Source organism: Canis lupus, chromosome 30 (assembly GCF_048164855.1).
Source record: "Canis lupus baileyi chromosome 30, mCanLup2.hap1, whole genome shotgun sequence".
In the NCBI taxonomy this organism is placed as follows: Eukaryota; Metazoa; Chordata; class Mammalia; order Carnivora; family Canidae; genus Canis; species Canis lupus.
Window position 1 is genome coordinate 39911630 of NC_132867.1, and position 116221 is coordinate 40027850.

The following is a 116221-nucleotide window of genomic DNA, read 5'->3' on the forward strand; positions in this document are numbered from 1 at the left end:
TCTCAGAGCACACCCTGACCCCAGAAGGCTTTCCCACAGTCCTGCAAGCGCCAGCACCTGGGAGTGGGGGTCCGTCCTGCGGGTTCCCAGGCCCCGCGGCGGGGGCTCTGACTCAGTAACCCGGAGGTAGCCTCATCTCTCGTGCCTGTTTTCACAAAGCTTCAGCTCGCCCTCCTCCTGCCGTAGGCCGGGCTCCCCTGACAGCTGCCCCTCTGCTTGGCCAGACCGTCCCCGGCCATCTGACCCTGGAGCCCTCGAGCCCCTGGACCGCCTCCCCCCACGGCCCCCACGCACGCAAGGCCCCCTGAGAGGCAGCAGCTTCAGGCCTCCCCACTGCCCGTGACTCCGGTCCCGCAGCAGTGGACGCCACCTTCTCCGTGGAGGGGCGACGGGGACCCCATCTCTTCTCTCTGGCACTGAGCTCCTGTGCCCTCGGCAGGGCTGGAGACACGAGCAGCCGCTGGTGTCGCCGTGATCCTGGAGGACTTGGGCGCTGCGTGGGGTCCCGTGAGTGCACCTCACACCCTGACCTCAGTGGCACACAGTGCAGCCCTCTGGTGGCGCCACCAGGTCCTTGGCCACCAGGGCCTGGCTTCCATGGGAGCCATCACACAGCCCAACCCTCCCTGGGCGCCGGCCCTCAGCCCCTCAAGGTTTTTCAGGCCCTCAGGTCTCAAGGTTTTTCCTCCCTCGCCCCGATCGGGGATGCTGAGGGGACAGGGAGAGATAGCAGCAGGGGACCCCAGGCCACGGAGGGAGGAGGACGGCTGGGGGCCCCAACAGAAAGGGGGGGCTGGCACCCCAATGGCACCCTCGCTCCTCAGCGTGCTCTTGCTCTGCTCCCCAGGCAACGAGTCCATCTTGTGGATTTTTCCAGACTTGGGGACCAACACCCTTAAATCTGGAAGGGCTCAGGGACCTGTGGCTCGTCCAGGATGAGACAGTGGAGACCTAGTTCTGCTGAGCCCTGGGGCGCCAGGGGAACCTCTGCGACAGGGAGCGGTCCCGGAGCCTGACCCGTTCCCCTCCTGCCAGCAGCTGCTTTGGGAAAAAAGCCGCCCGCTCGTCCATGTCCCGGCTTCTGGCGGCACCTGCCCGCCTCCCTGCCTCCCTGTCCTCAGGTGAGACACCCCGCGCTCCGGAGACGGGGAGCCAGGGGCCCGCTCCCCCAGCCCAGCTGCGCCCGAGAAAAGAGGCATATTCTGATCTGCCTGAAGGACACAGCGCGAAGATGGCTCTTTCCCAAGGCACCAAGGGACAAAGGCAAACAAAAGCACCACTGGCCGTGCTGGCCCGGGGCCACGCGGCGTCGGGAATCGGCATGTGCTGCAGCTGCATCTGGGGGGGACAATGCACAGCGGTCCTTGTCCTGAGCACGTGGGTTCACGTTCCGCCTGTGGCTGCTTCTGGGAAAAGAGAACCCCGGACCCCCCAGAGAAGCTGCTCGGATGAGGACCCGGCCCTCCTCGGCTTCCCGTCGCTGCCGTGGTCAGGGGTGGTCATGCGGGGGACACCGGCCTAAGCCCTTCGCGTTCAGGATCCGAATTAATCCTCATAGAGACCCGATGAGATCAATACTGCTGCCCTCCTTCCTCTTGAGTGAAGCTCGGTGACTGCCCAAGGCCCCCCCCAAACTACCCCCCCCCCGCTGGTCGCCCCCCACGGCCCGTTCACGGTGGTGCAAGGAGAGGACGTGGAAACACAGCAGGTGTGTGCACTCGGCTCCTGCGGCAGCTGTGACGCTTCCCCGTGAACTTTGTGCAACAACACGAACTGACCACCTCGGCTTCTGGAGGCTGGAAGGCTGACACAGGGCTCACGGGGCTGAATGGAGGCGTCGGCGGCAGTGCGGGGGGCCGGCTCCCCCGGAGGCTCTAGGGGAGACCTCCAGCTTCCGGAGGCCACCCCGCTTCCTGGCTCCTGGCCCTTCCTCCACCCCAAAGGCAGATTGGCGGGGCCGTCTCCGTGCTCCCATCGCTCCGAGCTCCCTCCCTCTGCCACCCCGAAGGGTCCTGGTGACTCCGATGGGCCCTCCCTGGATAATCTGGAATAATCTCCCTATTTTAAGGCCAGCCGATTAACAGCTCAGTTCCATCTGTTGCCTCAATCCCTTTGCCATATAGGATGATACGTTCATTCACAGGGTCTGGGATTGGGGCCTGGGAATGCGTTTGGCGGGTTGGGGGAGCACATTCGCTTCCATGCCCTCTGTGCACGCCCTTCGCATGTACCTTGGCCTGGCCATCCCTGCCCCGCGAGGTCCACGTCCCCCTGCGGGCTGCGCCGGCGCTGGCTCATTCTGGCTTTGGGAGCCCAGGGTCAGCCGGTATTAGTCAAATGTACAATCAAATATATATATATATATATATATTTTAAGATTTTGTTTATTTATTCATGAGACAGAGAGAGAGAGAGAGAAGCCGAGACACAGGCCGAGGGAGAAGCAGGCTCCATGCAGGGAGCCGGACGTGGGACTCGATCCCAGGACTCAGGGTCACGCCCTGGGCTGAAGGCGGCGCTAAACCGCGGAGCCACCGGGGCCGCCCATCAAATATATTAAAGCAAAGATAACCAATGCTCGGAACTCATCGTTCTGTGATTATTTTATTACTAGTTACCGTCACCTGCGTCCTGTGGCTATTTGCGACTCTTGGACCCCAGTGGCAGAAATCCTGACACGGGCCTCACCGCCCGTCTTGTCCCCATCATGTGTTTAGTGACGTCACGGCGGCAGCCTGCAGCTGGCCACACCTGGACGATGAGGACCACGGACATGAGGAGACACGTCCTGTCGGGGCCGGCCTGACGTTTTGTGTTGACTATTTTAGTCTTAAGAAAGCGACGGAGGAATTATGAATCGTGCAGATGGATTTGCTTGTGTAGCGGCTGCGGGGCGAAAAGCACAAAAGATCGCCAAATCGCAATTGAACCGCAACCGTAGGTTGGCTACCAGTGCAAGGACTTGGCAAAATGATCAAACGCGTTCCATGTCAACTCATTGGCTCCATGGAATTTACAGTAAAAAGTACCGTCTATGTTATTATTATGTGCAAACCGCGTGCTACCCTCGCTTCACACCAACAGATGGTTGGGTTTTTTGTTTGTTTTTGCAGAGGGCTGGTTGTGAAACCCTCACCAGCACACTGCTGCTCCCCTCCCTCGGCCTCCCCTCCCAGCACCTGTGTGCTGTGGGCTCACCCTCTCAACCACTCATGCTTTCCAGAAGCTTCCTTGCTTGAACACGTGCTGTTTGTTCCATGTGCGTGACCCACCCCACCCCGCCAGAGCATCGCCCAGCAGATCCTGCTGGTCCCTTGGGCGTAGCCCAGGAGCCATGCTCCCCGGGAGGCTGTCCTGGCCTCGGGGGGTTGCGTGTCCTCACTGCTAGGCACAGAGCCCGGGGCAAGCCCTACACGCAGGTGCTCAGGAGAAGTCACTGCGCAGAACCGGTAGATCCTCACGTGGGGAGCTGGGCCTGTTCCCGGCTCAGGAGGCCGTCCTGTCTCGCCCGGGACAGAAGGAACAGGAGGGAAGACCAGGCTGTAGACACAGTTCTGAAGACAGCCTGGGCTCCCAGCAGGCGGGTCTTCTGGGGGCCTGGCGGGGGCTGGGGGCGTCTGGAGGGACGACGCCGGCCACCTCCTTCAGTGCCTGCCGTCCCTGACATGGGGTTTCATTATGCGGCTCTGCAGGCGACAGGGTGCCCAGGACCTAGGGCGGATTAGCTGCCTCCCCCGGGGGGACCCTGGGCACTGAGATCCTGCCAGCTGTGCTCAAGGATACACAGGCACGAGGGCGAGGTAGCTCCTAGGGACGCAGCTCCCAGGGGCGCCCCTGGCTGTCAGCCCAGGTGTGGAGGTGTCCGCCACCCTCAGGGGGCTGCGGGGCAAATGGTGGGAGGCGCTCACGGGAGGCAGTGCAGCCCGGCCCGGGGTCATGCTGGGGCTGTGGGTGGCGGGGCGGGGGGACCAGATGGGACCCAGAGGAGATGCCAGGTCAGGTGGTCGTCAGTGACGGCAGTGCTGGTGCCACCCCTCAGGCCAGATGCGGGGCTAGGCGCTTCCCTTACACGCACGTCCCTGTGGGCAGCCCGTGGGGTCACCCCACTTTACAGAGGGGAGACCGAGGTTTGCACCTGGTGGACGTCCGCACCAGGACAGCCTCTCCGATCCACCACAAAATACAGCCTGACGGTGGCCTTCAAATCCCTGGTGCCACCTGCAAGGTCCTCGCCTGCCCGAGGCTGCGGAACGCTGGCCCTCCGCCCTCACCTACGGGGGCTGTCGCCTGTCCCCACCGGACTGACCCCGCGAGTCAGCGGAAACTGCTGGAACGCCCGGGGGAATGTTCTGGCCTTGGGCAGGGAGGAAGCAGAGGCAGGGAGATGGCCCAGCCGCACAAGGACCCTCGACGCAGGAGGACAGCCACGGCGGCCCCGGGGCCAGGGCTTCCCCCCCACGTGGGGCACTTACCTGGATCCCCCCGCGGGGTGACTTACCTGGATCCCTCCCCCCCGCCCCCCGTGGCTCCGGGCGTGGCTCCTACAAGCTGCAGAAATTCGGGGCGGTTGGCAGGGCCGGGGAGGGTTCTTGGAGCGGCTCCCGCTGGAAACATCGCCAGAGTTTTCCATGGCTTCGCCATCAAGTGCTTCCAGTCAGAGGAGCGGTGGGCTTCCAGGTGGTGGCGAGGCGCCAGCAAAGGCTGCCTGGGCTGTCTGTCCGTCTACGCCAGCTGGGACACACACGGACATACAGACACACAGACACACACCCAGGCACACACATGGACACACACACACATACACACACAAGGACACATACAGGCACACACATAGGGACTCACACAGACATACACAGGGGCACATGCACACATACACACGTGGCACACACACAGGGACGTGCGTGCACACACAGACACACATGCACACACACAGGGACACACAGAGACACACACACATACACACAGGGACACACAGGCACACTCACACACAGGGATACACACAGAAACACACATGGTCACACATGGACACACACATGGACACACACAGACACACAAGGACACACATGGGCTCACACATAGGGACACACACAGATGTACACAGGGGCACATGCACACATACACACATGGCACACACACAGGGACATGCATGCACACACAGACACACATGGACACACACATGGACACACAGACACACAAGGACACACATAGGCTCACACATAGGGACACACAGATGTACACAGGGGCACATGCACACATACACACATGGCACACACACAGGGACATGCATGCACACACAGGGACACACACAGACACACACACATACACACAGGGACACACGCATACTGATACACAGGGACACACAGGCACACACCTAGACACACGGGGCACACACAGCGCCCCCAGTGGCCACGACGGGGATGCGCCGCCCCCTCCCTGCCCTTTGCACCAACACTTGGAGACCCCAGCCCTCCGGATTTTGCAGGCACCAGCTGCTGTGACCCCCTCCCTCCAACGACTGCTTGAGGAGGTTCTGCTCCCTGTTCGTGTTCTGGAGGAGGCCCCAGGTGAGGAAGGATGAGGTGAGGGGGGCAAGGGGTGGGGGAGACCTGGGGCTGAGCGCGGGGGAGCAGGTGCAGGTGGGCTCGGAGCGAGGGGGCGACAGGGCCGCGAGGCAGAGAGGGCCTTGTCCCCAGGGAGCCCGCAGCAGAAGCCGGCCAGCCCCGTGGCTGAGGACGCCGCTGGTTGAACGGAGGGAGCGGATGCCGGAGAAACGGGTGGGGGCAATCCCGGGTGCGTGGGGTCAGCAGGGCGCGGCCACTGCCAGCTCCTAGGTGGACAGCACACGGGTGAAGGAGGAAAACAGCGGAGAGAGCGGACGCGTGCGGGTTCAGCGGGGAGAGGGCCGCGCCGCGTGGAGTAGACAGTGCCCACTTCGGGGGCAGTGGGGGGTGACGCCGCGAGCTCAGAGCCCGGGCCAGGCAGTGTGATGAGCAGTTCAGGGTGGGGCCTGAGGACCGTCTGCCGCCTCACACGTGTTTGATTTTGAGATCGTTGTAGGTTCACGTGCAGCTGTGAGAAGCCGTCTGGAGAGATGAGAGCTCTCTCCGCCCCCTGCCAGGGTGCACCGTGCAGGACTCCCGGGCTTGGCCATGTTGATTGGAACCTGGGCCCTCCCAGCCCCTCTCCTGCATGCCCTCTCCCCCTGGGGGCCATGCTCCTGATGCCCTTGTCCTTGGCTTCTATTTTTTTTTAAAGATTTTTATTCATTTATTCATGAGAGACACAGATAAAGAGGCAGAGACGCAGGCAGAGGGAGAAGCAGGCTCCCTGCGGGGACCCCGATGTGGGACTCATTCCCAGGACCCCAGGATCATGCCCTGAGCCAAAGGCAGATGCTCAAGCACTGAGCCATCCAGGCATCCCTGTCCTTGGCTTCTAAAGCCATCTTTTACCCTCAGGAAGACCTGGCCGCCCACCTGCAGACTCACGTAGGAGGACTCACCTGGGAGGACTCCTGACGGCCACTCCTCATGTCTGTGGCGGGCCTCGAGGACTAGCATGGAGCTAGCCACCAGCTCGGTTAGTCAGGTGTCTGTGGTTGCAAGCGACAGAGCATGGATCTGGATGGGAAGACAGGTTAGGGAGACACACGCGGGTGGGACAGCCAAGAACAAAGTTAGGAAGGGCAGGTTCCAGGCAGCTCCGGGGGTCTGGGTAACTGTTCCTGGGAGGAGTTGTCCCCACCCCAACATCACCCGGGTCGGGGTCCTAGGTGAGAAGGTTCCATTGACCAGGCTTGTGTCCAAGCCTCGCCCTTGGCCAAGGAGGAGGAGCTCCTCGGTTGACGGTCCCCTGAGCCTGCGCGCCATGGCCAGCGGTCGAGGACAGCCCTCCAAAGTCGGGGAGCTGCGACCAGAGGAAGGGGGAGGAGGAAACAGACTAATCTGACCCCGCGGAGCTCGCTTCAGTGTTGCGCAGAACGGCAGGTGGAGCCGGAGGTCACACCTTCCAATGATACTCAGATGACAACCTTGGCGTGAAGAGCTGGTGGACACATCTGTGTTTGAGAACGTCCTGGGGTGGACCCCACCTCGTGCTGTGTAGACAAGCTCAGAGTGCTGAGAACCTGTGACTCTGAGAGCAAACAGAGCTGCCGTTCCCTGGGATCCTACTTAAAATCAAACCAACGCGTGGTCTGTGTCTTGCTGTCATGAAACTGAGTCACGACCGGCAAGCAGCTTCCCTGCGAGATTCCACTAAAACTGTGAAGATTTATTTTATATAACTCTTCGCCTGCAGGCTCTGCTGTTCGTTTCCCTTAGCTGTGCTGAGAAGTCCTCTTTCCTCACATTTCCTTCATGATGGGAAATTGGACTTACTCATCGACCTCGTTACATTTAACCTGCACGCTGTCTTGTTTTAATACCCCGGGCGGCGACGCGAGAGAATGGTCTTAGATTTTTCTCTTAGTAAGGATGATCTCTGGTTCTGCTCTCACCCAGAAAACAATGCAGTGAAAACGTAAATGGCAATGAGAGCGGATCCACTTTGAAAGTGCACCGTAAGCCTTCCGGTTTAAAAACGGTGGCCTAAGTCAGCATTCTTCCTTGCTTCGAGGAATTGCGCAAACTAGAGCAATGAGGACGGAAGCATGAAGTCTCCCCCAGATGAGGGGAGGCCACAGAGGAGACCGCAGGCCAAGAGACAAGGGGAAGGGTCACGGAAAGCATCTTTGGGGTTGGAGAGAAGGTCCAACAGTGGCCAATTTTAGAAAAGGCACTGATAGAGCACAGGGCCAAGGGAGGGTGTCTGGAATGGTCAGGGCAGGCGAGGCCAGTGCACAGGCATGAGGAGCTCCCCCCTCAAGCCCATGTTGGTTCTGGGGAGCAGAGCTCACGGGGCTGGATGAGGAATTACCTGGTAGCCACATCTGGATGCACGTTATCTTGTTACAGAGAGAGAGAGCAACCTACAGAAATCCAAGGGAGCTAAGGTCAAGTGCATGTGAGGTCATATACATTAAACCGGACATAGGTAACACCTGAAACCCCAGTCCTGCACCCTGTCTAGGAGGCACCCCCGATCCCATGGGACTGGGAAAGGTTGGAAATCCAAAGGATGGGCAATGGCACCGGTAGTTATCGTCCAGGGAGGCAGAGTTTAGGTGCAAAGACATGGAGTAAGAACCAGAAGGGCTCGTTAGAATAATAAAGAATGCAGTTTATAGCAACTCATCGTAACTATGAATACTTATGAACCCGATATGTTTCAACACGTACAGAGCAAAAGTTATAGGAGTTATAGGGGATCAGACCCTTCCTGCAGGGTCAGAGAATTAGCAGGAAGCATTTAAGAAAGTAACATGGTTTATTTGTTGACTTTTTTGGTATTTTCTCCAATATTTTACCATGAAAAGGTTTCAAATACAGTTGACCCTTGAACAAAGCAAGGGTTGGGGGCGCCAACCCCCTGCACGGTCAAAATTCCATGTAGAGATCCCCCAAAACTTAACTACTAAGAGCCTAGTGTTGACTGCAAGCCTTGCCAATAACCTAAACAGTCAAATAACACCTATGTTATGTTATGTCATATGTTATATGTTCTATATGCTGTATTATTTTTTTTAAAAGATTTATATTTATTCATGAGAGACACAGAGACAGAAGTAGAGACACAGGCAGAGGGAGAAGCAGGCTCCATGCACTGGGAGCCTGATGTGGGACTCGATTCCAGGACCCTGGGATCACGACCTGAGCTGGAGGCAGATGCTCCACCGCTGAGCCACCCAGGTGCCCCATATGCTGTATTTTCACAGTACAGTCAGCTACAGAAAAGAAACTATTATTAAGAAAATCATAAGGAAGAGAAAATACATTTATGGTACCGTACTGTATTTATTTTTAAAAAAATCTGTATCTAAGGGGTCTGTGCAGTTCATATCCATGTGGCCCAAGGCCAAATGTATACCAGAAAGTTAAAAGAACTGTGCAGTGAACGCTCGTTGGCCCTCCCCCCCCACACTGGAGAACAGCCAACCAGAGTTCATGGGCTCAACGCACCCACTGCCTGTTTTTTTATGTGTTTCAGTGGTTGGAAAACAATCAAAAGAAGAGAAAAGAGAATATGAAATTCAAATTTCAGCATCTGTAGATACAGACCCCCTGTACTGATGTGCAGGTGGTCTAGGCTGGTTTCTTGCACCAATGGTCAAAGTCAGTGAATGGACAGAGACCGTATAGCCTGCAAAGTCTAAAATATTTACTATTTGGCCTTTTACAAGAAAAGTTTAACCAACCCCTGCCCTAGATTCTAACATTAACATTTTTCTTTCTTTTTTTTTTAATATTTTATTTATTTATTCATGAGAGACACAGAGATAAGAGAGAGGCAGAGACACTGTCCCCCAATGTGGGACTCGATCTCAGGACTCCAGGATCACGCCCTGGGCCGAAGAGAGGCATTAAACCACAAGCCACCCATGCGTCCCAACATTAACATTTTTCTAAAATTGCTTTATCACCCATCTATGCCCATCCCTCTACCCATGCATCAATCCACACTGCTTTTGGATGCATTTTTCAAGTTGTAGACATGAGCGCATTTCACTCTTTCAATGCTCCAACTCGCTAATAATAATAGCATTAATCAGAGTTCATTACCAGCCGGTGGGTTTCTCTGTAGGTAAAATGCATAAGATTTACCAACAGCAAAATGTTTAAAATTTAAGTCTAATCCAAACCTCTATCAGGACAGAGAAAGTTCTCATGACCTTTCCCAGGCCCTATGACCCCACTGGGACAGCCACAGTTCTGACTTTTGGTCGCGAAAGTTTAGTTCTGCTACTTCTCGACTTCCGTATAATACTTGCATGCCACATACTCTCGTGGGTGAGGGTCCATTCACACCACGGAACACTTTGAGGATCACACTGTTTCGTGTCACGGTGCTGCTGGCCTTTCTACCGAAGGGTATTATTCTGCTGTTATTCTCCTCATGGTGTTCTCCCAAAGCTGATTCTAGCATTTGGCTGGTGTGTGGAGAAAGCTGCTGTTGCCTGTACAATCCTTCTGATGCTCTTGCTTCTCTTGGGTAAGTACCTATGAGTGGAAGACCAGCTCATAGCTGAGGGGGTGGTATATGACCTGCTAGATCTTTCTCCAAAGTGGTTGCACCATTCCCTCCCAGTGTATGAGACTCCAGCTGTACCATGCATGTCTTTACTAACAACTGGTGTTGCCATTCTTTTTGATTTTAGCCCCTCTGGTGGGTGTGCAATGATATCGGGTGATTTATTTGGGGTTTCCCGATTACTAATGATGTTAAACATTCTTTATTGTGCCCTTCAGACATTCGCCTATCTTCCTTTGTCAGGTAAAACAATTAGATGGATTTTTGCCGAGTAAAGATTTGTGTTTCAACATTTATTTGTTCACAGATGAACATTATAAGATGAAGGATTCCGTATTGTGGATATTTTTTGACCCTGACACAATCAGTTACAAAGAAATAGCTATTTAGAAATTTACCTTTGGGGCACCTAGGTGGCTCAGTTGGTTGAGTATTTGACTCTTGGTTTTGGCTCAGGTCATGATCTCAGCGTTGTGAGATCAAATCTCCTCGCGTCAGGCTCCACACTCGGCAAGGAGTCTGCTTGAGGTTCTCTCTCTTTCTTTCTCCCCCCTTCCTTCCCCTGGCTTGCTCACTCTCTCAAATAAATAAATCAAATCTGAACAAAAATTTAATTTTATTGAGGTATAATTTACATAGCCAAAAATGCATCTATTTTAAATATAGACTCAATGAATATGATGTGAGGTGAGGTTTGAGGTTCATTTTTCCTCTCATATGGGCATCCTGCTGTTACAGCACCACTTGATAGGAAGATTACCCTATTCCCCCACTGAATTACCGTTGGTAGGATCTTTGTGGGAAACTGATGGACTACATATATGAGGATACTGCTGGATTCTCTATTCTGTTCCATGAACCTACAAATCTGTCTTTTTTTTTTTTTTTTACTTTTTTTTTTTTTTTCAAATCTGTCTTGACATCAACCTACAAGGTCTGGATCACAGTGGCTTTCTAGTAAATCTTAAAATCGAGTATCATGAGTCCTCCTCTAATTTCATTCATTTTCAATAAAAACTGGCTGTGCTCAGTCCTTTGCATTGCCTTACAAAGTTTTATAATCATTTTGTCAATTCTACACACACACACACACACACACACACACACACACACACACACAAAGACTGCTAGGGTTTGGGGGAAGAGTTTCTATAGGGTCAAAATGATTTCTTCCTAAAGTATTTAGTAGAATTCTCCGATGAAGCCATCTGGGATCAGAGTTTTCTTTGGGAAATGTTTTTGTTGTTGTTGTTGTTTAAGATTTTATTTATTTATTTGAAAAAGAGAGAGAGAGAGAGAGAAACCTTGAGCAGACTCCCTGCAGAGCGCAGAGCCCAAAACAAGGCTCTATCTCATGACCCTGAGATCATGACCTGAGCCAAAATCAAGAGTCAGATGTTTAACCAACTGAGCCACCCAGGCACCCCCTTTGGGGAATGTTTTTAACTACAACCTCAATTTCTTTAATAGATACAGGAATATTCAGGTTATTATTCAATCTTGAGTGTGCTTTGTTATAATTTGCATTTTTAAGACATTTGTTTATTTCAAGTAATTTGTCAAAGGTGTTGGCATAAGCTGCTCATAATATTCTGTTATTTTTCTGATTTTTATAGTATCTACAGTCATGTCCTCTTTATAATTTACTAATTTTGATTTATGCTTTTTGTCATTTTTAAGTTCTGAGTTTCCATCAGAAAAATTCATCAAGTACATCAATCTTGTCAAAGAACTTAGTTTCACTTGTATTGAATTTTCTGTTCTTTTTCTATTTTTCCATTTCATTGATTTCCACCTGTTATTTCCTTCCCCCTTAATCTGGACTTGATTCTCTGTTGTCTTTCTAGTTTCTGAACTTGCAAAATGAGATCGTTGACTTGAGGCCTTTATTTCTTTCTTGGGCAGCTGAGTACTGAATGCCATACATATCCTTTTGAGCACTACTGTAGCGGCATCCCACAAATGCTGATATGTTGTGATTTCATTTTCATTCAGTTCAAAGTATTTTCTCATTTCCTTTGTGATTTCTTCTTTGGCCCTTGGGTTATCTAAAAGCGTGTTATTTAATTTCGCAAATGTTTAGGAGATTTTCCACATACTTGCCTGGTAACTGATTTCTACTTTAATTCTTTCGTGCTCAAAGAACAGACGTTACATACTCCGAACCGGTTTACATTTATCACCACTTGGTTTTATGGCCTGGCACATGGTCTCCTTGGTGAATGTCCCGCTTGTACTTGGCAAGAATGTGTTCTGCGGTTGTCAACTGGCGTATCCGCAGCTGTAAATCAGGCAAGTTGGCTGATACTGTGTTTCTGGGGAAAGATGATACTGTTCCTAATTTTACTGAGAGAGGAACATTGAAATCTCCAACTGAAATGGATGATTTGTCTGTTTCTCCTTTTAGATCTGTCAGCTTTTCCTTTATGCATTTTTGGAGCTCTGTAAGTAGGTATGTACACATTTAGGACTGTTATATGATGAACTTATTCACTTATTCTCTTATAATTCTGAAATCTTTCTCTTCATCCTGGGTGATATTCCTTATTCTGAAGTCTGCTTTGTCTGGTATTTACGTGGCCAGCCCAGCAACTCTCATGCCTGGTACCTGCACGTGTATCTTCTCCCATTCTTTTGCCTTTTAATCAGTCTGTGTCTCTACATTTAAAACAGGTTTCTTATAGAAAACATACATTTAGGTTCTGCTTTTTGGTTCGCCTTGATCATCTCTGCCTTTTAATTGGAGTGTTTGGTCCATTTATAATTGCAACGGTTTGGGGATACGGTTGGGTTTACATCTATCATCTTGTTCCTTTTTCCATTTTTTCATCCCATATTTTAATCAACCGAGAATTGAGTATTTTTATTGTTGTGCTGGTAGATAGACATAAATGCACATTTTATTGTTTTAAGGGATTTTATTTATTTATTCATGAGAGACACTGAGAGGCAGAGACGCAGGCAGAGGGAGAAGCAGGCTCCCCGTGGGGAGCTGGATGCGGGACTCGATCTCAGGACCCCGGGATCACACCCTGAGCTAAAGGCAGGTGCTCAGCCAACGAGCCACCCAAGTGCCCCTAAATACACATTTTAAGTCGAGTACTTTTTAGTACTTTAGCATCTCCACTTTGGATAGCTCCACTTTGAGCACTTACTAACTGTTCTTTATTGCTTTGTTACTCAGCTGCTCTACGGCATCTCTCATGTGCCACAGTCTACTGTCAATAACACCATGCCACTCCACCTGAAGAGTGTGACTGTGTCCTTTTGTTTTCCCATCCTGTCCAGTGTGGTACTGTTGCCACACATTCCACTTTCACATGTGTTAGGAATCTCACAGTACATGGTGATCATTTTTATTTAAAGCAGGCCTTTTTTTTTAATTTATTTTTTATTGGTGTTCAATTTACTAACATACAGAAAACCCCCAGTGCCCGTCACCCATTCACTCTCACCCCCCGCCCTCCTCCCCTTCTACCACCCCTAGTTCGTTTCCCAGAGTTAGCAGTCTTTACGTTCTGTCTCCCTTTCTGATATTTCCCACACATTTCTTCTCCCTTCCCTTATATTCCCTTTCACTATTATTTATATTCCCCAAATGAATGAGAACATATAATGTTTGTCCTTCTCCGACTGACTTACTTCACTCAGCATAATACCCTCCAGTTCCATCCACGTTGAAGCAAATGGTGGGTATTTGTCATTTCTAATAGCTGAGTAATATTCCATTGTATACATAAACCACATCTTCTTTATCCATCATCTTTCGTTGGACACCGAGGCTCCTTCCACAGTTTGGCTATCGTGGCCATTGCTGCTATAAACATCGGGGTGCAGGTGTCCAGGCGTTTCATTGCATTTGTATCTTTGGGGTAAATCCCCAGCAGTGCAATTGCTGGGTCGTAGGGCAGGTCTATTTTTAACTCTTTGAGGAACCTCCACACAGTTTTCCAGAGTGGCTGCACCAGTTCACATACCCACCAACAGTGTAAGAGGGTTCCCTTTTCTCCGCATCCTCTCCAACATTTGTGGTTTCCTGCCTTGTTAATTTGCCCCATTCTCACTGGTGTGAGGTGGGATCTCATTGTGGTTTTGATTTGTATTTCCCTGATGGCAAGTGATGCGGAACATTTTCTCATGTGCGTGTTGGCCATGTCTATGTCTTCCTCTGTGAGATTTCTCTTCATGTCTTTTGCCCATTTCATGATTGGATTGTTTGTTTCTTTGGTGTTGAGTTTAATAAGTTCTTTATAGATCTTGGAAACTAGCCCTTTATCTGATACGTCATTTTCAAATATCTTCTCCCATTCTGTAGGTTGTCTTTGAGTTTTGTTGACTGTATCCTTTGCTGTACAAAAGCTTCTTATCTTGATGAAGTCCCAATAGTTCATTTTTGCTTTTGTTTCTTTTGCCTTCATGGATGTATCTTGCAAGAAGTTACTATGGCCGAGTTCAAAAAGGGTGTTGCCTGTGTTCTTCTCTAGGATTTTGATGGAATCTTGTCTCACATTTAGATCTTTCATCCATTTTGAGTTTATCTTTGTGTATGGTGAAAGAGAGTGGTCCAGTTTCATTCTTCTGCATGTGGATGTCCAATTTTCCCAGCACCATTTATTGAAGAGACTGTCTTTCTTCCAATGGATAGTCTTTCCTCCTTTATCGAATATTAGTTGACCATAAAGTTCAGGGTCCACTTCTGGGTTCTCTATTCTGTTCCACTGATCTATGTGTCTGTTTTTGTGCCAGTACCACACTGTCTTGATGACCACAGCTTTGTAGTACAACCTGAAATCTGGCATTGTGATGCCCCAGATATGGTTTTCTTTTTTAAAATTCCCCTGGCTATTCGGGGTCTTTTCTGATTCCACACAAATCTTAAAATAATTTGTTCCAACTCTCTGAAGAAAGTCCATGGTATTTTGATAGGGATTGCATTAAACGTGTATATTGCCCTGGGTAACATTGACATTTTCACAATATTAATTCTGCCAATCCATGAGCATGGAATATTTTTCCATCTCTTTGTGTCTTTCTCAATTTCTTTCAGAAGTGTTCTATAGTTTTGAGGGTATAGATCCTTTACCTCTTTGGTGAGGTTTATTCCTAGGTATCTTATGCTTTTGGGTGCAATTGTAAATGGGATTGACTCCTTAATTTCTCTCTTCAGTCTCATTGTTAGTGTATAGAAATGCCACTGATTTCTGGGCATTGATTTTGTATCCTGCCACGCTACCGAATTGCTGTATGAGTTCTAGCAATCTTGGGGTGGAGACTTTTGGGTTTTCTATGTAGAGTATCATGTCATCAGCGAAGAGGGAGAGTTTGACTTCTTCTTTGCTAATTTGAATGCCTTTAATATCTTTTTGTTGTCTGATTGCTGAGGCTAGGACTTCCAGTACTATGTTGAATAGCAGTGGTGAGAGTGGACATCCCTGTCTTGTTCCTGATCTTAGGGGAAAGGCTCCCAGTGCTTCCCCACTGAGAATGATATTTACTGTGGGCTTTTCATAGATGGCTTTTAAGATGTTGAGGAATGTTCCCTCTATCCCTACACTCTGAAGAGTTTTGATCAGAAATGGATGCTGTATTTTGTCAAATGCTTTCTCTGCATCTAATGAGAGGATCATATGGTTCTTGGTTTTTCTCTTGCTGATATGATGAATCACATTGATTGTTTTACGGGTGTTGAACCAGCCTTGTGTCCCGGGGATAAATCCTACTTGGTCATGGTGAATAATTTTCTTAATGTACTGTTGGATCCTATTGGCCAGTATCTTGTTGAGAATTTTTGCATCCATGTTCATCAGGGATATTGGTCTGTAATTCTCCTTTTTGGTGGGGTCTTTGTCTGGTTTTGGAATTAAGGTGATGCTGGCCTCATAGAACGAATTTGGAAGTACTCCATCTCTTTCTATCTTTCCAAACAGCTTTAGGAGAATAGGTATGGTTTCTTCTTTAAACGTTTGATAAAATTCCCCTGGGAAGCCATCTGGCCCTGGACTCTTGTGTCTTGGGAGGTTTTTGATGACTGCTTCAATTTCCTCCCTGGTTATTGGCCTGTTCAGGTTTTCTATTTCTTCCTGTTCCAGTTTTGGTAGTTTGTGGCTTTCCAGGAATGCGTCCATTTCTTCTAGATTGCCTAATTTATTGGCGTATAGCTGTTCATAATATGTTTTTAAAATCGTTTGTATTTCCTTGGTGTTGGTAGTGATCTCTCCTTTCTCATTCATGATTTTATTAATTTGAGTCTTCTCTCTCTTCTTTTTAATAAGGCTGGCTAATGGTTTATCTATCTTATTAATTCTTTCAAAGAACCAACTCCTGGTTCTGTTGATCTGTTCCACAGTTCTTCTGGTCTCGATTTCGTTGAGTTCTGCTCGAATCTTTATTAACTCCCTTCTTCTCCTGGGTGTAGGATCTATTTGCTGTTTTTTCTCTAGCTCCTTTATGTGTAAGGTTAGCTTTTGTATTTGAGTTCTTTCCAGTTTTTGAATGGATGCTTGTATTGCGATGTATTTCCCCCTTAGGACTGCTTTTGCTGTATCCCAAAGATTTTGAACGGTTGTATCTTCATTCTTATTAGTTTCCATGAATCTTTTTAATTCTTCCTTAATATCCTGGTTGACCCTTTCATCTTTTAGCAGGATGGTCCTTAACCTCCACGTGTTTGAGGTCCTTCCAAACTTCTTGTTGTGATTCAGTTCTAATTTCAAGGCATTATGGTCTGAGAATATGCAGGGGACGATCCCAATCTTTTGGTATCGGTTAAGACCCGATTTGTGACCCAATATGTGGTCTATTCTGGAGAAAGTTCCATGTGCACTTGAGAAGAATGTGTATTCAGTTGAGTTTGGATGTAAAGTTCTGTAGATATCTGTGAAATCCATCTGGGCCAGTGTATCATTTAAAGCTCTCGTTTCTTTGGAGATGTTGTGCTTAGAAGACCTATCGAGGGTAGAAAGAGCTAGATTGAAGTCACCAAGTGTAAGTGTATTATTATCTAAGTATTTCTTCACTTTGGTTATTAATTGGTTTAAATATTTGGCAGCTCCCACATTCGGGGCATATATATTGAGGACTGTTAAGTCCTCTTGTTGGATAGATCCTTTAAGTATGATATAGTGTCCCTCTTCATCTCTCACTACAGTCTTCGGGGTAAATTTTAGTTTATCTGATATAAGGATGGCTACCCCTGCTTTCTTTTGAGGACCATTCGAATGGTAAATGGTTCTCCAACCTTTTATTTTCAGGCTGTAGGTGTCCTTCTGTCTAAAATGAGTCTCTTGTAGACAGCAAATAGATGGGTCCTGCTTTTTTATCCAGTCTGAAACCCTGCGCCTTTTGATGGGGTCATTAAGCCCGTTCACGTTCAGAGTTACTATTGAGAGATATGAGTTTAGTGTCATCATGATATCTATTCAGTCCTTGTTTTTGTGGAATGTTCCACTGAACTTCTTAAAGGGGAATTTTAAGAGTCCCCCTTAAAATTTCTTGCAGAGCTGGTTTGGAGGTCACATATTCTTTTAGTTGCTGCCTGTCTTGGAAGCTCTTTATCTCTCCTTCCATTTTGAATGAGAGCCTTGCTGGATAAAGTATTCTTGGTTGCATGTTCTTCTCATTTAGGACCCTGAATATATCCTGCCAGCCCTTTCTGGCAAAGCAGGCCTTTTAAAACCACAATTTAATGGACAAATCATTTTTCAGATAAAAGTATCATTAACATCAACTGCCAGAAAAACACAGCAAGTACATTGCTTCTTCCTCTTGTCTGTACTGGGATTGCAGCATTTTCATGCTGTTATTATTTATTTGTCTTTCTCACACATTAGACAATGGGGTCCTTGAGAGCAGAAACAGTATCTATTCATCTAGCAGCCTCAGCACAGTGCCTGGGGCTTCCAACAAACGTTGTAGGACTCACTGATTTCCTGATGGACTTACTCAGTGAAGGATGCCCAGACGGCTGAGATGCGGATCCTAGGCACAGGTGGAATGTACTCCAGCGGGCACACCACAAACACACTGGCTCCTAAGTACTTTTATATGCATTTCGTCTCCTTCAGCCCTGCTGTCACCATCAGCCTCCCAGTCAAACCTGGCAGGCGAGAAGTGGGAAACAGAGTTCTCAAAGAGAAGTGAACTTAAAAGGTCACAGATCAGGACTTGGAGTGGAATCTGACTTTGGCCACCTTCCAGGAGCTGCCGGGCGCGGCCCCACTGGGTACCTCATTGTGTCTGGAGGCCTCAGATGTGCTTATGTTATGAACAAATGTGACCCTGGGTGGGGTCTGAGAATGGAGTGGGCCACTCTGGATCGTGCTCTGGCTCGCCTGGAAAGTGGCCCGAGCCTCGAGCCTGCTTGCTTGAGTCGGGACCTGACTGCTCCTGATCTCACTGGGGAAACAGAGGCCACGGACGGCTTCATCAAACGCCAAGGCTTCTCTGCAGCTGCACCAGCGCATCAACTGCTTGATTATGTAGATGGTATTCATCACCTGGGGTGTGGACATTTCATGCCCACAGCTGCGAATTTCGATACTGAATGCTTGCTACAGTGGTTGAGCGGCTCAGGAATAGTTAAAGCCCCCTCACAATGGGCAACAGTGAGTCCTTCTGAAAATGTGGATGTGAAAATATTTCTCTTCCAGCATTTTGAATTCAGAACAATCAGAGCATTATGGATTTTACTCTGCTTTGCTGACCTTCTCTCATTTTCTAATCCTTGAAATGTTGAGAAGATCATAAAAATGTTCACAATGTGCTTTTAAAAAAATTCTACATTAATAAATAGAAAACCAAAAATAATATTTCCCCCTTCCAGCTCGTTTTAGCCTTCTATGATAGGAGAGAACTTATTTCAAAGAGGGATCTTTAATACGGACGTAGTTTTTTGAAAAAACTAAAGAATTTTCTTTTACATGTAAAAATAAACTTAAGTTCAACAATCTTCTTGTTTCACATTTTATTTACTTAGCAATATGTACTAAGCACTTACTGATGGGATGAGGAAGGTACTTTGCACTGATTACTTCTCTGGTATCAGGCTGTCAGGGTTTTGTGGTCAAAGGGAGGTATGGGGCTGCTCCCCCCAAATGCCCACCAATTCTCTCCAGGCTTAGCTTTGTCTTTCTGATGCATTTATGAATTAGCCATTGGTTTCCCTGTTCATTTCATCCTGGAACTAGAAAGGCCTTTGAGGATAATGGACTAAGGTGGATATCATACCTTTTTTTCTTTCTTTTTTTTTTTTTTGCCAAGGACCCCACTATTCAGTGATTCAAATGGAAAGGAAACTGCCTGGTTGCAGAGGGGATGGGACGCTTGTAGCTCTGCTTGCTCCCCTCCAGCCCCACCACCCAGCTCCAACCCTGGGCCTTGGAGAGTTGGAAACACTGACCGAGTCCAATCCATTCACTTATACACCAGAAGTTGTGATCCAGAGAGGCTCAGTGACTTGCCCAAGGTCCCACAGCTGCTGTGTCAGAATTGTCCTGGATTATGGGATCTCGTGACTCCTAAGCCAGTGTCTCTCGGTGGTGGCCAGGGGAGTGGGTGGGGAGATAAGGGGCTGCTTTGGGAAGTGGTTGGCACCTCCCGGCACCTGGACAGTGGCCTGATGAGCTACAGCAGTGGTGACTGGCTGAGTTGACTTGGGTTCTGGTCAGTGTGAGGGCTGCTGGGTGTGGTTGTCATGGGCATAGGGACCTTTCACCTGTAGACACTACACAGAGAGGTCAGTGAATCCAGACCACCCCCCAACCCAAGGGGCCTCGGGCGTTGGGCTTTTCCTCAGGAGACATTCTGTGTGGCCTACTGGGGAGCTCCAGAAGCACTTTCCAGACTGTCATCTAGACCCCCAGCAGTTCCACCACACAATTCAGTGCATATATCTCCTTTGCATTTAAAATGGCAGTTGAGGGGATCCCTGGGTGGCTCAGCGGTTTGGCACCTGCCATTCCCCAGGGTGTGGTCCTGGAGTCCCGGGATTGAGTCCCACATCAGGCTCCCTGCATGGAGCCTGCTTCTCCCTCTGCCTGTGTCTCTGCCCCCACCCCCTTCTCTCTCTCTCTCTCTGGGTATTTCATGAATAAATAAATAAAATTTAAAAAAAAATAAAATGGCATTCTATGGCTGGAGCTTAGAATTTTCTGGAACTAGCCAGCGCGGTTCAATCAATTAAAAAACTACTCCCAGAAAGTGAGCCAGGTGCTGTTTTAGAAGTTCCATTATCCCCTCCAAAATGATACGGTGCCATTTGGTAAATTACTACTCTCTAGTACTTAACAACATCCCAGCACCTGGGAAAATTGATTTCATCTCTTGACACTCTATGAAAGGTGTGTGTGTGTGTGTGTGTGTGTGTGTGTGTGTGTGTGTGTGTGATAGAGACAGAGACCAAGAGACAGAGAGGGAGAGAGAGAAATGCAGGGAGGGAAGGAAGAGGAGAAAGGGAAATGGAGGGAGGGAGGAAAAGGGAGGGAGGGAAAAGGAGGAAGGGAGAGGGAGGGAGGGGGGAGGGAGAGGGAGAGTTTGGGGATTAATACATAAACACAAAGGTTCATCTGTACCTCTAAAATGTAGATCATTTCTCTCTCAATGGCCTCAATTAACAGCCGGTTCTATTTCTATTTTGGGCAATTATTAGCTGTAATTTCCTAAAAATGCCACTTTAAAAACCATCATCATAAAAGGCTGTATTAGTCAAGAGTCTTTCTGAGCTGCAACCACCCCAAACCACCCTGAGCAAACCAGGTCGCTTACTGGTCCGCAGGATGGGGGGCTCCAGGTGGAGGGCGGCCCCCAGCAGGGCTGCGCCAATGCCAACCCACAGGGATGCTCTCTCTCCAGGAGGGCCTGGCTCGTGGCCAGGAGACACAGACAGCTTTCCCACGGGCTCGGGGGGGGGGGGGGGGGGGGGGGGGGGCGGGGCAAGGCCAGGGAGGACTCTGATTGGCTCAGCTCAAGTCACATAAGCACGTTCCAAGCCAACCCCTGTGGCTGGGAGGTAATGGGCTGCTTGGTCAGGGCTGCATCGTGGTGGACAAGGTGGCAAGGTGGTGGCCCCTCGTGGGCCAAGGGAGCTGGTTTCCACGTGGGAGTTAGTCAACTGAAGAAAGGCAGGAAGGGAGCTGCTGGACCCACCAACCCCCGCACGACTGGACCCTGTCTTTCCTTAGACTGTCTCTTACATTGCCCTTAAGCCTGACAGGCCACCCGACCCCTTCTGGAGCAAGGCTGGATGTCAGTACATCGTGTTTCATTCTCAGACCTTGGCGCCTGCTGTATGTGTTGCCAGCGCTTTCCCTGTATTTAGCTTTCTGGGTTCACTTCTTCACCTATGGCCCATTTAGCCTGGCAATGCACTTCAACCTCAATTTCAGAAATTCGGAGGTTGAGCAACATCGCTGAGCTGGGAGCTTTTAGCACAGGAATGTCTTTGCAATTTGTGCTTTTGCACCTGCCGTCCTTGGCTACTTGAAATCCCAGGCGCACAGACCCTCAACCTGCCGGGATTGCCTTCTGCAGGGGAGGCTCCGTGGATACTCTTGCTCTCCCCGGCAATGTGCCCAACAATGTCCATGTATTTTCCTGGCGGCCTTCTGGCATTTGCTTGCACGCCTTCACCCGTGGCCACCTGCATGCCTCGGAAGCCTCCCAATCCCCGTGCCTTCTCTGAGCTGCCGTGTAGATATTTTAATCTGAGGGATTACCGTAAGAAATGACCTCAAAGGGATCCCTGGGTGGCGCAGCGGTTTGGCGCCTGCCTTTGGCCCAGGGCGCGATCCTGGAGACCCGGGATCGAATCCCACATCAGGCTCCCGGTGCATGGAGCTTGCTTCTCTCTCTGCCTCTCTCTCTCTCTCTCTCTCTCTCTCTCTCTCTCATAAATAAATAAAAAAAAAAAATAAAAATTAAAAAAAAAAAAAAAGAAATTACCTCAAAGGGCAGGGTTGAAGTTGGCTTTATAAAGCAGTGAAGAAATGCTCTGGGTCCTCAAAGCTAGGGACCCCATCGTGGGTCATTTGGCAATAGCACTCTGTGGCTTCTTCCCTGCACCTGATGGGCATATCATTAGTGCTGGTGAATTTAACTCCAATACACACCTGACACACTTCCGCCTCTTTCCAGAAGTCACCCAGCTGCTCTATCTCACAGGAAGTGAGCTCTCTTTGGGCTTCTACAAATCACTGATGCTTGATCATATATTGGTTAAAGATGTGTAATGTTTTGGGCGCATGTGGGCATGTGTGTATGTGTTCGTGTGTGCATTCATGCATTCACGGAACGTAATTGGTGAAGATTGAGTTCGGGGACCAAGCGTCCTACAGCTCGGGACTCCTCCCAGGGTCTACCTCACACGATGACTTACATCATAGCAGATGTTCAGTAAATGCTTTTGAATCAACTGAAGAATTATTTTAGTGTTTTCAATTGTGTCTCCTTCCGTGTTCTCCCCGGCTCTGCACAGTGCCCCAACAGATTGTTCATCATCCCCCACCCATGAGGCTGCTCTTACATACCCGCAGCTCTCAGAGCCACTCAGTTGCACTTGGTGGTGGTAGTGGTGGTGGGGTATGGAACAGCTTTCACATTTCTTTCTGGAACCTTGGAGGGGCACCTGCCTTAAGGTTCAAGATCTGTTGAACAAAACCCAACATCTGTTGTACAAAACCCAACACTGGGGTATCAGTGCATCTCCTAGAAGAGCTCAGGTTTACTCATGCCTTCCCACCAGGTGGGATGCTATGTTCCCCCCAAAGCAAGAAAGATCACCAGATATCTGGGAAGACACACCAAGGTCTCCTTAGGAATTCACAGTGAAACAGGAGAAATGCCAGATGATGCTCTTCATCTGTAAAATAAGGAGCTTCGCATGACGATCCCCCATGTTCCTTGTAGCTGAAAAGTCTGACTTAGAAGCTCAGTATATGTGCGCAGGGCTGGAGACGAATGAGTCCCAAGAGCGGTCTCTTTCATGAGGCCATTCACTCAAAATCCAATTCAACTTCTTAGAAACATGGATCCCCTCCAGCAAAATACCCTTGGTTTCTTTTTAGAAAACCATTTTTAGGCCATTTTTAAGTGGCTAAAATGTTCTTGGAAACATTTTCACATGATTGCACTGGAAGGCTCATGTTAGGATTAAAGCTAAAAATACACCCACTGTTTTTTTCCCTCTACTGGCAATTTTGACATCACTTATATCGACACATTCAAGGAGCTGACATTTGATGGTTAGATCTTCTATTTGGATTAAACACTTTGGAAATTTTTCTTTTTCTTTTTTTTTAATTATAAGGCAATCATCCAAGTGAAAAAAAAATCTTGATTTATTAAAATGTTCAAATGCCACTAGAGATTAATCACCGTACGTGATGATTCTCTTTAGATTTGAGAGGCAGGTGCCTGATGGACAGAGCCAAGCACTGCCGTGCACTGACCAGGTAACCGGGACTGCACCCCTCCTTTCCTTCAGCTTTGAAAGAATCACATTGTAAAGAGTAAGAATAATAATTTTCAAATTCACCAAATGCTGCCGAATTGCCCTCCAAAGGAGTTGTACCATTTTTATGCCCCTCACTGAAGGTACAAGAAGTCTTGCTCCTCCACATGCTTGGGGACACTCGTTATAGATAGACTTCAAGGATTCACCAGTCCACAGGGAGGTCGCGGCTCTCATTTCCAGCTCCACGCTTACTGACAAATTTGGGCACCTTTTCACGTGCTTTTTAGATGCTTGAGTTTCTTCTGTGAATTTCCTATTCATCCACTCTGCACATCTTAAGTGACAGATTTTTTTGTGTGCTGCTAACTTGTAAGAATTCTTTACATTGTCTAGATATTGTGTCTTTGGGGTTGAGTTGCGCATGCGTATCTTCCCAATCCAGTTTTCTTGTCAAACCTATGCTGGCATCTCACAACAAATTGTATAACATACTCTCTTTCTCTGTTCTTTGAAACACTTGTATAAGATGAAAGTGATGAAATTCATGAAGATTTGGTAAAATTCACCTGAAAATCAGCTGGAACAGCTTTCACCATTCAGCCGGGGATGCATAGGGAGGTGGGGGAATTTTGGATACTATTTGGATTCCATTTGGTGAGGGTGAAGGGTTTATTTGGGCTTTTGTTCTCTTCTTGATTCAATTTTGGTGATTTTCACCTCTCGAAAGATCACCCATTTCACTGCTGTTTCCAGATTCATAGGATAAAGTTATCCATAGTATCTCTTTAGTGTGTTTTCTTTTCTTTCTTTTTTTTTTTAAAGATTTTATTTATTTAATCATAAAAGACATAAGCAGAGGGAGAAGTAGGCTTCCTGCAGGGAGCCCAATGCGGGTCTCAATCCCAGGACTCAATCCCAGGATCACACCCTGAACCCAAGGCAGACACTCAACCACTGAGCCACCCAGGCGCCCCAGTGTGTTTTTAACTCTTGCTGTAATTAGGTCCCATTTTTCATTCTTATTAGTCATAACTTGTTGCCTCCCTCTCTCCCTCCCCCCGCCCGCCCCCTCTCTTCTGTATCGTGCAAGCTAGAGATTTGTCTATTTTCTGAGCTTTTACAGAGAACTCACTTTTAGGTTTGTTGATTTTTGTCGTTGCTTCTGGGGGTGGCGTTTAGCTGTTACAGAATCTTGTGTTCTCACTAGCCAGCCATTCAGGGGGGCCAGCGCCTCATGATTTCTATTGTGGTTTCTTCACTCCAGAGTCATTTAGCAGAGTGTTTACATTTTCTCAACATACTTTTGAAGTGTTTGTGTTGTTGATTTGTAGTTTAATTGCACTGAGGTCTAAGAATGTGCTCTGGATAATGGCAATTTTTAAAATGTGTTGAAACTTTTTGGGAAAAAACCCCTCTCTTGTGGTTGATTAACGTAGTGCCATGTGCACTTGAAAGAATGCACATTTTCAATCTTTCAGACACCAGATGCTGGCCGCTGCTGTTAGCAGCTGGGCTTGACCTATTGGGAAAGGCATAGAACTTTCCAGACTTCTTTGTCCAAGGAAGGAAGGTTGAGGCTCCCGCCTCCTGACAGGTGAAGTTACTCCATGAGGCATCACCTCTTGCGCTTCTGGGTGACTCAGGGCTGAGCGGCAAGTAGGGTCCTGCTGGCAACCTCCTGCCAAGGCATCGGAGAAGCGAGGGGGCAGGATGTGAGAGATGTGGGGCTGGGCAAGCTTGAGGTGAGGGCCATCGGCCGGAAGGGAGCCGAAGCTGCACGCACCTGTTTGCCGCGGCCACAGCTGGCATGGGACAGAAGCCGGTGGATCCGAGCTGCAGACAAGACATCTGGTGCAATTAGTTTTCTAATTTATTAATGTCTGTTTGGCATTTATGACTTCCTTCCATTTTCTTTGGGCTTATTTGCTCATTCTTTTCCTGACTTCTTACATTTGGAAATCTAGTTCATTATTATCTTAGCCTCTCCTCTTTTCTAATGGAAGCTTTTAGGGTTTTAAACATCTTCATGAGAAACACTGTATCTGCATCCCTCAAGATTTTTTAAAATTATTTATTTATTTATTTATTTATTTATTTATTTATTTATTCTACTTATCTACCTATCTATCAACCTACCGACCTATTTATTTATTGTAAGAGAGCATGCCAGTAAGTATAAGCCGGGGTTGAGGGTGGAGGGGCAGAGGGAGAGAGAGAGAGAAAATCCCAAGCAGACTCCCAACTGAGCATGGAGCCCATTGAGGGGCTCAATCCCACGACCCTGAGATCAGGATCTGAGCCAAAATCAAGAGTTGGAGGCTCAACCGACTGCATCCCCCAGACATCCCTGCCTCCCTGAAGATTTAAGATGTAGCAGGTTTAATATGGCTATTTCACTACGTATTTTCTAATTCCAACATAGTTTCTTTCTTCGGCCCACAGGTTAGTTAAAAGTGTACCTATGAATTCCCACACACGTCTCCTTCCCCCACATTATCCTTGTGGTTAATTAGTCACCCAAGAATGGACAAAGAAATATGATGTGGATGAAACCAAACTTGAGGTTTTTTTAAGACTCGCCTTGTGCCCCAGACGTAGGGGAAACTTTTATATATGTTCTGCGCTCACCTGAGAAATACCTGAGTTCTCTCATGTGGCGGATCCTGTTCGTGCTCATCCAGGTCCCTCGGGGCTTGACGTTTTGGGATTTTTGTCCAACTTCCAACTACCAGTGCTTGCCTCTCAGTGTCCGAAGGCTTTTCTGGAACTCTAGAAGGCAGGGCAGGGCAGAGAGGCCTGGGATCGACAGCCCCCCGGGAAGCCATCAAGAGTGAGAATGGGAACTTAGGACGGGGGCCCTGGGCCCCGTGCACCATGAGGCTTCCGTTGTCCTGTGAGCAGAGCCTTAGCGTGAGCACTGGACTCTGGATTTACTGCTCACACTTTTGCTTTAAATGTTATTTTGTCTGATATTAACATGTATTCTTTGACTAATATCTTCCTGTTATTTCTCTTTTTTCTCTCTTTACTTTTTTTTTTAAGATTTTATTTATTAATTTGAGAAGAAGATTGAGAGTGAGCACGCAGGGAGGGACAGAGGGAGAGGAAGAAGCAGATTGTCCACTGAGCAAAGACCCTGACTTGGGGCTCGATCCCAGGACCCTGAGATCATGACCTGAGCTGAAGGCAGACGCTTCACCGACGGTGTCACCCAGGCGTCTCCTCTTCCCATTTTAATATAAAAACTTCTAAGCATAATAGCAGAGAGAGTAGTATGACAAACCATCGTGTATCCTCCATATGGCTTTAAGAACCATCTACAAACCTGTTTCTATCTTCAGAGGGAGGTGCTGGGTTTTGAGCAGAAGGGGGCTCATCCACAAGGAGGGGAGAGGTGGGGGGTGAGGGGGCGTAGGAACCAGACTGAGGTGTGGAAGCGTCCGAGGTGGGGGCAGCGACGTGGAAGTGTGTCCCTGGAGGGACTGCCCAGTACAGCTGATGTCCTGACGAGCCTGTCCCACTTTCTGTTCCTTATGTCTTCAGGATTAATTTAAGGCTTGGAAAGAGACATTCTCAGCACACTCTCGGTTTGTGACTAGAATTAAGAAAGATGTTTTGATAGTTCTGGATAAAAAAGATCACTCAGAGGAAGCCCTGGTGGAATGGCCTGGAGCCCGGGGCCTGGACTCGGAACCAGCGGGGTTGGGATCCGGCCGCCTCCCTCACAGCGTGCTCTGGATAAACTCTGGGCCTCAGTCACCTCATCTGCAAAGTGGGGGTAATATAGGGTGACCAACTCATCCAGTTTTAGCACCAAAAGTCCCACATCCCAGGGACTCCTGTCATTGCTGCTTCCAGTCCTGGGAAAACCAGGACAACTGGTCACCAGAAATAATACCTCCACCTCTCAGTTGTCCTAACGAGGAAGGTACACAAAGTGCATAAACAGCTGAGCAAGGAGCCAGGCATGCGGTAGACACTTGATCAAAGGCCGCTGTTGTTTTCATAATGATGGCAACAGTTAGAGACATCTTCTCCTTGGGATAAAGTGTGAAATACTAAAATTCGGTGTACAAAACAGATTAGGAGTGATAAACACGCTAGCTTAAGTGGCTGATCAGAAGGCCATATTTATATTTTACTTAACTCTGCAGCCCATTGATGGCGGAAGGGAAGGCTGGTACCAGCTGCCAGGAAGGCACACCCGTCCTCTGCTGGCAGGACCAACACCTCCAGGTCTGTTCCACACTGGCAGCTGCTCAGCTGAGAGGCAGCCAGAGTAAATGCCCCCGTGACGATACTCCCGGAGGCCACCTGCCCGGCCGTCCATGGTCTGCGGCCGCAGACTACAGAGGGCGCAGGGGCCTGACTGGCGTCCCCTTGTCCTCTCTGGGTGGAGAGGGGCTGCAGGAGCGTTAGCAACGACAAGGCCAAATGGAGCCATCAGGGCATTTTCCATGACGAAATGTCACAGCTGAGGCCATGACAGCCAGGCAGCTGTGGGGAAGCAGGGAGAGGGCTCTGGAATGTGGAGCAAACCTGCAGCTGGGGACTGTGGCCTCGCAGACCAAAGAGGAGAGGTCAAATACAGACCACCAAGAAGGCCTAGCCTGGGTGTTTACTTGTTTAAAATCTCTATCATCTATCTATCTATCTAATCTTCCACTATCTACCATATAAATCTATCATCCATCCATCCATCCATCCATCCATCCATCCATCCATCCATCTTTCATCCCTCCTCTCAGAAGGACATTCTACATACAGTTGCTTCATGCAAGTTGAGTTCACTATGTTGACAACAAGACAGCTTTTGAATTTAAAGAACCTGAAAGGTTTGGGGTGGATTTTAGGGGACACCTGAACTCCACAGGGCAGGGTTGGGGAACTAGGCAGCTCTTCCCACCCAAGGCTGCAGCCCCGCTCGAGCTCCGCTGGAGACCAGGGCTGCAGGTCATGTGACTACCCGTAGGTCCGGCCCCCCTCTTGGTTCCGAGCCGGCGGTGGGTGTGCAGTGAACTTTTCAGCAGCTGTCAGGAGTTTTGCCCTCTCTGCTGTGTAAAGATACCTGCCTCACACTGGGTTCCTGGTGCACCTCCCCTGAGCCCTGGAGCACCTGGCAGTGTCCATTGCAACACAGGGTTTGAGGGAGTAGTTGGGGATGAAAAACATTTTTACATAGTAATAATAATAATGATAATAATAATAATAATAATAATAATAGAATCATAGCATTTTAGAGAGAAAGCACCTTCACATTAGATTGTAAATCAATCAATAAGGTACCATTTTACTTCTCCTGATACTTTGATGTACAATTATGAAGACACACAAAGTATGGTAAGATGAAATTATAATGGGTCAGGTACAGGGCACGGTGACTATAAGTGTATTATGTAGGTATGTTCTTCTGGACGTTGAAGCAAGAAATGGGGACCTTTCAGTGGTAGTGGTTTCAGCTATAATTTTATGTATAAGAACGTCTTTTCCCTCAGAACATGATCACTTTTTTCCCCCCACACTGCATGGACATCATTGGGCACATAGCATTTTCAGATTTATGTGCCCAACTGTAGGATCCTTGACAAGGAATGCTTCTATTAGGGACTTCTGAAAACTAAGTGTCTTATTGCATAGAAGACCATGTCTCTCCTTGGGGGAATGCTAAAAATATGGCAGGGCCCGACTTTCCCAGTGAGGGCGTAGCCAGGGTTGGCTAAACACCTACAGACCATCCCTGCCCCTTCTCTTGGTAGACACCATTAATCAATCGGGGTGCTGGTCCTGTTGAGTCCAGACTTGGCCCCACAGGGATTAAAGCAATGACGTCCATCCTGGCGGATTCAACTTGGGCTGCAAGATGAACCCTCACTGCCCAGCTCCAGGTTAGAGTCTTTGTCCTAACAGGGAGCTCTGGCCTGGCTTACCTCATGTGTCCTTGATTGTGAGGGAGACCCACAAACCAGCACAGGCTCAGGGCTCCACTTTCAGAAAGTCCGATACCTTTATTACGAATCCCTGTGTCTGCCTGGGACTCAGCTCTTCCCACCACTTCCCTGCTTTGCCTCCGGGGCCCTGGCGTTGCCACCTCTGGGATGGTGGTCCACACACTGGCCCCAACCTGGACCCAGGTGTCCCTGAAGATTGGTCTTCTGCAGGAAGGAAGACCCAGCCCAGACCCCACATCCTGGAGGCTGAAGGCTGAATTGGGATATTTTCCGACAAACAGTGTTGTAGAGCTCTCTATACTGAGTTCCACAATTTAGTGCGGTGAAGAATTGCAGTAATGCAGTGTATCTACCAGTGAAACAAAAATGGGCTTTTATGGCCTGGCCTGGGAACCTAACCCCTGTGTCTATGGGAAAATGCATTCTAAATTCTGAACAATAAGCGGGACAAAGCGCTGGCCCGCCCTGCGCAGGGGCTGCCAACACTCCGGATGTGTCGCGTCCCCCCACCCCCCCCCACCATGGACTGGGGCCGGGCCGAGGTGGAGGGGTGACACTGCCACCATGTGCCCTGCGTCCCGCACTCCGCGGGGTGCAGGGCTGATGAGGTGCTGAGCACAAGAAGTCCTTTCTACAGTGCTCCACCAGCATTTTGTAAAGAGGTCCAGAGTCCAACATCTCTTTTTAAAGATTTAATTCAATTTTATTTAAATTCAATTAATTAACATATAATGTATCATTGGTTTCAGAGGTAGAGTTTAGTGATTCGTCATACACCACTGTATGTAACACCCAGTGCTCATGACATCATGTGCCCTCCATTATGCCCTCCTTCCCCCCATGTCCATCCCCCCGCCCCAGTTACCGCATCCCCCCACCTCCTTCCCCTCTGATGACTCTCATTTTGTTTCCAAGAGTTAAGAGTCTTTTAGGGTTTGTCTCCCTTTCTGATTTTGTCTTGTTTTACTTTTCCTTCCCTTCCCCTATGGTCCTCTATTTTGTTCCTTAAATGCTGCATGAGTGAGATCGTATGATAATTGTCTTTCTCTGACTTATTTCACTTAACATAATACTTTCTAGTTCCTTCCATGTCATTGCAAGTGGCAAGATTTCGTTTTTTGAAAGCTGAAATTCCATTGTGTATATATAGACCACATCTTGTTTATCCATTCATCTGTCAATGGACATCTGGGCTCTTTCCATAGTTTGGCTATTGTAGACATTGCTGCTATGAACATTGGGGTGCAGGTGCCCCTTCGGGTCATGAAAGCTTTTTCAAGGTTTTATTTATTCACGAGAGACACACAGAGAGGCAGAGACATAGCCAGAGGGAGAAGCAGTCTCCCCATGGGGAGCCCGATGCAGGCCTCGATCCTAGGACCTCAATCTCAGGATTACAACCTGAGCAGAAGGCAGATGCTCAACCACTGAGCCACCCAGGTATCCTTTCGGATCACTACATTTGCATCTTTGGGGTAAATACCCAGTAGTGCAATTGCTGGGTCATAGGGTAGCTCTATTTTCAACTTCTTGAGGAACCTTCATACTGTTTTCCAGAGTGGCTGCAGCAGCTTGCATTCCCACCAGCAGCATAAGAAGGTTCCCCTTTCTCCCCATCTTTGCCAACATTGGTTGTTTCCTGTAGAGTCAAAATCTTTAAGTTGGGACTTCTATGATTCAAAAGCAAAGCCTTTGGAAGTTGATGTCTTGGTAACAGTGGCGCGTGGTCACGTTCTGGGTCAGTGTGGCCTAAAGAGCAGTCTCAGGAGACAAGGCTGGAGTGGAGCGGCACTGTGCTCCCTCATTGTCCTTGGGCTCTGCTGCTGCCCTGATGGAAATTTCTCAGTCACTCAGCGGTCAAGGCTGGTTCTCATGGGTTTTAGACATTTGATGATGTTTCTGTGGCCCTATCCACAAGCTGCTCCATGCTCAACGCCAGCTTGTAAAACCCTCCTACTCAGCTTAGCCCAGAGACCTGACTGGGACAGAACACCTGTCCACGTCTGATGGTGACCAAAGGAGGAGCTCTCGTGCAGACCCACAGCCATTCATCCTGCCTTCCAAGTCCTCTGACCTTGGGGAGGCACTTGCTTGGTCTGCTTTTGTCTCCTCTTGGCTCTGGAGTTGCACAAACAGCCTTTCCCATGGCCGTTGGGACTGTCCCTGCCATGTGAGCAGATTTGAGGTTTTGCCAACATCCTTGTGACTTATATCAAATTGTATAGGTATGTTTTTCAATCCCAATATGTGAGATATTCTTAGGGGCTTTTCCAGTGTTCACATTCTGAAATCATTTAGCAGAGAGAGGTGGTTATAAGAATCTGCTCCTGTTGGGACACCTGGGAGGCTCACTGGTTGAGCATCTGCCTTTGGCTCAGGTCATTATCCCGGGGTCCTGGGATCCAGTCCCATACTGAGCTCCCTGTAGGGAATGGGTTTCTCCCTCTGCCTGAGTCTCTGCCTCTCTCTGTGTGTGTCTCTCATGAATAGATAAATAAAAAAAATATATTTTATACATATTTATATTTATATTTTATATAAAAGGAAGCTGCTGCTGTTGACTGGGAACATCTTAGGACCCTTCTTCCTATGTTGGGGACAAAAGGCTCTGGCCTCAACTTCCTATTTTGTTGTTGTTTTGGTGCCTGTTCTTCTCAAACCCATTTGACCTTTGGCATATAAAGAAAATATTCCAGGACTTTTTTGGAAGAGCTAATAAGGCAGTTAACTTGGGCTTATGCTCTACTTCTCATTTTCTTAATCAGGAAAACCCCACCCTCACTATGCCACAGTCTTGTCCCATAGTGACCTCAGACCACACCACCCCATGAGATGGGCATAGAGGGAGGGTAGCTGGACAGACTCAGGCCAGCAGGCCAAGTTAGGAAAGAGGATCAGTTACTTCCAGCTGGGATGCAAAGCTCCCAGGAGTGTGGGTTGGGTGGTAGCCAAGGTTCATAAAAGAGGTGGAGGCCACCTGGCCCTCATCCTGGGCCACTGGAGATGGCCCAGCAGCAACTCTGAGGCATGGCCCTGGACCCCTTTCCCTGCTCTCCCAGTGGTACTGATTCATGATCTGGGGTGAAAGGAGGTGTTGATATTTTTAAAGAGCCCGTCTCCCAGAAGATTCTACTGGGAAACCTGATTTGGGAACATTTTACTCAAATTGTGGGCTGTATATGGGGGAATTGGCCATCTTCAATACAGATGGCCCAATTCAAGGAAAATGGTGGAAGTGATTTTTATCTGTAGGCTTGGTGTTGCCTAGACAATTGAGTGTTGTTCATGGAAGGGACAGATGCCGCCTGATTTCCAGTGATGACATAGTTTGGCTTATTGCATTGGTGTTATTACTAAGTGTGGATTGCAACATTTGTCTCCGGACCGGTTCCTGGGAGTGCAGTGAGCACCCTAAAATAAACCACCCCCAACAGCCACAAGCTGTAGGTGAGAAGTAATGCAGCTCCAAGAGCCACAGAAATCAGGAACCAGGCTTCATTGCATCTCTTCTGTGGAAATGGCTTGCATGTGTAGAGGTCAGAGAATAACTCAGAAAAGCATTAGCAGTCTGTGACTTCAAAATAACCATGATAAATATGTGGGAAATAGAGTAAAAGAGAGAGAAAATTGATGCAAAGAAGGGACATTTCACAGGGGGATTGGAATCTACAAAAAATCATCAAGTGGACATTCTGGATGCACAAATAAATATTTTAAGTGAGGATATTTCAGAAGGCTGTAACAGTGGACTAGATACAGCAGAACACAAGAAAATAAATCTGAAGACAGATCAATAGAAAATATCCAAAGTGAATCACAGAGAAAGAAAGAAAAAAATTATAAACACAGAATAAAGTGTAAGGACATGATCAATCGTGACACAGGTAGAGCTGGAGTCCTAGAAAAAGAAGAGGACAGACAGGAGAGGGAAGGTGGGAGAGAAGTGGTATTTGAAGAAATAATAGCCAAATATTTTCCAAATCTTATGAAAGGTAGTAACCCACAGGTTCAAGAAACTGAATCCAACCAGGATGAATAATAATAATAATAATAATAATGAAGAAGAAGAAGAAGAAGAAGAAGAAGAAGAAGAAGAAGAAGAAGAAGAAGAAAATCCAATGTAAGCACATCAAGGCAAAACTATCTATAAATCAATCTATAAACTATTATCAGTCATAGATGATTTTAGGAAATTCACTAACATGTTGAAATTAAGCAACATGCTCTTAAATAACCAATACTTCAAGAAAGAAATCTCAAGGGAAATTAGAACATACTTTGCTATGAATAAAAATTAAAAATGCAGCATACCAAAATTCGCAGGTGCAGAGAAAATCATGCCTAGAAGGAAGTTTATAACCATATGTGTCGATATTAAAGAAGATCTCCAGATCAATAACCTAATTTTCCACCTTGAGAACTTCTCAAAAGAAGAGCAAATTAAACCAAAAGCAAGCAGAAAGAAGGAAATAATAGAGTGAGGCAGAAATAAGTGATTTTAGCAAAGTTGCAAGATACGAAGTCTCCATGTAGAATTTTTACATTGTAGAAATGTTTATTGGATGGAGCCATAGTCCACAGACGTGGGTGAGGAGACTCAGGGTTGTAAGATGTCTGCTCTCAAAGGGATCTGTAGATCAACATGATCCCTGTCAAAACTCTTATAGGTTTGCTTTCTTCCTTTACTTGTCCCCCTGTTTGATGACTATTGACAAGTGGATTCCAAAATGTATGTGGAAATACAAAGGATCTGGGGTACCTGGGTGGCTTAGTGGTTAAGCATCTGCCTTCGGCCCAGGGCGTGATCCTGGAGTCCTGGATCGAGTCCCACATTGGGCTCCCTATGAGGAGCCTGCTTCTGCCTCTGCCTGTGTCTCTGCCTCTCTGTGTCTCTCATGAACAAATAAATTATTTTTTAAAAAGGAAATACAAAGGATCTAGAACACTGTCATATTTGGGGACTTCTTTTAAAATTGCAGTAATGGAGGTGGCGAGGTAATGATATAAGGACAGACACACAGACCTATGGAACAGAATAGTCTAGAAATGCCTCTTTCTCCCAACTATGACTGCTTGACTATATCAAAGAACTGATGCAATTTGATGGAGAGAGGATGATGTTTTTAGGAAATTGGCATTGGAGGAATTGAGCGAGCATATGGAAACGTGCACCTTGACCTCTGCCTTTCACGTAGAAATTAATTAAAGATGGATCATAAACATAGACGTGAACACCAAAGCAGTGGTGCTTCTAGAAGAAAACACAAATTATTTTCATATTCTTGTGGTAGGCAGAGATTTCTTAGAGAAGACACACATAGGAAAAAAAACCTAACCCATAACCATAAAGGAAGATATCGATAAATTGAATCTTTTTAAATAAGGAACTCCTATTGTAAAAAAAAAAAATATATTAAGAACGGCAAGCTGCAAGGGCTCCTGGGTGGTGTCGTGAATTATGCTGCAGACTCTTGGTTTTGGCTCAGCTCATGATCTCAGGGTCATGAGATCGCGCCCCACGTCAGGCTCCACACTCGCTGGAGAGTCTGCTTGAGATTCTCTCTCTCTCCCTCTCCCTACGCCCCTCCCTGCTACATGCTCTCTCTCTCTCCTATTATTTATAAATAAATCTTTTTAAAAAAGATGGTAAGCTACAGACTTGGAGAACACATTTGTGGTGTATCCACGTGATGGAGAACAGAACCTAGGATATATCAAGAAATCCTACAGAGCAATACTAAAAACAATGAGATTTTAAAACGAAGGGAAACTGAACAGACAGATCATTAGTCAGCAGATGAAAACCTTGGTGGTACAATGACCACACACCTCTCAAGGTGGCCACATTTAAAAAAAAAAAAAACTGAGAATGCCAAGTGGAGGCAAGTGCGTGAAACAACAGGAGTGTTGGGAGTATGAACTGGGAGAAATTTGGAAAGCTGATTGATTGGTAATATTTACTAAAATTAAACATTCTTATCCCAAGACCCAGAGATTTCCCTGCTGGGGGTATCCTCGAGGGAAATGAGTGTCCGTGTCCACCTGGAGTCCGGAGCAGGAGCTAACAGCAGCTTTCCTGATAGCGGCTGAAAAGCCTCCACAGGGCACAGGCCCGTCAGTAGCAGAAAGGAAAAATAAACTGCAGAGGGAGGGAGTGTGGATCCACACAACAGCATGATGAGTTTCAGGAGCATGATGCTGAGCAGCGGAAGAACCCGGACACGGAGAAGCACGTACACTGTAGGCCGATTACACGAGCACCAAGAATAAACTAGGCTAATCTGCGGTGATCGAAGCCAGAGTAGTGCTTATCTTTGGAGATGGGGATTGATTGGGATTGGGCCCAAGGAACGTTTGACATGGTGGAAATGTTCTAGGTGGGAAGGTCGTAGATGGCCATCTGGGTGGTGAATATACAAGTGTGTGGATATGTAGGGTTCACCAAGCCTTATGTTAACGGTTTTGTGCTTTACTTTAAAAAAGAAAAAAAAAAATCCCTCTTACGGGGGAGAAAAAAAAAAGATTGCAATCTCTGGAGCCAGACTTACTGTTTTGGATCTGAGACTGGATAATTTCTTGTTGTGTGACCTCAGGCAGGTTACATAACCTCTCTGGGCCCTACTTCCCCATTGTGGATAATAATAGCGGAGTTGGGATGAGGGTTAAATGATCTGATGGCTTTAAAGTTCAAAGCATAGTCTGGACCCCACCATGGCCTCCCAAGCTCTCAGTTTTTGTTATTAGGTGATGGCTGACTTCCCCTAACACGGTGAGGCCTCAGACGTGCCACTAGCCCACTTTGCCCCCACTTTGCAGCATCAATCATTGGCCAGAGCGGTCCCTACGTGACGTTATTTACGTTTTTCTAGGCTTTCCACCAGGAAGTACTCCATTTATCCTTAACTATTACCCTAGAGGCCTAGATGTTTTGTTTTGTTTTTGTTTGTTTTTTTTTAGTCTTTACTAACCTTGTTTTTAATAAAAAATAAATTCCACAATGTTGGCCAACGTGAAATCTATCATCTGACCCAAAGTGGGGAAATCAGTAGATTTCACGCTAGGCCCATCTGTGGACAGACAGAGAGGTAGTGGGAGCTATTTTGTGACAGTAACCACGGAGGGAGCAGACCGACCTTTAGTAACCTCACATGCTTCCTGTTGGCTGCAGGAGCAGCGACACCGGCCGTGTTTTTTACACATGTGATTGCATTACTTCTACCTTCACCCAATTCGCCCTGTATGTGCATAGAGCAGAAACTGAAATCATTGTTTGTGGTTTGGGGGTTTTCACATGTCTGCAGTGATGAAAATTGAAATTCTGTCCTACATAAGGAAGGGGCTGCTTCCCATTATTCACAATACGTGCACCTCACCGCAGATGGGTCTGTTTCACAGCAGAAGGGCTCCTTGGGACATGTTTACACCTCAGCTTGGGGGTAAGTCACTCACAAAGTGCTTTTTAGTAAAAAAAAAAAAAAAAAAAAAAAAATTTTTTCAATATAAATGTCTGGAGTAAATGTAACTAACTAGTTGTAGGTCCAAGAAACCAAGTCGTGTGGGTTAGTATAGGCACAGACAATAATTTGTCATGTAAGCATTGAGCAAATGTTGGAGAGCCAAGTAGGAGGCAGGCATCTGCTGGAAGTTGGGGCTCGGGGAGAGTGAGCCAGAGTCTCCCTCTGTCCTCCGGGCCATAGACCAGCGAGGGAAACAAGCAATCTGTGAATGTGCATGGGTTGCCTCTCAGGGAAAAGTAAGATGACTTAGTTACTTCCCTAGTTTTTTTGTGAAAGAATTGACATATAACATTGTACTAGTCCCAAGCTACACAATGTTATTGGATATTGTTTATACTGCAAAATAATCACCACAATAAGCTTAGTTAACACTCCTCCTCTCATATAGTTATAAGTTTTTTCCCCCTTGGGATGAGAACTTTTCAGCTATTCTCTAAGCAATTTTCAGATACACGATATGGTAATGTGCGCCATGCTGTATGTCACACTGTCCAGGACTTATTTATCTTATCATTAGAAGTTTTAACCTTTTGACCACCATATTGATGCCTTAACATTTACTATTGGGCTGTTGTCACTCTGGGCTGGGAGCCCTCCTTTGTACATTTATCCATCCATTTTTCCTTGTAGGATGTCCCATGCACAGGGGTTCGTCACAGGAGGAAAAGAAGAGTATGCCATTTGGGAAGATGGTGAGCAATAGCAACAGTGGGGGAGGGTCAGGGGAAGGTAGTGGCCTCAGGGTGGGGAAGACAATGTTCAATGCACACGGGCCTCTGCTTTCCTGTCTTCTGGGCTCCCCACATGGTAACCACCCCATTTTATTCAGCCATCACCATGGTACTCTTGGTATTCCCATTTTACTGTTGAAGATTGAGGCTTTGAGAGGTGAGGAGCAGCCCAGCAGCACAGATGGCTAAGGATGGGGCCGGCCTCCCATCCATCACCATCCTGCAGGTGCCTGGGTGCTTGAGCACGCACACACAAGAGTTCTAGTAAGGAGGAAGAGCATCGTCCCATCCATCCTCACCTTCTCAAGTTCTCAGTTGACAAAGAACGGCCACAAATGCTTCCTTGTCCCGCAGCCCATTGTGTGGTCCCAAGTGACCTGGTACTCTCTGGTTCCATGTCCTCTCCTTATTCATCCCCAAAACTCTGCCGCTTGCCTCTCATTCCGCATAGTCCATGTGCTGTCTACTTGCTGTCACAGGTGGTCTGAGGCCACCTCATCCAGAGTGGCCTCACTCAGGACTGTCCTGTGACTTTAAAAAATTAACCTTTGCATTTTGAGATAATTATGTGTTCTCGTGGAGTTGTAAGAAAGAACACAGGGAGATCCTGTGTGCCTTTTACCTAGCTCCCCCCTTGGTCACATCTTGTGACACTGTAGTACAACATCATATCCAGGACGTTGACACTGATTCAGTCCACACAAGACTCCCTCATGCCACCCGTGAGTAGCCCCATTCTCATTCTTTCCACTCTGTCCCCTCCTTAACCCCTGACAATCACAAATCTGTCCCCATTTTTGTGATATTGTCATTTCAAGAATGTCACATAAATGGGATTGTACAATGTCCAACCTCTTCAGATTGGTTTTTCTAAGAATTCTCTGGCGACCTATCCAGAGGTTGTTGGCCGTTGAGTAGTTAATTTCTTTGTATTGCTGAGTAGTGTCCCATAGTGTAGACGGGGCCATAGTTTAACTATTTACCTATCAATGGACATCCGGGTTGTTGGTAGTTTTTAGCTAATCGCAGACAAAACTGCTGTGAATGTTTGAGTGCTATTTTTTTTTTTTTTTTGCTAAGTTTTATCTGAATGTGAGTTTTAATTTCTTTGGGACAAATGTCCAGGGGTATAATTGCTGGAAGTTGAGCAAATTGTCCTTTATTTCTATTTTTCTGAGTTTTTTTTTTTAACATGAATAGATGTTCAATTTTGTCAAATTCTTTGTCCATATCAATTGGCACAATCATGTGATTTTTCTTCTTTAGTCTGTTAATATGGTGTGCTACATGGATGTGCAAATATTGAACCAGACTTGCATGCTTGAGATAAACTCCACTTGGACTTAGTGTATCATTTTTTTTAATGTTTAAAAGATTTTTTGTATTTATTTGAGAGGGAGAAAGAGAGAACACAAGCAGAGGGAGGGGCAGTGGTAGAGGGAGAAGCAAACTCCCCGCTGAACTGGGAGCCTGATGCGGGGCTCGATCCCAGGACCCTGAGATCATGATTTGAGCTGAAGGCAGATGCTTATCCAACTGAGCCACCCAGGTGTCCATAGTGTGTCATTTTAAATGTATATTGCTGAATTCTTTTTTTTTTAAACAGAAGCATTATTTGTAACTTTTATTTTACACATTCACAAATGCTTGTACAACATACTTCTAACGTTTATAAATTCTATTGGCTAATATTTTGTTAGTGGTTTTTGCATCTATATTTATGAGGGATTTTGGTCTGTAGTTTTTAAAATATTATCTTTGTCTGATAACAGGGTAATACTAGTTAAATAAAATGAATTGGGAAGTTATTTCTTCCTTTCCTATTTCTGGAGGAGATTGTAAAGAGATGATGTGAATTCTTTAAACATTTGGTAGAATTATCCAGCGAAGCTGTCTGGGCCTGGATAGTTCTTTTCCTCCCTCTCTCCGTCCCTCCCTCCCTTCCTTCCTCCTTCCTGAGTTTTAAAATGATGAATTCAGTTTCCTTCATAGTTATAGAGCTATTCAAATAACCTATTTTATATTCAGTGAGTTGTTGTAGTATGTGCTTTTTGAAGAATTTGTTCATTTCATCTAAATTGTCAAATTTAGATGCACAGAGTTGTTTGTAGTGTTGGCTTATTGTCCTTTGGACGTCCATGGGATCTGTAATGACATCTCCTGCTCCATCTCTAATATTGGTAATTTGTGTCTTCCATGTCTTTTCTTTGTCAGACTTGCTGGAGATTTTTCAATTTTATCCATCATCTCTAAATGATCAATCCAGCTTTGTGTTTCATTGAGTTTCTTTATTCTTCCATTTTTAATTTCATTGATCTCTGCTCTTATCTTTATTATTTCCTTAATTTTGGTTTATTTTGCTTTTCTTTCTCTACATTCTTGAGGTGGGAGTTTAGATTATGGATTTGAGACTTTTCCTCATTTTCACTTTATATGCTTTTGATATTATAAATTTCTGCTCCACACTGATGTGGCTCTCACATGTGTACTTTGATATGTGTACTTTCATTTTATTCAGTTAACTGTGTTTTGTTTGCCATTAAGATCCCCTCTTGGACTTATGGATTATTTAGGAATGCATCGTTTGGAGATTTTCCTATTATCTTTTTATAGTTTGATTCCATTTGGGTCAGGGAACACACTCTGCATTATCTCAGTTCTTTTAAATTTGTTGAGATTTGTTTTATGGCTCAGGATATGATCTATGTTAGTACATGTTCCGTGAACGTTTGAGAAGAATGTGTATTCTCCTGTCGTTGGCTGGAGTGGAATGTTCTATAAATACTACTTGGATCCTGTTGGTCAGTAGTCAGTGGTGCTGCTGGGTTCTACATCCTTGCAAAGTTTTCTGTCTAGTTGTTCTAGCAGTTGTTGAGTGAAGTGATAAAGTCTCCAACTAAAATGGTGAATTTATCTATTTCTCTTGTCAGTTCTATCAAGTTTTGCTTCACATAGTTTATAGTTCTGTTATTTGGTTCATTTACATTTAATGTAAGTATTGACATGTTGGGCTTAAGAGTGTATTTTATTTTATATTTTCCATGTTCTTGGGTTTTCATTTCCCTGTTGTCTTGTTCCTGCATTCCTAGGAGTCATTTGAACATATTTTTATTTTTTAAAAAGATTTTATTTTATTTATTTATTCATGAGAGACACACACAGAGAGAGAGGCAGAGACACAGGCAGGGGGGAGAAGCAGGCTCCCTATAGGGAGCCCTATGACAGACTCGATCCCAGGACCCTGGGATCATGACCTGAGCCAAAGGCAGATGCTCAACTGCTGAGCCACCCAGGTGACCCTGGACATAGTTTTAGAATTGCTTTTTGACCCTCTATAATGTTTTTGAGAGTATCTCTTCGTATTGCTTTTTTAGTGTTTTATCTAGGTATTACATTATATATACATGACATCAGTCTTGTCATAGTTTTACAAGTTGGAGTGCAATGTAGGAAATTTACTTCCCTTTATAACTATTTACCCTCCTCTATTTATAGTATAATTGTCTTAATTATTTACTCCATACACATTTAAAAGCACATCAGACAATATTATAATTTTTGCTTTGCCTATCAAACGCATTTTGAAAAACTCAAGAGAGGAGGAAAAGTTTATTTAAATTACTCATATTTTTACTTACAGTATTCTTTCCCTTTTTTGCTTTATAAAATTTTCTTCTTTTGCCATTTCCTTTATGTTTTAGAGGACTTCCTTCAGCCATTCTTTTAAAGTATGTCTACTGGTAACAAATTTTCTTAAGTTTGTCTTGATTTCCCTTCCCTTGGATATCTTTTCTGAATGTAAGAAACTGGGTTGATCTTTACTTTCAGCAAGTGAAAAATGTTGAGCCAATTCCTTCTGACCACTATTGCTTTTGATGAGAAATATACTGTAATTTGAATTGTTTTTTTCTTTCCAGGTGACATGTCTTGTATCTTTTACTGCCTTCAGGATCTCTCTTTTGCCTTTAGGATAAGGAGTTTGACTATGGGGTGTCTTATTGTAGATTTCTTTGGATTTACCCTTTTTTGAATTACTCAACTTCTTGAATCTTTTGAATATGGAGGTTTCTGTCTTTTGCCAAATTTGGGAAGTTTGTAGCTACTATTTCTTTGAGCATCTTCTTTTAAGATTTTATTTTTTAATAGAGAGACTGTGCATGAGTTGGGGGAAGAGCAGAGGGGGAGGGAGAGAGAGAATCTCAAGCAGACTCTGCAACTGAGAGTGGAGCCTGTTTCAGGGCTTGATCTCACGACCCCTAGATCATAGTCTGAAACAAAATGAAGAGTTGGATATTCAACGGACTTAGCCACTCATGCATCCCTCTGAGAATTTTCAACCTGCAACCATCCTTCTGAATCTATAGATCTTCCATTATAGTCTAATATGTTCCTTGGCTTCTGCTCACTTTTCATACAGCTTATTTTCTCTCTGTTGTCCAGACTGGGTAATTCTGTTGTTCTGTTGTCCAATTCATTGATTCTTTCCTTTCTCCTCTTCATTCTGCTGTTGAGCCCATCTGCTGAGTTTTTCATTTTGGATATCCTATTTTTCAGTTCTAAAATTCCTATTTTATTTTTAAAATTTATTTTATTTCTTTACTAAGACTTTCTATCTTTTCACTTGTTTCATGTCAGTTCATCATTTCTCACTGAAACATTTTGATGATGTCTGCTTTTAAATCTTTGTTAGTAATTGTAATATTTTGTCATCTTAGGGTTAGCATCTACTGATTGCTTTTTTTCATTTGAATTGTGAATCTTCGTTCTTTGATAATGAAAGACTTTTGATCGAAACCTAAATATTTTTGGTATTATGTTATAAGACTTTGGATCTTATTAAACTTTCTGTTTTAGTTGGCTTTCTCTGACATCACTCAGGTAGAAGAAGTGGGTGGGCACTGTCTCATTACTGCCAGATGAGGGTAGAAGTCCAGGTTCCCTGCTCAGTCTTTGTTGACATCCAAGGGAGGAGCTCCTCATTACTGCTGGAAGGGTTGGAGTTCTGGCTCTCCACTTGGCCACCACCCATACCTCCCTCGCTGAAGGAGGCAGGAGACCTCATTATTGCTCCTGACATGATCTCCACTGGCATGACTTGGGGGGAGTGTAGTGTCTTTGTTAACACTGTGTGGTGGTAAAAGTCCTGAGTCTACTGGATCGCTTCTGCCTCCATCCCAGTGAGGAAAGGAGTGACTTCTCATTACTGCCTGGTTCCTGCCTCTGTATATGCCATTCTCTGACACCATTTTTTCTCAGGATGGGGGCAGTTTGGATGCTTCATTAGAGCCTGAGGAGGGTGGAAACCTAGGTTCCCAACTCATTTTTATTGGTGTAGGTGGGTGTGGGACCATAATTTATTATCTGGTATTAGACTGGAGTAGAGCAATCATCTAAAAAATTTCTATATTTCTAGGGTGCCCTTTTGGCTACAGTGAGTAGCCGTTCATCGGGGCTTGTTTTGTTTGTGCCCTTGAGCATTTCTAGGTTGTCGGTTTCTTCAAATGAAAGTCTGGGATATATGAGGCAGAAACAAAACCGAGGGATCTCACTACAGTGTTGTTCTTTGGGTCCCAAGGTTCCATCTTGGGCCATCTGCTTCATGCTCTGCACTTGTCAGTGTCTCCTCATGTGCTTTGTATAGTTCAGAGTTTTTAGTTGTGCCTAGGTAAGGGGAATAGAGAAAAGTATATCTGCTCCATGTCCCCACTAGCCTGCCTGTGATTTTTAACAGACTGAATGTGAGCTTCTTCAGCTCTCTGTCCCTATTTGAAAGAGCCATGATGCTCAAGTGCAAGAAGTACTCAGCAGGAGTCCTGGGGCTTTTCAAACCTCATGCAACCTCAATCTCCTTATTTCTCAGTGGCAGGATCATTTACTGAGATAATTTCTGAGGCTAATTTCCTTGCTTTAGCTAATTTTCCCTTCCATCCCTTAAAAAGTAGCCAAGTTTTTTTTTTCTTTTAATTAAATTGTTTTTCTTTTGCCTTGGGGACTTTTGAGTTGCAGGGCCCTGCCCAGAAGTTTCCAGGCATGCAGAAGATAATCACCCCCAACCAAATTTTTGCTTTCAAAAGCCCAAGTTCAAATAGGTGATTGCCCAGGTCTTCCTAGGAGGTAGCAGAAGGGGGTTGGGGACCTGGAGAAGAGAGATCCTGTTCTTCTGGAGGCAGGAAGAACATTTCAGGCCTGGAGAGGGGCGGGGTAGGGTCTCTAAATCACAGGAGAGCTCAGGTGTCCCAGGGAGGCAAAAGGCACTGATCATACAGGACTTGAGCTGTGGTCTTTAGAGCTAAGAGGGTAGATCTGTGCCCAAGTGGCATGGCATGGAGGCATTGCCTTCTGGGGACCAGAAGCAGATTATTTGACTGCTAAGGAAAGTAAAATGTGGCCTGCCCTGTACCTGGGGGTGGGGTGTCAGATTCATCTGTGCTCCAGTGATGGCATCTGCCCTCCTAGCCTGCAGGGGCATCCTGAGCATCCCATGGGATAATGCACGTTACAGTACTTTCCAAAACACTGGAGGCTGTTCAACGTAACTCATGATTTTTATCAAGCACCTACTCTGACTAGATGCTATGCCAAGAATGATGTTGACGACAAAGAGACTTTGGGATTTATGATCTCCTGGAGGAGAAAAGTCAAGTGCCCAAGTGAACAGGAACTAAGGCAATACAGGATTGTGAGGTTGACCTAGAAACTATTTGTAAGGATTTCCCCCATAAACTGGCTTACGGGCCCCCGGACTTTAAATAGCCTGTTTGTCTTAATCAGGACTTTTAGGCTGCAAGTGAACTGAAACCTACTTTATGCTGGTTCAGGGTCAGAGGGAGAGTCCTGGTTCTCATAATGAGGATGACCAATATTTATGGATAAGACACACACTATGAGTCAGATGTGATTATCAAAAATTGACTCATGTAACCCTCCCAACAATCCTGAGGTGAGCATGACTATCACTTTGTGGCTGCAGTCACAGGGGCATCCAGAGACGTGAACGTGCTCTAGGTGCCCAGTGCCTCCCACCATGTCTTGCAGCCTCTGTGCCTCCGTGGTTTCCCTTCCCAGTTGGCCACTCCCTGCAGGCAGAGAAGATGGCCACCGTATGGGGCTGTCAACCCCCATAAAGCAAGAAACCCTCTCCTTCTCAGGGCCTTGGCAAGTCCCAGGGAGAACTCTTATGAACCCCCACCCCACCCCCCGGACTGGTCAATCCTTTACAAAGCAAACACAGTGACCTTAGGGATGGAATGTTCTGACTGGTGCCAGGTAGGGGGTGCATTCTAGGATTGCTTACATGCAGTTAGGGGAGAGCAGGTCTGCAGAGGAAAAGTGGGGTGCACTCCACGGGCTACCAGATGTTTCCCAGCTGGGCCCTTGACTGAGGGCGGTGGGAGCTTTTATGTCTGTGTGGAAGGAGGCCTCCAGCAATTGTCCGGTGTCTGTCTCGGAGACCTCTGTCCTGATCTTCAGCTTTGAAGGTCATTTCATTGCCAGATGTTACTCCCTCTTTCTTCATTTGTGGAAATTGTTTCCTAGAACTTTCCTGCCACTCTCTGTTCTGTGCTAATGGAAGAAAACAGGAATAGTCTGCAACGCTTACTTCTTCCTAACTTAGCTTATGGATATTTGCTTGCATTTTTCTGTTCCCAAAAGCCTCCCTCATTAACCTCATCTTTCCATCTTCCCACCTCCCAGGCGCTCTCCCTCTTCCTACCTCCACCCCACATGCACCTGGGGCCCATCCCCTGCCCCCATCTCCTGGGGAGGGGTGGTGAGGAGGGAGGGGCTCCCTTTGGAGCTGTGCCAGAGGGTGCAAGGTGGGGACATCTGGACATTGGAGCAGGACATGACAGGAGGCAGGAGGGAATCCAGCAAATCATGGAGGTGAAAATGATGTTTCTTTAAAATGAATGAGCCTGCCCTAAAGAGTCATCAGATAATAATGAGGAGCAGCGGGCCAGCTGAGGTTCTTATCTAGCCTGGGTGTGTTTTAACTCTAAAATGAAACAGGCAGTTCCCATTTGGTTCTCGTCCGGCCTTAGGCACCCACCCTCCCGGATGTGCTGTTTGCGTCTGCTGCCCCTTCCCGTCCCTGCCCACAAGGGCTGGGGCATGGTTTTCCTCTGCACTTGCTCCTACCTCCTAATAGTCTTTCTTTCTCCCTTCCCCTCCCCAGCCATCCTGCCTTCTCTCTTGCTCGCCCAAATTCTTCTTTTTCTCTCTCTCATTCTTTCTGTCTCTTCCTTTTTTAAAGTGCAGGCATTGGTTTTTATGTAAACGGAGGTAGAAAAGGTCCAACACCCTAATTTCTCTGTTAACATGACAAGGAAAGGATCAGAGAAGCCAACAAGTTGGGGCGTGAGCAGAGGGAGGTCTCAATGTGGTGGGGGTACAACAGGGGTGGGATTCATCCCCGCTGACCCAGCTCCAGGAGGCCCCATCACATTTCCCGCCACAGTCTGCCAAGAGAAGGGATGAGCCCCCTTGCCCACTGGCTGTTGCAGCACCAGCCTTTTGCTTGTATTGGTTTGAAAACATTTACCTTCAGAGCCGGAGCTTTGGGTTGTAAAAAGCAATCACGCAACTGCGCAAACACCTCCCTACACCATGCCCTCCCAAATCGAGTTTCCTGGAGGCTTTGGGGCAAGACATCTCACAAAGCCTCACACGTTGGCACAGTGCGGCCCTTGAAGAGGAGCTGGGGACGGGGCAGGGAGACCGCCTTCTTTAGTTTTTTGTTTTCCTCCGTGACATGGTGAGATGTCCAATGAGGGGATGTTCCCCTGGTGGGATATGGGCCGGGCCGGCACTTTCCTACACTGGGGGTTCCTCTCCCACGCTGGAACTAGCCTGGAGGGTGGGCTCCAGAAGGGGCACGGCTCCCGGAGACCAGGAGGCCCATGTGTCCCCACTTTGCCTCTCCCCTAAACCACACGGTGGGAGCTCCTATAGCTTCAGGTAAGGAACGGCCCCAGAGTATGTTAAGCTCACAGAACAAGTTAAAAACATACCCAGGCTAGACAAGAACCTCAGCTGTCCCATCTCTCCTCATTACCGTCTGATGACTCTTCAGGGCAGGATTTTCTCCGTTTTGTGCTCCATCACCCCCACCCCGTGTTCCAATGCAGAGATCAGCTCCTAGCAGAGCAGGCAATTTTTAAAAAAAGATTTATTTATTTATTTATATGAGAGAGAGAGATGGAGGAGGGAAAGGAGTCAGAATCCCAAGCAGACCCCCACTGAGGGCAGAGCCCAACTCCAGGCTCCAACCCAGGACCCTGAGACCCTGACCTGAGCCGAAAGCAAGACTCGGGTCCTCAACCGACGGACTGCAGGTGCCCCGGAGCAGGCGATCTCTGAGTGTGTGCTGAGCGTGGGGCTAAAGTCGTAGGTCCTGGAAAATGAAGTTCAGGCCGGTGTAGCTCTGTGGTTGAGCAGCAGCAGGTCAGCCAATGGGGGCCACTTAGGTTGATTCAGAGCTGGGCACCGTGTAATCAAAGAAGGCTCAAGGTCATAATTGTTGAAAGCCGAATCACCAAAATATGAAGAAGACTGTATTAATAAAGAATATATTCATTGGATTTCTTCCTTGCCGGCTGGCAGCAGGGGGCTGGGAAGCCACAGGATGTCCCTGAAGGTTTCTCTTGGAGGGATCTTGTGTTTGGGAGCTGCAGGGGTGGGGCAATTCACCATGCCGAGCCAGGCTCGCCCCCTTGCCACCGGCTCCCCGGAGAAGTTCACTCGCGTCAGTCCCCAGGCCCTCGGTGAGCCCATCTGGATGTCTGACCTACCCGCACCCCCCTTTCACCCCCCTTCACTGGATGCCAAGAGCAGAACCTCTGCACCAGAGACCGAGTGCTCAGAGTGCCCCCGTCTCCCCACCATGTCCCAGCTCAGTAGCTGGATGTCTGGAAGAGATAAATTGAATGGTCCTTAAAAAGGAAATTGGGGGATAATGTGCAAAGCAGGTGACTGAAATGACAGAATTATGAGGAAAGTGAATTCAGTCCCTGGTGGTGGAGGCCACTCACCTGCTTGTCCCTAGGATACCAGGTAGCCAGTTCTGTGGCACAGAAGCTTGTCCTTACCAGCAGTCTGAATGGAGCCTGGGGACACTGGATCCTCAGCAAGAGGAGGGAGTGCCTTGAATAGATGGTCAATGGTATGCCCCAAATTTTACAAGGGACACCAAGTAAATGGAACCCATGCAGAGAAAGGTAAGCAGGAAGAAGGGGCATGGTCGAGGAAGCAAGTTTTGGGGATGGGCAGGGATGCCTGGCCCAGAGAAGTGAAGGCCTAGAGAGAAATATGGCACCTTGGTTGAATAACTCAAGGCCTACTTGGGGAGGAGGGCTGCCTGGCTCTGTGACTTGATGTCTTATGAGCAGAAATCCCTATTGGCTTTGGGATCTGTACTGGACAGTCCTGCGTGAGCCCTCTTGTATTTACCTGCACACACACTTGTGTTCAGAGTGCCCCAAAACAGCCTCGTGAAGCACCCATGGCCCTATCTTTCTGCGTAGTTCCCCTGGGGCTGCTCTTCCCATTGGCCTATTTGGCCCCACTAATCAGTGTTTGGCATCTCCCACCCCACCCTCATCCCCACCCCTGGGGACAGTGACTAGCTGCTGGCTGATAAGATGCAAGCCTGGAGACAGTGGGGGGCCTTTCAGAGACAGCCTCACTGAGGAGAAGCCAGCAGATGGAAAGTAGAGGCATGGAAAGAGCTAGAGACCAAAAGCCAAGGGTAGAGTATGGGTCCTTGGCCTTGACAGGCTTGAAACCAGCACACCCTGACCTCTTCTGCTACCTAAGACAATGCATCATTACCTTTAGCATAAGCCGGTCAGGGGTGGGTTTCTGTTACTTACAACCAAGAGTCCTGACACGAATGTCATAGATCTGGCTTAGTCTACTGTTTATTCCTTAATCTGGCCCAAGAGGGACAATACCAGTAAGGATTGGGAATGGCTTGCTTGCTGGGTGCCACGCATGGCGGAAAGTGCTTGACATGCACCATTTCCCATGTGGCTGAGAGTCTTGTTAGCCAGTGTACAGATGTGCACGCGAGGACTCTCTCAGCACCTGTAATGGAAAAGCCAGCAGCCCAAGCTGTGCCAACAAGGATCCACTCACCCACTGTCTTCCCTCTCTGGCTTCATACTCGGGCTCTACACACTGTCCCCTTGGCCGTCCCCAGAAGCCCAGCAACCATTGCCTTACATCTCTAGTTCTTGGCCAACCATTGTTATAAATTACATGATATAGAACAGGGAGGGGGTAGAGTAGGGAGGTTTCCAGGGGGGAAATTCTGCACACATCCCTACGAGTGAGGAGAGTGGATAGTGGACAGAGAATGGAGGCCAGCACAACAGGACTATGATGTCACATCGCTTGCCCTGGCCACATAACTGGATAGCGTCCAGCCTGACATTCATGGAAAAACCCTCCGCTGCTGTGTTCCATGTCCTTCCGTTCCTGCTTTATGTCCTGTCTGCCCCTGGAGCAGGTGGTGGGCTGCAAGGCCAGCCCTGTCTCTGCCTTTTGGCCTCATTTCTCCCCAAGAAGTTTGCGGATTTGAATTCTCTTCCAAGAACATTTGGAGTTTCTCGGCTTCTCTGTTCAGTACATTTATGGCACCACACAGCCTGATAGGCCGGGCATGCAGAGTGACACCTGAAAATACAGTGGTCATAGTTCCTTCCTCTTAGCAAAGATAGAATAAAGGTAATGCATTGAGCTTCATGCAAAACTATTCAGATAAAAGCCAGGTTGTCCTCCTTCTGAACTCTACATCCTACCCCCTTCCCCTCCTTTGACTTGGGAGGAGAATTTGGCTGTGGTTGTCAGACCTCTGCGTGTGAAGTCCACCTGCCTGCCTGAAACCTGTGCCTTCTTTCTAGGTGAGGAGAAAGACAGGGGCTTCGCTCATTTGAGGTGAGGCGGGAGGGGTGAGCCAGGTGTGCTGGAGGTGAGGAGAGACGCATTCCTACCTGCGTCCCAACATGCAAACCGCTGAACAAAAAGCATTAGCCTCTGAGTTGGGGGTAAGGATGTCTTGTCACCATGATTACGGGGAAATAGTCCCACTTCTATATAATAAGGGCATTAGCAGAAGCCAGGCCATCTGATATTCCAGTCTGGGGCCAAATGAGAGGGTGTCTGAAGGGCCAGGCTTTATGCAGTTACCTGAACACGGCGGTGGGCCGGGGACTGAGCCAGGCACCGGAAAAGAGCCCTTTCTTTTTTTTAATTGGGGTGGGGCGGGGCCTTTTTGTCACCCAGCACTAGTCCTGCAACTGGCCACAACAGTGGTGTAGGAATGAGTGTTTGCACGGTCTCAGTGTGTGTGTGGGGAGGTCACCCCAGGTACGGAGCTGGACTAGGGGGGTGTTGGAGAGCCCATGTCTTGTTGAGTCCTCACGCGCCTAGAAAGGTGCCCAATAAAGAGAAAAGAAAAGGCAAGACGCTGTTCCCTTCCAGCCTCCCTGACCGCCCCCCTTGGCCCCATGCACACAGCCGCGCTGGCTGGGAGGCTGCGGTCCCGGAGGGAGGCCCCGCTGTCCGGCGGGCGCCCAGGGCCGCTGGCCCGTCCTGCTGGAGCTTCTGGCCGCGGGGGCTCCGGGGCTGGGGCGGGGGGGGCCGGCACCTGCCAGGCCGCGGGCTCGGGAGGGAGGGAGGGAGGCCGGGGCTGCGGGACTCGCGAGGGCCGGGCAGCCGCCCTGCGCGGGAGCAAAACAAGAGCACGCGCACCTGCCGGCCCCGCCCCGCCCCGCGCGCCGGCCAATCACGGGGCTGGGGCGTGGCCAGGGGCGTGGCCAGGGGCGTGGCCAGGGGCGTGGCCAGGGGCGTGACCAGGGGCGTGGCCAGGGGCGGGGCGGGGCCGGAGCCCCAGCTGCAGCCGGAGCCGGAGCCCGAGCCGGAGCCGGAGCCCGAGCCGGAGCCCGAGCCCGAGCGCAGCGCAGCGGCCCAGCCTGGAGCGAGCGCAGCCTCGTGCCCGCCGCCCGTGCCCGCCGCCGCCGCCGCCGCCGCCGCCCGAGCCCGCCGCCCCCGGGGCATGGCCTGTCTGATGGCCGCTTTCTCGGTCGGCACCGCCATGGTGAGTGAGCGCATCCCTCGCCCCCGGGGCTCGCTTCAGTTTTCCAGCGGAGCGAGAAGCGCACAAAGACCCGCACCCTCCCCCTGACAGCCGTCCCTGGGTCCCCGGGGAGAGGCCCGGCCCCCCCTGCGCCCCCTGTCCCCGCCCCGGCCACCTGGCGCCCCGGGATGCTCCTTGCACCCGCCCGGGCCGCGGGGCCATCCGAGGGGCCAGCAGCCCCACGAGCGCACCGGTGGCCCCGCCTCGGCCCCTCCGGGCAGGGGCCTGGGGCCTGGGCTCCCGAGCGAGCGCACTGGGGACGGTGGCAGCCTGGGCCCCAGGAAGGGGTGGGGGCGGGGGTCCTCCCTCCCTGCAGGTGCGCGCGCCCGGGCTCGGGGAGCCTGCACTTCTCGCGCCCCCTCCGGAGCGCCGGGCACGGTCTGGGGGAACAAAAGAGGGAGCTGCTCCCCGGGACCCGAGATGCGCTGATGCGCTCCCCGGACCTGCTCGGGAGGGGGCGGCGGATTCCCGGGAGGCAGCCCAGGGGCCAGCCGGGCCGCCTGCAGGCCACCTTCTCTGCACCCCGGACAGAGACCAGGGTGGGGACAGGGACGCAGATTTCCCGTTCCCGAGGGTGCCAGCCCCGTAGGGGGACCCCCGGGTGCCGCTAGAGTCAGTGCTAGACAGTGAATCAAGTGCTATTCCCAGGGGTGGTCCAAAGTCTCCTCTCGCTCTTTTGTAAGAGCTGCATAAACTCATATGGGGGGGGGTAAACCCCAAACAAACAACAAGCTAACCATGGACCAGTCCATCCGAGGGCCTTTCATTCTTATGCCTAGCACAGCGACATTGCAGTTAGGTACTTACAGGCTGGATTTCAGGTCATCTAAAGTACAAATGGAAAGTGTTCCGTATTCCAACCCACCTCGCCCTCCCTATCCATCCCTCTCTATCCTCTGTCTATGGATTTACTATCCTGCTAATTAGTCTCCATAGGCTGTAAGCCCACAGTGCACAGCACGCACAGGGGTTTCACCCCCACCCCCCTCGCCTTATTTCATTTTTAGCATCCTGTGTCTGAAGTCAGCAGGGCTCAGCAGGATTTGACCGACAGTTACCTCTTGCCTTGAGCCCAAGAAAAAAAAAAAAAAAGCATAGCTGGCTGTCTGCGCATGCTCTGTCTCACGACTGCATCCTATGCCTCCAAACAGGTTACTGTAGAACACATACCGAGCGTCGCCAGCTCATTATATAATGATTTTGTGTAAACCGATAGAATGGGGCCGCAGACATGTTTAGGAGGTTGGTGGAGCAGGGGCCGGTGGCAGGGGGCCTCGATGACCAGGTCCACTCTCCGCTGGTGCCCTGCCTTCATTACTTGGCTTCTCACGTAAGAGGGGAAATGGAAACAGAAAAGGCAGCCCCTCCTTGTGACATTTGCTTTGATCTGATTGAATGTTTGGGTAACACTTGGCAATTCTTCCTTTTACGTTTGTCCATCTCTTTGGGATTCCTAAATTATGCTGATAACGGAAAACTCAGGAGATTAGTATTGTTAGCTGTCGGTAAGGAATGCTTCAGATCTTTTAGATGCCAGGTGACTCCCCAAGTCCTTTCAAAGCTGCAAAAGGGGCTTGTACATGTGGGAAAATAACGAATCAGAATGTTTTAAAGTATAGATGTTTGTACGTCAGGATTTAAACAAATTTTTAGGTCATAGTTTGATACAGACCCAGCACTCATTAGTGTTCTGTACTCATGTGGAGACACCGATGGCTGGGCTCCTTTTTTTTTTTTTTTTTTTTTTTTTCAGGGAGCATTGTTTTGTTTGAAAAATCATGCTCCTCCCAGAAAATCTTGTACTTTTTTTTTTTAATTTAAAAAATTCTACCCAAGTCGTAAACAAAGAGCCCTTGAGAGAGCCCCAGGATCCTGAGCTCTTTCCTCGCCCCCTGCTCTGGGGTCCCACCTGGGACTGACTGCCAGGTGTGAATCTGGAGAAGCTGACTTGGAGGATGGGCAACGCACCTGTCCCTGAGCAGGACTAGGAGGGGCAGGCACGAGGGCCCAATGGGATGGTGGTATTTGGGGCTGTTTGAAGTGGGGTGTGGTGATGGTGAGGTCAACAGTCTTAGTGACCACACAAGTGGCACCTGCCTTTTGCTTAGTTAAGGGTGTGACATTTGGATTGTTTTCCCCAGGGCAGTGACCTAGAGGACTCTTGGCTAGTGTTTTCCCCTTATCTGTCCAGGGTACCCGGGAGGGACCTGCCCTCCGATCAAAGGGTCCACTGGTCTAGGTGGGCACCAAGCCCGGCAGTGACACATGGGGGAGAGAATTGAGAGAGAAGTTTGTGCCAATGCCCAGTGCCTGCGCCTCCCTCTTCCTTTTCCTCCCTTCCCCATGGGCTGTGGGAAGACGTTTCTCTCTCCTCTCTCACTGTGTGTCCCTGGGTAAATAGCCTGAACCAACCTCACAGTGGCCTGGGGGACTGTTAGAGACCCTCCCCAGCTAAACCGGCATCTCTGTATGTTTGCGTTTCAGTTGAAATCGGCACCCGAGAAAATATTCTCAGGTATGGCAGGTGGCAACAATCCAAATAGGGTCTCTTCGGCATTCAATACCCCAGAATGGACTTACTATTATTTATCATTTATTATGCAGCACAAATTGAGTGTAGATGGAGAGGTCAAAGACAATGCTTGGACAGGATAGAGAAGCATACAATGAAAGGGAACAAATGGGGAGGGAAGATGTATTTGTTTCATTTTTAATGAGCTCAGGAGGCTAAGGACAAGCTAGCTGTAACCTACATTGCTGGCCGCTCTCATCTGAGGATGTTTCCAGAGAGCTGGTCTATTTCAGAATGACAGCCACTGCCTCCCATCATACAACGTTTCATGATTTTATTAATTGGGCAAGGTCATTGGACGCCCGTGGAAGAAAGGTGGGTGATGGCACGCACCGCTTGGGTGTCAAGTTTTTTTGTGGGGGCAGGATTATATGGTTTCCTCAGTTTCTTGTGGGTTTTCCTCCCATGGGCAGGGGCCGGGATGACCCAAGGTCACTTATAACCTGCCTCGAGAGAGCTAAGCAACGCTGGAGTGCTGTTAAGGACACTGGTTGGGACAACGGGGTCGCAGAGCGGAAGCCACACAGAGCTGCCTTGGCTTGGCTACTCATTAACCGCGGGTCTTGGGTAGGAGGCAGTCTCTGTGCCTTAGAGCCCAACTCTGGATGAGGGGGAGACGGCGATCCCCCCTTTGGTGCGGAGATAGTAAGAGGCATCCTGGCTGCAGCCTGGAGTTTATTGGGCACATGTAATCGCTGAATCAATAGCCTCTGTTGTTTATGACCCCTTATCTGGCAGGCAGGAGGCAACATTTAATACTTCAGTCTGCCCCTCTCTCCTTCCCCTCTCTCTGTCCCAGATGAGTTTTGTCACCCAGCTTTGTCCCACTGGCCTGTCCACTTGCACGGCCACTGACTGGGGAAGGCCACTGTCACCCTCCTATCTGCAGGTTGCTGAAGGAAATGGTTTTTGGTGACACTTTCTAGTCCGTTACCCCCATTTCAGATAAAGTGCAAAACCCTTCACAGGGTTTGCAAGCTCTTCACGCGCAGACCCCGTGTGCGGCTCCAGTTTCACCTGATCCTCCCTTCCTCGCCACCCCGGAATTGGAGCTCCAGCCTCTGAATTTGTCTCAGATCTCCAGATCTTCCTCTCCCTTGCAGGACGCCTGCAGAGTGAGCCAGCACCCTCCTCCGACCCCACCTGGCAAGTCTTAGTAGAGACTTGATTTCCGCAGAAAAACTTTGTGCTGAGTGCCCCCCAACCCCCGCCTTGCACCGCACCCCAGGGTCCGCGTCGCTTTGGATGTGCCTCTGATTGTCAGGAGAGGTGTGGGTCTAGCTCTTGCCTCGGGGCATTGTGACTGCCCGCATTCTTGCCTGGGGCCCAACCTTGACTGGGAGCTTGCTGAGGCCACGGGCCTGGCTGCCTGCTGAGCCCCGGGGCTTTGCTGGGGGCTCTCATTCCTGAATGAGTGAGCGAGTGAGCAGGAGAAGAGATAAGCTTGGAGTCGAGAGGGGAAGTCAGACCCGCATCCTGCCACGGGCTGGGCATCTGCGTCAGTCGGCCCGTGAGTGGAGTCGTGGCTGTTCGTCCCTTATATCCCTGTGGGTTTCATCCAGAGGAGAGCTGCCACTGGTCCCTGGCCTTCCTGGGGGGTGACCCCTGTGGTGGGTGCCAGGGAGAGGGTGCGGTCTGGATGTGCCGTGGCAGCCCAGATGCCAGGCGGGAGAGGAGCTGCGGGATGCTCCTGCTCCCGGCTGAACACACGGTCCCTGGGGAGCCCCAGGGTTGGAGGTGAGTCTGCCCGCAGGATGTGGGTTTGGAACCCGACATTTAGCCTTCCCAGGGAAGTGGTAGCTGGATGGAGAATGGGCTTTGGGGACCAGGCCCGGAGCTCGCTGTCTTCCCCACTAGCCCCCGGCGCACCTATGGTGTCAAAGCCGGTTGAGAAAATGGAACAGCAGCAGGTATCCCAGCAGCTCAGGATGGGTGGGCAAAGGGGTGGCGCTTGGTGCCGCCGTAGGTGCTGCAGTGGCGCCGCACATGTTTTCCCAGCGGCCAAAGCCAAGAGTGCGCCGAGCTAGGGCAGGCTGTGCCATCGTTCCTTCGAGAGGCGCCAGCCACGGAAGGCACTGGGCAAGCCCTCGGCAGAGGCGGGGTCCCGCAGTCCCTCCGGGGATCCGGAGAGGCCCATTCTCACGCCAAGGCTCGGGGTCGTCCATGGCCAGACAGACACAAGCCTTCCCTGCCTCTGCATCGGGAATGTAGGAACCTACTTATGTTTGCGTGTGAAATGTTTCACATGCTCGATGCCAGCAGCAAACCAAGCTTAATTTTCTCAGTTTTACTTTGCACTTTAATTTTTATCCACAGAATGTTATAGTCAGTGAGCTCAGTTTTGATTTGGTTAAGCTTTTCAGAGGTAGGAGATGCCTGGGAGGACTGTGTGTGTTTGTCTTTTACTGAAGCAGCAAAGCAACATTTTCAAACATCAGGAGAGCCAGAAATCCACATCTTTCCTTGCCCTGTGTATGCTTCAAATATTCAAAACCTTCAAGATTTTATTTTATTTTTTAAAAGACTTTATTTATTTATTCATGAGAGACACAGAGAGAGAGAGAGAGGCAGAGCCACAGGCAGAGGGAGAAGCAGGCTCCATGCAGGGACCCCGATGTGGGACTCGATCCCGGGTCTCCAGGATCAGGCCCTGGACTGAAGGCGGCGCTAAACCACTGAGCCACCCGGGCTGCCAAGCCCTCCAAGATTTTTAAAAAATATTTATTTATTATTGTGAAGTGGGGGGCAGAGGCAGGGGGGGGAATCTCAAGCAGACTCCCCACCAACTGTGGGGTCCAATGTGGGGCTCGATCCCACCACCCTGATATCATGATCCGAGCTGAAATCAAGAGTCTGTCACTCAACCAACAGAGCCACTCAGGTGCCCCAGTCCTCTGAGGTTTTTGAGCCTTTCAATACCTTGATGGAAAAAAACCCAGCTCTTCAGTGGTACAGTCACGGACCCCAGAGAGGGGTACTCTAATGGGGGAAAGAGCCTTGTTTGGGCCACTAGAATTGCTAGGGTTTGTGGGTTTATTTATGGATGATCCACTCCTTGGTTTTGTTTTGGGTTTTTGATTGGACATACTAGTGATCAAGGAGCTATCAACGCTAAAGGAACACCTAGCAAACCTATGGAAAAATAACAGTGTGGTTGTTCCGCCTCAGAACAAATGATGACGTGGCAGTGTGTCTTTCCAGTCCCATGGCAGGGAGAAGGGCCTGCATCATCAGAGATGGTTATCGATGGGCTCTTGCAATCAGGCAGGCAGTCCTCCACTGTATGGAGGAGAGGTGCCAAAGGCCCACACTTTGGCACTGTGGAATGTTCTCTTTGGATTCAAGAGACAGCCAGGAAAAGCACAGCATTAAATTTGTCCACCCCAGGATTCTTCTGCGTTTTAGAGGTACCTGAAGCACATTGATCCGTTCTGCGTTGCCAAACCATTAGATATTCCTTTCTTTGCATAAATACTTTTGGTTCTTGGCGTATCTGTAACAGTTCGGTGGACTCCCAGTGGAAGCTTCATAAGCCAGTGTAGCTACAAAATATCAGGTCCTCTTGGTGTTGCAGGGAGAGGAACACCTCTTCTCTTGAGGACTCAGTTTGGATCAGTTTGGCCCCTCACCTGGTTGTAGGGCTCAGAGCAAGCTCCCTAGACTGTCTGTGTCTCCATCTGTATCTTACAGACAGAGAGAAAAAAATCAAACTTCCCAGCTTTCCGGGGCTATTATAAAGAGACAGTGAGAGAGAGAGAGAGTGAGTTGGAAGTGAATTGGAAAATTCACAAAGAGGACACAAGGCTGACTCCCACGAAACCCAGCAGTTCTAGTGGAGTCATGGCTCTTGGGAAATGTTTATGAGCTTTCCACAGGAAGGCACTAAAACAGCTCATTTTTAAGTAAACCTCCTTCAATTATCATTTCTTAGAGACCCCGTGCATCTTCACTGGGTCTTTTAATGAGTGTACTTGCTGTAAATAGGTCTTTTACAGTGGCCAGTGTTTGACTCTTTGAGTCAAGGGATTTGTTTTTTATAGTTTTGTGAGTCGATTTTGTGATTCCAAAGTGAGACTTCGGTAGAACAGTTTAATATCCTATCTTAAGCATATTTTTTTTAAATAGAAGAAGCAGGGAGATGGCTAGAGATGACAAATCCCTCCGGGTAAGCACCCCTCAGTAAGGCAACAAGTGTTGCCACGGATAATAGATGACCCGCAGCCCGACAGCCAGTCCCTGGTGCCCTTCCCTTCCTGGGGCTCCTAAGCTTTCTTGGTGCTTCCTCCCCGATTTTTCTAGAATGCCAGCAGCTACTCCACAGCGATGACGGAGCCCAAGTCTGTGTGTGTCTCCGTGGATGAGGTGGTCTCCGGCAACATGGAAGCTACTGAGACGGATCTGCTGAATGGACACCTGAAAAAGGTGGATAACAACCTCACAGAGGCCCAGCGCTTCTCGTCCCTGCCCCGCAGGGCGGCCGTGAACATTGAGTTCAAGGACCTCTCCTACTCAGTCCCCGAAGGACCCTGGTGGAGGAAGAAAGGTAGGGAGGGCTGCTGTGTGTACTGGGGGGTGGGTGGAGCCTGCGAGGGAGGCCACCTGCCCATGGGTCGATCGTCTGGGACCATCGGGGTCTGGAAGTGGGGAGACGGGGAGTTTTCCTATTTCATCGTCGTGGTCAGCTGCTGCGACCAAGTTCTTTAAAGGCTTGATGCCCTGACTTCTCTTCACCTCTAATACAAACAGGCTGGATTAGAAGACTCTAGATTTATGGTGGCTCTTCAATTCCGATACGATCACAAAGGCCGGCCAGTGTCCTTGGGTGCTGGTTTCCCATGGGTGCTTGGCCTTCCTCGCTGGAGGCTCTTCACGTGAGCCTTTCGGGAGGGGACTATTTCTTACTGTTTGGGAGGCAAAAGGAAGGCAGGTGGCTCCCTTCCAAGTCTGAAGTGGTCCAAGGTAGCTGGTGGTGACCTACAGTGGCCTCGTTGGCAACCAGTCATCTATATTATAGGGGTACGGGTGGGGCTATAAATAAACTGTTGTCAACTGAGCCACAGAAATAAAAATAGAAGAGAGGGAGGGTGACTCGGAGGCTCTGGAGTGTGCCGCGGCTTGTTGCATGTTAAGGAGATTCGGTGACCAGTGAGGGATTTTGAGTTTTCTTAGTGACCTAGGTGCTCCGGTGCTAGCTCTAGATTTTCAACGTGTGTAGAGTTAATGCTTCCCTGGGTTGGTGTTTCTTTTTCCAGCCTGACCTATTTCTTCCCGTGGAACTTATTCCACATGTCACTGTGCACCGTGGGCTCATCCTGCATCCCTCGTTCAGGCGGGTGGGGGGCCGGTTGGGAGAGGACATGCCCCACGTCACCCAGGAACAAGAGCCCGTGGCTTCTAATGAGCCATTTACAATGACATGGAAATCTGTGAGGAATCTGGAACAATGACAGGGACTCAGGTACCACTAGATTATTGTATTTTAGGACTCTCAACCGAAGTCCACAGTCAACCCTTCCTTCTTTTCGAGGAAGATCCACCAAGACTTTTCTGGGTTTCATTTTCCTGTCTTTCCTCGCTATTTCCTTGAAGCCAAACTGTTGAGATTGTTGGTGTGGACACTCTGGGCTTCCTTGTGACCACGGTGTTGGACCCTTGACTGACTGGCCCCTGGGACCCCACACACCACGTTGGTCGCTGGATGACTTTGTATCTGTTTGTACAACTAGGAACCCATCCTGAGCCTTATCACTGGCCGACTGTACATTGCTATCTGATACTTAACATTATCACAGTTTGCCAGCCAGTGTTGGAAAGAAAGTCTATGGCAGGCTCACCGTTGGGTCCATTCCTGTGAGCCCATTGAGATTTCAACACAGGGTTACAACCTTTTCCTTCTTACGGGGGAAACAACAACAACAACTTTAGGGGAAAACTCGCCGACCCCCAGGAGGGTCTTGTTGTCTTGGCTTGATTGGTCTGTAGAGACAAACTGTGGCAAACCTGTGAGTGGCAGAGGTCGATTTCGGTACGTCTGTTATGTGTGGCCGTGGAAACGTCATGATGCTTGGACGGGTGTCTTGTGAAGGTGGCTTGTGGTGCAGACCTGCAAACCTGTGCAAACTGTGGCAGAACCTTGGTTTGTCAGCCAACACAGCAAGTGTTCAACGTCTGCAAGTGAAGAACGGCATTTCCTGTTTAGGTAAGGGGCTCGTTAGTCCTGTATTCTCTACGTGTTAGGACCGGTCACCCTAATTGTCCACGTTAGCCAGTGGTGATGGCTCCTTAATTAGTGAGGGAGGGGCCCCCACTGCCCATTCCCAGCGGCTTCCTCAGAAGCTCCGCCCAGGTGGCCTCCAGACAGACACTTGCCCTACAGTAACCTGTGTGGGCTCCGGAGGGGAGGGGCAGGAAGTGTGCCCCATGGGACCTGTGGGTGAGTCAGAGATGGTTAGGGCCAGGAGCGAAGATGGACATGATCGGTCTGGTGTGTCCCAGTTGCTGGCTTCTCTCTGTCAGGCTTCCTCCCCCGCCCCCCTCCGAGGCACCTGTTTCCGCTCCTCCAGCCCAGCACCCCGCTCTGCGCCCCATCATTTCCTTTGTTTTTGGCATACCTTACCACCCAGAACTTAGATGGCTTTCCAGTCCCCATAAATTTAGGGTGGGAAATACTTGTTGAACAGAAAGGAAACTGAGTGGTTAAGGGGCTTGCCCAGGAACCTGAGGCAGTTTCTCACTGTGTAGCCCGCCCAGGTGCCCAGGGCCTTGCCTGGTGCAGGGCCTCAGGGGTGCCCCAGTGTAGCCATGTGGAAGCAGGGCTGCTCCTCCAGGCGTGGTGCCCACAGCGCCTCACTGCTGCGGCTTGGCGGCTTGGCTACCCCATTAGACTGCAAGCTGCGCCAGGGAAACCCAGAGCTTCCAGAACAAGGGAAGTGAGCACTCGCTGCGTCATCACCAACAGGCTTTTGAGCCCCAAGTGGGCTCAGAACTTGGGGACACTATCTCCCCAACTAAGAGACCCCCCCCAGGACAAATCATAAAAGTAGGCATTAGGGGATCCCTAGGTGGCTCAGCGATTTAGTGCCTGCCTCTGGCCCGGGGCGTGATCTTGGAGTCCCGGGATGAAGTTCCATATTGGGCTCCCTGCAGGGAGCCTGCTTCTCCCTCTACCTGTGTCTCTGCCTCTCTCTCTGTGTCTCTCATGAATAAACGGGTAAAATCTTTAAAAAAAAAAAAAAATGGCATTAGATCTGGAACCAGGCATCAAGGCTGCCCTCAGGCAGATCCCTGGGCTGGTACCCCTGAATCTGCCTGTACCTTTCCCACCCAGTTCTCCACATCCTCATCGGCGAGCCCCCTCCTTCCTGGGGTCCCTCTCCTTTGCCCTCAGTGTGGGATCCTGCCTTTCCTGCTTTTGGTCCTCTGATTGCTGGCGATTGCCTCAGCCCCAAGCCATGAGTAAGCTAAGCTGAAAAGTCAATGTGGGGCTCGATCTCATGACCCTCAGATCACGACCTGAGCCAAAACCAAGTCAGACTCTTAAGCAACACCAGGCGCCCCTGCGGACTGTTGTTAATTGTTTAAAATTCAGCGCTCCGCGTTGAGCTGCCTGCAGCCATCACACTGGGCCGGGACGCCCCGTGTGCTGGGACACGACTCGACACGGAATCCGTAGCAAAGCTTGGCGGTGGGATTAGACTATATCCTAAACTCCTACATGATCGTTTTAAAGCAAGACAGCATCCTCATCCTTGGAAGAGAGGCGGCAGGTGAATCAGTGACATCGATCGTAAGCTGTCAGGCGCTGGTTCTTTAAAATCCTTGAGCGTGAGATTGCCAAGCGTCGAACACGGCGTTTAACAAACACCTCTACATTTTCAATTGTAGTAACGTTTTCACCATATGATTAATGATGTCTTTGGAGGAAAAACTAGATCATGTAATAGATTCCTAGTAGAGAACGTAATTGTGAAAGGAAGTGTTCTCGGGAGAACAGAGTACACCCCAAGGATAATCTCGCCGGCTTCTGATGCAGTAATTACTCTCCCCCAAGGAATTCACTCGCGTAGCACCAGTTGGTGGGACAACTGATTTGGAGGAGTGTGGACGTTGGCACCCACCGTCACACACGCCACTGTGTCGGGGATGAGTCGGGACCGTGCGGTCCGGCGGTCCTCATTCACCCTCAGGGTGACTTACTTTGAAAGTGGCTTTGGTTCCTGTAAAGAAGTGTGGGGAGTATTTAGGACCCAATGAAGAACAGAATCCACATCATGAAATTCTTAGGTGAACAGGCCACCCGAGTGGGGGCGGGGGGAGGTTGTGTGGGACATGGCATGTCACAGTTAATAGCACTTCCTGGCTCACACAGGCGCCTCTCATCAGGATGTGACCCGTCACAATGAACAAGAGGAGTACTTGGGGTACTGGGTAATGCTGCTCCCCAAGGACACCAGGGGAGTTTCCATTTGTAGAAGGAAGGCAGTGTCCGGGGCCAATTCTCCCCTTTCTCCTCGTGGGCTACGGAGGTTCAGAGACACGGCCGGGTCCAGGAGCACAGAAGATGGCAATGGAAAGCAGGTCTGTACGATTTGAGGCCGAGATCCAATGAGGCATCTGGTGAACTCCTGGTCCCAAGGTGGCCTGATGTGCTGCATCCCGTTTGACGAAACCATGAGGCGCTGTCTTGCCCCCCGCCTTAAGATTTTATTTATTTATTCATGAGAGTCAAAGAGAGAGAGGCAGAGACACAGGCAGAGGGAGGAGCAGGCTCCATGCGGGGAGCCCGACGTGGGACTCGATCCCGGGACCCCAGGACCACACCCTGGGCCGAGGGCAGTGCTAAACCGCTGGGCCACCCAGGCTGCCCTGCCTTGCCCCTTAACGCCAATATAGTTCCCTTTCCACTGATCAGTGGGGATGTCGGTCCCCTTTGCCATACATGAGGACCCATAAAGGATCTCCTAGGCCTTGGGAGAGGCTCCAGCTGTCCTGTCTCTTCTCCAGGGACGTGAGCTGATGTGTATGGCATGCTGTCACACAAACAGGTGACACGATTCTGAGAAATTAGATACACCTCCATGATTACCTGGTGACAAAGTGCAGGTTGAGAACGAAAGTAATCATATCTGCAGCTTTAGAGAGTTTTCTTGACCACTGTTCAGCCTGGCACTTGTCTCAGCATGGTGACTCCGATGGAATGGAATAGCATGGCCTCCTCTGAAACCCTCCCTCCCGGCCTCGGCCTTGCTAAACAGCAGGAAGGAATTAAAACTTTCTGGGCGGATCCACATCAGATTATCTGTCCTGGTTTGCACCTAAGCTTCAAAAATGCACTTCTCAAATTAAAGTTTGCTTTCTCTTAATTTCCAAAGCTACCTCCCAGGGCCTGCAACGACGGGCTGGCTGAAATGAGTGGAATGTGCCACGAATAAATCCCTTTCAGGAATTCCATTAGGAGAAGACTGGATTCCAACCAAGGACTGGCTGGCTCGCCGTAGCCCACAGGAGCAGGGATGGGGAGGCAAGGCCTCGAGAGGAAGACTGTGGGGATCCCACAGCAGCTGTGGGTTTGCAGGAGGGGTGGGCTGCTCAGGTGCAAAAGGGTTTATATTCCCCAGCATGAATGCATGACTTCAGTGCTTCTTGGGAACCATCAAGCGAGGGTGGATTTTCTTTTGGGTACGAAAGAAATTGTTTTTGATACTCTGCCTTTGTTTTTGTTTTGTTTTTAATTCATGAGAGACACAGAGGAAGAGAGAGGCAGAGACACAGCAGAGGGAGAAGCAGGCTCCCTGTGGGGAGCCCGATGCGGGACTTGATCACAGGACCCCGGGATCTTGACCCAAGCCAAAGGCAGACGCTCAACCGCTGAGCCACCAAGGTGCCCTAATACTCTGCCTTTTGTCTTTATTTGAGGCCATAATAGTCCTCTAGTGCAGTGTGGTGAACCGACGCCTTGCTCACCAGGGCTCCTCGCTCGAGGCTGGGGCGTTTACAAAGGAAGCCCCATGGCCCTCTGTTGCCGAGGTGAGCCCAGACACCCGAGAGCTCCTCCCTTCCCCTCTGGGGACAGTTCTTAGGTCCTCAGTACTCGCTGGCTCCCTGGGGCAGGCAGGCAGGCCACCCACTCAGGGCCTTTGGTGATGAGGTCTTCTGGAACAGTTTTGATCCTCTGTTTCATAGGCTTTGAAAGAGGCTTTGAAATCGTGTTGAGGATGGGCCGGCTCTCACGCAGAATCATGACAGATGAATGTGTAGTGACCATGCCCGAACCAGAGGGCTTGCCCGTTTACAAGGAGAACGTTTAACATCCAGGCGTCTGGATGCTCCCCTTCTCCAGCCAACACATCCTCTCCCTTTGAGCACCCTGCAGGGAAGCCAAAGCATCCTCAGCTGGGACCTGGAATCAGGGGTGCACAATGCAAAGGGACTGATGGCCCCTGCAGACAAGGCCAGCTAACACTGGCCTTGAGGCTTCCTTTTCTCCTTGAGGTTTCCATATCTGGCCACCCGGTCACCTTCCCTTGTGCAGGTTCTTTATTCGGGCACGCTAACCTTTTGTCATTTTCCCAAAGAGTCTGCTTGTTCTTGAGCCATCTGGTCTCTTCGATGAGACTGCCGGGCTGTGCTCTGCTCAGCGGGGCGCTGGTGTCCTTGTCTTACTTTCTGAAGACATTCTTGCCACCCTTGTTTTCACCTGCCGGGTGGGTGCCCTCCCGCCTCCCGCCTCCCTCTAACACCCCAAATACGCTCGTATCTTGAGAACTTCACATTCCTGAACTAACGTCCTCTGTTATAAACCAGAACCTGATCTGCCAGGGCAAAGAAATCACCCAAGGTGACATTGCGCTGAACACGAAACCATTTCTGTTGTTTATAAACTGGCAGAAAACAATGTTTAGTAACCATACACCTGCTCTTCTGAGTTCAGTTCTGGAATCAACAGATTTGCTTATTGAAGGAACAAAGGGAACCACGTGGTGAGAGTAAATCTGACCTGTCCCATCCGGGGCTTTGTAGAGTGGAGGTGCGTTCCCTATCAAATCCGTGCTGACAGACTTCCAAAACCTCTGTAGGAAAGCTTACCTTCAGATGAAATATGTCTAATACTGAGCGTTTTGCTCACAGTATGAGAAAAGGTATCAAGAGGAGCCCTCCGAGTGGAGGGCGGAGGCTGACGGGCCTGCAGGGAGCCGGGCTGGCCCTGGGCATTAGCTTCACTTCTCACTCTTCAGCTGTGTTGCCAGCCACCTGGTCCTCTGTGGGGCAAGTGGCGTTCCATGTCAAAATCAAGACACACCAGAGTGACTTCAGGACTTATTATGTCCAACTGAGACCTATATTTAGAGTCCGAATCTTGGAGGCCCAGAGGGGCCTCAAAACTCCTTTCGTCTGACCTCCCACCGGTGGAGCAACTCTCCTGGTTGCATCCCCACCACTGGGCGGTCGGCCTCCGTCTGAACACTTGCAGCATCCAGGGGCTGCCATCCCCGCCCCGGGGTGGCCGGGTCCTTGCTTGCACAACGTAATTCTTAGAAAAGGCATCTGTCTGCAGTTGAGCTGGAACCCACGTTTGCATTCATCTGTTGATCCAAGTTCTGCTTTTTGGAACTTTGCAGAACACGCACACTTTTGGTCTTGAAATGAGCTCACGATTTGGGAACAGAAAAGCCTAACGAAGCACAAAAAAAAATAACCAATGCATCAAGACCAAGGGCGGCCTGAGAAGGCAGGAACTGAAGCATGTGGCCCCTGGAGGAAACGAGGCTCCCGTCTCGCTCTGGGCGTGGGCAGCACAGCGGCGGCGCTGCGGGCAGGGCAGTGAGCAGAGCAGGAGCTCTTGCTCCTAAACAGATGAGTGGAGCCTCACAGACGAGGAGAATGTGAGGCCGTCTTTCTGTTTCTTTTATTGTCATAAGGCAAGCTGGTATGTTCCTACGAAAAGTCCCTCGCCTTCATAGCTCAGTAGCCTATGTTGAAACTGAATCTTTTTTTTCCTTTTTGAAACTGAATCTTTTTAGCAGGAGTTTTATGGGATTTCTTTTTTATTTCTGCCCTCCCACTTTTTTTTGGGGGGGGGGAGAAGTGTTTATTTTTTTAATATAAAATAACTTCACTAAGCAAACGCTGTTGGCTTTAGCTCACAGCATCCTGAAGGGATCACGGGGGCGCGGGGCGGGGGGGGGGGGGCGTCACAGGGACCTATCAGCTGGGACATCTCACCCAGGAAGTAAAGGAGGTTTCCAGGGAGGCAGATGTTGGATTCCCGCTTAAACCTCAAGTCTTAACTACCTGCCTGTCAACACGCCCCGCTGAGAACTCACCTCCTTTTGTCATGTCCTAGGCCGTGTTAAGTGTTCTTTGGCTGTGACATACACAACCCCAGGCCCTGGGGGCGACTGAGGTGCCAGGGAAGGCCTTCCCGCCTCCCTGGGGAGGGGGCTCCCAGATTTCCTACATGGGCTAGGCTGGGAATGGGGCGGGGGCAATTTCTTTGTCCTGCGTAGGATCTCCGTGGGGCCCACCTGGCTGGGGGGTGTGCTGAGCACCTCTGCCTGCCCTCACCGTCCAGGATGGGGGTACTCAGGGCCCCTGCCCTCCACTGGCCCTGAACGGACTCATTCTGGCCAATTTTCACCTGCACGTTCTCGGGGAAGCAAGGTTCTGGCCAAGGGCCTAGCAGAGGCTCTGCAGGCTTTAAATACGGAATGAAAACCCATCCCTCTCCCCGGCTGTGCTGGGCCTGCACCCCCCGCCCCCGGGGGGCCAGGTCCCCTCCAGGAAGCCCGGAAGCACCTGCTCCCACCTGCAGATCTGGAAACGGGTTGGGTGGAGGCTGCCCCGAGGATTTTCGTGTTCCTCGGGAGCCCTAAATTCTGCACCGCCGCTAGAGCAGCGCGGCCCGGGTCCCTAACAGGCGCGGGCGCGCGCGGATGCGGGCTGGGCAGGTGCGCGCCGCCGCGCGTGCGCAGTGGCCGCCCCGCCGCCGCCGCCGCCGCCCGCGCCGGGGTTACTCGCGGTCAACGCTCGCGGGTAACCTCGGCGGCGCCGCGCGATTGGCTGCGCTCGGGGCGCTGTTGCTAAGCGCGGGCGGAGGGGGCGCGGGTGGGATGCTGCGGCCCTGGGGCGCCCGGGGCTCCCTGCACCCCACCCCGGCCCGGCGGCTGGTGCTCCCGGGACCCCGGGGCTGGCTCCCCCTGCACCCGGGCAGCGCGCGCTCCTGCCCGGGAGCCTGATTTTACTCCGGAGCCAAAATGCAGCAAAATGCACCTGGTGAATGCAGAGAATCTTTACCCGATGATTATGATTCTGGTGCCCGGCTAAGCATAACCGGGAGGCTTCTCCGGAGTGGGGACAGCACAGGGACCTTCAGGAAGGCCATCCACAGGGAACCCGCGGGCGTCCCGCGTCCTGTCTGCGCCCTTGTGAGCTTTCATCAGCCCGGCCAGGGCTCACGAATTTTCCAGACTTCTATTTAAAGTGGAAGGTGGCGCCAGGAGGTCGTCCCCTTGGAGACAACAGACTTCTGAATCCCTATAAAAGGTTCTCGGGCGCCTTTTGTTTGAGGCTCACCTGCGGGGTGAAGTGCTCAGGGTGGGGCCCAGCAGGTTGGGCGAGGAAGCACCCAGCCCCAGCCCTGACACCCTGGCGCCCTCCCTATGTCAGTCAGCGTTTAAAAATGACCAGGGCGGCCTTTGCAATCCTGGAATTCCCCCTTAGGAATCCGAAGAAGCGGGGATGCAGTAAGCCGGCTGGAATCCCCAGGGCCAGGCTGCCAGGCAGCTGCTGCCCTGCTGAGTCACTTCCATCCCCGGCGTGTCACTGAGGCAAGGAGAAAATAGCCCAAGTGGCCGTGTGTTTTCTGGAGCATCTAGTGCACGCTTTTTGGTGACCCCACAAATGTGATGATAGACCTAATTTCCACAGGTGGACCTGGGAACGCCCCGGTGGAACTGGGTGCCGGGCTTCACCCTCCCCCGGGGAACGGGGCCTCCTCCAGATGCCTGCTGCTCTGGTTCCTTCGGGCTTCATTTCCGTGTGTTATGAACCACTAAACACCATCACTTGATGCTTTAGTCAACCTTTTGGGTTCCCGACCCAATGGGAGGAGGCCAAGGATTCACGATTTTCTTCACAGTCTTGGGTTTTACCAGGTCGCTTGTTTGGTTTTGTGACACTGGCGTTGACATTTTTGTGAACTTGCATAGAGACCTCCAGAGTTGCCAAGTCTCCGAGGTTCTCTGAGCTGAAGATGGAATACAGGAAGTAAGAGGCGGTGGTGGGGAAGTTTCATTACCCTAGTTTCCCCTCTTCTTGAGGATTTGCAAACAGAAGCAGGGTGCACCTTCATGATTACTGGGACGTGCCGTTATTACGAACAGGAGCAATGCGTGTTGGGGATGTAAGATCACACCAGACACAAACGTCTGCTTGGAAGGTGGGGAGCCCACACATCAGAACCCCCATTGTCCTTGCAGAGGCAGCTTGCGGGTTTCCTCTTTCTGAGACCTGCATAGCGGACGGTCCAGAAGGTGCTTACGTCTCCAGTGGTGCCAGCAGTGAGCCTTCTAACCACGGGCGTCTGATCCTGCTTCCCTCAAGTTGTTGGGAATGTGCCACGTGCCCTGCGCGCATCCCAACTTTTCGGGCCTCTCATCTCTATCTGCTCGGAGAGGAGGACGATCGCCATCATCTTGTCTCTTTCTCTCTTCATGGGAATGTTCTGTGCTTCTCGCTTTGGGTATTGGGTAGGCCCCGAAAGGGCTCTCCCTGGGCCTCCTCCTGCTTGTCTCCAGCCTCTTTCCTCTGAAGCCACCCTGCAGGCGCAGAGCTGCTCACGGTGTTTGCGTGGTCTTTTCCTGCACCGTGCGCCCTGCCAGGACCCCAGGGCGTGAAGGCGTTCCTTCTTCACCCATCCTTACCTCTGCGGCTCGCGTCTCCATACCCGTCTGCCCCCATGGTCTGGCACTCAGCACATGACTTTGTGGTTTTCTTTTTCTCAGCTTCTGGACAGGAGCTATGTCGTTACCCCTTACCCCTGTGGTCCTGCCCGGGGCCCGGCACACTGGGCACCCACTGCCAATTGAATGAATGGAAGGGCAAAAAAGCCTAGGTCACGGTAGAGGAGCATGCGTTCACCCTGGAAGAGATCTCAGGAAGGCAGGAGCCTCAAGGAGATGGAAAACTTGGATCTTCCCTTGCCGTGTGGAGCTCACGAGCCACCTCTGGCCGACCCACCCAGGAGGAGGGGCTGCCTGCCGTTTCCTTGGGTCAGCCCAGCCCCGGGCCTCACCCAATAGCATCCCAGATGGGGAGGCTGGCAGGTGGTGGAGGACTCGGTGGTGGTAAGTCTGGATTCTGGGGCGGGAAGCCTGCCCTTGGACCCTGGCTCCACCCTTTATGAGCCTGTGGCTCTGGGCCTCAGTTTGCACATCTGCAGAGTGGGCTGAGGGGCGTACCATCCTCAGGAGGTTGGAGTAGGGGGTGGCTGAGGCTTGCCCCACGCCAGGAGTGGCACCCAGTAGGGCGGAGTGCATTTCATGCTGTGGGTCAGGCTTTGCCCAGGTGCTGGCTTTCGCGTTCTTGGCTTCCTGGAGGATGTTACTCAGACATGGGAACAAGGATACCAGCGTGTTGTCTTCCCAGCATCCACACGGGAAGCTCTCCTTACCGTTCTCTTGTGGCTTGGAGCGACGAGGTCCTCTGGCCCGGCAGCACAGAGAGCCCTCCCTTCCCCGGGGACCCACGATCTCGTGTCCCAACGCCCTGGACTCTGCCCTGTCCGAGGAAGACCATTAACAAGCATCTTGGAGTTGTGTCCCGGGCTTCCCGCTTATCATTACTATCAGGACTGACCCCACCATTTCAGGGATGTGGATAAATAGCTTGTTTAATTACGGCTTGTGCGCTTCCATGGATGAGATAGGCAGACGTTCCACTATTTCTGGGCATGGGGGGGTCTTTCAAGAACTTTCAGCTCGCCGGCTGATGCGGGTTGCCTTGCTGAGACTGTTGACATCAAAGTGTCTACACTGTAGTGACTGGATGGAAATTTCCACCGTAGGAACCATGTTCCCAGCAACATTACACTTCAGAATTTGGCTCAGGGGCGAGGTTCATGTGGGTTATCTTAGGAGAGTGTGAGATGCTATCAGGCGCTGTGCGTGTTAGTCTGTGGCTAGGTTTTCATGGCTGCAAATTAAGGACGTCGTGCCCACTGCTCGCGCACAGGCAGCCGTGGTGGGCCGGCGGCCTCTCAGGCTGGTGATGGGCCAGGGTCTCAGCGTGGTGGTTACATCACCAGCATGTGGATCTTGTTCTTGGATTTGTAGACATTAAATGTGAAATCCTGTTACGTTGGTTTTGTACAAAAAAAAAAATGCATATTCTTTCCTTTGAGTCATAAGGGAACGTGTAACAAGGTGAAGGTTAAGATGAATTGAATTATACACGGGGCTTAGTTAGAATCTTCTTTCATTCTCTTTCTCTTTCTTTTAATAAAAGAACTGCAGATCCAGCACCTTCTAGCCACACGCACTCTGTGGAGGAGGACGGGCTTGGGAATGCAGACTCCAGAATAAGCAAGTGTGTGTCTGAGGCCGGGCTCTGCTCCCTACCGCCTGGGCAGCGGGGTGACTTACTTGGCTTCTCTGTACAAGGCCGTCATTACCACCACCATCGTCATATCCATGTCATTGGATCCAATAACTTTATGTATAGGAAGCGCTGTGCCCAACATGCAGTGTTTTGTTTTTTTTTAAAGATTTTTTTTTTATTGGGGGGGAGGGGAAAGAGAATCCCAAGCAGACTCTCTGCTGAGCATGGAGTCCCACACTGGGCTCGATCCCATGACCCTGAGATCGTGACCTGAGCTGAAACCGAGTCGGATGTTTGACTGATTGAGTCCCCTCAGGCGCCCCCGCAAACATGCAATGTTCAATAAATAGTAGCTACGATCTTTATGCATTTTTTAAAAAGATTTTATTTATTTATTCATAAGGGACACACAGAGAGAGAGAGAGGCAGGGAGACAGGCAGAGGGAGAAGCAGGCTCCACGCAGGGAGCCCGATGTAGGACTCGATCCTGGGTCCCCAGGATCATGCCCTGGGCCAAAGGCAGCACTAAACTGCTGAGCCACCCGGGCTGCCCTACAAATGTTTTTTTATGTGATATAATAAAATAATCATAGTAGCCTAGAATCCGTAGGATGGATCAAAGCTGTTTGGTTATCATTGTAAAAGTATGTTTGGGGTAAAATCTTAGGCTTTAAAATAAGAGCAGGAGAACTGGTTCGTCGTCACGGTACATGACATGTCACACCTGCGAGCTCCGGAGAGGGGAGGGGAGCCGCGGGGACACCCAGGGTCACAGGGTGTAGGTCTTGTCTCAGAAGGAGGCTGGGAGTGCTGTGTACCCCCTTGGGTGGCGAAGCACCCGGTGTGGGTACAACAGGAGGGTGGTGGCAGGATCTGCCTTGCCATGTCCCCAATACCACGTGGGGCACCGAGTCCACGTCCCCTCGACGCTCTGGCGGGGACCACTGAGACCCCGGCATCAAGGCCAGCCTGGCTGACCCCCACGCTCCTCCTCTTCACCCTTCATCACGTGAAGCAGATCCTGCGACCGCCCAGGCCCACGGCCATGGCCATATTTCGCCAGCTCTCTACATCCAAATGTTCACCTCCCCCACACCTGTGCCCTAAAGCCCTGTTTTCAGGGTGCAATTTGGACATTCTTCGTTCTCACCTCAGTGAGCTTGTTTGTTACCCGAAGAGGGAGGACGTGTCGGGCCTGTGTTTCTGGTGGGGCTTTGAAAATCTGTAGGGCTTCCGTCACGGTGCCCTGTTTCTTAGGAAATCCCGCTGCATTAAGAATGCCCCGTGGTGCTCGGTTACGGGTTTCCCTGGCTCACCTGTGGTTGGAAGCCCAGAAGGATGAGATGAATTTCTAAGAAACACAGGGCCAGTGTGGAGGCAGACGCGGGTGCATTTCCTTTTAAGCAAAATGATCAAAGCGTGTGCTGGTCTTACTACTCTATTTTGACTTTCTGGGTTTCCATTAGGGCATGTTGGCTTTTTAAAAGCTGCAGTGCAAGAGGCAGGGTGTGTGGTGGGTAAGAGCATGGATGTCTGCCTCCCAGGACCGGGCGGGGGAACTAAGGATGCACGTAAACGGGGTGTGGGGGGTGCTGTGAGAACACCGACCTTTTGGGGCGTCTTCCTTTTCTCCAGCTCTTTTTTTCTTTTCCTTTTTGGCCATTAAAATCTTTATTTTTCTTTTTATAAAGAATGCCCCCATCTGGGTTTTTTTTTTTTAGCTCTTTTGTTATCCACATGGCCCACAGCACAGAGCTGACGGACGGGGCAGCCTGTGTTTGTTCACGTCTCCAGGAGCTGATGTGACGTGAGGCTGTCAGAGCAGGGGCCCCAAACCTGAGTGAGCACCAGAGTGTCCCCAGGCTCAGGGAACGCAGGTGGCCCATCCCCATCCGGAGAGAATGATGCAACGTGGTGGCAGGCGAGAACCGACATGTCCCGTGAATGTGGGTGACGCCGATAACTGCTGATCCAGGGACCTCACTTTGAGAACCGTTGAATTAAAACACAGAGGAGCCGTTTGCCGCTGGAGAGCCACACTGACCTGTGAGGCGGGCACAGGGAATGGCCTTGGCCACACTTCCGCTGGAGGCCCGAGGGGGTGGGGGAGGCCAAGGGGGCCAGGCTCGAGGGCTGTCAGGATCTCAGCAGCTCCAGAGCACCCGCTGGGCCTCCCTGGGGACCTAGGAGGGTGGGAGGTGTGCAGACGTAGGTGCCCAGGCTTCTGAGCCCCCATGTGGCCTGAGGGAGCCTGTCCATCCCCTCCCTTCCACTGGGGAGTAAAACTCACCGTCCTCCCAGACATCTCTGCAGGCACAGCAGGCTTCTGGATGCCGGGTGACAGGGCAGGAATGCCTGGATTCAGCAATTTTTATTTTTCCTACTTAAGAGAATGCACGCTGTGTTTTTATCTCCATCTGATCCAGAGAACGATAGTTTAGATACCGTGTGTGCGCACCCGTGCAAGTGCGCAAGTGCACACGTGCTCACTGTGTGAGATAAAGAAGAGTTTCGTCCTGCTTATTTGTAAAATCTGTTCAAGCCCCCAGATAAGGCTGTTTCGATCTCTATCACTGTTGGATTTCTCCACGGGGCCAATTCCACCGTGAAATCTGGGAAGAGGGCCGCGTGAAGGGACCTGGGACCTGGGACCTGGGACCTGGGACCTGGATCTGCCGCAGGACCGCAGGCCCTGGTCCGAGGCGGTGGGAGAGCCCAGAGGAGGACGCTTCCAACCTGCCCATTCTCTTTCTTTGTAAATCTGCTTTATCCTTGACTCATGGAAAAATTGCCTTTTTTTTTTTTTTGCATTTTATTTTATTTTTTATTTTTTTGCATTTTTTTCAAAATTTAAATTCAATTTGCCAACATATAGTATAACACCCGGTGGAAAAATTTGTTCTCTTCTGGCTAAAACATCCCTGTGAGCAGCAAAATCGTTTGCAGCGGCTGGAGCCTGAGCTTGGCCTGCTTGGGAGAAGCGAGGCCAGAGTAGATATGGGGGGTTGGTGGGTCTACAGGATGGGCCATGGGACCCCAAGTGGCTCCTTGCCCCCCACCCCTTGCAGGGCTCCAACACCAGGCTACCTGAGCCATTTGTCGGTATTTGGTAATACTCGATCAGAATAAGGTCACATTTCCAAAATCCTCCGCACCAGCTCTAGGGACCCAAGAAGAAACACGGCTGCCACCGTCATTGCTTTGCCAATAAATCGGCGCATCTACAAGCCCTCCAAACCTTGTTCTCGTCTGCACTGCATTCCCCGTAGACTGCTGCCTTACTCTGCAATCCCCGCTCCCTTTTTGGCAAAGAACCCGAGCGTCTTCGTCTCACAGATGGTGGATTCTGAATCGCAGGATTGTAATTCATGAATTTTAAAAATTATCCTTGGAACTCAGAAGTGGTCCTAATGGTTGGAGCATGAGCGGGGCCATCCCAAGACTTCTTGCCTCTGTGCTGAAGGGGCTGTTTACATGGCAGCTGCTTCCCTGCCACAGAATAGTTGATGCCACAACCAAAAGTATGTAGGATGGAGCAAACCTTTAGGACCCGAAGACTTTCGGAAGACTTTTCATAGATGGAAGAACCAAAGGAAATGGGATTTACATGAAAACTTGAGTCTTTCTGTTGGCTTGTGGATAAGCTTGACTTATAAAGAAGCTGTTGCATTGGGGTTTTAAAATCCTAAGGATTAGAAGGGAGTGGGAAGTTGTGGTCTTCTCCAGCTGCCTCTAGGCATTCTGTGTAGATAAAGGGATTACCAAGGGGGGAGGACAGAACTTAACTCTAGTTTTGATACTGGCAAAACAATAAAGCTGCGCTAATGAATTACCCGTTAATGAATATTTTCATAAAATAACCTCAGTTCCCTGCAAAAAAGCATACACAGAGCTGTGGGGTCAGGAGAAGATGGTCACTCACGGCGTAAACTCCCTGATGTAAAGGAATGAACTGTCTCATGAGGTTTTTTTCAGTTTCTTTTTTGTAATTTTGCCTTACAGAATGTAAGAGATGTCATTTCAAGACCCAGTGGCACGCGGTGGCATTCGTGCTGGTGTGCGTAACACGTACATAGATGGTTGTGTTTGTATGTGTTTCTTCTTAAGCCAGGGGAAGAGTCTGTGAAGATACGCGGAATCCAATCTTCTAGAAAACCAAGGCCTGGGCTGGCACAGCTTGATTAAAGATAAATCAGCCTTTGAGATCAAACACTATCCCTGCCACATCTGTATTTATATCTCATGCCTTCATTTCTTTTGTTCTGAGTGAGAAGGTGAGACATCATTGACTCTACTTTCAGCACCAAAGCCTCATATAACGAGCTTAGGATAAGAAAAAAAAAATTTTTTTTCAAATAATAAATAAGCAAAAGTCTAGGATTGCAAGATGGGGAACTTGACCATGATTTTTTAAAAAAAGATTTTAATTATCTGTTCATGAGAGACACAGGCAGAGGGAGAAGCAGCCTCCCTGCGGGGAACCTGATGCGGGACTCGATCCCAGGACCCCGGGGTCATGCCCTGAGCCAAAGGCAGATGCTCAACCACTGAGCCACTCAGGTGTCCCTTGACCATGATTTTTAAACTACACGAGGTTGTCGGGCTCCCTGCTTGGAGCCTGCTTCTCCCTCTGCCTGTGTCTCTGTGCCTCTCTCTCTCTCTCTCTCTCTCTGTGTCTCTCATGCATAAATGAATAAAATCTAAAAAATATATATATTTAAACTACATGAGGAAAACCCTGTTCTACCTTAAATTAGACAGGAATGTCCACGGGAAGAAATGTGAAGTGTTATACACTCTCGAGAAACAATTTCTGGCCAACGCTTTTTCTGCTTCTTGATGAGTTTGCTTCTTTCCCCATCTGAGTAATTTTCAGGGTAGAAAATGCATGAATTTCCCCCCCCCCCATTTTCATGATGGGGGGATAAAGAATCTACTCATCGCTGAACAAATTTCTTGTTAATGATCTGTTATGAGCAAACTATTTTTGCTAAGTCTTGGGAAGGAAAATGTAAATAAAGCGTGGTCCTGGAGGAGTTTACATTGACCCAGGGCAGGGGGTTGTGGGAGGCAGGAGTGATGCGCAGGAAATGTTCTAGGAACCAGGAGCACAGCGGGGTGGGCATCTGTACCAGGTGAAGAAGCAGGGGTGGAGGACAGATGTGTAATGAGGCCAGATCCCCAGAAAAGAAAGGGGTCGGAGCCGCCTGGACAGCCCCCTGAGCTCCCACAGTGTTTAGATCTCGGGGTAGCGGGGTGGATGTGGCCCCACAGAGAGTGTGGGGGCACCAGGCAGGCCGGGGGTACGGCTGGCGCTGTGCTTGTTTCCTCGGCTGGGGGGTGGGTGCACGTGTATTTATTTCTCTATCCTCCCAGCACCTCACAAATGCGCCATCTGCGTTGGGGAGTGAGGGTTGCATCCTGGGTGGACTCTGGACCAGGCTGCGTGCATGCGTGGTTTAAGCTCCGGCTTCCCCCCTGCTGGCTGCGGGGCCCAGGGCAAGTCATTTAGCTCTCCCCGGCTCAATTTTCTCATGCATGAAATGGGGGCTTTAAAGCACATCACATGCCGGGTGGTGTGGGAATCAGGTAAGTTAGTACGGGTGGGAGGGTAGCAGGGTGCGGGGCCCAGCAGGCCTTGTAAGCGCGGGCCATTGCCGTGAGCACCGTCCTCACCACCGCAGCCCCTTCATGGGCCTCCAGAGGGCCTTTCTTCGGGGCTTTGAGGTTCATGACTTGGGTCTTAACCCACTTTGGGGAAGGGCCTGGGAAGTCATTTGGAGGGAAGCCCTCTTCCCCATGTCATCCGAGGCGGGTGGTGGTGGCAGCCAGCGAGGTTCAGAGGCTGGGAATCCGCTATTTGGTGGGGCCATGCAAGGAAGAGCTTTGCATGAGTTTGCTTCTTTCCCCATCTGAGTGATTTTCGTAATTACGTTCCCCATCCTGAGTAATTCACGGTGGGCTGCCCCGCGACGCTCCGTCTCCCGCAGTCCCTGCATGCCCGCGTGCAGCAGCGTCACACAGGATGGATGGAGCAGGGGCTTCAGGATGCGGTTGGGGCATCTAAAGTCCGGGTCCCAGCCTTGGGGAGGCTGGTCCCCAGGGAGTGCATCCACTGTGCCCTGAGTCAAGGGCCGGTCGCTACTCCCGTGGGAGACGCTGGGGTCAGAAGTGGGGCCTGTCGGCAGAGAATGTGGGTGCTATAAAGCTGTAGAGACCCGGTCCAACACCCTTGGTGCCATGACTGGCTTCCAGGGCAGGACAGGGAACCGGCATTTTAGCGACTCTGCTGAGTGGCCCCAGACGCTCTGCTTCCTCTGAGGCTGCAGAGTAACTCGGCTTTGAGGGGCCGGCAGGGACCCTGCTTGTGCAGGAATGTTTCAAGAGGATGGGCTTGCAGCCCGCCTTACTGATGGGGCAGGAGACTGGGGGAGTGCGGAGGGTGATGGCATGTGCTCCCCCGGGGCGCTTGCGGGACACTGAGCACCGTCTCTCATGGAATTTGCTGGCATCGCAGTTTCAAATACTTAGGCCCAAGCAGGCAGAAAAAACGAGGAGCCAGGGAGAGGGGGCACCCGGGAGGGCCCGGGGCTGGGGTGGCAGACGGACAGACGTGGATTGTGAGGGAGACCACAGAACCCAGATGATGATGCAGAGAGGCCCTAAGGAAGAAAGGGTGGAGAGGCATCCTGAACTGTGGCCTGGCGACCCTTGGAGCCCATTCAAGTCGCACCCAGGGGCCAGGCCTCCGCAAGCTTTGGCTGCTATCACTCGCGAGACGGTTGTGAGTCCGGTGTTGGTGTTAGATGGTCCTAGTCCAGTGGAACACAGGTCGCAGTGCTGTTCTGAAGTGGAACTGGACCTGCTGCCCCATCACTCACAGGGGTGGCAGAGGGGGTGACGAGCCGCTTGCACGGTTTAGAGACACGTGGTCATGTCCTCATTTTATGAGAGGCTCTTGCTCATCTCCCTTGTTCCTATTACTAAGCCCAGCTGCCCTGGCCTGGCCCCTGCTCCTGCTCTCAACTCAAAAGCCCCCTTAGTGTTTCCAAAGGTGCACAGAAAAGGGGAAAGAGGTCTGGTCTGTGGGTGTGGCTTTGCCACTTAATAAGGAAAACTGAGTCGTGGGTGCGAAGTCCCTTAAGATTGAGGGAAGAAGCAGGTAGGGTAGAAATGACGTGGCCGGATGTGTAGGAATATGGACTTTTGTCCTTTTTGCCTTGAGGTTACTCTTGGAGGTGGAAGAGGAAGGGGTCTGGAGAGTGAGAGTCAGTTTTCAAGAAGAGGTGCTTTTAGCTCTGGGGCCAAGAGTAGTTGTGGGGAGAAGGGGGAGAGAGGTGGGGAAGGGGAGGAGGGGACAGGATGGGAAAGGAAGGGGAAGAGAGAGAGGAGGAGGGAAGGGGAGGGAGAGGAAGGGGGAGGGAGAGGAAGAGGGAGAGAGAGAGGAGAGCGGGGAGGAGGGAGAGGAAAGGGGAGGGAGAGGGAGGGGAAGAGGGAGAGGAAGGGGGAGGGGAGCAGGTAGGGGAGGAGGGAAGGAGAGGAGGGAGAGGAAGCGGAGGGGGAGGAAGGAGAGGAGAGGGGGAGGAGGGAGAGAGGGGAGGGAGAGGAAGCGGAGGGGGAGGAGGGAGAGGAGAGGGGGAGGAGGGAGAGAGGGGAGGGGAGGAGGGAGGGGGAAGGGGAGGAGGAGGAGGGAGGTGTGCAGCAGGGCTTATCTTACAAACATCGTCCTCCAGAGAGAAGTTACGACGTGGGTGCAGAAACCAGGTACTGCTGTGTTTTCAGCGGAGCATGATGTGACACTTGGAGATTATTTGGCACCGCTACTGGCACTTTTGGCATCATTTGAATAATCAGAAGGGTTTTTTTTCTTCATTGTTCTAGCCAGGTTTAGAAGCGTGTGAAAAAGACCAGTTCTGCTTTTAGAAGTATAAAAATAACATGGTGACAAAAACTGCTTCAGGCCTGACAGGCAGATGTAAATGACTCCCAGCTATGTTTTTAGTCCCTGCGCTGGGGCAGGGCTGCCGTGCTGCCAGCGGTCTAATTAACTGGCTGGCGTGGGTGCGGAGTGTGTGAGTGTGCAGTGTGTACGTGGTGGGATGTGCATGTGTGCGTGCGTGTGTGTGTGGTGGGCCTTGGGGCATGTGTATGTGTGGTGTGCACACGTGAGTACATGATGCATGAATGGATAGTGTCTGCGTGTGTGTACATGGTGCGTGTATGCATTCTGTGTGCTGTATGTACACGGTGTGTGTATGCATGGTGTGTGCGTGTGTGTACATGGTGTGTGCATGCATGGTGTGTGCATGTGTGTACACGGTGTGTTCATGCATGGTGTGTGCTATATGTACATGGTGTGTGCGTGCATGGTGTGTGTGTACACGGTGTGTGCATGCATGGTGTGCGCATGTGTGTACAGTGTATGCATGCATGGTGTGTGTGTACATGGTGCGTGCATGCGTGGTGTGTGCGTGTGTGTACAGTGTATGCATGCATGGTGTGTGTGTACACAGTGCGTGCATGCGTGGTGTGTGCGTGTGTTTGCAAAGTGTGTGCATGCATGGTGTGTATGTACATGGTATGTGCATGCACGGTGCACGTGCCTGCAGGGTGTGTGCCGAGCGTGCGCGGCAGGTCCTCGCCGTGAGGGCTCTTGCCGATGGGAATTACGGGGACGGTAGAGAGGGCCCAGGAAGTTGAGCCGGGGTCAGAATTGCTGAGTGAGCCCCTGTGCCCCCCACCCGGCGCCGGGGTCTCACAGGAGACCCAGGGGACCCTCAGGGACTCCGACCTCTGTTCCTGTTTGTCCTGTGCTGTTCTTTCCTTCTAACCTCGGCTTGAGCTCTTCCCTGCTTTGGGGAGGGGGTGGCCCCGCTTTCACCTAAAAGCCTCCACGTTCCCCCAATTCCTGCTCTTCAGCGTCACAGAAACGGTGCTTCCCACTGGTCTCCTCCTTGCGTGCTGCGTCCGTAGCCTGCCTGCCTGATTCTGCAGAGGATTTGAGGGAAGGATCGCAGCCAGTCTTTGAGAACTTTGGTCATACGGCAAGTTTGTCCTCTGGCCCGTGTGCCGCGGCCCCCAAGGTGCGCTGGCAGGGACCTGGGCGCCCGGGTGCCCCCTGCCCCCTCCGGAGAGGTAGCAACCCTGGGGGATGGGCTGGCCCTGACCTGGCCCGGGTGTGGACGTGGACGCTTCCTCCCTGGGTGTCCTGGGCGAGTCCCTAGGCCTGTGCCAGGACCTCCCTCCCAGGGCTGCTGTGGCCACCGAGGCAGATTCGGTGACGTGCGGAGGGCTTAGCCCCCAAATGGCCCGTGGCAGCTACACGGAAAGATGCTGACAGTGTTGCTGGCAGGACAGGGTCTCCGCCTCCGGGCCAGTGGGGTCTTCAGCTGCTGGGCGCGAGTCCACAGAGGACGGCGGGTCAGCATCCCGGAGATCCCTGAGGGGATGCTAACTCTGACACCACTTCCCGTCACCCAGGTCATGCCGGTCACCCGGGGCCACCAGCGCCTGTAGCCAGCACTACCCGGCGGGGCACTCCGCCGCTCTGACGCTGACCTCATGGGAATGGGTTTAAATTCGGGGCAAAGGAGACTTGCATATACTTTAGGATGTGATTAAACCGGCCATGAAATGTGCCAGGTCCAGAGGTGCGTCCCCGCCAAGGGGGCGCCAAGTCCCGGCCACCGTGCTACCCAAGGAGTTCTTGAGACTGGAGCTTCGTACTGAGGGCGCCCACGGGCGAAACCGGCTCCGTGCAGACCGGATAAAAATGCACAGCATCGGCGTGCACAGGGGACATTGACACTTTGGGGGTGACGGGAGCAATCGGAACACGGGACCCACACCCGAGCCACGGAAGCCACATGACGGCTCCATGCCCCGCCCCGCATCTCTCCACTGACAGGCTGTTCCTCATTTCCAAGCATCGAGAAGGGTCTGGAGCGTCTCGGTGCTCACCAGCTCACACAATCTTCTGATCGGGGTCCTTTTCGTGTTCTGGGAATCGGCGCTGGTCTTCGTCAGGGGGGTGGGAGCTTCTGACCACCTTTCTGCCTCGTGCCAGAGAAGACCGAGTGTCCCCGGAGCGCCGTTCCGCGTGACGGGGGATCGCGTGGCGTGTGGCCCGAGGGGCCGTGCACCGGGTTCCCCGAGTCCTGCCTCGCAGAGCAGGAAAACGTGCCCCCAGCTCTAGGATCCCGTGGGTTAGCTGTGCAAAACGTCACCCGGGAAATAGAATAAAATCACGTGTATTTCAAAATAGTCCTCTGTTTAATGACCTGGCTCTTTAATTTGCTTGGGGCAGAGAACGTCTGTGTAAAATGAGCCCCCCGCTCAGCTTGAGGGAAGATGCTGCGTCAGGCCCTGCACGATGGTGACCTGGGTCTGGTGCAGTAGCAGACACCCCACCCCCACCCCGGGGCGCATGGCGGGTGCACAGGGGGTCCCCTGCCTCGGGACCCCGGGGCCGCTTCAGCGGGAACTGCGCGCGAACCTCAGCTGCCATCGGGTGGTGCAGCAGAAGAAAGCTGCGTGCGACTCACATCCAGAGGATTCTGGGGCCGGAGGGAGGTTTCGTCCTGGGGAAACTGAGGCCAGAATAGTGGGCGGCCTGTCTGCGGCCGCTCCCCAGCGGTGAGTGCAGCGGGATGAGGCCCTGGGCTGCTCCTGGCGCCTGGCTCTGCCCCCCCTCGTTTTCCTGTTTGCATTTAATGGCGCAGCGTTTAATCTGCTCCTTCGACCTCGCTGCGAAGAGTCTACACCGGGGACGTGTGCTAACCAGGCTTTGTGCCACGCGGACTACCCACGAACGTTAGAATGGCTTCCTCCGGGAGAGTCGCCAGACGGCCGCGGTCGTCTCTTCTGGAACAGCCCGGGGCTTCCTTCTCACCCTGCAGGCCGGCCGCCAAGCTGCCCCTCGCTGGCGTTTCCATCACAGCACCCCCGAGGGGAGTCCCGTCATCCCCCCCGCCCCCGTCGTCCAGGGGCCTGGCCCGCCAGGGAGCACCCCGGCACAGGCGGGGCGCGAGCTGGGGTGGGCAGGGCCGGGCTGAGTGTAGGGGTGTCCCTGCTACAGACTCGGGGGCTCCAGACAACACACCCGGATTGTCTTCAAGTTTGGGGTGTCAGGAGTCCAAGTCATGGCTGCGTTCCTTCTGGAGGCTTCAAGGAAGACTCTTTTCCTGGCCTTTCCCAGCTTCCAGTGCCTGCGCTCCTCGCCTCTGGCTCCTTCCGCATCTTCACCGCCAGCAGCGCCGCATCCCCGGATTTCTCTCTCTCCCCCACCTCTGCATCCCTGTGCCCCACCTCTGCATCCCTGCGCCTCCCACCTCTGCATCCCTGCACCCCCACCTCTGCATCTCTGCACCCCACCTCTGCATCCCTGCGCCCCCACCTCTGCATCTCTGCGCCCCACCTCTGCATCCCTGAGCCCCACCTCTGCATCCCTCAGCCCCACCTCTGCATCCCTGTGCCACCTCTGCCCCACCTGCCCGCCCTCTTTCCCTTAGAGAGACCCCTGTGATTGTTTGAGCCCGGCTGGTTAATCCAGGATTGTGTCTCCCTCTCAAGATCCTTAACTTAATCCCGTCTGCAAGGTAACACAGAGTCCACAGAGTCTAAGGATTAGGACGGGGACACCTTTGGGGGCTGGTATTTTGTTCACTGCAGAGGTAGAGCGCAAACCCCCTAGTCCCTCCCTCCCACCCCCCTCCACCCTAGATCTCCTTCCTCCCTCCCTCTCCAGACCCACACCTCCATCCTTGCCTCCCTCCCTCCCATCCCCTCACCCCATCCCTCCATCCCTGCCTCCCTCTATACTCCCCTCCCATCCCCCACTGCCGCTGCCGCTCAACTGAAGTTAGGCTGCTGTGTGTCCCCTGAACCTTGTAGGTGGTGACAGACACCCTGTGTCCCTAAAGCACTGTTGGCTAACCTGGGTCGCAGCGACAGAGCCTGCCAACATCCTCTGAGATGGGAGGACTCAGTGTCTGAGCAGGTTCCACCCCGTGATGGAGCGACCTGGGGCACTGTCCTCTCTGTCTCTGTCTCTGTCTGTCTCTCCTCCCCTCTCTTGTCTGGGTTTTGATTTGGCTTCTGACCTGGCTGTTGTAGAGACGGCTGCCCGCACCCCACAGGGCTGCTGACGGGCCTTGCGGGGCCCTGCCTCCCTCTGGTTTCCGTGCTTGGGACCCCCCACCCCCACCTCCGCGAGCATCACCACCCCGACCGGCAGGAGCAGGACAAGCACCCACGTGAACACGCGCCCAGGGCACCCAAAGGAGGAAAGAGGCAGCCCCTCCGTGATGCCACCAACTGGGCTGGGCGAGCTCATGAGCGGGAAGTAGGGCGGGGGGTTGGGACGCCGCACCTCCCTTTTGAATTTCTAGAACGGGACAAGCGCAAGGCTCTGCTGCCAAGGACGATTTTGTTACATAAACAGGGAGTCGTGCACGTGTGGGACACCCACGAAACCCACTGTAACGGGTCCGGGTCCCCCAGCCCCACACCCAGCGCCCCACTGCCGAGTATGCACTTGGACCTCTCCAGGTCCAGAAGTGGGACAGACAGGTGACTTGTTTCCGCCGTCACTTTTGTGATCCTTCTATCCCAAATGCGTGTTTGCTGTTTCTAAAGAAAAACAGGCCTCTGATATTAGAAGGCACAGCCCCGAGCCAGGTCTTGGGCCTTCTCTGTCCGCTGCCCGACCCCACACAGGCCCCGCATGGGAGGCCCCCCCCCCCCCCCCGCCGGCCAGCCCACCGCGTGCCACCTGTTCTTTCAGGTTATGCTGGGAGCCCGCGTCCCTCCCTGGGACACGAGTCTTGAGACTCACAAGCCTCGCCCGACCTCATGGTGCTTCCGTGCGGCCAGCACGGGGGTTCATGGGCAGATGCACAGTCCCAGCCGCTGGCTCTACACCCCCCGGGGGCCCACCATCCCCCTTGAAAGGGCTCGATGCCCCCACCGCTCCCAGACCCTTGATGCACACCCTGGTGTGCTGGCCCTGGGCATCGCAGCCTGTGTGAGGAGCCGTGTGCACCCCAACACCAGGGGACAGCCCAGGTGCTGTCAGGGGATGCCCCGAGGCCCTGCCCAGAGAGGAAACAGCCTCTCAGAACCCGGGGTTGCAGGGCCACCCCAGGCCAGCAGACTGCCCTCGGCCTCCAGGTGGCCTGTGGTCATCTTGTGGTCATCCCAGGGACCCACCCACGTCCTCAGGCGGTTCCTGGTTCTCAGGAGAACAGCCTGAGGGAGGGTTTGCTCAGGAGCAACCCCGATCCTGACCTGAGCCTCCAGGAGGCCAGGAGCAAACAGAAGCGCGCCCAGCGTTAGCGCTCCCTCGGTGATGTCATGCGGGTCCCGGGGACCCTGACGACGGCCCTCGCGCCGGGAGCTTGAGCTTGCAAAGAAGCCCCTGCCGTTCCCTAACTTGCCCTCGTGTCTGTCCCCCACGGGAAAAACCCAGATGCTGTCGCTTAGGGTCCCAACCCCCCATGCACTGGTCTCCCTAGGCTCTGGTGCATGTTTGCTGACCTAAGTCACCCGCGTCCCAGGGGTAGGAACGTGAGCTCCTCCTCCAGACCTCGTGCGTGCTTTGCTCCTCTGCCCCTTCCCACCCGGTGACAGTCAGCCCTCCCCAGGCGACGGCTGCGCTCCGCTCTCCGTAATGAGGCAGATCGCGGGGCCACAGGCTTCCTGCCTTTTGCTTCCGCTGCTCTCTGTCTGATGAAATGCATCCTCGGGGACTCTCTGTCCCAATCGAGGTGGCGCCTGGTGACAGGTGGGGCGTGGAGGCCGCCCATCTGTGAGAGACGCATCGATGGCCCGGCAAGAACGCCTCAGGGCCCTGCAGGTTTGGGGGTGCCGGGAGCATGCAGCCAGCCCCCCGGGGAGGAAGGCCAGAGCCAGGGGTCCGCAGAGTGCTTCTCGGGCCCCTCTAACCACTGGCTGCGGGAGGTGAGAAGCTTCATTTGCGTGGTTGTGATCGTTGAAGGGTCTGCTCTGAGGATGTTTCTCAGGAAGGGAGAAAATGTTTGCAGATGGGGCGTCTTCCCCTGGGAGTCCAGTCGCTTCTATTCCGTCGTTCACAGCCCGTGGAACGGTCCACCTGAAAGATGAACGTGGCTCTGCGTGCGATGGGGGGTGTTTTCCTTTCATGAAACTCCCGGATGGAGACTTGGCAGGAACTCCGAAGCGACCTGGTGTGGCTGCAAAATGATAAACTCCTCATTATTGATTAATTAATGCTGTTTTACTTAATGACAAGATAATGATTTCTGAATACATTTTACGTGAATAATTTAGATGTATTTACGTTATAAGTAAGTGAAAGGATAATCATGCAATTAAGGAAGACATTTGCTTCACCGTCTCGGGGGTGGAGGCAGCGTGGCCAGTGGGTGGCCACGAGTTAAGATCTGTTCACACTGGTTGTGGGGTCCTGGAGCCCCTCCGCCCCCCGCCTCCAGACACCTGGTTCCTCATCCCACGATGGGGTGGGGGATTCCTTGTAGGCCAGAAAACGTGCCCCTGCAGGGGCACACGCGTGCTGGTGCTGCTGACGGAACCTGGGAGATGCAGTCGAGGCAGGACGCGAAGACACATAGGGGGCCGACTTTCTCACCCAGAACTCAGCATTTTATGCCCCACATGAGAAGTTTTGGCTGTTGGTTGTATCATCAAGGGTGGGTTTGCCCCTACGGTGTGCGGCCCAGCCCACGGAGCCTGCAAAGGCCAGGAATGAATGTGATGTGCTTTCTGCAGGATACAAGACCCTCCTGAAAGGGATTTCCGGGAAGTTCAACAGCGGGGAGCTGGTGGCCATCATGGGGCCGTCCGGGGCTGGGAAGTCCACGCTCATGAACATTCTGGCTGGATACAGGTGAGTACACCTGCCGCGGAGAACGAGGTTCTCGCCCCATTGTTGGCCTGGGGCAGCGTTCAGAGAAAGTGAGGCCACCTCCCTCTGTCCTGTCACTTCCGATGGTTCCATACAGACACTGGTGAGGCCTTCAGGGTTGAGCAGTAAGAAGCCTTAGGATGGAGGCTCCAGCGTGGCTCAGTCAGTTGAGGACCCAACTCTTGGCTTCAGTTCAGATCATGATCTCAGGGTCCTGAGATGGAGCCCCGTGTCAGGTTCTGTGCTCTGCGGGGAGTTTGGAGGTTCTCTCTCTCTCCCTCCAGCCATCCTCCCCACTCCTGCTCTCTCTCTCAAAAAAACCCCAAAAGATTAAAAAAAAAAAAATGAAGACCAGCATCAGGTGGGGCCTAGGGCTCACGAGCTCCAGCCTGGGTCTGTGTTAGCCCTCCACGTCCTGCCTGGGGCAGCCTGGGGCTGCCGACCGCTGCCTGCAGGTGCCTGGGCCCCACGCCTGGGCCCCACGGCGGCCGGGGGATCCCAGCCCATCCCCAGGAGGAAAGAGCCCAAGGTTGCAGTACTGGCCGGGATGAAGTGGGAAACCAGCTGTTAGTTCACTGGTCTCCACAGCCCCTTGGTGTTTCTGCACTCTGTGACGTCCAGGAGGCAGGTTCTTAGGGCGACACCCTGGGCTGGAGGCAGGTCCTCAGGGGGACACCCCAGGCTGAGTGACGCGCTGGCAGGTGGGAACACCCACGCATATCTTCGCTTACTAGCACTTGTTCCTTACTGGTTCCATCCTGAGCACGCTCTCCACACAGCTCCTTTCTGGGAGCCCCGGTGCTGTCCTGGGTCCCCATCCCTTCCTGTCCCTTGACGTCCCTGCCATAATCGATAAATCGATAATGGGTTCATCTGGGAAGATGCTGGGAGGGGCCTCCTCCCTCCCTGAGGCCCCGGAGGAGGCACTGACCATGCGCTCTCTTGGCTTTGCAGGGAGACCGGCATGAAGGGGGCCGTGCTCATCAACGGCCTGCCCCGGGACCTGCGCTGCTTCCGGAAAGTGTCCTGTTACATCATGCAGGACGACATGCTGCTGCCACACCTCACGGTGCAGGAGGCTATGATGGTGAGCCTCCCGCTGGCCTGTGCCCGCCCCGGGCAGGCCTCCCTTCCGCCCGCATGTGACCGACCAGTGCCCGGCGTGGGGCTGGGGGCGCTGCGGGTCACCCGAGCACAGTCAGGTGGGGCTCCGACGCCAGGCATGCTGTTAGGACGCGTCATCGACAACAAACTCCCAAGACCCTGAGTTCTCATAGACTCTGGATGGCAAAATCGTGGTCAAGTGTGCGAGACCTTGTGTGGGCGACTCCTTCGAGGTGGCCGCAGCCCTTCTGCTGTGGGCCATCAGGTGTCCCTGCTTATTTGTGGCTTTGGGCCTGAGTTCTCCGATCTGGCGCCTGGGTTAGGGCCCTGAGGGTCTGGTCTTCGGCACCCCCTGCCGGCTGGGGTCGGCGGGGAGTGGAACCAGCATTGGCTGCACACCCTGCATCCCGGGCCCCGTATGCACAAAGGCCCACGCAGTCACCAAATATGCAAAGCACAGGAGAAAGGGCACCTCCCAGGGTTAGGCAGTGAGCCCCGGGCGCCTGCACGACGGGGTCTGGAGCAGCCCACACGTTTTTGTGCTTGGGGCTGCTTGCTTCTCTGCCCTCCCCTGGTCCGCTGCAAAAGACGGCGCCCGGCCTCCAGGCCCCCCTGGCACGCCGGGGAGCGTTCTCAGCTGCTCCCTCTGGTCGATGAGCGGGTGTTTGCCTTGGTTTTCCTGCCAAGCAAGGTCTTGCCCTGTGCTTCCGACTTGGAGGGGGCAAAGCTTCCTCTCTGCGGGGCTGGAGATGGAGAGTAGCTGCCTGGCATTTCACCTGAAGGCCAACTCCAAGGGGTTCTTATCTGGGCAAAGGGAAGCAGCGTAAGATGTCGGATATGCCATCTGCCCCCTTGACCTGCTCCGCGGGGTGTCCTCATTCTCGTCCTCCCTGGAACCGAGTGTCCTGTAGGGAGGGGGAGAGCTCTCCGCCGGGCCTGGCACCTGCACTCGGAGCCCCTGGGAGCTTATCCTGCCTCCAAACAGCCATTCTGACGGGGGCACCGGGAGCTTAGGAGGAGTTGCCAATAGAACAGCAAATTTAGAAATTCGAGCTTGGTGAATTCTTCAGTTGCTACTTCTCCTTCCTCTTGGGTGACCAGAGTTCAGCTTCTTGGCCGATTATTGAACTACTCACTGGGTTCCTTGACCGAGAAACTTCCCTTTGACTTCCAGCCCCATCACTGCTTTCTTGTGCAGACAAGACCAGTGACTGTCCCCAACCTGTCACCAGGCTCCGCTGTCAAATTCCTTTTCAGAGTGAAATTAAATTGGATTCTGACTTTGAGAATTTTTACGAAACGCTTGAAAATCATCCCTCACTTGAGGGAATCATTTTTTTGTTTGTTTGCTTTTTTGTTTTTTACTTCTGAAGGTCCTGCCACAGGCGTAGGGATGACACTGGGCACCTGCCCCCGACCCCAGTCCCGTGTCAGGATGGCTGTGCTTTTCCACGTGCTGCCTCTGATCCTCATGACCACAAGGTGGATGGCGAAGTGACCTTGGGTGTTGGCCTGAGAGCCATCTAGGCCAGGCCTCTTCCCCTGCTCACTGGCTGGGGAAGTGTGCCCATGAGGAAACAGAGTCTCCTTGTGCACCAAGACCACCCACACAACCAGGCAGGGCAGGACCAGGGCTGATACTGCCACAGGGTTTGGGTCCCCTTACTGCCCGGGTTCTTGGTCGTGCCATATCGAAGAGTGAGGACGTAGACCAGACGAAGGGTGGTGAGCAGCAAAGTGAGGTTTATTGGGTGATAGAACAAAGTTCCCAGAGAGGGAGGGGCCCAGGAGGGTGGCTGTTTTGGCGTTTAAATCTAGGGGTTTTTACGAGCTCTTTCGGGGAACTCTGAAGCATCCTGCGTGTGGCCCCTGTGGGTTGGCCGCTGAGGTGCACCGATCGGGACTTCGGTCACACACCTGTCTACCTGGTGGGTTATGGTTCATGTGTTGCTGGTGTGTTAGGCTAACACCTGGAGACTAGCTGCCCCAACTCGTGACAGTGGCCAATGTTTTATGGCTAATTGTGGTGTTTCAGGATGTTTTGCAAATGTCACTCTTGCAGAGGCTGCTAGACAGGAGGCTCTTGTGGTCCTGTCTAAGCTGTCAATCAGGATGCTAGTGTGGTCCTGTCTTCACTGCCCTGCTCCCTGTTTCCCTGTGGGGGACTCTGGCCCTGACCACCTAAGCGTCTGGTTAGCCGGTAACAGTACTGAGTGCTGACGGCTCCTCAGGATCTCACGCAAAACAAAACAGCAACAAAGCTGGAGTCCTTATATTTAGCACTGGCCGATTTGTGTGGTGTAGACCCTCCACTGTGGAGCATTTTAATCTGTCGGTGGTTTGACAGATGGCCCGTGAGCTTCCTAGACATACAACAGGGACCTTCAGGCCCCTGAGCCCGGAGCCCCTTGGCCTGTCAGTTGCCCACACCTCCCGTCTGTGGCGGGTGCAGCAGGGAAGCCCTCGGAGATAACAGGAAGCTTCCCAGCTGTGCAGTGCCCTCCTGGGCCCTCCTTTTGTTAAACCAAGGGGGTGGGCGCCAAGACGTCCGAGGGGTTTCCGAGCTCCCCTCCGTGAGAGTGAGGCTTGCCATCTGTTCTGATTCCTCCCCCTGCAGGTATCTGCACATCTGAAGCTCCAAGAGAAGGACGAGGGCAGGAGGGAGATGGTAAGTGTGCGCCTGGGCCACAGACAGTCCAGAAAGTTCACGAAATCCATTTGGCAAACGTGTGGGGAGGGACTTCTTGGCACTGGTTCTGTTTGCTGGTTTGTCACCTAGTGTTCGGTGTGGGGGACGGTGACATCTCGGTGTGCGCTCCGGCCTGGCAGCCAGGGGTCCAAGAGTGGCCTCCTTGCCACGAAACGTCCAGATCTCGGTGAGGCCACCAACCAGCAAGGACACGGCAGGAAAGCTTAGGTGGCCAGAGCGCACCAGCCTCAACATTAGAGCAAGCGCCCTGCCCCTTCTGGTGCTCAACATGCTTTATACTCCATTGCTTTTTTATAAAACACTTACAACGAACATGGTTAGTCATTCGCTTAAAAATAACCAGCCTCCACCCACACGCACTCACAAGAAGAAATTAGGTTCTTACCCATTATTAAGCGGCCTTAAAAAAAAATCAAATAAACAAGTTTCAAGTTTCCAGGATGCCAGAGACCTTCTAATCCTCTTCATCCCCCTTTCCCCGCTCCCCCAAAGCCCAGGGCCCAGGGAGGGTGCCAGGGAAGCAGTCCCTGGGAGCCCCTGGGAGCCGGGAAGCCCCACTCAGCAGGTGTGACCAGTTTATGTTTACACATCATCTGGGGGAAACTCAGCTTCCCTCCTCCGCTGCAGGGCTAGCCTGGCGCTGGTGGGGTTTCCATGGAAGAGTAAAATTGGGCGAAATCGCACTTATGCAATACTATCTTGTCTTCTTGGAAGACAATGGTCCAGCAGCGTAATGGGTAGGACCTGCAGGGCGAGCACTGGTGGTGCACCTTGGCTTCATATTTGCTGTACACCAGAGTGATGCATCAGAAATTTTTTTTGAAAAAAATTTTTTTTAAAAAAGGCTTTATTTATTCATGAGAGACGCAGAGAGAGAGGCAGAGACACAGGCAGAGGGAGAAGCAGGCTCCATGCAGGGAGCCCGATGTGGGACTCGATCCCAGGACCCCAGGATCACGCCCTGAGCCGAAGGCAGACGCTTACCACTGAGCCACCCGGGCGTCCCAGGAAATATTTTAACAGCAATTCTATTTACCGTGCCTGTTCCCTTTGCGTGGTGCATAATAGTTAACGTTACATAAATGTGTCATGAAAACAATGCCGGGCATCACTGGGGCTCATCCTCTCCCCCACCCCACCCCACCCCACCCCACCCCATGGCCTCCGGCCCAGCCTGCACCCTTTGGAATCCTCAGGATCAGCCCAGGAGCCCGGGGTCAGCCTCCCATGCAGGCGGGAGAAGGACACACGACCGCTGCGCTGTCGGGGGTGCTTCCTGGGGAGCTTTTATTCTGACTCCAGAGGAACGAAATGATTGCTAGAACCCAGAACGTAGACGTGCAAATGTGGGGGTTATGCATGCTGAGTCCCTTTTGGAAGGTGGGGAGGGGGCTGTGACGTTGGTGCAGGTCGAGTGGGGAAAGCCTGCAGGACCCTAGTCTCTCCCAAGCAGCCACCTTGACCCGGGGTGGTGGGGCTAGAGTGGGGGTGGGGTGGGAAGAAGCAGCCACAACAGCAACGGGAACACCCCTTGCAGCAATGGGGGCTGAGTTAGGGTCCCACTCCCAGCTGCACAATTCGGTGCTGAGTGCATGAGGCAGGCCGAGGGTCTTGCTGACACAGAGAAGCGGAGCGAGGTCCACAGGGGAGCCCCACCAGGCCTGGCCCCTGGGACCTGCTGGGTAACCTCGGGCCGCTGTCCGCAGCGCTCTGGACCTCCGGCCATAGCGAGGGCTGAGAGGCCAGGCCGCACCTGCCCTCCGGGGCGTGGTGAAGCTTAGATAATGACCCCGCAGAACAGACATGGGGTGATTTTCCTGCAGCGTGACGCGCGTGGACCGTCCTTTCCACGTGGAAGGGGAACATAGATGTAGCTCTCACTGAAGGGCTCGGAGGGCAACGCGTGCTGTAGTGACAGACACAGGCAGCCAGGCCTTTCGTCTCCTGCGCCAGCTTTGCCTGTTACATTACGGGGCCCCCGTTGCCGCTCAGGGTGTTGGGGGAGCCCCACGGCGGCCCACTCCTCCTGCTATAGCAGAAGGGATGGGGCAAGGCGGCCTTCTCGGTAGGGCGAGGAGGCGTCTCCCGGCCGGCCATGCCCGTGTGCACGTCCTCCGCATGCCTGGCCTAAGTCAAGGACATGAGGACAGCCGCGTGCCGTTCTCAGCTGGCTTTACAGGAGCAACGACGTCAAGTCAGCGAGGGCTTCACTGCCATCTGTGTGGCCGAGTCCTCCCAAAGGAGCCGGAGCCTTGCCTCCCTCTTCAGATTCGTCCCCTGCTGGGTGGAGAAGGCCGTGAGCCCTCCCTGTGGGGCTTAGCGCTGGTCTTGGGTCCTGCACACGCTGTTTACCGGAAGCCCCCATTCCGGTCCTCAGCCAAGTGTAGGTCCTGCCTCCCCCCAGAAAGCATCCGCAGGATTGAGCGGTTATTTCAAGGATGAAACAGTGGCCGAATGCCTGCCCTGACTCATTTCCCTCCAACCCAGGCTGCGGTTGTTTGTGTCTCATGGAAACAATAGAATGGAATGTTCTAGTAGGTAATGGAATGTGTGGTCCACAGCCTGCCTCGGTTCCCAGAAAAGCGGTCCCCGCCCTTGAGGGTCCCAAGCAAGGGGCTTGCTTACGAGCGACAGTCCTGGGAGGACTGGGACGTTGTTCTTTCTGACTAGTTTTAAAACAGAACCAACCTGTGGAGCATCACTCTTGAGAGAACATTGGAGAAATGGGCTGGACGGGGCAGCCGAAGGGCTGGTGCCGACATTTGCCTCCACCTCCTGCATCCTGTCCATGGGAGCCGAGGGCATGTGGGGCGGGGCACCCCCAGCCACAAAGAGGGGCCCTGCGAGGACAGATGGTGGAAAGGAGTGGGCATGTGCCGTGCTGAGCCGCGGGGGGCCCCAGAGGCAAGCCTGAAATGAGCGGAGTGACCCTTCATTCTGCAAGTTGGGCCTGTGGTTCCAGAAGAACCTGGGGTTCGGCCTGTGGTTCCGCGCAAGCTTGGTGGTTCTGGGAAGACCAACGGATGCTGTCAGCAGGGGAGGGAAGGTGTGCCAAGAGCCCTCCCCACCTGCCCCGCCTTGATGGCCCTTCCTGGGCAACCTCTCTGACCTTCTTTCCCGGTTGGGATCCCTCAAATGCAGGGCATTCTAGAAGGGCAGGGCGTTGGGTTTACAGATCAATAAGAAAGACAATAAGAAAGATGCCTACTGGGATTCGGACCCGGGTCCGTCTGACCCGATTCCTGGCCTGCGGAGCAGTAGTGTCCTGGCTCATCCTGTCACCGGGGCTGCATTTTATCCCGACCATACGTCAGTAACCCAAGAGCTGGAGTGGAAATTTTCTTCCCTGTGAGTTCCTTCTCCTCTTGGATGACCTCATCTCCCCAGAGAAGCCACTGGCCTGGGGTCCGCCACCAGAGGCCGAGATGGGGGCCGGGCACGTTCTCGTGGGACCTCCAGGAGGGCCGGCCCCGGGAGGTGAGCCTGGGGTGGAGGCAGGGCGGGTGGCCACCCACCCCCAGCGCCCCGAGGGCTGCCTGCAGGAAGACACCTGACCGCTGCGCTCGAGTCTGCTGACTTTCTGTTCCCCGAGTCAATACGAGGCCGATAATCTGGAGCGGACACGGAAGCTTAGTCACAGCGGACTGTTTGTATCCCGGTGCCCGGGGTGGGGACAGGCATCGGCAGGGCCCGTGCAGGCAGTGACTGCTTCAAGCCCTTTCCTGGCCTTGCTGCACCTCAGAGACCTGGCTCTGCCATGACAGGTGCCAACGGGGCGGCTTTCCTTCTTCCCGAGAGGCCTGTGTGGTGTGTGTGTGCAGGAGCTCCCGGGCCCTCAGCAGCTGCTGTGGATTACACTGCTGCCTCCGTGCCAAGCGCTGCGCTGTTTTCACCGCGTCTCCCATTGCACCGCCACGATGGCCCTCCCCTTTGTGCTGTCAGAAGCCTGATGGCTCAGTGGTTGAGCATCTTCCTCCAGCTCAGGTGTGACCCCGAGGTCCGGGGATCGAGTCCTGCGCCGGGCTCCCCGCAGGGAGCCTGCTTCTCCCGCTGCCTGTTGTCTCTGCCTCTCTCCGTGTGTCTCTCATGAATAAATAAAATCTTAAAAAAAAAAAAAAAAGAAGATGCTTGATCATCCCGTCTGTGTGTCTGTCAATCCCGCCACTCTACACATGGCGATCGAGCGCCTTCCGAGAACCCTGGCCTTGAGCCGGGCTTACAAGGGAGGAAGCCTGTAGCGTCACCAGCAGGAGGCTGACCTGGGACTCCAGCGCCCCTTCCCAGCCCCCGGGGCCCAAACCAGGACCTCGGACTTGGAAAGACACCTGCCCACTTGGCAGCGGGCAGCCTGCGAAGGGCCCTCATATGCAATCCCATCCATGTGTGTCCACGAGCGCATCGGGGGCGGTGGCAGGTGTTTGCGCGTGAGCCTGGAGGTGGTGAGGTGTGGCAGGCAGTCCCTGACGGCCACTCTGGCTCTGCTGCTCCCGCAGGTCAAGGAGATCCTGACGGCTCTGGGCTTGTTGTCTTGCGCCAACACGCGGACCGGAAGCCTCTCTGGCGGCCAGCGGAAGCGCCTGGCCATCGCCCTGGAGCTGGTGAACAACCCTCCCGTCATGTTCTTCGATGAGCCCACCAGGTACTCAAGGGCAGTGGAGGGAAGAGCCCTGCGCTCTCCGCCAGGGTTCTTATAGGGGCCCCTTGAGTCGCCCCAGGAGGGGGAGGCACAAGCTCTGCCTGCCCCTTTTTGTCCTATCCCTGGTCCCACCTGACTCCCCTCCCTCTCTCCCTGTCTGACTCTAGAAGACATGACAGCTCAGGCTGCAGGATAGACCTCCTCCCTGTGCTTTGAATGTGGGCTACGGTTTGGGGGGGTCCCACAGGCATCTCACGGTGCCCCTTGCCTTGCAGTGGCCTGGACAGCGCGTCCTGCTTCCAGGTGGTCTCCCTGATGAAAGGACTGGCTCAAGGAGGGAGGTCCATCATCTGCACCATCCACCAGCCCAGCGCCAAGCTCTTCGAACTCTTTGACCAGGTACGTGTGGTGACAGCCCAAGTGACACCAAATCCCAGGGACTCACAGCTTCTTGTAAGTTCCCAGGGGTGTCTTCATTTCTGAGTGGCCTTAAATGTTATGATTCAGAAGACTTTATTTATTTTTTTTTTTCAGAAGACTTTAGAGTCATAAGCAGCTAAGGCAGCAGGGCGGTAGTGGGTAGAAAGAGCTGGCCAGTGTTCTCCCTCTGGGGCTGATGTCCGGCCACAGGGTCACACATTGCTAAAGCTTCATTTTCCCTGCCCTTGTAACAATGGGGGACACCTGTTTTACAGAATTAAATGATAGGTTATCCTATGTGTACAACATCATTTCTTTTATTATAAATCTTAGGTTTTGATATTGTAAGCAAAACACACACACACACACACACACACACACACAGGCCCAGGGATGAAATGTGTATAGTTTCAAAATCTTTCCTAGCAGCTGGTTAGTGTGAGGGGGAAGAAAAGTAATATAATAAAGTAATGCCTGTCCATTTGATATCTTCCCTGACTTAAAGTTCCCGTTAAACTTTAACATTTTGGGGACGTAATGGAAAGCTCTCCTGAAAGTGAAAGAAATTGGCTGATGGTTGAGTGGGCGGGTGAGTGGGTGGATGGATGTAGGATGGGTAGGTGGATAGTTGAGTGGGTGGTAGATGAATGGGTAGATGGATGGATGGATGGATGGATGGATGGAAGGCTGATGGGTGGGTGGGTGGATGGATGGAAGCTGGAATGGGTGGTGGATGGATGGGTAGATGGATAGATTAATGAGTAGATAGGTAGTTGGATAGAAAGTTGAATGGGTAGTGGATGGGTGGATAAATGAGAGGGTGGATGGATGGGTAGGTGGAAAGATGGTGGATGGGTGGATGGATGGAGGTTGAATGGGCAGTGGATCGAGGGGTATATGGATTGACGGCTCCTGTTGCTTTACAAGGTGGGACAAGGTCGATGTTCTCCCTCTCTCTTTTTTTCCAGCTTTATGTCCTTAGTCAAGGACAATGTGTGTACCGGGGAAAAGTCTCAAATCTTGTACCGTACTTGAGGGATTTAGGTCTGAACTGCCCAACCTATCACAACCCGGCTGATTTTGGTAAGTAGACCCTTGACCAGCTGGAGGGGAAAGAAGGAAGCTCTTTTCCACGCTCAGTGGGTTTCTACTTTTACCTGAAGCCCCCAAATCAGAAATTCCTTTCATATTCCACACATGGTTCGACCGCTGTCCTGTGGTGGAGCTTTTAAGAACAGTGAAGAGGTTTTCCTTCCTCCAGAGAAGATATCTGGGACCTAGAACAAGGATGCTGTTGTTAGGTGCTGGTTTTCCTAATGCTCTGCTGTGTTAGGTTTCTGATTTAAACGAAGTTTTTCTGAAAATAAATAACATTTAAAAATTTAAAAAACGACCCTTTTACATTGATTCACCAAGTTGTTAAAATGCTGATTTAGATTTCTACCAAACATAACAAAAAGGTGATGCTCAGAGTCCAGAGACCAAGAGACCAAGCTGATGGTCCGAGTTCCTTCTCCTGAGCTTGGTCCCGAGCTTGGCAGCCAAGTGTGCCGTGTCTCGGGCCTTGAGATGTAGGAGCCTGCACGCTGGCGTTGCTTCCAGGTGCCTCCCCTGGCTTCTCCTCTCAGCCATGCACTCCAGAGCCATGACGCCCCTGCCGGTCATCACATTTCCCCTACTGGGTCTCTGGGCCCAGCACCCTTCCTGCACACCATGCCCCACACGTCTGTCAGCAAACCCCACAGCCTCTCCAGGCCGCATCTCCAAATCCAAGTCTTCCCCCACCATCCCACTCTGCAAGCCACAGAGCCTGGCATCCCTCTTGCCTTCCTTTTCTCCCGAGCCTCATATTTACTAGGCCGCCGAGTGCTTGACACCCCCTACTCAGTCCCATTTCCCCACCTTGGTCCCCGTGTTGGGGTCTAGTCTTTGCAGGTATATCCTGCCCATGGCTTTTGCAAGGAAGCCCCACAGACTGGGTGGCCTGAAAAGCAGAAACTCATCCTCTTGCAGTTCTGGGCTGAAAGTCAAGGTGTGGGCAGGGCTATGCTGGCTCAGAAGGCTCAGAGGAGAGTCCTTCCTGCCTCTTCCAGCTCCTGCAGGCCCCAGCGTATCTGGGCTTGTGGCTGGGTCACTCCGTACTCTGCCTTTGTCCTCACATGGCTTTTTCCTCTGTGTCTCTGGGTGTCCTCTCCTACTCTTATAAGGACACCAGTCATGAGACTCAGGGCTCACCCTAAATCCAGGATGATTTCATCTCAAGATCCATAACTAATTACATCTGCAAAGAGCATTTTCCAAATAAAGCCACATTCTGAGGTTCCAGGTGAATGTGAATTTGGTGTGTGAGGAAGGATGTTCTCAACCTGGTGACCCTCCTTCTCTGTCCCAGCCGTCAGCCTTTCCCATCCAGATGTTTTCCCCCCACAGCACTGCTAGGATTCCATATCTCTACAACGTCATCCCCCAAATTGTGTTCCATGAGACATGGTTCCCAGGCCAAGCTTCTGTCTTCTGAGAAGTGGGCTGTGATGGAAGGGGCTGAGGGGGAGGGGAACTTCACCTGAATGGAGGCTTCAGTGTGTTGTGAAGGTAGTGGCCGGTGCCTATGACCATCACACCCCTGTTCCCCGGAGAGAGAAGGCAGGTGGGGACAGGGGCCACGGAGCCGGGGCAGAGTGGGGAGGTCCAGCATCTGCAAAGAGGAGAGGACCTAGGGGGTAGGAAATTGGGCACATGGGACTGTGGGAAAGGTCTCGGGAAGGTGAGAGCGTTCTCTTCTGGCAGCTTCTATTCCCTCTCCATCACCAGAGAGAGGATGGAAGGAGGGGAGAGTGGCAATCTGGAGCATGGCGAGTGTGAGTGGCGACGTGAGCCGGCCCTGCTGGGTTCATGTGGCGTCACTGATGATGACATTCTCTTGTGGCGACATGTCCTGGTTTATGATAGGATCTAAGAGGGCTTGGCTGCCCTGGTTCAGGCTCAGGGAAAGCAGATAGTTGGTGTGGCCAGAGGGCGGGGGCCAAAAGATGAAGGCCGGGAACTTTGGGCTTCCTCAAGGACAAGTCCGTGAGGGAAGGGGCCATGGGAAGGCAGCATGGGAGACCGCAGGTCACGAGTGGGAAGGAGCAGCCCTCGTGTGGGGTGTGGAACCAGGGGCCACAGAGAGGCCGTGGGAGTGAGGGGCAGGGGCAGTGGAGGACACAGTCCTCGGGGACCAGGAGGGGGGGCCGAGGGGTCCAAGCAGGCTGGTGGGCCTGAAGGGCTGTCCGTGGTGCTGAAGGATGGTCACTGCCCCCGTCCCTCCCACCTGAGCCCGTAGTGACACGCAAGCCCCCTTCCACGCGTCTCCTGGCTCCAGTCCCGGGGTTTGAATGCCTGAGGCAGGCACCCAATAAACATCAGTGGGTGAATAAGTTAGTAGACGCATGAGCTGGTTACCTCTCAGGCTCCCTGGCGTCACCGTCTGAATTTGCATTTCTAGGATCCTGATGTGATAAATGCCCTCTCTGGGGCCCTAGAAATATTGGTGGTGGAATGATCTTATCCTATCATGCGACATCCCCATAACCCGCTAAAAGTACTCCCGCGAGGCTCGAGGCTGTGTTGTCGCAAAACCAACAAGGCCCGGGTTCACATTAGCAACACGGGGGCTCCTCCCCGGAGCCCGGGGCTCACCCGTCTGTGTCTCCCACAGTCATGGAGGTCGCATCCGGCGAATACGGCGACCAGAACAGCCGCCTGGTGAGAGCCGTCCGGGAGGGCATGTGTGACTCTGAGCACAGGAGAGAGCCTGGGGGGGATGCCGAGGTGAACCCTTTTCTTTGGCACCGGCCCTCTGAAGAGGTAAAGCAGACAAAACGATTGCAGGGGTTGAGAAAGGTAATGCAAACCCCCGGCCCCCCGCGGGACAGCTGCATGCTGCATCTTGCACCCTGCTGCATGGGGGCTTTCTCTGAGCCAAGGGGAGATGCGTCCAGGGCTGGCGGCTCACCTCGCCCCTTCCCGTGTGCGCCCGCAGGACTCCACCTCCATGGAGGGCTGCCACAGCTTCTCGGCCAGCTGCCTCACCCAGTTCTGCATCCTCTTCAAAAGGACTTTCCTCAGTATCATGAGGGATTCGGTAAGGCTGTTTGCAAGCACTTTTTCATGGCAAAGGAAGCTGTGGGATCATTTTCTGGTTTATTCATCCTGACGGAACTTTCAGGCTGTTTTCCCTGCATTTGCATTTGTCAGCCTTCCGTCCTCGATGCTGCTGCACCAAACACTCCCCAAGCGCCGGTGGCTATGACAGTAAATACATACGTTGCACTGGTGCTGTGTGTTGGCAGCTGTGGCTTGTGGCCCTGCCCCACACGTCTCATCCTGGGTCCCAGCATGGAGACACAGCTCCTTTCCTGGAACATGGCAGGGGCCAGCCTGTAAAACCTCCTGCTGGAGGCGGCAAACGTCTCCCGTGCTTGCATTCCTCTGGCCAAGCCCAAGTGGGAGTGTGCTCGTCACTCCAGGAGGCTCTGAGGGCACAGGGGCCCAGAGCGTGGTCGAGCAGGAGGTGGCCAGTGACCAGGAGCTGTGATCACATCCACCCGTCACAGCGGACAACCTGGCAGGCTACCTGCCGGGAAGGGCTGAGTGTGCCCAGTGGGGCCTCTGGGACCTACTTTGAAAGTTGGAGGGCTTGAGGCTGGCCGGGCCAGAGCCGTCCGAGGAGGGGCCAGGATGTATCCATCCCCCTGGTCCCCCCAGCACTGTTTCACCTGCTCCCTCCTCTGAAGGCAGACTGCCCTTCGTGCCGTTTGTGAAGGGGATTGAACAGAGGATGCCAATTGCTTCTGTTTGAACAGCAGTAAATTGCTGTGTGCATGTGTGTGTGTGTGTGTGTGTGTGTGCGCATGTGTGTGTGTGAGAGAGAGAGAGAGAGTTGGCTTAGGGTTGGGGTTTATTCTTCGGGAGGAGAAATCAGGGACCGATGCCTCGGAAGGCCTCGGCCCTGCGGTCTTTGCCCGACCCCAACGCACATCAGCGAGAACCGTGTGTGCCCCCAGGTCCTGACGCACCTGCGGATCACGTCTCACATTGGCATCGGCCTCCTCATCGGCCTGCTGTACCTGGGGATTGGGAACGAGGCCAAGAAGGTCTTGAGTAACTCCGGCTTCCTCTTCTTCTCCATGCTCTTCCTCATGTTTGCGGCCCTCATGCCCACCGTTCTCACGTGTGAGTGCCCGGCCCTGCACACCCTCCCACCAACGGGGCACTGAGGTCCTGGCTCAGCCAATAGATGAGCTTTCTGACACATAACATCTTGGTTTCTCGAAACATCATTTTCTTTGTGGACAGGTACTGTCGTGTCTTCTCTTAGATGAGAAAATGCATTCCATGTCCAAGCTAAAGGAATTAATCACTAATGGAAGACCTGTGAGCATTGCGGAAGGCCGAAGGTTTTCTAATCAGAAATCCCTCGCGTCTTGTTGTTTAAATGTCACCTCATTGGCTTAGTAAGGCAGCCTGCCGTGGCCGAATTTGTGAGTGGATAAAGCTGTTTCTAGATGGATGTCCATGGGGTTCCAGATTGTTTGCAGAGCACGCTGCCCTTGCTCACTTCCGGCTGACAGTGAACTCCAGCATTAAACTCCCCCGGCGCTGCCACCCTAAATGGCCCTGAATTCTCAGGACCGGCTTGGGGGCTCTTGCCAGTGGAAGGAATCACACTGGTTAGTGTTGAGGTTGGCAGGAAATAGTTGTGCGAGTCGCTGAAACAATGCCCAGTACCCATGTCGGCCTTCTCCACTGATTTTCCACTTGGCGACTCTTTGGGTCATAAGAATGGTCGGCGGTGTCACCCGGCTGGTAAATCATCTGTGTTTTAGCTCAATCTCCCGAGTGCTGCACGCTCTGCAGGTGCACGCCGCGTTCTCAGCTCAGCCCGAGGTGTCCTGGGCAAATATCCGGCCCCCTGGGTGTGTCAGCCTGACCCTTTCTCCCTCTTTCTGTCTCCTAGTTCCCCTGGAGATGGGAGTATTTCTTCGGGAACACCTGAATTACTGGTACAGCCTGAAGGCCTACTACCTAGCCAAGACCATGGCCGACGTGCCCTTCCAGGTGTGTTAGCAAAGGGGCACGAATTCTCCACCGTTCCCCGTAGGCGGGGTGGGAAACACACATTTCCACGAGGGCTGACGGACCCTGTGTTTCCAGATCATGTTCCCCGTGGCCTACTGCAGCATCGTGTACTGGATGACGTCACAGCCGTCTGACGCCGTGAGGTTTGTCCTGTTTGCCGCGCTGGGCACCATGACGTCCCTGGTGGCGCAGTCCCTGGGGCTGCTGATCGGAGCTGCATCCACGTCCCTGCAGGTACCAGCTGAGGACACAGCACGGGAGGGTGTCCTTCTCTACCCGAGTGTCGCCGGGGCCCCTCCTCCCTAAAACGCCTCCTCCTAGCTCTGCCCCGACTTCCCAGATCGGCTTCACCAGATCCATCCCCTGGGAAGGAATCCTGTCGTCGTGGCTAGTCGGGGTTGGTGCACTGACAGTGCCCGTGGGTGGCACCTCCTGCCCACCACATGCTTTCCCAGATATTTCCACATCTTAATTCACTGACCTCCAGGCACACCCACCAGGCCAGCGTGGTGCTATCCCCATTTCATAGTGGGGGAGACTGAGGCCCAGAGAGGCAGCATGACCTGGTCGGGATCATGCCACTGGCTGGGACTCCAAACTCTCGATGCCTATGTCTTGTTGCCTCTGGGGGATCCACTCCGCCATCCCTTCACCCCCCAAATGCAGACCGTGCCCCTACGCTGCCCTGGGGCTTCACGTGTCCTGCCCCCAGCCTGCCAAACCTGTGTGCTTTTGCAGCTTCTGCACCTCGGGGTGCTTAGGTCAGTTCTGTCCCCCGAAAGCAAAGCCACAGAGCTGGTGTGCACCCCAGGCCTTCCAACACACACACCCCTCCCCAGCCGCTGGGTATGACGGACTCCCCGTTTCCGTCTCCAGAGCCCTCTGCCAGTGACTGCTTAGCCTCCGGGCGGTCCCCTCATCCGTGGATAGGCGCAGCGAGGGTGTCCATCCGATCGCCGTGGAAAGCGCGTGGCCCCGCCTGCCTCTCTGAGCACCGGGGGATGGTGTGCATGGCCCCTTCCTTCCTTGGACACGGTGACAGCACCTGGCTGTCCGCCCCTCCAGAGGCTGCGCTGCAGCCTCATATCCAGGCATCTTGGTCCCTGCCTCCTGCGAGAGGTGCTCTCTCTCTTCACCTTCAGTCCCCTATGCTGGGGCCCGCTGACCTCTGAGCACAACGTCCACCCCCCACCCCGCACCGGGACAGGCTGCGTCCTGGCCTGGGGTGACCTGCCTGCAGCCCTGGCCTGTTCCCAGCTGCTGGGGGGACTCTCCCCAGACATGTGGGATACAGCCTCCGGGGGCCACGTGAGGAAACCGGGCCGGACTTCCCGCTTGCTGCCCCTGAGCAAGTCCCGTGTGTGTCCCCCCAGGTGGCAACCTTCGTGGGACCCGTGACGGCCATCCCCGTCCTCCTCTTCTCGGGGTTCTTCGTCAGCTTCGACACCATCCCGACTTACCTGCAGTGGATGTCATATATCTCCTACGTCAGGTAGCGTGTGTGGAGGCTTTCGTGGCTCGGGAGCTCTATGTGGACAGGAGGGAAGGGAAAGAAGCCACTTCTTAGCCACCAGCTGAATGCCAGCGTGCAGCTTGCATCATGAGTCCAGGACCATTGGTGCTTTTCATTTTTTCCTAAGTCTGGAGTGTCCCCACCCTCACGAACACCCACATGCACACATGCTCACATGCGCACACATGCACACACATGCACCCAAGCATAGAATGAATATTAGTGGTTTGTGCCTGGAGGAAACTGCAATGAACCCCCACATTCTGCATGTTGTGGAGGGCTGCGTGGGGGGGCGTGTTCCCATCTCACGAACCTCATTCCTCTCTGGAGTGAATGGTGCTCCCACCAAGGTTCTGACTATTAAATCCAGTGGAAACCCAGTCGTGCTTTAAACATCCTAATATCCATGAACAAGACCATCCGGGCCCCTCGGGGCCTCAGCACTCGGACCGCATCCTCTCGGCCCTAGGTCCTGGCACGCGGGCCTCACTGGGCAGTGCCTGTCTTCAAGAGCTCTTCGCTCCCAGCTGTAGCCGACCCATGTGACACATAAAATCCAAAGTTAGGAACAAGCTTCCTTTTTCTAGAATGTCAGCTCAGACCCAGATGTATTGTCCAGGAAAACAAGATCAAAACAAAGCACTCGTACAGAGTTTCAACAATCCGTGCGCGTTCCAAGGGCCAGAAAATCAGACACCCGTGTCTTTCTTCTCAAAATTGGTGTTTTTGTTCTGACACTGTAGGGCCGGAGCAGAATGAGACATGGGATGGCGCAGAAGGGTTTTATTTAAATGCTCTGGAGTCCTTTGAAGGCTCTCAGGCCCTTTATTATATCTGTTTAAAAAAAAAAATATGTTCTGTCAGAGGATCAAAGAGCTTTCTTTCTGATTCGTTTCCCCACTGAACAAATACCTTCTATTTGTTGTTCAGTTTGGCTTGGTGGGTAGAGGCTCTGGAGGAAACAAAAATTGGGAAAACCTTAGCCAGGCCGTTGGATGCGCTTGTCTTGAGAGGCTGTTGGGAGTCTGGGAAGTGTTTCCGTGAAGACAGGTCTTGGGGAGGCAAGGCGGGGGACCCCGTTACCCTCGGCAGATGGAGGCCGGTGCGAGGGTGCAGGGTCCGCTGGCCGCCGGGAGGGCCTTGCTCACCACGCCCGGTGCCTTCCTCCGCAGGTACGGCTTCGAAGGGGTCATCCTGTCCATCTACGGCCTGGATCGAGAGGACCTGCACTGTGGCATCGATGAGACGTGCCACTTCCAGAAGTCGGAAGCCATCCTGAGGGAGCTGGACGTGGAGGATGCCAAGCTCTACCTGGACTTCATCGTTCTGGGGATTTTCTTCATCTCCCTGCGCCTCATCGCCTATTTTGTCCTGAGATACAAAATCCGGGCGGAGAGGTAAAACACCCGAGTGCCAGGAGACATGAACATAGACATCGCGGCCCAGGGCCACTTGTAGAGCCACAGGGACCCCTGCCACCCAGCCCCCGGCCGCGCGCTCCGTCGCGGGTGTCGTGCTGCCCGTCCGCGCCCAGCCGGCTGGGGTCCTGTCTCCATCTCCCTTTCCGGCTTCACCTGGGAAGAAGGTGTAGAAAGATGTCGTGTCCTCGTTGCACAATTGAACGCCGCGGCGGCCAGGCAGGCGGGGGCCGGCGGCAGAGCGGAGGCCAGGCGGCCGGGGAGGAAGGCCCACGCCAGTGGCAGCCTGGCCTCCTAACGGTTTGCCTCCTGCTCCGGGGAGAAGTCATTTTCCAAGCCAAAAGCCGATAACTCTCATTCATTTTAAGAAACTGTATCTTTTTAGTACCTGTTAAAGGAAATTATTCAGGGTAAATAACACACTTTGCTTAGAGATACGAGGGGTGTGACGAAGCCGCGGAGCTGGTCTCGTGTTCAGGCAGGACTTGTGACAGACGCAGGCGGGGTCCCCAGCAGAGAGGGGGCTCTGGGGCTGCACGCGTTTCCGAAAGTACAGAAAGCTGGAGGGTGCCATCGGCCAGCCTTCCCAAAGCCTTTTCTCCCCCCTGCACCCGCCCCGTGCCGCTTATTTTAAGCAAAAATATATCGTTTATTTCTTCCTAACTTTCTGAACACCTGAATTTTGCTAAAAAATGTCTAGAAGATCAGCCTTGTTGATTTTTTTACACACCTGTCCCTCTGCTTGCGTATCACATCAACTACCTCCGCGGGAGCTGGGAAGCTGAGTGGGCGGCAAAGCTGGGAGGGGCCCACGGAGGGCGGCAGGGGTGCGGGGGCGAGGGAGCCCACTGCGGCGGGGGAGGCAGGTGGAAGGCATCTGAGGCCTCAGGAGCAACCGGCATAGACCGCGTGGCCCCGGTGCCCGCGGCTTGGTCAGACAGGGCGCAGGGTACTGGGCGGTGCCACCTCCCGGGTCCTGTGTCCGTGACATCTCCTCCCTGTTGGCGCTGCGCTCATGTTGATGTCATAGACCAGAAGCTCCTTCTTCCCGGTGATGGAATCACAGAAGCAAAATCCAGCAGCGGTGGCAGGTGCAGCTGCGAGGTCAGCGGCCCCTGGCTTGCTGACTGGCGCCTGTGTGCCTGCCAGCTGTCAGAGGCGACCGTAGGGAGACGTAGGGAAGGCCAAGGAGGGAACAGCTGCTTCCCGCTTGGAAACTCACCCCCCGGGGGGCTGGGGTCCCCTGGCGATGGACTGTTTCCTGGGCACGCTTGTCTCCTCTCTGAGTCTCCGTCTCCTCCTCTGAACAGCCCGCTTTCAGCTCTACAAGGCTCTTCAACTCTTTGGGTTTTTTTTCCCCAAAGCTCCTATTTTCCACTTTAAGAGAAGGGAAAGAGTTCGAATTTTACTCACATCCAGATCTGACTGGCAAATGCTTAGCGATCCCTCTTTCACCCTTCGATCCTCTATGGTGAACACGCTCGCGCATATTAAAATGTAACTTTTGAGTTTCAGTGTTCTGCGCAAATGCGGCATTACCTTCCAGATTAAGTCATCTACCCCGGATCTAACTTAGGGGGTATAAAGAGCTTTCATTTAATTGCACGATAGATTTGCTTGCAAGATGTCACAGGTAGGGAGACCCGTCTAGGAACAGCCTGGTGAAATGGGGAGGGGGACGCAGGGGGACGGCGGCGACCACCCTCCGCGTCACAGCAAGTGCGGTCAGGACCTCCATCCCTCCGGGTGGGCCCGTGGGCTGCAGGTCCGTGGCCTGCAAGGAGGGAAGAGCCTGGAGCCGCGCCGCCATCCCCGCCAACAGGCAGCTCGCCCCCCGCACCGAGCCCGCCGTGTCCCGTCTCAGCCATTTCAGAAGCAAACAGTGAGATGGCTCGAGATGGCAGATCTGGTTTCCAACTCTACCTGCGCCCTCAGAAGGAATCATTTCCCTAGGAGTTCGTGCCTCTCGCATTTCAATTTTCCGCGGTTGATAAATCGCATCCGTCCCTTTTAATAGATGAACTAAGCGGGGACGTGAGGCTGTCGGCTGCTTCAAGGGAAACGCATATGCGAAGTAACAGGGTGGCCTTTGAAGGGCGCTGACTGGTGTGTGGCGGCGAGTATGCCCCTGTCACCAGGCAGGAGGATTTGCTTAGAAAGATGGTCCGGGTGCTCAGGTGTGGAGCGAGGCTGTGTCAGCTCTGGGATGCCCCCTCTTCCCTCTTCATGGGCAAGTGCCCCTTGCTGTCACCTTCTCTTACAAACCCTCGGCAGCGGCGGCACTGATGCAAAGGTGTGTGGTTTGCATCCCCAGGGAGTCAGATAAAACATCTCATTCCAATGGCCTAGGGTGACGTCCAAACACCCTACTGATTTGTTGTTTTAAATCGCCGTGGCGAAGAGGTAGGTGGCCGCGCGCTGTCTTTCATGCACAGGGACGGAAAGCAGGCCGCCCGCCGGGTTTCTGAACGTGACGCCCCAACATATTCCTTTCATCCCTGCTGGCGGTTCTTGGTTTAGAAGGAAGAATGAAATCTTGCATGAACGACGAGCAGCCTCTCCCGTGTTTGTTAGCGGAGGCGGGAGTGAGGCCGAAGGATATCACTTTTAGGTGAAGTTTGTCGGGAGAGAAGGGGGGGCAGCCGGGACGCCGGCCACTGCTCCCACTCCTGCTCCTGCTCCAGCCGCAGGGCCGGGGCTCTGGGACCTGCCGCCTGCGTCCACACTCAGAGCACGTTTTGCCACCCTTGCTCCTGCCCTCGCTGAGTATGAGCCAGAGAGGCCAGCTCTTCAAAGGGTCCTGCGTGGGTGCCGTGGGAAGCAACCCGGGGAAACATCTTACATAGAAGATGTTGGAATCTGCCAAAGTCGTCTTGGGTGAGGGGCCTTCCAGGCCAGCAAACAGAACCGAAGCTTTTAGGTAAAAGCTCCTCCTAGAGCCCCACAGTGAGGCCATGGCCCCACCCTGAGAAGGGCGCTACCAGGAGGTCAGGGACAGGTGTGGTGTTTCCCCGCCAGGTGTCCCGGGCCCTGCATCCGGGGCCACCCCGGTCCTTTGCTCATCCGCTCACTCTGCAAACACGGTGGTTGGCCCTCCGCACGTGCGTGGTGCTCTCCCAGGCCCCGGGGACCCAGAGGAGGGAACCCAGATGTGGCCTGGCCTCCAGTGCCGCAGGCAGGAGGGGATGTACTCATTCTGTGGGTGCAGAACCCAGGGCTGCCGGAGGGCAGGTGAGGTCCCAGGTCCCACCCCAGGGAAGAGCACAGCTGGAATTTGAGCCACGGTCTGACCCCAGAGCCTTTTTTTTTTCCGCTTTGCCTTATTGCCTCCTGTTTGTAACATCCAAATACACACGAAAATATTTTGTAAAGCATAGAGTGCAATACTAGCTTAGTGGCTACTCATCACAGACTTGCTGTCACCAAGCAGAAGGCTGAGGTGGGAGGGTGGCCCATGCCCCTAGCCCCCAGTCACCTGGCATGGGGTGTCCCTACCGGCCTGGAGGCTGAGCTGACTTCCGTCTCGCAGAGAGGTGCCTCCCTCTGCCCTTGCCTGGTCTTGGCTTCTTAACGCAGCGTGCCTGAGGACTCGCTCGGGCTGGGGCGGGCTGCGGGGTGTGCGTGTGCATGCGTGCACACACACGTGCGGGCTTGCTCCAGGTGTGGGTCTCATAGTGTTTTTCTGCAGTGTTTGCTTCGCCTCTAAATTCTCGGTCATCCTTTACTCCCAGAAGAAGAAATCCCCTCACTTTGTGCCTGCCGAGCAGATGGTTACGAGTGTAGTTAAAACCCGCTGAGGCTTTCGTCACGTCCCCGAATGCCCAAGGCGGGGAGGTGCAGGGTGTGTGAATGTGAAGTTAGATGCTTTTAAGAAAGCAAGACTGCTAATAAAATATTTTATATAAAACGTTTTACTTGTGTTCGGTGTTAAATGTTTCAAATTCAAAATGATCTGCTTCAATGTAACTCAGCAAAATGGGTTTTTAGGTTGCATTTTGAATGTATCTATGGCACGCCCAGTAAGAGGTCTGCTTTATCACTTTGGGTGCTGGTCTAGCCCCCCCCCCCCCCCGATTGTAAACAGTCACCTTTCTCTCTTGGACACCTTCATGTTTTATGTGGGACTATCTTCAAATTGTGTGCTTTCCCTCTGTTCTCTCAGACTCTCCACCCGCATCCTCCTGCCCCCTTAATGTTGGCCACAACCTCAAAAATTTGCCAAGGCCCCCACGTGCTGAGGCCTGAGTCTTCCCTTCCCGGCCCCTCCCGGCCCTCTCTGCCTTAGAGTGGTCTCGGGGGACACGGAAGCTGGTGGTGATTCCTCAGAGGGACATCCCTTGCTCCTTGCCCCCGCGTTCTAGAAACCCCCCTCTCCGGCCCGGCCTCTGTAGAGGCGGCTGCAAGCGGGAGAGCACGTCCTCCCCAGGTTTGGCTCCTAGAGTGGACGTGGGCAGGACCCCGAAGGCTGCCTGTGTTATGCACCGTCTGAGCCTCCCCGGAGCCAGGATGTCCAAGGGCGGTGGTGCTTACGGCCTGGCCTTCAAACTGGTCTTCCCTCCCACCTCTGGTACACAGAGCAGAGGGCCGGGCTGGGCAAAGTCCCAGAACGGATGGTCCCAGGAGTCTCCCTAAGTGACAGGCCTGCAAAACCGGAGGGCCCCCCGCATATGGGGCCCCATTGTAATGGCGCTGTGTGCCCAGCGGCTCCCCTGCTTCTCCTTCTGCACCTACCTGCCTCTGCAGACCAGCCAGCTGTCCCTCGGCCCAGCCGACATGCACCCCGCAGTCCTTCGGGGTCTCTGTCCTCGGGCTCTCAGGTCGGGGAGATTCCTCTGGGGTAATCGGCCTCTGCAGTGCCCGTGTCCCGGGCCTCCCTGGGGCGAGCGGCAGCCAGAGGCTGGCAAGAAAGCCCACCGCGCGCTTGCAAGCTCAGCTCAGCCTGTAACATCCTAGCCTCTGGGGCAGGAGGGCGGCGTGGGGAGGGCCCTCGAGTCCACCCTTCTGCTGGTACACGTAGCTGGATTTGCGGAGAACCACCGCACGCTTTTCCGGTTCCTCTTTCTCACCTTTGTACAAACAGGATGGTTGAATGAACCTTAGCCCAGTTTAGTATCTTACCTCTGAACGCGCCAACTTGGAATCATTCCTCCAACAGACATTTCTGTGGCCTCGTCGCGCACACGAGGCCAACTGAGGAAGCCCGTTTTGCATTCATATAAAGCTGGTCTGTATACGGGGCGCCTGTGAGCATGGGTCAGGCTCAGGGCCCCTGCAGCCTCCCTCATCTCCAAAACAGGCCCCTGGTGTCAAAAAGGAGAAAACAGCCTTGCCCGCTAGGTGCATGTTCTGGCCGGGCCAAGGGAGTGCCATGGGTGGGAGCAGGGCTTAGGGGCTTTTTGGTGGCATAATGACCCTTGTGAAGCTGGAGAGCCAAGAGCAGGGGCATAAAAGTGTCCTTGTTGATCACCAGCCTGGGGACAGGAGGGGGGAGCCTGCTGGCTCTGCTTTCTGAGGCTGCGGGAAGGAGCACTCACAGCCACCCGGGTCCCTCCACAGCTGGTGGCCTGGGACTCCCCGATCTGCCCCAGCTTCCCGGGAGGCTCCCCATGACCCCACGACCACCCCCGCCTGGCTTTCCACCCAAGCCAAGGACGTGGCCACTTGCACCTGTGCCTTGCTCAGGGGGCTTGTGGTTTCAGAGCTCGTCTTTCAGCCTTGAAGCAGGAATACCGAACCCTGGGACCAGCACACACCCCGGGGCCACATGACTAAGAAGCAGCAAAACTCAAAATCATGAGATCCAGCTCAAGTTTTCCCAGCAGAGCGGCTCTTCCCTCTGTTTTGGAGCCGACAGTGTAAAGGGAAGAGGGAGTCCCTCTGGTCACCTTCGGGTGCCTTTGACCTACACCTTGCATGAGAATGTCAGCGTGGCCCTGGGTTTGTGTCCAGGTAGATGGTTTTTCCTTCTGTTCACTGTAGGCCACCTGCTGTTACCTGTGCTCGCGGGAGCCGCTCCCCACGTGCTGCAGGGCCGGACCAGCTGGGTGGGATGCTGAAGGGAGGCCCCAGCAGGTGGGCGTCAGAGCGCTGAGGGTGATGCTCCCTGCTGGCCCGCAGGGTCCTGTTCTCGAGGCCCCCAGACCAGTCTCCCCCGGACGGAGGCTGCTGAAGACCTTGCTGCCCCTACATGGGTGCACACTTTACCTACTGCCTCCCCCGCCCAGCCCCAGAGGGCCGCCCAGCAGCAGGTCCTAGCCCAGCCGTGGGTCCTAGCCCAGCATGGGGAGCTTGCAGGAACAGTGCTTGCCCATTTCTGCAGGACAGGTTACCCAAACAACCTCCCCTCCTGGGGGGGCCTGGAAGGGGCCCTCTCCTGCTGGACCAATCAGGCCTGAGGGAGACGTGAGTCATGGGGACTGCAGGGTTAAGGTCGAGAGCCCTATACTCATAGGTTCCTGGGGGACCCCAGGCTGCAACCCAACCCGAACAGTGCCACGGGTCTCAGTTTTTCTGAAAGTATCTCGATGGTCACAATAGCTCTTTGGTTGTTATAGTTTTCCTTTTTTTTTTTTTTTTTTAATTCCATCATCATGTACCCCAGGGTTCTCTCCTCTGTGACGTTGGGAATACAGGCTGCCTGGGCTTAACCATAAACATTTCATTTTTTTAAGTTCTGAGCCAATTAAAAATGATAGAAAAGATCCTATCCTCCAAATTTCTAATAAAACGGGCCACCAAAGCCACGCGGTGGGGGCTTCCCATTTTTAGAGTCTCACGATCCCTGGAGAGGGGGGTGAAAGCTAAGTTACTCAACAGAACATGTATGTGAATGGGTGATGGGCACTGGGGGTTATTCTGTATGTTGGTAAATTGAACACCAATAAAAAATAAATTAAAAAAAAGAACATGTATGTTTGAGAAGTTACTCCGTGTAGCCAACCCTTTGACCCCCTCGTTTGTTTGTATCGCCCACGTAGACAGGTGGGTGCGAGAGCTGAATCTGGTGTGAACTGTTGTTGCCTTTTATTAGATGAGCAGCTCCTTAGTGTTACCCCTTGGTTATTCCAAAGCAAGAGTCAATGCAAGTAACATTTTCAAGCAGCGCGCAATCACGTGCACACATCTGCGTATCTGATCTGTGATTGTAGACGCCCCGTTTTTTATGACACCGTGTGGATGACTCCACAGTGATCCTGCTGTGTCACTTAGGGATACGCTGCTTTCACTCTGCGAGACGTTCGCACCGTCGTAGATGAACACAACACGTATATACGTACATGCATTCCTATATTTAAAAATATTTAAAAATAACGTCAGCCCTCCCGGGTACCTGTTCCAAGGGCTGTCCCGCTCCCCCCGGAACAGAGACCCGAGCGGACCCCAGAATGTGAGCTTTCTAACCCTACCTTACAGGCCGTGGTCCTGTTGTGTACATTTTCTGTAGACTTGACTCCTTAGAAGATTTGTATGTGCGTTTTTTGCAGACTTGAACTTTGTTTTCTGAAATTAGATGTCACTTAACGAAAATGGGACATAAATCGAATAAAGCGTTGTTATTTTCAGACTTCTGGTTTCTCGCTCTTCCTTGCTTTCCAGTAAAGCCAGGTCTCACATTTGCCGGGAGGACTTGGCCTGGGGTTTGATGGAGCCTCACTTTTAATTTTTTTTTTAAGATTTTATTTATTTATTTATTTATTTATTTATTTATTTATTTGAGAGGGAGAGAGAGAGAGCAAGAGATTTCATTTATTTGGGAGGGGCAAAGGGAGACAGGGGGAGAATCTGAAGCAGGCTCTGAGCTGAGCCCAGAGCCCGACCTGGGGCTCGATCCCACGACCCCAAGATCACATCCTGAGCTGAAACCAAGAACTGGATGCCTAACCGACTGAGCCACCCAGGCGCCCCGAGAGCCTCACTCTTAATGGATCAGTCCCGTCGGTCGGCAATATAACAGATTTGGATTAAGTGGGGAAGAAGAGTGACAGTGGTGTTGTGCCAGCCCCCACTTGTTCTGTGGGAGCACAGGGTCAAGTGCGGTTTCACGGACCATCTCATTTAAACGCCCTCCCGGGGCGGGGCCGGAGAGCCACAGCCAGACCACTTGCCCGGCGCGAGGGGTGGAGGCTGAACTCCGGAGGCGACAGCCTGGCAGAGCAGCCAGGGCTCTCAATCCCTTCAGCACCCTCCTGCCGTGGGAAGAAGACCCTTTGGGACTGCTGTACTAAGGAGGAGAATCCATATGGTCACAGGAAGTAGCCGGGGAAATCCCTCCCCTATGACCAGAGGAAGTCTCTCCCAGGGACAAGATGATGGGTGGGTGACCCCAGGAGTCATCTCCGAGGGCCCCGCATAGGTCAGCGCTGGGGTTCAGGCTGGGCCTGGGTGCAGGTGTCACTCTGGGATCATCACCTGGCCGCGACTGTGAAGGGGAGGACCAGGTTACCTTTGTAGGTGTGGAGGAGGCTGTGCATGTCCAGTCCCCTCGTCCTGCCCGAGCTTCTCTGTCCTCGGACGCTCCCAACCACTCACCACCTTCCCCCACCAAAATCCCCACTCCTTCCGCACTTTTTCCAAAGTCACCTTTACTGGGATCTTTAAGTCACAAAAATTCTATGTACTCATTTTAACGAAAAATACCCAAGCGGATGATCTTGCCCGCAGCCCACCCCAGGTGCATGAGGTGCCCAGAGTCGACAGCGGAGAGCGGTGGCGCACCCACAGGGAGAGGCCACGGCACCCGCTGCCTCCAGCCCCGATATCAGTTGTGGAAAACAACTGATATCCTTACAACCTACAACTCAAATCACAGAGGCCCTTCTGGAAATACATGCACGGGGAAGGAGATCCAAAATGTGCCACAGGTGCATAGAGAGGAGGTGGGGACCTGCAGGCCCCACGCGTACCCCCCCTACTCCCACGGGGCCCCTGGGGGAGCTTTTAGGACTGTCCCACATGGCCGGCACTCTGTCTCTTGCCCTGTGGCCTCCCGTCACACCTGGACGTGGTGACTCTTGGGGCTGCAGGTGTGCGGGGGACGGGAAACCCCCACAAAGCTGCCAGGTCTCAAGTGATGCGGTCTGGAAAGATTTTTCCAAGAGGGTCCCACCCCACCCATGGGTGCTAGTCTTCGCTGGCCCCATCACCGTGGCCTTGGCAGTCAAAGTGAGCCCTCCTGTGGGCAGCCTTGTGCTATAGAGTGACGATGACACAAGGAATAGAGATAAAACCCTCTAAATAGAGGGACGGTCAGCCTGGCGGACCTTCAGCTCCATGGATCGGCTGACGCCCCCCAGCTGCTCCCTCTCCTCTCTGCTCGCGTGCTGTGCCAGCAGCTAGCTGCGAGGCTCTGTGCTCGGGGCCCACACCCCGGGGGGTGCTAACCCGGCGGCCCGGCCTGTCCCACTGTCACCCTGGAACTGGTCCCATTTCTCCTGACCTCCCCACATGGTTGTCATCTTTGAGAGCAGGTGGCAGAAGGATAAGGGATCCTTGCACATCCCTGGGTTGGTGAGAACTGAGGCTGGGGTGGGAGGGTAGCTGTGGGTGCCCGAGGGCTCCCTCTAGTGGGCGCTGGGCACTGGGGCTGTGCCTGCGGGCCCCTGAGCCACCTGGCCCTCCTGGAGGACAGAGCACCGGGGAGGCAGGAGTGCAGGGTGGGGGCGGGAAGAGGGGCGGAGGAGGGGCGGAGGGAGCTCCAGCACCCCACAAAACCAAGGAGAGAAGGGCTGCAGCGACCAGGCCAACAGGTGCAAAGGCAGCGGCCCGGTGAGAACTGGCTCATAATTCTGGGGCCCCGAGTGTCAGAAGGCGGAGGTGTGTCCACCTGGACGGGGACAAGCCCGGGCTCATTTAATGTGCAAATATGTCCTGTTAAAGTGCACAATTCGCTGCTTTCCAGGGTCTCACAGAATCCTGCACCTGCTACTGCTCTCCGGTTCCGGAACATTCTTGGGGGCCCCAAGACAAGCCCATCAGCAGCGACTCCCCTCCAGCGCCACCCCCAGCCCCCCAGCTGTCACTAACCTACCCCCCCCGCCCCCCCCCCCCCCCCCCGCCTCCGTGGCTGTGCCTGTTCTGGGCGTGTCATGCAGATGCAATCACCCAGGTGTCGCCTTCCCTCCGCAGAAAGCGCACGTCGCTTTCCAAAGCAACACACAACATACAAGAAGGATCACCACCGCGCAGAAGGGTTGGGATCCCCCTCCCCACTATGGCCCCAAAGTCTTCGGGCCGAGCCCGGGGTGCTGGCTCTGACCTCCTGGGTTTCCCCGAGCCTGCGTCTTGCCGGCACCACCATTAAACACCCTCTGATGAAGCCATGGCCGTTGTCCTCGGTTTGGCGACGGGGACGTCGACGATCAGGGGGTGCCTGACTCTTTGCAGAGCATGACCGCACCTCTCTAACCCTGAAGGCCAGAGGTCTGAGGGGGAGAATGTCCAGCCCCCGAAGGGGCTCAGAGCAAGGACACAGTGAGGGAGAAGTTTCCGGAACGACTGCTGTGCCACGCGCCCACCCTCGAGTCCATCCCCAGAATCTGGCGGAACCAGAGGCCACACGGCTGATGGCCGACCCCAGCTCTGCCCCTCGGGGTCCAGCGCGACTCCCGTGCCGGGCTGCTCTTGCCCCAGAAGGGACTGGTCTCAGGGGCTCCCGGGGCTGCCCCAGGCCTACTCCGAGCTTGGCGGGTCCACCCCCCTCCTCTCCGCTCTGAGGAGCCAGGCGCCCCGCGGTCTTGACACTCCCGGCTCCCCTCATCTCTCAGCCCCCCCTCCCGGGCTTCCCCATTGGGTCTGTTGCCAGCTAGACCCTGGGGGCTGAGCGTGAAGCAAAAACCCTCCTCTTTATGCCTTTGAAAGTTGAAGGGTTCTTCGAACAAGGGATGAATCCCCGCATTCGGGGACAACAGAGCCACGCAGTCTACGCAGGAGCCGCAGCTGGACAAGGAACGTGGGGCCACACTTTGAATGCCCCGCCGGACTCGAGAGTGGGGGACGGGGGTGGGGAGGCACCTACACATCCCAGGAAGGAATATGAGGTTTGATGGCCCCAGCGCGTGTGCGACAGGGGCGGAGAGCCCAGCATTTACCCCCACCCTCCCCCCCCATCGCAGCAGCAGCAAATCAACGTCCTCCTTCCGTGGCTTCTGGGAGGTTCTCCGTACGTGTACCCCGTGCACGTCAGTGAGGAAGTTATTCGACCTCGAGATGATCCTGGGTCCCGTGGGACCCCATTCATTATGCGAATTCACTCAGGGCCACGGATGGCTGCGTATTTGAGAGGCGCTCTGACCAGCAGGTGGAAGCGGAGTGGGCGCCGTCTGGGGCCCCCCCCACCCCGGGGTCAGCTGAGCGGCCAGGGTGCCCGATGGCGCCACGGGGGGTCGTGCTGCCCGAGGCCCCACAAACGCAGCCCGCACGTCCCAGAGCCGCACCCCGGCAAGGCTGTGTCCTTGGGCAAATTTCTCTCAGCTTCGTCCCTGGTAAAGGGAGAATAATATACGATTTCTTGGTGCAGTTTGGGGAAAAGGGACAGAGAGTCTCCAGTCCACGCTGTCGCACTTCGTAGCCTCCCCGCCGCACCCGTTTTAAAACTGGTTAACTCTCCCTTACGTGTTCTATGAACCTCGGCTGTCCCCAGCCAGGAACACTGTTTAAAGATCCCAAGAAAGGGCAGCCCGGGTGGCGCAGCGGTTTAGCGCCGCCTTCGGCCCAGGGCGTGATCCTAGAGACCCGGGATCGAGTCCCGCGTCGGGCTCCCTGCACGGAGCCTGCTTCTTCCTCTGCCTGTGTCTCTGCCTCTCATGAATAAATAAATAAAATATAAAAAAAAATTTTTTTTAAATCCCAAGAAAGACTCCACACCCCCTTGGAGACCCGCGGCCGGTCCCGCAGACCACAGGGGGCAGAGCTGGGCTCTGGGGGGGCTTTCGGCTTCTGGCAAGTCGAGTAATCAGAAGTGATCGCTGGAGCCGAGCTTGTCTGCATTTCGGCTCGTGCTTTTAAACCTCGCGGGTTATTCCCGGACCTTTACACAAGGTTGAATTTGAAACACAGCAAGTACGTGACTCCCTCCGGCGTCCGCTGCGGCCGGGCACGGGAAGCAGACGGGGTGGCCCGGCTGTGGCAGGCGCCCTAACCCAACCTCGCTCTTCCACAAGGGCCCTGCGCGGCCCCACAGGCCAGCCTTGCGGGCTGCAAATTCCCGACCGAGATACTATGTGCTGTTTCCTCCTCCGAAAGTGGGGGTGGTGACCAATCCACCCCCACCCAACCCCGATTCCGCAGGCTCGTGGAGGAGCGTTCGGAGAGTTAGCAAATGCCAGGTGCTCAGTCGGGGTCTGACACCTGCCGGGATGTCCCTGCCAGGTGCTCAGTCAGTCGTGCCTCTACCTGCCTCGCTCGGCACCTGCCGCGGTGCCCCTGGCGGGCGGCACCACCATGGGACGGTCGTAAGGGGGTGGGATGGGGGGAGCCCAACACCACACCCCTGCAGCCCAACCCGCCCTGCCCTGCCACAGGGAGCCCCGTCCCTCTCCAGATCCCTCCTGCTGCCCTTGGGATCTCTATTGTTGAACTTGCAGCCTCCCCCTCCCAGGCCCCTGCAGGTAAATTGGGACCAGGGTGTCCAGTCCCGTGAGCTGGGGGCTTGCTGGGGTCCTGGCTTCCACCAGGGGGTGGCTCCTCTTGGCTAGCCCTGAGGGGGGCTTCTCAGTGGGTCCCAGATGGCAGGGGTGGGTGGTGTGGACTTCCGCAAGCCTCCCCCAAACACCTGCTCATCTTGTCCCTCTGGCTTCCCCTGGGGGCTCCCAGGACATTTGGGGTGCCCTCTAGAACCTTCTGCAGCCTGCAGGTTAGGTGGAGCTGCCTCTAGCTGTCTCTGGAAGATGCAAAGCAGCCACAGCTACTTACTGAGGGCCCTGGAGCCACCTGTCTCTTTCCCCGCTTCCCCCAGAGGCCACCCCACCCAGGAAGGAACGCCCTCCTCTAGCCTGAGAGCTGGGGAGTGCGTGCAGACCCCGGAGCCAGACTCTGGGCTCCTGTCCCCCTCTCTGCTGTGACCTTGGGCGCTGGGCCTCCCCTTCTCACTTATGATCCATACCTCGCAGGGCTGCTGTGGGGCTCCGTGGGGTGCAATGTGTGGATCAGGGCGGCCCCGCAGCACTGAGCCTTCCTTAAAGGAGCGTCACTGCTCTCTTATCGTTTGTAGGGGGCAGGGCACCCTGTGCTCCCCCAGACCCTCCTTCCCCGCAGTCTGGTTCTTCCCCCCGGCACAGAGGGCACCTCTGGGGGTGGGGAGGTGGAGGGCATGGGTTCGGCTCAA

General features: G+C 52.6%; 1 protein-coding gene across 5 annotated transcripts; it reads left to right on the top strand.

Moving 5' to 3' along the window:
- Positions 1 to 36897: 36897 nt before the first annotated feature.
- ABCG1 (ATP binding cassette subfamily G member 1) lies at positions 36898 to 106811 on the top strand. Of its 5 annotated transcripts, none has more exons than XM_072807063.1 (16): positions 36898 to 36959; positions 37671 to 37732; positions 57781 to 58024; positions 84844 to 84961; positions 85934 to 86066; positions 88701 to 88751; positions 93287 to 93432; positions 93705 to 93828; positions 94818 to 94932; positions 97547 to 97731; positions 97871 to 97972; positions 98895 to 99063; positions 99848 to 99948; positions 100045 to 100203; positions 101343 to 101461; positions 102655 to 106811. In XM_072807063.1, the coding sequence occupies exons 1-16, from the start codon at positions 36902 to 36904 to the stop codon at positions 102881 to 102883; spliced, it is 2115 nt and encodes a 704-aa protein (XP_072663164.1). In that variant the 5' UTR covers positions 36898 to 36901; the 3' UTR covers positions 102884 to 106811. The 5 variants fall into 5 exon arrangements, with proteins under 5 accessions (XP_072663164.1, XP_072663165.1, XP_072663166.1 ...); XM_072807064.1 differs by having other exon boundaries at positions 36899 to 36959; positions 97547 to 97695; XM_072807065.1 differs by lacking the exons at positions 36898 to 36959; positions 37671 to 37732 and adding an exon at positions 50708 to 50870.
- The last annotated feature ends 9410 nt before the right edge of the window (positions 106812 to 116221 follow it).

Coding starts and splice junctions, on each gene's coding strand:
- ABCG1 (XM_072807063.1), top strand. CDS start 36,902: ATGGGTCTGTTTCACAGCAGAAGGGCTCCTTGGGACATGTTTACACCT. Junction 93,829..94,817: donor TCTTCGAACTCTTTGACCAG/GTACGTGTGGTG, acceptor CTTTTTTTCCAG/CTTTATGTCCTTAGTCAAGG. Junction 97,973..98,894: donor TCAGTATCATGAGGGATTCG/GTAAGGCTGTTT, acceptor GTGTGCCCCCAG/GTCCTGACGCACCTGCGGAT.